General features: G+C 60.4%; 3 protein-coding genes across 6 annotated transcripts; all 3 read left to right on the top strand.

Annotated features, from left to right (window-relative positions):
* Window positions 1-18571: 18571 nt before the first annotated feature.
* JAKMIP1 (janus kinase and microtubule interacting protein 1) lies at window positions 18572-88925 on the top strand. 4 transcript variants are annotated; one of them, XM_059675987.1, is made up of 23 exons: window positions 18572-18900; window positions 35639-35789; window positions 46941-47203; window positions 50256-50750; window positions 53191-53400; window positions 54698-54817; window positions 57121-57267; window positions 58050-58190; window positions 58414-58473; window positions 64187-64315; window positions 65356-65484; window positions 66620-66703; window positions 67787-67849; window positions 69252-69350; window positions 71952-72053; window positions 72679-72732; window positions 73682-73747; window positions 79287-79355; window positions 80637-80714; window positions 83942-84145; window positions 85043-85108; window positions 85843-85887; window positions 86600-88925. In XM_059675987.1, the coding sequence occupies exons 3-23, from the start codon at window positions 47075-47077 to the stop codon at window positions 86627-86629; spliced, it is 2520 nt and encodes an 839-aa protein (XP_059531970.1). In that variant the 5' UTR covers window positions 18572-18900; window positions 35639-35789; window positions 46941-47074; the 3' UTR covers window positions 86630-88925. The 4 variants fall into 4 exon arrangements, with proteins under 4 accessions (XP_059531970.1, XP_059531979.1, XP_059531988.1 ...); XM_059676005.1 differs by having other exon boundaries at window positions 18573-18900; window positions 85812-85887; XM_059675996.1 differs by lacking the exon at window positions 35639-35789.
* LOC132221726 (uncharacterized) lies at window positions 59476-64299 on the top strand. Its single transcript, XM_059676050.1, has 2 exons — window positions 59476-59682; window positions 64187-64299. The coding sequence occupies exons 1-2, from the start codon at window positions 59577-59579 to the stop codon at window positions 64216-64218; spliced, it is 138 nt and encodes a 45-aa protein (XP_059532033.1). The 5' UTR covers window positions 59476-59576; the 3' UTR covers window positions 64219-64299.
* Window positions 88926-93931: 5006 nt separating the features above from the next.
* On the top strand, window positions 93932-130863 carry C1H4orf50 (chromosome 1 C4orf50 homolog). Its single transcript, XM_059711129.1, has 13 exons — window positions 93932-94326; window positions 98878-99016; window positions 101572-102203; window positions 110866-111050; window positions 111557-111684; window positions 113108-115174; window positions 115211-115504; window positions 117212-117391; window positions 119925-119981; window positions 121163-121345; window positions 123993-124098; window positions 125815-125936; window positions 130366-130863. Exons 1-13 carry the CDS (start codon window positions 94037-94039, stop codon window positions 130648-130650), a joined length of 4668 nt encoding a protein of 1555 aa, XP_059567112.1. The 5' UTR covers window positions 93932-94036; the 3' UTR covers window positions 130651-130863.
* Window positions 130864-138383: the final 7520 nt, after the last annotated feature.

Here is a 138383-nt window from a genome sequence, read left to right as displayed (position 1 = left end):
GTCTCTTTGCTATTGTCATTTGATTTCTATTGTCACTAATGCGGTTGCACGGTTCATGTTACCTCTGAGAAACATCCCCTCTCTTCTTTATTGGGAACTCAGAGGCTCTTTGAGAAATCACCTAAATGAGTTTGTTTTATTTTCAACCCGCCCCCCTTTACCGCCCATCCTCACCTTGAGCTCGGGGGACCGAGAGCCTACCTGAATGGCCCTGCAGCCCACCGGGGGAGCCAGCCATCCCCCCTGCACCTGCGAGGCTGGAAGCAGAGAGGCCTCCCACAGCAGGGCTTGGCCCAGGAGCCATTCAGGTGGTCCTTATGGGCCTGAACACATATCCCAGAGAGGCCAAGACACACCCCAAAACCTTTGAGTGGACTCAGTAAGCAGAGAGGAGAGGATAGACTGAACCGTTCCTCCTGGAGAGGGCTAAGGAGAGAGAAAATGAGAGTCAATAAAAGTGTAGAAGTCCGGCCGGTGTAGCTCAGTGGTTGAGCGTTGACCTTTGAACCAAGAGATCATGGTTCAATTCTGAGTCAGGGCACATGCCCGGGTTGCGGGCTCAATCCCCAGTAGGGATTTTTCAGGAGGCAGCTGATCAATGATTCTCTCATCATTGAAGTTTCTCTCTCTCTCCCCTTCTCCCTTCCTCTCTGAAATCAATAATAAAAATATATTTTAAAAATGTATGAGACTTGCATAAGGAGCCCCAGTCAGAGCATAGAAACATTTAACATACGCCACAGCACTAAAAAAACGTTTAAAGTCGCAGGCAAGTGCAGGAAGAGAATGGCTGGGGTGAGGAGAATCAGCAAACCGGAAGCTTCTGTGGAGTAAATAAATGCCTGGTAGCGTGGAGGGAAGGCGCGTGAAAGCCATGAGGAGGGAAATGCGAGGCTTACAGGACAGTTCCAGGAGGAACAGCTGCAAGGGACAGGAGCTCTGAAAGGAGCTGGAGGGGAAATGAAAATGAAAGAAACGCTAGAAGAAAATGTGTCTGGCCTGAAGCTGGCCTGCGACGTCTCCCACTCCAAGGCTAAGGAGAAAGGCTTGCAGAGTTCCAAACACAACCGGTTACGCCCAAAGGCAGGAATCGAGGGGTCCCAGATCCCTAGGGGACTTGGAACAGTGTCCAGGGACACTGGTGATCTGATCAAGGGGCCGTTCTCCTGCTGTGTTGGAACGCGTTGTCAGGGCAAAGGAAAGAACACAGTGACAGGACAAGGCAGAGAGGGCCCGGCCTCGTTCCCTTTTCCCCGTGGAAACTCCCTTCTCACTGAGACAGTTCAGTCATGACCAAGACCTCAAGGTAGAGCAGACGTGGGACACAGGAGATGGTGGGAGTGGTGACCCTTGCACAACACGTGGTTCAATCGACATATGCCTGGGGTTTTGCACAGTAATTGCTCAGTAAGTGTTCTTGAGATCTATGCCACATACTGTGAGGCTAGGGATGGGAACCCCCGGCCCCCAGGCCGGATAAGGCCCGTGAAATCATGTGGCCTGGCCCCGCCAAGGCATTGGGGGTGAGTTAATTAAATGTTTGACCAAATACAGCAGGCTGATGTTTAAGTGGATAACTTTGTATGGCTCACGAATGATGTTATAAATATCCAAACGGCCCTTGGCTGAGAAGGGTTCCCCACCCCGCTGTAAAGGAAGCCTGCATTCCCCTGGGCATAAAAACAGGGTCCAACTTAGCAAACCCAGGAGTGGAGGGAGCAAGGGGTGGCGTGCAGGCAGACACCCTGAGGCCGCATCCGGTTGGGGGAGAGGGAGGAAGTACAGGGTCTGCTTTGGTGCCTGAGGGGTGGTGGGGAGGGCATGGCAGGGAGAGTGGCAAAGGCAAATGCCATGGGAGGTGTTAACGTAAAAAACCATTGAAACCTGTAAAGAATTTTTGTGAGTTTATTTGAGCCAAACTGTGGACATATGCCAGGAAGCAGAACCTCAACGAATTGAGATAATGCTCCGGAGAATGGCGGGGTTACATCTGTATTTATACATTTGCAATCAAAGGAGGGACGTAGGTGGGTTACATGAAATTCATTGGTGACAGATTAAGGAGGAGGGATAAAGCAAAGCAGTGGAAACCCCTGGGATTGGATGAAAAGTAAAATGATGGACACATGCTTAGGTGGGTGCAGGAACAGTTAACATAATAATGAAGGAATTGGTGGTATCTGCCCTGGAGCCCAGCACATTAGGTTGTGCCCCAGGGGGTCCAGAAAAGGGGAAATTACAAGTTACCCAGACATTTCAAGGGTATCCTATCTAATAATAGACAAACATGGTAATTGGCCGTACCTTTGCTATGCCTCCCATTGGCTAATCAGCATGATATGCAAATTAACCACCAACAAAGATGGCGGCTAATTTGCATACTGCGGGCAGGGTGGGACAGCACTATCCCACCTGCCCTGCCACCATCCGGGCCTGCTATCTGTGACCCGGGGCGGCAGGCATCCATGTGCAACCCAACCTGGGGCGGCAGGGCAGTGCAGCAGCGATCGGCCAGCCCGCCCGGCCGCCATCCGGGTGTCCCGTGTGCGACCAGACCCGGGACGGCCCATGTGAGACCCACCCAGGGCATCGCCCAACCCCCAGATCGGCCCCCGTGTGCGTGACCCGGAGAGGTGGGGCAGGCACCGAGGGATCGGGCCTGCCATCTGCCACCTGGGAGTGGGCCTAAGCCAGCAGGTGGTTATCTCCCGAGGGGTCCCAGACTGTGAGAGGGCACAAGTGGGGCTGAGGGACACCTTCCCCACTCCTCCGCCCCTGCCAGTGCACAAATTTTTGTGCACTGGGCTTCTAGTGTTATCATAGATGCAAAAAGACAGATAGGCTCCGTTAAGGTAAAGGTTGACCTCGTCAGTGAAGACAAGGACGTAACTGCCCACCATAACTGCTTTAGTTAAAGTTTAATTCCAGACCATGCTTTGTGGTGACTTTAGTCTCTGAGTTTGCAAGACCGCCATGCAGGCCTCCCTGAGCACGTCAGGTCAGCATGTGGCCCCTTCCGTCCACAGAGGGGACATCACTACCATTTTCTTTGAGTACTTTAATAGGGAAATAGCAGCTTATTTGTGCTCCACCTGTCTTCCCCTCCCCCCTCCCTCTCTGTGTCCCCTTTCTAAGTCCCTTTATAAACACGCGCTCCCAGCCCGCTCTGCAGTCTCCTTGGAATCGCAGTACAAGTGGCCAGATTCTGACGGAGGGCCTGGTGCTGGTCACACGGCTCCATGTCACCGGGCCGGGTGCTGCCGCGGGGGCTCCTGTTCCACCCATACCTGCCGGCACCCCCACACACGCACCCACCCACCCACCCACCCACACTGCACGGTTGCTGGGAGCTCTGAGCCGCTCCGTGAGCGGAGTGGCCACTTACTCATCTCTGAAGGCGAAGGCGAAGGCGTGCTGCTGCTCAGGGGCCTGGCGGTGAGTCATCAAGCGCATTTAGAAGTTCCCTTCGGAGAAAGGAACATTGAGGGGGTGCAGGCAGCTCCGGGGCAGCAGGAGGGCCCGGGCACAGGCCTCCCCCGTCCCTGCCATCTCACCATCACCGTCACCGTCACTAGTCATCGGTGTGGGTTCTGCTGAGAAACAGAACCCACAGGACGTATGAAAAATGAGGTTTATGATGAGGGACCCGCCCAAGCGGTCTGGAGGCTGAGAAGTCCCACTACCTGCCGTCTGGGGGCTGCAGCCAGGACGGCCGCAGGTCAGGTTCAGTCCGGTCCGAGGGCCCGAGGCCCGGGGCACCGAGGGGTGCGGGCGGGAGGAGGTGGATGCCCGTTCAAGCTAAGAGCAAACCGCCTTCCTCTGGCCTCTGGGTTCTATTCAGCCCCTAGGGGATGCAGTCCGCCCACACTGGGGAGGGCCTCTCCTCTGCTCGGTCCTGACCCCCTGCTGAGGTCTCCTGGAGACCCCTCACACACCCAGAAACAAGGCTCGGCCAGCTACCTGGGCACCCTCAGCCCAGCCACGTGGCCACAGGAGCCGCGATGGCTTGGCTAACAGGCCACAGGGCTCTGTGTCACCGGGCGGGGGCGGGCGGCAGAGGCAGCAGTGACGTTTGCTGTACGACCTTGTCCCTGGCACCCCACATCTCTCTGTGGCCCTGAGCCCGTCTGAGCAATGTCAGGGTGCAGGAGGACGTCTGTCATGCGCTCCCTCAGCAGCCACCCCGGAGCCACGGCAAGACGGAAACACTGGCTCCCTGCCCTGGGGGCTTAGGGCTGTTTTGGGAGCACCAGCCACTGGGCAGAGAAGAGGGATGGGCTGGCCACGGGGAAGCCACGCCTGCCTGCGGGTTCCTGCAGGGGGGATTGCTGATGGCTGTGGTGGTCAGGGAAGGCTCCCAGGGGGAGGTGCTGACTTCACTCTCCTCCTCCTCCTCCATCTTCTTTTAATGGGCTTTATTTCCCAGGCCCTGTTAGTTCACTGTGAAACGGAGCAGAGTACAGAGTTCCTGCATCCCCCCCACCCCACCCACCCCACCCCAGCACAGCCTCTCCCATCAGCCTCCCCAGCTGGTACACTTGCTGCAGTCAGTGAGCCCCACGGCACGGCGGCACCCAGAGTCCAAGTTTACACGAGGGCTCACTCCTGTGGGGTGCATGTGGGGGGGGGCACATGTAGAGTGACCTGTATCCATCCCCACAGTCTCACACAGAGCGGTTTCCCTGCCCTCAAATCCTCTGGGCCCCCTGCCCACCCCTCCCTGCCCACCCCTCCCTCCCTGCCTGCCGGTCACCCCCGACAGTCACCGACTTCCCATCTCCACATGCTGTGTCTCCAGGACGGCCTGTGGCTGGACTCACGGTGTGTGGCTCTCGGGCCGGCTCCTGCCACTTCGCCACGCGTGTCCGGTGCCGCCAGGTCTCCCACGCCCCAGTGATGCCTCGGTTCAGCCGAATACCGTCCCACCGTGTGGCGGGAGCGCGGTTCATTTACTCACCACCCGCTGGACCCGAGGGGGCTGCCCTCACGTCAGGGACCTGAGCGTAGGGGTCATCAGGTGAGCCCGGCTTAGGGACACGGGGACCCACTGAGGGCCCCCTCAGCACCGCCATGTACCCTTCGGGTGCCGGGAAGGCCCGGGAGCTGCCCCTGGGGCGCCAGCTCCCCTGCGTCACACCGGACACCAACACGTCCCCTTCCTGAACGGTCTCCGCCTCTGGTGGCTCCTTATCCCAGGTCACAGGTGGGGCGTCAGCCGCTCTGAGCGGTCAAGGACGTGCCCAAGGTCACGCCGCAACCGACACCTCTTTTTCATGACCGTCCCCATCCCTGATGCTATGCCACGCCTCCCGCAGACCCCACGGGAAACCCAGCCGGCTCACTGGGCAGGGCCCGGGGGCTCTCAGGAGAGAAGACTGGGGTCACTAAAGGCCCTGTTACACAGCACCCCGCGGGCTCCTAACTTCCTGCCTCCGTGGGGAGTGACAGCTCAGCCCTGAGCTCCCACGGTCACCTCCACAAACCCCCAGGTGGTGGGAGAGGAGCCTCTTGTCGCTTCAGCAGAAAACAAGAGAAGAACACTCAGGCGTGGGGCACGCAGGCAGAGTGAGGGGGAGCTGACAGCGCCCCATTCAAAGCCACCCCCACTTTCCCCGCGGGCGAGGCTTAGCAGCGGAGACGGGAACAACAGTGTCTGGCGGAGGAAGCGGGGAACACAGCGCTGAGGTGTGTGGGGGCAATTTGGACAGTTGTGCAAGAGACATTGTTCTTGCCAATTGTTAGAGACGTAAGTTACCCAGAGAGCTTGCTGCGCTCACAGGCAATTGCGTTCCTTACCCTTGGATGCAATGGGAGCTGCCAGACCCGCCTGGGACTCGCTGTGTGCGGTGCCGATGGACCTCGGATGGGGAAGGGGCCAGGGGGCGTGGGACATGGTATCTGCATGCCTTTGTTGAATTGGAACCCTATCCCGGAGAACAGAGAGGACGGGTGGCGGTTCGGCACTCCACTTGCCTGTGTCCCGACCTGACCCCGGCCCATGCGCGGCCATTCTAGCGTCCATCCGCCCTCGGTCCCTGAGCCAAGGGCAGGACAGCCCAGGGGATGTGAGCACACGGATTTCTCCAGGGGACACGCCGGGGCCCAGGGCGAGCCTCACCGGGGGCAGCCTAGCGTTATTGTCAGCATGCGGCTCGGACATGTGGGGGCCTGTGGAGCCCAGGTGGCCGGGGGCAGGGGGGAGAAGCTAGCAGCTGAGCTAGGCCCTCAACAGAGGGAGAGGGCCTTCGGGAAAAGGTGGAGGAGGGCGACCGCAGGTGGGCCCAGCAGGAGTGTGGGGTGGCCAGGGCTGGGGCTATGTGCCCGCCCAGCGAGCGGCCGCCTGGTGGGACGGCTGGGTGTGCGTTACCGGGAGGACACTGAGGAGCCCGAGCTTTCTGCAGGAGGAGCCCCTGGGGCCTGGGCAGGGGCGACCTGGTAAGAGCGGCTGGGATGGCCGCCACCACGCGGCCCCACGCCAGAGGGTGTGCAGTCAGCGACTCGGAGCCAAGTGGAGACTGGATGCGCCCCCGCTGTGGGAAGACACCCCTGCTCTTGTCCTCCTGGTGGCATGAGGACCGTGGGCCGCCCCTGCCGGCCCCCCTGCCTGACAGGCCACGGCTCTGAGCCCCATTCTGGGCAGCAGGTCCCGTGAGAACGTCAGTCAGCGAGCGCACTCCCCACAGAGAGCCGGGCGATCAGAACCCATTCAAGGCGCAGCTGCCCGGGCCTGCGGCCACCTGAGATCTGGTCCCAGCGCCACACAGACCGCCCGTCCTCGCCTGGACCTCGGTCTCCCCATCTGTGACATGGTGGGGTGGCCCAGCTCCTCCCTCTGTCATCTCACTCCTCTCCACGCTCAGACCCGTCTATTTGACTCAGAGATGGGCGTGCCAGCGCCTCTAGAATGCTGGCCACCCTAACCTCCCAGCCCAGCCCCTGGTGTCCCAAGGCCTCGAGGGCGAGGAGGAGGAGGGGGAGGAGGGGGGAGAAGGAGAGGAAGGAGGAAAAGGAGGAGGAAGGGAGGAGGAAGGGAAGAGGAGGGGGGGAGGAAGGGGTGGAGGAGTCCTCATCTCCGCAGAGAGGGAGCACGGAGCTCGGTTCTATTTCCTTGACCAATTTGGGGCACAGGACTGAGAGCTGCGGTGGAAGAAACCGGCATCCCCCAGGCTCAGGCTTCGGGCAGGAGAGGGACCCTGGGAATCTCATGGTCCAAGTGCTTACACCTTATGGATGGAGACTTTACGAGGAGAGAGCGCGACTCGCCTGAGGTCACCGTGGCGGCAGGAGCACTGCAAGCACTCAGCACTCGGTCCTTAGCTCCGCGGCCCACCAGGCTGGCCCCACGGGGGTTCCACTGTGGGAACCAGGGCTGTGGCATCAGGGGGCACCTCCTTGGCAAAAGCAGGTCTCTGAGCAAACATGCCTGGGGAGGTCGCAGGAATTCCTGTGCGGGAAGGTACGGGGTGGGGGGTGGGTCTGCACGTGTGTGTAGGGGGGGGGGCGGGGAGGGAGGGTTAGGGGTAGGGTGACTTTTTGAAGTTGCTCAGGTCCTGTTCCTGGCATTTTTTCGATTTCCTAGCTTCTGGTTGTCAAACCAAAGGAACAACCACGTGGCTCTAGTGCCCCCTAGTGGCCACAGTTTTAATAACAACTCTGAGGACAAAGATAAAAGACGGGACAGGACAAGCTCCCCCCAGAGGTGTGTGAGGGCGGAGCTCTGAGCCTCTCGCCTGCCTGCAGGGCACCTGGGGACTGGGCGGGCGAAAGGGCGGCGTCTGCTCAGCGGGTCTGGGGGAGCCTGCGGCTCCGCACGCGGGACGCTCCCAGGTGCCGGCCAGGCCGCTGCTGCTCGGAGCACTCGAGTCCGGAGGACACGAACTTCGTGCACCTGCCCCCGAGCAGGCGCCTGGGAGTGCTTCCCTGTGCCTCTCACCATCCGGCGCGAGGGACAGGCCAGGACCCTGCCGGCGAGGGGCGTTCTCGCGGGGCCTCGAAAAGCCAGCACCCCCACATCCTCAGGAACGTGGGAGAAACACCAGGGACAGCAGCGACAATGACACAGGTTCCCCCGCGACTGCGCGGCCACATACCTGATGGGCCAGCGGAAAGTACAAGTGGGGGCCCTGAAGCAGGCGTAGTAAAGCCTTTCCCGTCAGAATAGTTACCACGGAGACACTGTCACGGGGACACCAGGGACATGCGAGTAACCACGTAAACTTACAAATTGTGGAAATACGTTGGCGTCATACTTTATATCATACCAGAAGCAATGCCCTGTGCATGGATAGCTTGGTTATAGGACGGCTTGGTCTTGCTTTGCTGCAAGTTCCTTTACTGGCTCACCACATTTTACATTTTTAGACACTCGCTTCTTTTATTTTAGAGAGAGGGAGGGAGAGAGGTTTGTTGCTACTCGTCCGTTCATTGGTCGCTTCTTGACCGGGGCTTGAACCCACAACCCTGGAGTGTCGGGACGATGCTCTAACCAACTGAGCTGCCCTGCCAGGGCCACACCTCACCTTCAGTCGATAAGATGGACAGTAACGTCAGCTGCCCCTGGCAAATGCAAGTCACTATTTTTGATAATTTTTCATTCCGAGGAGGATTTTCCCGCGGCTGAGACTGGTATTGGCGCTGTGAAGAGTATTTTGTAGGCTGTGATACCGGGGGGTTACAACACTTGCTGCAGCTTCCACAGCCCATTAGCTACTTAGGAAGGAATTAGGAGGGGCTACACGGCCAGGCTTCATTATGCTGGGAGCGCTCTGCCCTCCAGGCTGGGACTTGCTTGCGGCCCTGCCACAGGTCAGCTTGAGGCTGGACCCTAGAGCCGCTCCCTACAGTGGACCTCAACGGAAACGCGTTCAGTGAACAGAATTCCACTCAGTGCTCCAGAAATCCCTGCGGGGACCCTGACCTCACCTGGCTCCCTCAGAATTTCCTAAGCTTGTTTGACGACAGCCCACTTTTCAGGGGCCATTGTGCCTGACAGCCCGGGAGAGGGTAGGTGCGACAGCAACAGAGCCGGGCGCTGCCTTTCAGGGGAGGGGTGAGAGGGGCCTCACTCCTGCTGTCCAGAAAGTTCCCTCTGGCTCCAGTGAGATAGTTTGGACCAGGAGGGAACAGCCCCTTGCGGAGGCTGCAGACCGCTGCAGGGGTCAGCACGGCTTCTTCCGGGAAAAGACTCACCTGATTGTCCTTGGAGGCAGCTGAGACCCTGCCCCTCCCCTGCCAGCAGCCAACAACTGGGTGATTTCCATGAAAGGCCTGTTAACGTAAAAATACCATTGAAACCTGTAAAGAACTTTTCTGAGTTTATTTGAGCCAAACTGTGGACATATGCCGGGAAGCAGAACCTCAACGAATTGAGATAATGCTCCGGAGAATGGCGGGGTTACATCTGTATTTATACATTTGCAATCAAAGGAGGGACGTAGGTGGGTTACATGGAATTCATTGGTGACAGATTAAGGAGGAGGGATAAAGCAAAGCGAGGAAACCCCTGGGATTGGATAAAAAGTGAAATGATGGACACATGCTTAGGTGGGTGCAGGAACAATTAACATGATAATGAAGGAATCTGTGGTCTCTGTCCTGGCGCCGAGCACATTGGGTTGTGCCCCAAGGGCTCCAGAAAAAGGGAAGTTACAAGTTACCCAGACATTTCAAAGGGTGTGTTATCATAGATGCAAAAAGACAGATAGGCTCAGTTAAGGTAAAGGTTGACCTCGTCAGTGAAGATACTGGCCTAGGACGTAACTGCCCACCATAACTGCTTTAGCTAAAGTTTAATTTCAGACCATCCTTTGTGGTGACTTTAGGTCTCTGAGTTTGCAAGACCGCCATGCAGGCCTCCCTGAGCCGGTCTGGTCAGCATGTGGCCCCTTTCGTCCAAGGCCCATCTGGGTGCTTGGCCCTCAGCTGGCTTTTCTGTTCATTTAGGAAGATCACATATCTGTGCCGGGAATGGAACAAACACCAGCTCTGAGAACTGGGGGTTCAGAGGGGAGATGCTCGCTTGGCTGTTTATCTAGAGCAGCGGTTCTCAACCTGTGGGTCGCAACCCCTGAAAATACATCCTGCATATCAGATATTTACATTACGATTCTTAACAGTAGCAAAATTACAGGTAGCAACGAAAATAATTTTATGGTTGGGGGTCACCACAACATGGGGAACTGTATTAAAGGGTCGCAGCATTAGGAAGGTTGAGAACCACTGATCTAGAGACTGAAGCGAGAGGAGGAGCCAGAACAGGGCTCCCGCAGACGGGGCGTGAGGCGAATGAGGACTGGATGGGTGTGCCACTTACCCTGCCGGAGCCTCAGTTTCCCCTCTGTGTAATGGACAGGTGCAGGCCCTACACCTCCTGATCCAAAGGCTCCGCCTCAGGGGGAGGGGTAGGGGGAGGGGCTGTGGGCGCTCAAGTGAGACAGACCAGTCCTGGGACCAACAGGAAAACAGAAAAGACCCTCGCTCTTAGACGGGTGTGGACCTGAGGACAGAGAAACATACATGGGCTCCCGGAGGGGCGTGGTGACCCTCAGAGCAGGGGAAGTGCGTGGCACGGGACACCTCTTCTGCAGCCCACGGTGCTGGGGGACAGGGGACAAGGTCTCGGGGCTCTGGGAGGGCCTTCCGAGCCTCGATAAAGGTTAACTACCTCACCTGAGGCCCCAGAACACCCATGACGGCAGGCCTGGAAGGGACACCAGACGCTGACCCCAAAGCCGCCTCGTTCCTGCCTGTGACCCAAGCCCGGCTCTTTTTTTCAATTTTAGATACACATCTTGCCCTTAGGCAGGCAATGCCGGTAGCAGACAGACTATCTTAAAGGTCAGTAAATATTAGTAAAGATTCACTTTGAGACTATTAGGTCAGGAAATTGCTTGAGCCACCATTGTCTCGATAGAGCAATCGGTGCATAGCTGTGGCCCTTGCCAAAGCTCAAGGTCCATCAGCCTTCTGGGTTCCTTGTTTGCACTTTCCTGATAGTGTAGACAATGGATAGCTTCCAGCAGTGGAGCAAGTGAGCAGGGGCGTCAGACCAAGGCAGGGCACCGGTTGCTGTCATCGGGGCGAGCCTCTGGTGGTTACTGAAAATTCTTTGCTTCCACATGCCATGGTCCCACCACCAGGTGCTCGCACCTCTGACGGCGCTGGCCCTGCTCATACCCGCTGCTGGCACCAGCTCCCATCACTCCGCGCCATCAGCGGATGCGAGCCGGGCGGCACCATCAGCGCATGGGAGCAGCGTCGGCAAGAGTGGGGCTGCTGGCAGACAGGGGACTGGGAGCTGAGGCGGGAGGGGCTGGGCGGGGGCACAGAGGATGGGCCGAGAACCACTCTTGTGTCCACTGCTGTCTTGCGGCCCACAGTTCCTTTCAAGGTGCACAAATTCGTACACTGGGCCCCTAGTTGTATATAAACAATCGCAACAATTCATTGTGGGGGAAAGGGTTACAGAATGGCAGCCTGGATGCTTGGCATGCGGGGCTCAGTGTCAAATTTCCCTAAACCAAACACACACATGTGCCCCAAATGGCGGCGAGTGATTAAAACGTGGCCTTGAAAACCGCAGTCTCAGCTTTCCAGTTTTCAAAGCTCCCTCCCAGACATGCCCATTTTTGGCCTTCCCAGGGGTCGGAGGTACACGGCTGGGTAGTGGCCCGAGAGCAGAGGCCAAGAGCCAGGTAGCCACTGCGTGCGCTAGTGAGACGGGCTGCAGGCACCCAGGAGGCGGCAGCACGCAGCAGGTGCACAGTTAATGACACGCTCCTCGCTCACTCCTGTGCGTGTGTCCACTGTGCGGAACCCCGAGCCTGAACCTGACGGAGACCATCCCTTCAGCACCGCGGAGAGCTCCCAGGGCCCCGGCCGGGCTATGACTTCAGTAATGAACCCTGAGAGCAGCGGCCTGTCACCATGGAGCTCACCAGGGCTTTGCAACAACGGGAGCCTCGCACTCCCCAGTCAAAGCAAAACCCACAATCACTCCACGTCACAGGGGGGCGCTCAGAAAGATGATGGGAGAAAGACGAGTGGCAGTGACAAGCCAGGAGCACCCCGGGCTTGGAGCCTGCTCCTGAGGGAGACCCCACCGTGGCCCCGGTGAGGGGGATGTGGGCCAGGTCACCTGTGCCCGCCTCACAGCAGCTACCTCTCTCCTCCTCCCGCTCAGCCCTCTGCTGTTGCACAGGGCGGAAGCTGTTTTTTTAATTGGAAGAAATACTTTAAAATACATTTTATTGTGCGTCTCTCTATTCTATTGCTATAGGTCAAGAGTCACCATAACTGGGTTTGTCGCTTTGCTGCCATCCGGGCTCTGTGTTTCGGCTTCTTTATGAAAAACAAAGGCCCTCCTGCAAGCTTCCTGCGTTTGCCCAGAAAGCATCGTCCCGCGACAAAGGCACCCGGGGGGCAGCGGGCGTATTTCCCTCTGAAGCTGCCTCTCCCGCCGAACTTCCCACACAGGACTTGTACCCGACTGACCTGCCCTACATACAGCCACGTCCACGGCGAGCTGATCACTAGCACAGGGCGTGGCTGTGTGAGAACATCTCCCGCACACCCGAGCACATCAGCTGCAAGGGGAAAGGAGAAGTCGAAGATGATTGAGCAGAGGAAGGTTGATTTTTTAAAAAGCATAGCCAGCAGCAGAGCAGAAAACCAACTGATGGGAGAAAAATCCGTCCCAGTAGGACCTTGACCAGCACAGACCTTCCAAGTTCAAACCAAACTAGTGAGGCTGTTAACTCGGGCTGCCTGGTGGGGGGAGTGTTAGGAGACTGGGGCAGGGCATCCATAAAAAGACATTGAGCATAAAAGGGGCCGTTTGTGTAAAATTATACCCGTGCATCTGCACACAGGGGCTGCACGAAGGCCGGGTCACGGGAGGGCCCAAGGGAGTTAGCGGGTTTGGCGAGATTCAAGGTGACCTCTGTTTTCTCCCTAGAGCTGCCGGCATTGTTTGAATTCTTTGCGATGAGCATGTATTATTCATAGAACAGGAAATGCCACAGAAAGGGTGTTCATTGAAAGGTAGAGAGGAGCCAGACGCACGTTCTGGCCTAGGGACCTCGCAGCGGAGAAGGCCAGACGTCCCTGTGATACGGTGATGGGGAACATGGGCACTCTGCCTGCCTCGCACCCTCCCGGTGGCCCTACCTACCTCTAAGGAAAATCCCACAGGCCCCACGCCGCGGCAAGAGCCTTGCTCAGCTGCCTTCATGTCCACCAGTGTTTGTTTTTAAAACATTTTATTTTGAGACTAGCGGCCCGGTGCACGAATTCATGCACAGGTGGGTCTGGCGGGCCCCCTCCCCATGGGGGCCCATCAGGCGGGGCTGGCGGCTGACGGGGGGTGTGCATGGGTGGTTGGCCGGCTGGCCCGGCTTCCGATTGGGGTGTTGGAGGCCGATTGGGGGCCGGGTTGGCCAGGGGCGGGGGCCAATCGGCCTGGATCAGGCTGGTTGGCTGCTGCAGTGCACGTCATAGCCACCAGTCATTCTGGTGGTTCTGCCGTTCCAGTCGCTGGGCTTTTATATGTGTAGATAATTGTAGAGTCACATGCAGTTGTAGGAAACAATACATAGGGACCAATCCCACTATGCCCTTCACCAGTTTCCCCCAATGCTGACACCTCGCAAGACTGCAGCACAAAATGACAGACCAGGCAGTCAGCATCGCTGCAACCCATTTGTCTCATTCGGATTTCCCTGGCTCTGCATGGACTCATGTGTGCGGTGTGTGTGTGTGTGTGTGTGTGTGTGTGTGTGCAGTGTGTGCACCGGGTGTGTGTGGTGTGTGTTTAGTGCTGTGCAGGTTTATTACGTGTAGATTCGAGTGCCCTCCACCGCAGTCAACATTCAAAACAGCGCCACAGCCGCCGCCCGGGCCCCTCCCCACCTCCTGGCAACCACTGGTCGGTTGTCTGTGTCTACAGTTTGTTGTGCTGATAAAGTCATGTAAATGGGCCAGCAGAGTTGCTTCACTTAGTCCAGTTCTCCTCCTGGGTGTGAAGGTGGGTGGATGGAGAGCAGGGACGGGGTCACAGGGGCCCAGCGGCAGTTTCCAGGTCCTTTTGGCAGAGTCACTTGGACTCTCCGGGTCTCGGTTGTCTCATCTGGAAAGACGGGAAGTAGCTTTTCCCCGATGGATGCCAGTGGCGCTCACCACCTGAGCACTCTTACTGGCCCCAACTCCGTCTGAGGTGGGCCACCGTCGTAATCTCTTTAAATAGCCGACCCGGCCTGTAGGAGGGGCTGTTCTTCCCGTTACTCAGATGAGGGACCTGAGGCTCAAGGCGGCCCAGGAGGCAAATGGGAGAACCGCCATTCACGCTCCAGACTGTCTGGCAGTGTGGGTGTGGCATCCTTTCTATTTCACAGGGAGGGGACCGGGTCTTCATTGCGACGCAGCTAGTTTGTGGCTGAGCCAATGCCAAAGCCTGGTACTCCCACTCCTTCCCCAGCACCAGTTTCTCTGTGCCTCTCTGCCCCTAGGGGCTGTGTGTGTGAGGGGGGCTTTCCTTTTGTGTCTTCCCAGCAGCGCAGAAGTAGTTTCCTGTCACCGGAGCCAGGTTGGGTGGTTTGAATGCCCACTCTGCCACCGACCAGCAGGGGGAGGGGGGTGGCTTAGGAAAATGACTGACCCTTTCCATTAAAATGAGATCTGTCCTTCAGGGACCATGTCCTTCAAGGACCATGGCTCACACTGCCTGGTCTGGCCCTCAGCCTGCCTCATTGCCACCATTGCACAGCCTCTCGCCTCCACTGCCCATCGGCCTCCACACACACGCCAGAGTCTGCCAACCTCTGCAGGGTATCCCCTCTCTTCCGGATCCCTTCATCCCCAGGTTCAGCCTCTGGACCTTGTGTGTCCTCTAGGGGGCAGCAGGCTGGAAGCCCACACCATGGTCTTCATGCTGTCCCTCTGGCCCCTCCCTCCTTGTCTCAGCTCAGCTCAATGTTTCCTCCTCCGGGAAGCCCCCTGACCATTTGGGCAGCTCTAGGAGTTCCGTCCCCTGCACTCCTGTTGCCCCGGCTACCCCAGCACAATGACCCCCACACTCTCTCTCTCCCTGCCCACAAGCCCTTGAGGAGAGAGACCAGCTGTTTCCACGCCAGGTCCCTGGTGCCAGGCAGGACACCAGCACGCAGCAGATGCCCATCAGCAGCTAGGTGTGTGAGTTTGCACTGGGCTGTTGGGCTGCCAGGCCAGGGTACCACAGACTGGGTGGCACAGAAATGAGGTGATTACAGGCCTGGAGGCTGGAAGTCCAAGGTCAAGATGTGGGCAGGGCGGTTCCTCCCTAGGCCTCTCCTTGGCATGTAGACAGCCGTCTCCTCCCTGTGCCCTCACGGGGTCGTCCCTCTGAGTCTGTGTCCTCATCGCCTTTACTTATAAGGACACCAGTCAGATTGGATCAGGACCCACATCAATGACCTCATTTTACCTTATTACGTACTTAAAGACCCTACAGCCCTGACTGGTGTGGCTCAGTGGGTAGAGCAGTGGCCTGCAGATTGAAGGGTCCCAGGTTCGATTCCGGTCAAGGGCACATGCCGGGGTTGTGGGCTCGATCCCCAGTAGGGGGCGTGCAGGAGGCAGCTGATCAATGATTTGCTCTCATCATTGATGTTTCTATCTCTCTCCCTCTCCCTTCCTCTCTGAAATCAATAAAAATACATTAAAAAAAAAATAAAGATCCTACCTCCAAATTCAGTCACATTCTGAGGTCCTGGGGGTTAGGACTTCGACACATGAATTTTGAGGGGTCATAATTAGCCCACAACACCCTCCTGCTGTCTCTTTCCCCCCTGAGCCCCTGTCATCACACTCCTCTCATACTGGGGGTGTTGGAGAGGCCGAGGGCATTTTGGGGAAGAAGCTGAAAGGAAGTTGAGTCCAGGATGCCTTCATTTGCGCTTAATGGGTATGTTTATATGGCTCCCAGCTGATCTGCGTAGGTCAAACTATTGCTCCCTGGGCGGGCATATCGGCTTCCAGGATTATCCTCTCCACACTGTGCCAACCCAGGGGCACGGGTGGGAACCTGTCTTGGGGGGCCTGGCAGCAGAGTACGTGGGTAGAGGAGGAGACACAGGCTTACAAGGTGATCCTTCAACAGGGAGACCTGGACTTGCAGACCTGCAGTCACAGGATCCCCGGCCATCCGCGAGTCCCAGACCTCCCAGGCTCCCGCCGGCCTCGCCTCACCTGGGGCGCAGAGTGGAACCCCCAGGGCTGGGTCCTGCTGCGTGGAGGTCCCCCCTTCAGTGGGGTGCAGGGGAGCCCAGGCGTCTGCCTTGTTCCTGTGCTTCCCCAGGGGCACCGAGCTAAGGAAGTGCTGGTTGAGCCACTTCCTGGTTTGAATTTATACAATTCCTTTTATTGAGAAAATTAATACGATTGCAATAAGAAAACTGAAAAAAGGAATTCTTCCAAATCTTAGTGATCATTTATGAGAGAATGAGAGAGGTTTTCCCAGTTGGGACAGTGAATGAGCATGACTTCCAAAAGTGAGCGATGAGGCAGAAAGTGTCCTAAGCGACATGGAAAAGGCCACCATTGGATGAGCATGCTGGATTATTCAGTTTTTCTTCAGAAAAAAAATTACAAATCATTGTCCTATAAAAATACAACCCAAAAGGATGAAAAAGCAAAAAAAAAAAAAAAAAAAAGTAGAGAGAAAGCTATTATAAAGGTGATCAGGTAGTTAATTTTAAAAATTATTATTTTTTCTGGATTTATAAAGTTTGTTACCGGTCAACTTGAAACATTGAACAATTTGTTTTTTAATTATTCTAAATACATATTCACTTTGGTACCTAATTTTGTATTAATTTCCCTTAAATTTTTTTTTCTTAAAGGGGCCTCCAAATAGAAGCTTCAGGTCCTATAAAACCTCCCCACTGCTGGTTGCCAGCTCAGTATCCATCCTCCCCTCTTCCGCACACACAGAGCCCTGGTTTTGTTTCAGGTAACAATGTCCATCCTTACATTATTATTATTATTATTATTATTATTATTATTATTATTATTATTTCCACAAAGCCAGGGGTGGCCATGTGACCTGCTCTGTCCAATGAACCCTGAGGGACGTGATGTGTCTCTTCCAACAGGAAGCTGTAAAAGCCGGTACAATTTGCCACCTGCCCTTCCTACTGCCCAACCGACCCCAGGTACGGTTGAGATAGACTAGCATTAAGCAGAGCCCTCTGCTGGACCAGATGGGATGTGCTGGGTGAGCAAGAAAGACGCTGAGATTTGGGAGTGTTTGTTACTGGGGCTTCACATAACGCATCCTGTCCAGTACATTTAAATACCTGCATACAGCCCTAACCGGTTTGGCTCAGTGGACAGAGCGTAGGCCTGCGGACTGAAGGGTCCCAGGTTCCATTCCCGTCAAGGGCATGTACCTTGGTTACGGGCACATCCCCAGTGGGAGGTGTGCAGGAGGCAGCTGATGGATGTGTCTCTCTTATTGATGTTTCCAACTCTTTATCCCTCTCTCTTCCTCTCTGTAAAAAAATCAATAAAATATATTAAAAAAAATAAATACCTGCATACATCTGACAGTGTTCTGAGCGCCTTGCCTGGCGAAACAGCCCAGGATGAACAATAAATTCTCTCCCGTAGCTTACTCGATGCCCTGGCCTCTGCCCACCTCCCGCCTCACCTCTCTCTGGCCCAGAGACATCTGCTCTGTTTTAGTCTCAAATATGCCCATTGTCCTGGAACAAGGTGTTTCCACGCTCAGGAGGACGCTGTACCTGGACGCTCCGCCCTTTCTCCTCTTTGCTGGACTGGAAGTTGCCAGGACAGTGGCTTTCTCTCAGCTGTTTCCTGTGGTAGCCCTAGATCTTAATGGCTGCCTGGTTCCTAGTAGGTGCTCAATAAATATTTGTGGGACAAATGGAATGAATGAATCCTTGCCTAGCTCACTGCTGCCTCCCCTCTAGCCCCGGGGGAATCACAGCGTTCACTCCTCTACTGTTTGGTGATGGGGCTTTGCCTGGTGGGGATGACCTGGGGCTCAGGTGTGAGACTCCCCACTCCGCCACTTGCTAGCTGTGTCACCTTCAGCATCTCCCTTTAACCTCTGACCCTGAGATTCCGTACAAAGGAGAAAACATCGTAACGCGATCTTGTGTCTTCCCCACCACCAATTGCCTGATGATCACAGCCCCAGGTTTGTATACCCTCCTACCTACCCCCCACCCCAAACCAAACAAGCCTGGATGCGAACCCGCTGTGGGTAGGGACAAACTTCCCCGGGCCTTAGCTCCAACTGGCGCCCGAAAGCCCCCAGTGACAGCTCCTACCCAGCGGGCACCCAGAAGCGGCGCTCACCCACCCAAGGAACCCCAGCCCCTCCCCGGCGCGGGCCGCCGGGCCCAGTGCGCACGCTCCGGCCTCCCCGCACCTCCTCTCCCGGCCGCAGAGCCGCTCCCAGCGCCGGCCTAGGGCGGGGGCGGGGCGAGCGCCACGCCCTCCTCTCTGACTGACAGGAGGACCGCCCAATCGTCGGGGCGCCTCGGGGGCGGGGCGGGGCCGCGCGGGGAGCCGGGCGCCCGGCGGCCGCGGGAGCTGCAGCCCGGAGTGTGCGGCACGCGCGGGCCGGCCGCCCCGAGCACTGTCACCCGCGCTGCTGCCACGGGACCCGCGCCCCGCCGAGCCGCGCGCACAGCAGCCAGGCGTCACCATTTGCTTCCGACGATTTTTGGGTTTTTTTTGCACGCATCCTTTTTCTGTTCCGTTTTGTCCTTTTTAAGGCGGGGGCGGCGGCGGCGGCGGCGAAGGCTGGGACGGGGAGGGGCGGCCGGAGGATGCGGCGCGGGACTGCGCTCGCTACGCCCGCTGCTGCTGCCCGGCTCGGGCCCGAGCGCCCAGCAGGTGGGTACAGGTACCCCGGGGGGACGGGAGGCTCGCGCTGGCCAAAGGGGACCCGCGGACCCCGCGACCGATGGGTGGACCGGGCGGCAAGGGACGCGGTTACCGGTGCCGCCCCGCCCCATCGCCCACCTCTCCTCCTCCAGCCTTCGCGCCCCTCCTGAGTCCCCTGCCACGCTCGCTTCTCACCTCCGTGAGCCCCATCCTTCCGTCCCCATCCCCCACTCCTCTCCAAATGCCCCTGCATCCTCCCCGCCAGGGACTCTGCGTCGCCTCTCTCGCTAGGACCCCTCCCCATCCCGCGCCAGCCCCTCTCTCTCCCTCACGCCACCCTCACGTCCTCTCTCCATTCCGCCCCCGAACTGAGGAGGGGGAGGGGACCCACCCAGCGCCTCCAGGGAGTGGCTGGGGGGCGTGGCCGGCCCGTCCCCTCCGTCCTACCCGCAGAGTAGGTCAGGGTCCCCCAATCCCGGCCGAGGTGGCACAGAGGATGGAGCCCAGAGCCGCGACGCGGCGGCCGGGGGCCGGAGGGTGAGGCCGCTCTGCCTGCACTCCCGCCCCACGCACAGCACACGCTGCCGCGGCCCCTGCCACGCACACCCCCGCGCTGCTCCGCTCACGTGGGCGCCGGGGAGAAGGCTGGAAAGATGGGAAGAAAGGCGGGTACCCACCTTCCTGCCCGGCCGGCGCGCCCTGGGCGCACTGGGCCTCCGGAGATGGCGCACAGGGATTGGCTTCAGTGGGTCCGGGGACCTTGCCGGGCACCCTGGGTGCAGGCGGCGGCCTCTCGGGCCTGCGTTAGTGCGCCACGCCCTCGCCCTCGCCTCCAGCTCCCTCTCTCCACCTCTCCGTTACGCCACGCTCTTTGCTGCGGGCCCCGGAGGGCGCAGCCTGGTCATCTCTGATGGAGGCCGCTGGCCAGGCTGAGTCTCTTGCCTTAGGAGCACCCCCCTCGCGCCCCTCCCCACACATCCTAGTCTGCTCTCCTCCTGCCGGCTGCGTGGTCAGCCTGGGCTCCCCGCCAGCCTCTGCCAGGCTCCGTAAGCGCTGGAGATACTGTATCGAACCGCTGGGCCGCTTCCGCCACCCCGGCCATTCCGTGCGCGCTCTCAGGCACCCTGTCCTTGGCCTGTGCTCATGCTGTTCCCTCTCCCGAAGGCCCTTCCTTCAACTAGCCGGCTCCGTCTAGACCAGGGTCGGAAGCCCCTGCCCCCCCTGAGCTTCGCTGTGTGCCAGACTGCTGTCCCTTCTGCTGGGCTCTGCCTACCTGGCCAGATAGGAAGTGGGGGTGGGGGGGGGGTGAGGGGGGTGCTGCCAGGACAACCTCAGCCCCTCACACAGGGGGGTGAGGGCGTGGCTTGCCCCTAACTCAGTGTGACCGGCTGTGTGGGGGAGGCTGGGAGAGGAGCTGGCTTCTCCAGGAACTGGGCAAGTGTGTGGCGTTTTCATGAGCTCCATGGATGAGGAGGGGCAGATTTGGGGAAGGGGTGGGGTGGTCAGATGCCCCATCAGGATGCTTGCCCAGGTGGGCATTGTCCGTTCTCGGGAGACCTGCTGCTCTGAGGACACTGGCATCACTCAGTGGGGGCGGATGGATGATTGCAAAGTTTTGTTGTTGTTGAGACTCGCACACGTGGTCTGTAATGCTGCACATGGCTGCTCCGAGTCAGCGGTAACGCTCACCTTGAGTCTTTTCACATCCAGAGGCCCCTCAGAGGGGCAGAGTGCGGGCTCAACGAATGAGATCATTGCCATTTTCCTCCTTCACAACCATCCATGGCTCCCACTGCCCCAGGACCGCACAGGTTCCTCACATCCTGGCTTTCCAGGCCCAGTCCTGCCCCCTTGCCACACTGTCCGAGCCACACGTGCACCTCTGTGCCCCCCCGCTGTGTTCCCTAGACACATCCTCACACGTAGGTTTTCCCCGGAAATGTTCCCCTGCCTTGCTTGTCTGGAGAACTCCTATTCATACGAGAAGGCCCGACTCGCACGTTACTCCTTCGTGGTGTCTCTGGACTCTGCCAAACAGAGTGTGTGGTTCTCTCATCTGTGCTCTCTCAGGACTCGATTCCCCTACACGGTATACTATTTATGTCCCTTTTCTTTCAGCAGACCTTGCCCCCTGGAGGCTGGGGGCACAGTGAGGTCTGAGAGATGGCGGGCTTTGCTGGGGGCTTCATCTTCCGGGGAGACGGTCACTCGGGCACTCACACTGCCAGGGCCGAGAGACACACACAGAGGGGGAGACCGCGGGAGGGGCTGCCCTCGGTCTGCGGGGCTTCCTGGGGGAGAGGCCGGCTGGAGGCCCGCTCTCTGGGGTACGGGGTGGGTTGGGCCGGCCAGGGGAGAAGTGGCAGAAGAAACAGCTTGTGAGGAAAGGGTGAGCCAGCAGGGACGCTTGCTGGCTATTTGTTTACTCCTTGAGGTCTGGAACCTGCCTCCCTGTCGCCTCAGGTGTGTGTGTGTGTGTGTGTGGGGGGGGGGGGCGCAGATTGCCCGGCTTCCCATTCCCACTGGCCCCTCACTCAGCTCTGACTGGGCAGGCGCTTCCCTCCCGAGTCTCCTACCTAAAAGGGGGTGCCTCACCCCAGCTGGCTTGTTTCCGTGGATAGAGTGTCGACCTGCGGACTGAAGGGTCCCAGGTTTGATTCCGGTCAAGGGCACATGCCCGGGTTTCAGACTCGATCCCGAGTAGGGGGCGTGCAGGAGGCAGCCCATCAGTGATTCTCTCTCATCTCTCTCTCCCTCTCCCTCTCCCTCCCTCTCTTAAGCCAATAAAAACATTTTAAAAAAATAACATAAAATGGGGTGCTGCCCTGGGGATGACTGCAGTGCCGCCTGGATCTCAGTCTCTCCCCTGTGGTGGCTGGCTCAGCTGTGTCCCGTTCCTCATGGCTGTGTGATGCTGGGCAAGAGGATGACCTCTCTGAGCCTCCTTTTCCTGTACAGATGAGGAGGGTGGTCGGTGTGGGGACCAGAGGTGTGGTCTCTGGGCACAGGAGGCGCTTAATAAGTGGCCATGATGAGGGAGTGTGTGATAAACGATTTAAAAAGACTCCTTTAGCGTTGTCAGCGCAAACGTCCCAGTTCTAGGCCCTGGTCCTTGCCTAGCTAACACCAATGAGCGGAGTTTCCCAGGAGTGAAAGATGGAGGGCGGCGGCTGGCGCGAGGGCTCCTGTGGGCTGTGCAGAGAGTGCGGAAGGTGCTGCGTGGCCTGCGAGAACCGGAACCCAGAGTCCACTGAGGGGAGGCTGCCTGCCCGCCCGGAGCAGTTCCTCCGACGCCTCGTTCATCTGCACTTCTTTCCTGCTCCGTGTTTGGGGTATGGAGGTCCCCGGAACTCCCACCCAGCCCCTAGGAACACTTAGCGGAACCCATGCCCATGGCCGTGGCCAGCAGCGAGGGGAGCTGAGCGGTGAAGGACCAGGGCTGGGCCAGAGGAGCCTCGCCGAGGACCAGCTCAGACCCCGCTGGCTGTGTGACCTGGGGCGAGTCACTTCACCCCGCTGTGCCCAGTTCCTTTTCCTGTGATGGTCACTTAAGGGAAGTAGCTAGCGTTGCTTAAACTGCCCGTTTGCTGAGAATTGTTCCATTTAGGCTGCACAGCACGGCCTGGGGTGAGGCTTCTGTGAGCACCTGATGAGCTGGGGCTGGTGTGGCCGTGGAGGGGCATGGAAGTCACCAATCTTGGACCCTGCAGGGGAAGTTGGCCTCTGGTGGCCTCCCTCCAGGCGGTCTGAGCTCAGGGGAGGAGCCGCCTCAGTGCTGGTAAGAGAAGCGGGTCACCTCCGAGCAGTACCGGTAGCCACGGGTGTTGCTGTCATTCGAGGCTCAGAAAAGGAGGCCGCGGCAGCCAGCAGGGGGCCTGGGTGTTGTCCCTCTGGCTCTGAAGGCTTCAGACCACGTGTTCTTTGCTCCTGCCTTTGCCGGCCCGTGGACAGCTCTCCAGCCAGGACAGCGACTCGCCCTTGCCTTTGGTGTTCGTAGTATGTACTTGCAGCGCCGTAACGAGAGGTATTGTCCCCTCATGGGCCATGAAGTGAGATACATGCCGTTTTCCTTAATTATACCAGTTGCCCCTTGCCAAGCACTTAACCAAGTGCCAAGGTGCATGCCAGGGGTTGGCAAGCCCATCCGCCCGCCGCCTGTTTTTGTAAAAAAAAGTTTGATTGGCACCCAGCCCCGTCCATCCCTGTACCTGCTGTCTGTGGCTGCTTTTGCGTTGCGTGGGAAGCTCGGGCAGTGGAGGCAGACACCTGGGAAGCCAGGAGCATTTACTGTCCGGCTGCCGCCTGGTCTGTCTGTCTGTCCTGTATTTGAGTTCATTCAGTCCTGGTCACAAGCCCAGAGGAGAGGCCCTGTGCCTCCCATTTCACAGATGGGCACAGAGAGGCTCTGAAACTGGTCCACGGTCACAGAGCTGATAGGTGGGGAGCAGGGATTTGAATCCAAGGAGCCTTTATTATTTTTTCGGGGGGGGGGGAGGGATTTATATATGTTATTAGCTTCTAATGGAATCTTACCTGTTCGGAGAATGTGGACTGTGTGATACCTATTCCAAAAAATGTGGTGACAATTCCTTAATGGCCTGGGTAGTGACCCTTTCTTAAAATACCTCGTGTTAAGTGCATACCGATACGTCGTTATGGGCGACCTGTTTCCCACGTGTATGTGCCTAGGTCAGTGGCGTTACGTGCGCTCGCACTGCCGCACAGCCATCACCACCTCCACCTCCAGGCCTTCTCCGGCACCGGAACTGGCACTCAGGCTGGTGGCCGTGCCCGCAGCTGCCTTGAGGGAGTTTTGTGGGAAAAGCAGACGCCGGCGCCCATCCGCAGGGCAGCCCAGGGGCTTGGATGGCGCCGTGGGTTGGAGGGTTGCCCCTGCCATTGACCACCTTGGATCGTGGCCGAAGCGTCTGCACCTCGCATCCCTCCACAGCTCAGTGCCCTTTCTGTGAACTGGGGTTCACCCCGTGCCCGCCTGCCTGTGAGGGTGGACTAAGGGGTGGAGGTGATGGCTGGAGCAGCGCCCCCTTATTTGGCGTTAGGTCAGTCTGTCCTGTCCACGTGGCCCGTGGCGTCCCCTTACCTTTCTGCAGATGCGTTGTGTTAAATGTATGATTAATATCTAATTATGGGCGACACGTTCTCCGCCTTCCCGTGTCTCAGGACCCACCTGCTTCCTAAAACGCGGACCGGGCCCGGAGGACCCAGAGGGCGGCCCCCTCGGTGGGTGCAGGCGCCCCGGTCCTCTCCCCCGTGGCCCGGACTTGGCTGAAGGGCCATTTTTGGGAATGAAAGGAGGTTCTGTGAGCGGCCGTGCCAGGACTGCCAAGGCTGCCCATTGTGGCAGGAATGGCCTTGTCCGTGCCAGGTCAGGGGACGTGCTGGCCGGCCCGCTGCCCACGCCTTCGCCGTGGCTGCATTTTGAGCAGGAGCCCCGGGCTGGCCCCCGGCCCCTCGCTCAGGGCTGGAGGGGTGGCCACGCCACTGAGGGTGTCCTGCTGTCTGTGAGGACAGGCTGGCCACGGGGATGACGGCGTCGGGAGAGGCGCCAGTAGCTTTCCGCGTCTTTCCACCTGGACCTTCCGCCTTCCTCTCTCCCCACGTCACCGTCACCCGCTGCCTCTACAGGCTGCCCCCTGCTGTTTGCTGGACGCAGGGGGAGGGGGGGCAGGTTATGGAACAGGGCTACGGCCTGCCTCTGCTGTGGAAATCATTCTTTTTTAAAAAATGGGGGTGGAATTCGCACAACATAGGGTTCCCCATTTGAAAGTGGACCATCAGTAGCATTTAGTCCACTCGCTCTTTTGTGTAACCGCCGCCTCTGCTGAGTTCTTTTCATCACTTCACACGCGTTAAGCAGTCGCTCTGCACCCCGCCCCTCAGCCCCTGGCAAGCGACTGCCATCAGTTCTGCCATCAGCTCCCTGCTCGGGCCTTTCGTATGAATGCAGCCTCATGCGGGTGGGCCTCGGTGACGGGCTGCTTTCGCTCAGCGTAATGCCCTCAGGGTTCACCCACGCTGCAGCCTGTCAGCACGTCAGTCCTTTTCGTGGCTGCGTAGTCCTCCACCGTGTGGCTGCGCTGCATTTTCTTGTCTGTCGATGGCCGTTTGGCTTGTTTCCACCTTTTGGCTGGTTGGAGTGCATCGTGTTTGGAGCAAGACGTCAAGCGTTAAAACTCTCTTTCCGGGACCTCGGATGCCAGGTTGGTTCTGGGGCTCCCACCCTCTCCTCCCACGGCTCGCTCCCAGCCGGGGCGGCGGTTCCCAGCCTTGCCCTCCACATCTGCAGGATGGTTAGCTGGCTTCTCGTTTCCCACCAGTAGCGCCTCGAGGCAGGAGGATGGCACAGGGCCAGCTGAGTGGCCTAGAGAGGCAGCTGGCACGCGCTGGGAGCCTGGCTGCCCTTCCGAGGTTCCTGGAACATGCTGGACCCTCCTGCTTGCCGTCCGGCACGCCTCCCCCCGCCCCGGCCAGAGCTTCTTCATCCTCACGTCGCAGCTGAAATTCCCCTCCGCGGAGAGGTCTTCCCGCGGGCCCGGTGGAGCCCGCCTCCCCTCCACGGTGTTCTCCGTTTGGGCACTCTGCTTCCTTCTGAAATGGGTTTGCGTCCTTGTTTGTGGTCACTCCCCTGTCCCTGTGAGCTGGAATGAAAGCCCGGGGGCAGGAGCCGTGTACGGGCATGCAGTAGGTGCTCAATAAGTAACCCTTGCTGTTGCCTGGAGTCAGATGAGTCTTAACTCCCTGACTGCACCGTGCAATCCAGTCTGAAGGCAGATATTGTCGGAACAGGTTAAAATGCTCCAGCCGTGCGCCGCCTACAGGAGACAGACCTCTTTAGATCCAAAGATATAAATAGATTGAAAGCAAAAGGATGGAAAAAGTTACATCATCGAAGAGCAGCCACAAGAAAGTGGGAGTGACTAGGCTGATGTTATACGAGATAGAGTTAAAATAAAAAAGATAAAGAGAGACATTTTATAACGTTCTGTAAACCTGTATGCATCTAACAGCAGAGCCCCGAAATCCACGAAGGGACTGACCGAGAAATCGGTAATTCAACAATAGCAGTTGGGTACTTCAATACCCCACTTTCAATAACGGGTAGAACAACTGGGCACAAGGGCAACAAGGAAGTGGGAAGCTTGAACAGCACCTGCACCGAGCAGACCTAACCGACATCTACAGCCGTAGCAGGTTGGGTTCGCTGGATAGTGTGGGACTGCAGGGTCTTGGGTTTGATTCTGGTCAAGGCCATGTTCCTTGGTTGCAGGGTCGATCCCTGGCCCCTGTCATGGCGTGTACGGGAGGCAACCAATCGATGTTTCTCTCTCTCGGTCTCTCCCCCTCCCTTTCACTCTCTCTAAAAAATCATCGGGTGAGGATTAACAACAACAAACAACATCAGAAAGACTGACGCGGAGGGACAGGGAGGAGGGCTGGGCCTGTCCCTGGTCTCTCCCTATTTGTCTCAGGCTTGTGTCACCCCCCACTTCATCCCCCCCCCCCCCCCAGTTCTGGAGTCATTTTCATTACAGAAGCCAGGACACATATGAGCTCTGTGTCCCCTGCCCCTGGCCCCGTGCACACAGCGGGCACCCAGGCAGGTGTCTGTGGAGGAGGGAGTGCCTGAGTTCATCAAGCCCCGTGGAGTGGCGGGTGTAGAAAGGACGTGGAAACCACAAGAGAAGTCGCTCTTTGCTTGAACGTCACCGGTCATGCAGCTGAGTCTGGGTGGCGTGATGATGTGACACCTTCCCGCAGAGCTGGGACAGAAACGATGGCCGCGGCCCTCTCTGGGGCTTCTTAAGGGGCCCTGGCACGTCGAGAAAGGGCCGGCGCATCAGAGCAAAGGCTTTGCTGTTCAGCGGGCACTTGAGCAAGTCCCGTCCCTGCTCTCAGCTGAACGTCTGTCCCTGTGAGAGAGGAACACAGTGCCCGTGTCTACAGGACCTCGTGTGTGTAAAGACCTGGTGCCTTTGGCTGCCTGGAGAGTGGCAGCGCCCACCCAGGATGCAGGACGCCTGGGCTGAGCTGCCCAGCAAATGCAGTGGTTCGGCCTTTCCTCGCGCGAGGCTGTGCTTCGGTCACTCCTGGGGCTCGGTCCTCGGGCCTAGCGTGGTACCTGGCACCTGGAACCCATGTGGCAGAGCAGATAATGTGGACACTGGAGCCGGACCCCCTGGGTCCACCCTGCCACCCCTGCTTGCTAGCTGGTCACTTTGGTCCAGGTCCTGCCCCGCTTCCTGCTGGGACACTGAAATGGGGTATTAGTAACACCCCTGCCACAGGCCTGGGGAATGATCGGTAATTTGGAACAATTCCTGGCACAGGGGCAGCTGCGCGAGCAGGCCTGCTGTTATTGCTGGGGCGTGCTTGTTGGACTGTATTGGAGTCTGTCTGACGGGGGCGGGTGCTGCCACGGGGCTTTATATTTTACTAGAAGCCCGTTGCACGAAGATTTGCGCAATAGGCCTTCCTTCCCCTGGCTGCTGGCACTGGTTTTCCTCTGGCACCCGGCACCCAGGCCTTTGGTCCGGCCACAGCGGAGAAGCCAAGCCTCTTCAGCCTTCAGCCTTCGCTCCTCGCCTGTGTATGCAAATTAACCGTCATCTTTGTTGGAGTGACACTAATTTGCATGTTTCTCTTTTATTAGTGTAGACGATTATTTTTTAGTTATGTTATTCTATTTCTTATTATGGTGCTTTATTTTTCTTGCAGCACAGGTATTGGTTCCCATTGCTCTCCCCACCTCAGAGCTTCTCTCCTGCTCAGCACCTGGTGAGACTTTGCAGTGAGAGGCTAAATAAAAACGGAAACCTCACATGCACCTCCTGTTCCAAAGGAAGTTTCCTCATGTTCTCATGAGGGTGATAAGAACACCTCTCCTTCCTCTATTTGGTGAGAGTTCCACTATGTGGGTTCTGAATGAGTGGCAGTTTTTATCAGACATTGTTTGTGTTTGTGAGCATATTTGGGGGGAAACTGAAGTCAGTGGTTTCTGATGATATTGGGGGCTTTTCATGAAACTCCTGTTTGATGGAGGTGCTGGGGCTAGCTCAGTGGCATTTAATTTGCGGTCAGTATCAGCTGTTCGTGGAGGGCAATGGTCTGGCGTGCGGGAGGAGCCTGGCTGTGCGTTCCTGAAAGTGCCCTTGGGCCCGGCGGGCCTGGTGCAGTGGTTGAGCATGGACCTATGAACCAGGAGGTCACGGTTCAATTCCCAGTCAGGGCACAGGCCCGGGTTGTGGGCTCAATCCCCAATGTGGGGCGTGCAAGAAGCAGCCGATTCATGATTCTCTCTCATCATTGATGTTTCTATCTCTCTCTCCCTCGCCCTTCCTCTCTGAAATCACTAAAAATATATTTAAAAAATAAAATAAATGCTCGTGGGTGCCTTCTAAGAGCATGCCAGGCATGGTGCTGGGTCCTGAGGATAGAAAACAAAACTGACGCAATTCTTTGGGCAGCTGGGGCGTGGCCTTCGAGTCAAACAGACCCGGGTTTGAGCCTGACTCTGCCACTTACAAGCTGCAAACACTGGGAAGTGACTTCACCTCTTGAGCCTCAGTTTTCTTATCTGTCAAATGGGATAATACCGTAAGCTATTTTACAAGAAGGTTTGGAGGGTGGATTGAGGTGGGTATGCCGAGCACATGGCCTGGCATGGACTAGGTTCTTATAAATAGCAGTTCTCAGCTTAGCTGGTGCTTTTAGGGCCTCAGGGCTGGAGTGACAGCCTGAGGGACCCTTGCAGTCTGACTCGGGGCCACCCCTGGGCCACTCGCTCTATGCCTGGCAGCGGGGCAGGGCCACCCGTGGCAGAGGCGCTGTGTCTGAGAACAAGAGGCCTGGTTTCCTGTGGGTGTGTGACTTGGCAGCATTGTTTCACTGATGGTCCCACCAGGCTTTCTGGAAGGCCACGGGAAGGTCTGTGGATGGGAAGGCTCCCCCAGGCAGCCCCGCCAGCACCTCCCCCCACCCCAGGCTCAGCCCTCCCATCCTATTCCATCCAGTCTGACCCTCAGCTGTGCAGTTTAGGGAGTGCCCCCCCCCCCCCCCCCGAGTCCCGCAGCTCCTTCAGGCTCCTCTCTAGGCTTCTCAGCCACCACAAGAAGGCAGGAGGAGGCGCCGGAGGCCGGGGTGTCACACAGTTTTCTAACAGTCAGAGTTAGTGCCTCCTGGAGCCTCAGGGGGAGAGCCGCCTCTTTCCACCCACACTGGGGCTTTGGGGGGACAGGGGAGATGGTGGGTTCATAGGAGGCTAAGGTTTGGGGGTGCGCCCTTCGTTCCTTCTTGTGGACCGCAGGACAAGATTTAATTCCATAAAAAAAAGCAAAACATGTTTGGAAAGCATCAGGTCTTTTCTTTTGTTACCCCCTGAACATATATGCCAATTTAACAAATTACTGGGGTCACCCAGTACCAGCTTTGTAACCAGGCCCTCTTTTTATTTACCGATCTTTTGTGAGAGGGGGGACACATCCATTTGTTGTTCCACTTGAGTCTCATATGTGCCCTGACGGGGCTGGAACCCACGACCTTGGCCTATTGGGTCCATGACTCCTTGGGCGGCTTCCTCACTCCTTGCTTCCTTCGCAGGAGTGTCTCCATCCTGGGGGTGGGGCGGGCCGGAAGCAGGTGCTGGGCGTGGCCAGGGGCGGGGCGAGGCTGGGGACAGGAAGCAGGTGCTGGGCGTGGCCAGGGGGCGGGGCGAGGCTGGAAGCAGGTGCTGGGCATGGCCAGGGGCGGGGCGAGGCTGGGGACAGGAAGCAGGTGCTGGGCGTGGCCAGGGGGCGGGGTGAAGCTGGGGACAGGAAGCAGGTGCTGGGCGAGGCCAGGGGGGCGGGGCGAGGCTGGGGACAGGAAGCAGGTGCTGGGCGAGGCCAGGGGGTGGGGCGAGGCTGGGGACAGGAAGCAGGTGCTGGGCGAGGCCAGGGGGTGGGGCGAGGCTGGGGACAGGAAGCAGGTGCTGGGCGAGGCCAGGGGGTGGGGCGAGGCTGGGGACAGGAAGCAGGTGCTGGGGTGGGGGGGTGAGGCTGGGGACAGGAAGCAGGTGCTGGGCGAGGCCAGGGGGTGGGGCGAGGCTGGGGACAGGAAGCAGGTGCTGGGTGTGGCCAGGGGGCGGGGCGAGGCTGGGGACAGGAAGCAGGTGCTGGGCTAGGCCAGGGGGTGGGGCGAGGCTGGGGACAGGAAGCAGGTGCTGGGGGGGGGGTGAGGCTGGGGACAGGAAGCAGGTGCTGGGTGTGGCCAGGGGGCGGGGCGAGGCTGGGGACAGGAAGCAGGTGCTGGGCGTGGCCAGGGGGCGGGGCGAGGCTGGGGACAGGAAGCAGGTGCTGGGTGTGGCCAGGGGGCGGGGCGAGGCTGGGGACAGGAAGCAGGTGCTGGGCGTGGCCAGGGGGCGGGGCGAGGCTGGGGACAGGAAGCAGGTGCTGGGCGTGGCCAGGGGGCGGGGCGAGGCTGGGGACAGGAAGCAGGTGCTGGGCGTGGCCAGGGGGCGGGGCGAGGCTGGGGACAGGAAGCAGGTGCTGGGCGAGGCCAGGGGGGCGGGGTGAGGCTGGGTACAGGAAGCAGGTGCTGGGCGTGACCAGGGGGGCGGGGTGAGGCTGGGTACAGGAAGCAGGTGCTGGGCGAGGCCAGGTGGTGGGGCGAGGCTGGGGACAGGAAGCAGGTGCTGGGCGAGGCCAGGGGGTGGGGCGAGGCTGGGGACAGGAAGCAGGTGCTGGGCGAGGCCAGGGGGTGGGGCGAGGCTGGGGACAGGAAGCAGGTGCTGGGGGGGGGGGCGAGGCTGGGGACAGGAAGCAGGTGCTGGGGTGGGGGGGTGAGGCTGGGGACAGGAAGCAGGTGCTGGGCGTGACCAGGGGGCGGGGCGAGGCTGGGGACAGGAAGCAGGTGCTGGGCGTGACCAGGGGGGCGGGGCGAGGCTGGGGACAGGAAGCAGGTGCTGGGCGTGACCAGGGGGCGGGGCGAGGCTGGGGACAGGAAGCAGGTGCTGGGCGAGGCCAGGGGGGCGGGGTGAGGCTGGGGACAGGAAGCAGGTGCTGGGCGTGGCCAGGGGGGCGTGAGGCTGGGTACAGGAAGCAGGTGCTGGGCATGGCCAGGGAGGCGGGGCGAGGCTGGGGACAGGAAGCAGGTGCTGGGCGTGACCAGGGGCGGGGCGGAAGCAGGTGCTGGGCGTTGGGGGGGGGGGGAGGCTGGGGACAGGAAGCGGAAAAGGAGGAGTCAGGCTCCCCTTTAAAGGTCAGTGGTGGGCAGTGAGGCCCAGCTGCACCTGAAGCGGAAGGGCGGGGTCGGGTTGAGGCTCGGGTTGACCTCCTCTCTGCACAGACTTGACCTTGGGGTAGAAGGGGCTTCACAGGGGAGGGCGGGGTGCGGGGCAGAGGGATGGCCGTGCAGTGAGGCGAGGCCGACGGAGCCCCGAGCTTCCCGGCCCTGCGAAGGCGGTGATGTGGTTCGCGGCATTGGAGGGGAGGAACGCAGGCATTCTGCTGTGGCTGTTCTCGGGTGACATGACCGGATGCAGGGCGCACAGGCAGTGAGGGATGGAGCCAGGACCCCACCCTGGGTCTGCCCAACATGAAGTCCAGGCTTTTTGGGGAGGCCCGGCCTTCAGGGACAGGAGACCTGGCAATCCTGGAGGGCTTCCTGGAGCAGGGGGCGGCGTGGCTTATAAACCTTCACTCGGCTAAGTGTGCAGCCAGGGCCAGAGCGTGCAGGACGGGGAGTGAGAAGGCTGGGCTCACCTCCTGCCTCCCTGTGCGTTTGGACTAGACACACCCTCTCTGGGCCCCGTGTCCCATCTGTACAGCGGGGAGCTGGGGCCAGATGGCCTTGCTTGATGTCTCTTCCATGTCTGGAGCTCACTCCTTCTCACATCGATGTTTGCTAAACATTTCTCCTGTGGGAAGCCTGACGTCTGATAACCAACACCTCTCCCTCCCCAAGTCCCTTGTGTGGTTTCGGGATGCAGGGGGTGTCCAGGCAGGGGTCACAGGTCATGACAAGGGCTGTCCCTGGCCTGCCACTTGGAAAGACTTCAGCTCTTTCTGGCCACCAGGCTGTCAACGCTGCCAGGACATTCGCTTACTGGGGGACATGGTGAAGCAAGCCCAGGGCCTGACAGATCTGGGTTCACACCCCCTGTCTTCTGCATGCTCAGTGGAGCCGTGGGCCAGCCTCAGAGCCTCCGTTTCCCCACCTGCAAGCAGGGTGGTGTCACCTCCCAGCCCGTGATCTCCTTGGCCCCGCTGCCCGGTTCTGAGTGGGCGGGTAGGAGTGATGGGAACTGGGTAAATGTGTGGAGAGATTGAAAATAGATTAAAATGTACAATCACTCGAGCTTTAGGAATTCTTCCCTGTCCCATGTTCATATCCCTGTGGCTCACTCGAGGCCTCTTCATCCCCCGCCAGATGAGGGTAGAGTGGCGGGTAGAGAGTGCTGTCTGTGCCGCCAGGGGGCCTCCTCCAGGTAGCCCTCCGTGTGGATCCTGAGCAGCTGGTCTGAAGTGCACAGGTGTCTGACCTTGTCCTCCCAGGCATAAACCTCACCATGGCTCCCTGCTGCCCGTCAGGTCAAGTTCAAGCCCTTTAGGATTTATCGTGCTTCCTCTCCCACTGGACCTCCAGGCTCGCCAGGCAGCACTGGGCTAGCTCATGGCTGCATCCTCAGTGCCCAGGAGGGTATCTGGCACTGAATTGGTCCTCAGGACGTGGTCATTCTCCTCACCATGGTGCGCACCGAGCAGGGCACCTCATCCTCTAAGAGGAGTTTCGGGTACAGACGTGCGGATAATCAGTATTACTGTCTTACACGGATGAGGAAACTGAGGTTTGGAGAGGACACGGGGTCTTGATGGGATTCGACACGATCACTGAATGAACACATGCTCGCTCTCATAACCTGAGAGGATGGCAGGAGGCCGCTGTGACCTTCGCTGGGAACAGAAGTCTGAGCCCTGAGTCTGGAGCCTTTTCCAGGTGCAGACAGCCGAGGGCTGGCAGCAGCCACAGGTGTGGGCAGGTGGTCCGGCAGCGTCCATCTGCCTGGGCGGAGCAGGTGGGAATATGCCGGCGCCGCCACCTGGGGGTCCTCCACGGGTCAGGCCACCAGGGTTCCATCACCTCTACGGCGTGTCGGCGGGACTGACAGGGAGGTGCTAGCGGGACTCTTCACTTACTGCAGCGGTTCTCAACCTGTGGGTCGCGACCCCTTTGGGGGTCAAAAGACCCTTTCACAGGGGTCGCCTAAGACCATCGGAAAACACATATAATTACATATTGTTTTTGTGATTAATCACTATGCTTTCATTATGTTCAATTTGTAACAATGAAAATACATCCTGCATATCAAATATTTACATTATGTTTCATAACAGTAGCAACATTACATTTATGAAGTAGCAACGAAAATAATTTTATGGTTGCGGTCACCACAACATGAGGAACTGCATTAAAGGGTCGCGGCATTAGGAAGGTTGAGAACCACTGACTTAGCGCCTCCCAATTTCTGGACGTTATTTCCCCACCGTGAACATAAAACTATGCAAAGCTAATGAAAGTATAGCAAAAAGGAAAAAGGGACAGTATTCAATGGTCTTCCCACCGCCCTTTGAACTGCTGTTCTAGTCCCTTCCATTCCCGCCCTGAGACAGAGCCGTGGAGAGACCTGTGCCGCCAGAACATTTTACTTTCTATGTGGAATGAGGGGGCCTGTTTCAGAACTCACCCGCTTGTGCCCTGGCTCCATCATTCCTGAGCTGTGTGACCTCGGGCCAGTTCCTCGACCTCTCTGAGCCCACATGGCCTCAGCAGTCCCTCAGAGAACGCCACTTGCCCCCCCCCCCCCCCCCCCCCCCGTCAGGGTGCTGCTCTCTGACCAGGGTTGGCCTGGCGGGTGAGGAGAGTGAGGGACCCATGGTGGGGGGAGGGGAGGAACAGCTGGGGCAGGGCCTTCTCCAGGCAAGGAGTTCTGTTTTCACCCCGAGGGCAGTGGGAGCCAAGGACGGTCTGCAAATGTAGTTTACTGTTTTCTGATCCTCAGAAAGGTAGTGGGAGTCTCAGGATGAAGGGACCTGGGTCAGGGTGGCTATGGACGAGGGGCAGGTGGGGCTGCATGGGGTGGGGCAGAGGGGGAGGAAGTGGCCAGTGGGGGACACATGGTGGTGGTGGTGGTGACAGAAGAAGCTGGTCTCAGCAAGCGTTGAGCAGGAGCTGGGTTCCTGGTCTAGCTGGGAGTGCCCAGGGACCAGATCGGTGATGAGGGTGTGGGCCAGGTGTGGGGGGCTTCCCGCTCCCAGAAGCCCTTTTTGGAGAGACTTCGGGGAGGTCAGGAGCACCCGTCACTGCTCCAAGGGACCTGCAGGTGGGGAAACTGAGGCCCACAGCGGCTGTGTGACCCCCCCATCCAGAGGGACTAGGCTGAGAGGTGCGAGCCCAGATCCCCCGCTCTTCTGCATCATGGCCTGCCGGCTCCCAAGGACGGGGGGCCCCACTGTCAGGTGTGTGGCTTGTGCCGTTTAGACACGAAGCCAGAGGTCAGGGCTGGCATCAGCTGGGGACTCTGCCCCTCACGGCCGTGCCCAGAGTCCCTTGCAGCTGGCCGCCCTGTGACCGTTCAAAAGCCGTTCCTTCTCCCCCGACGCTTCTTTTCTTCACTGTCTCCATGCTCGTTTCTTCTGGGAAAGTGTGTGGTTCAGGGTCCCACCGACAGGGACGCGGCCGCATCCCGCACACAGCTGCTCTTTAATCGGTGCTCGAGTCCCGCTCAGGTCCCGGCGAGGAAAAGAGTCCTTGTGCCGCAAGGCGACCTTCTGGCGACAGCCGGTGATACTGGAATATGAACTGTGCCAGCGACCACATTCCCCGGTTCTGGTCATTGCGTGGTGATTTCTTTCACGACAGCCTTGGTCTTAAGGGATGAAAGTCACGGCGTTTCGGGGGAGATGCCATGATTTCTGCAGTGGCTGTCGGATGCTTCATAGGAATAGACCTGTGGGTGGGAGTACAGCTCCACAGCAGGGGAAGGAGGGGAAGGAGAGGTGGACAACTGTGAGCCTGGATAAAGGCGTGGGGAGGCCATTGTCCCGCCCTTCGAACTTTTCTGGGGCTTTAAAACTTTGCACAATGACAGGTTTGTAAAGGTGCTGCAGGTGGGGTGGTGGCTTAGGGTGGCCACCCAGGTGCCCTGTGGTCTCCGGCCCTTCCACGTCTCGGTCGCCTCAAGGCGGGGAGAACTGCTCACCCCACTCCGCTCTGGGCAGCCTCTCGGGGGCAGTTTGGAAACAGCAGAGGCGTTGGGTAAAAGTCGTTCCTCCCTCTGTAGAGAGGTCATTAGTTTTAGACTCTTTGCTACGGACCAACTTGCCTCCCAGTGTTTATTTCTCTCCTTCCCTCACATTTTCCTTGACGTTCTATTGCCGAAGTAGTATTCGTATTAGTTGTTATTATTCAAACAGAGGAGAGAAAAAGAAATAATAGCCCCTCTTCTCCAGCCCCTGGAGGGTCACCAGTGGTAGGTGGAGCCTCCTAACTGTTTCCTGTGCTCATGGAAACACATAAAAACAAGGAGGTAGCTAGTAGGGCTTGGTGTCTTACCCTTTGTCAACCGGTTAGCCTCCTCGTTCTCCTTGAAGACACAGCTTGGGGGGTCACTTCCTCCAGGAAGCCCTCCGAGCTCTACACATTGACCTCACTCCATTGCAGTCATCTGATTACGAGCCGTCTCCCCCGCCAGATCTTGGGTAATGTGAGGGCAGCAGCTGTTTCCGGTCACCGTCCACACTGGAGCTGCGAGCCCAGGAGATGCACAGGCAGTGTTTGTGGCGCGAACAGACGGGCAGGGGAGGCGTCCTGGGTGAGGAGGCCACATGAGCGGAGCCCGGCAGGTAAGAGAACTTCCTTTTTTTTTTTTTTTTAAAAAAAAAGATTTTTATTGATTTCAGAGAGGAAGGGAGAGGGAGAGATAGATAGAAACATCATTGATGAGAGAGAATCATTGATCGGCTGCCTCCTGCACACCCCCAACTGGGGATCGGGCCTGCAACCCAGGCATGTGCCCTTGACTGGAATCGAGCCCGGGACCTTTCAGTCTGAAGGCGGACACTCTATCCACTGAGCCACACCAGCTAAGGCAAGAGAGAACTTCTTGTTCTTACACTCCTAGCCTCTGGGAGGAGAGTCCTCAGTGTGCCTGGGGTCAGAAGGCCACTTTGGGGAGCATGGCCACCCCACCCCAGGGCCCCGTACCCTGGCCGACTATCCTGGCACTAATGCTCCATGTGGGCTGGGCAGATAGGGTGGCCATGAGCTACCCGAGGGCTGGGTCAGGGCTGTGTCCCTCTTCTCCCCAGGGTCTTGGGGTTCACTGGGGGAAGCACAGGCCAGGGCTGGAGCTGCTCAGGGTTTAAAGGTGGGCGTGGCCTGGGCCTTTATCTGCCTAGGATCCTGACTCCTTCCTCCTAATGGTCAAATAAGGCTACACAATGCTGGTTCCGTCTGGCAGCGTGGAGGCCGGGGTGGGGGGGAGTGGAGGTAAGGAAAGGTAAGTGGAGGCCAGAGTAGGTGAGGAGAGGTCAGGGGAGGCAGGGGAGGTGAAGGGAGGCCGGGGGGGGGGGGAGGTGAAGGGAGGCCGGAGGGGGGGGGTGAAGGGAGGCCAGGGAAAGTGAAGGGAGGCCAGGGAGGTCAGGGAAGGTGAAGGGAGGTTGCGGGGGGAGGGGAAGAGGTGAAGGGAGGCGGGGGGTGGGGTGGTGGTGAAGGGAGGCCAGGGGAGGTGAATGCAGGCGGGGGGCAGTGGGGGGTGTGTGTGTGTGTGAAGGGAGGCCAGGGGAGGTGAATGGGGGGCAGGGGAAGTGAAGGAAGACCGGACAAGTTCAGGGAAGGTGAGTGGGGCTGGCGGAGCTGGGGAAGCGCAGTCCAGACGACAGGGGAGAGGCTGGGCACAGAGGCGGGTGTTTGGGACGGAGGGGTCGGCTTTGTTTTCACGGGGATGACGGGGTATGAAAAGCTGACGGTGAGGAGCCCTCGGAGGAAGGTGACACTCTGGCAGCCAGGACAAGGGCGGGGGTTCCGGGGAAGGGAAGGAATGAGGAGGGGTCCAGGGCAGGGAGATTTGGGGATGTGGGCTGGAGACCGATCCCGTCTGGTTCTCAGTTGTCCTTCTGTGGCCGTAATGAAGAAGCACCCTGCGCTGCCCACTCCTGAATGTGGCGGCTCACTCCCAGCTGCTTTGGGCTCAGTTATAAATGGGGTCACCTTCCGGGTTTGCCAGGGGCTGGTCGTGCTGGTGTAGAGGGCGGGAAGTGCCTGCTTGTTGGCACTCAGCCCTACCCGGCCACGCGGGGACCCTGACAGTCCCGCCAGTGCGTTTCCCGCTGCACGTGGTGACCTCACCTTCCCGGGGATGTCTCTCTCCAGCCTCCTCCCTCTCCACTTTCTTGGCCCAAACCCACCCTCCGTGTCTCCACCGATCTCCTCTCCTCATCACACCTTCTCTTTCTAAGAATTCCCTTTGTTCACACAGCCTCCTGCCCACCGGAAGGTGAATAGCTCCATCAGGGCTGTGATGCCAGACATGGGGGTCACACTGAGGCCCGCTTTTCACACACGGCAGCTGTGACGAGCCTCCCCCCCCCCCCCCCGCCGCCTCCAGGCGTGGCTGTGCCATGTTTGCCAGTCCAGCCCCCGGCCACTCCGTCTGTGTGGCTATCTCCTCGTCCGATCACTCCCTGGGGGTAGACTCTCGAAGTGAAGCTATTGAGCAAAAGTGACCCCCAGTTACAAACGGCACAGAAGTTGCCAACTGGCATTCCAGAAAGGCTGTGCCAGCTTGTACCCACCAAGAGCAAACGAGAATAGCAGTTCCCGAGCCTGCCAACAGCGGATGTTGAAAATCTTTGCCGATGGGGTGAGGATCCTCGTCCCGGTCCGCGTTCCCTTGGTTACCAGGGAGGCTGAGCGTCTTGTCTGTGCATGGCCACGTGCGGTTCCTTTTTTGGGGAATTGCTTCTTCGCTCCTTATACTACTGCTTCTGCTGGCGTGTTGCTTACGGCAGTCTTATCTGTGACAGGTTACAGTGATCTTCTCCCACCTGGTGGGGTGACGTTTTTGCTCTGTGATGTTTTCCTCTGCGGAGGTTTGCCGGGGGTGCCTTGTGTGGCTGCTCAGACTGCCTGCCTCCTTTAATGTTTGTTCTTGGAGATGTTCTTGTTTGGTGGTTTCTCTGTTTATTTCATGTGGCAACCCACCTGAGAGGTGTTCTGCTGTGAGGATCCAGGTGGGCATCCTGTTTCGTTGGTTTCTGACAGCTGCTGCACACAGTGGGTCAGCTGCTGCCCCCCCCCCCCCCGCCCCCAGGTGTGAACTTCCTGTGTCCGTTCTCGGTGTTTGGATTTTCTCTTCCGTCTCATTGATCTGTTGAGCAGCCCGATTTTTATCCCTAAGGAGAGAGACATAAACTTCCAGCTTGAAGTTGTCAAACCAGATTTTCTTTCCTAAATGAAGAAGATGGATTTCCGGTCTGAGCATGGCAGCTACTGTCTGGAGGATCCCACAAGACCCTGTGGGATGACCCTCCACCCTAGCCCTCTGGAATGTCCTCATCCCTTTTTCCTGCTCAATCAAATCCCACACATGGCTGCAAACCCAAACCTTTATTTAACCTACAGACAGCTGCAGGCCACCTCCTCCAGCCACGCCCTGTGCCAGGGCAGCCACAATCCTGGTGCCCGTCTTCATCACTGTGATGCCTTCTCTGAGATTCCCACCTGGAAGCGGGGAGGGCAGCACCCCCGCTGCCATCCCTGCGCTGGGAGGTTCCTGGCCTCAGTGCCTCAGGTCTGCACTGTGGTCACTGGCGGGAAGCAGGGACATGCCTGGGGAAGCTGGGACATGTGGACACACCGCGTGCTGGGTGTTACTGTCCGCAGTCCTGACAGCATCCCTGGGAGGTGGCCCATTCTTACCGTCCTCGCACACCAGGTCGGGGGACGGAGACAGAGAGTCACCTGGCCAGGGTCCCACATGGGGAAGGAGCAGAGCAGCCGGCAGCTATCCTGGACAGACCACATGCCAGGGTGGACATCCAGGGGCCGTGGGGCTGGGGTGTCACCCCGTCTGGCCCAGAACCGCCCTCCCGCCCAGCCTGTGGCCTCCAGGGAAGACGTAGAGCAACCTTCCAGCTGCTGCTGTCAGAAGCTTCCTGGGTGAAGACTGGGGAGCGCCAGTCATTTGCATCGGGCCCTGGGTTTGCATCGGACGCTGGGTTTGCATTGGACGCTGGGTTTGCATCGTACCCTGGGCTTGTGTCGGACGCTGGTCATTTGCATCGGCCCTGGGTTTGCATCGGGCCTGGGTTTGCATCGGGCCCTGGGTTGCATCTCAGCAGCAGAGCCTTGGATGACCCGCCTGCTGGGGCTGAACCGAAAGCAGCAGCAGATGGCACTGGGCTCATCTTTGCCAATCAGGAGAAGGGGAATGCACAGCCATCTGTGTGCTGTGTTGGCATCGGACTCTAACTTCTTTATCAGAGTAATGAACTTTGTTAGTTACCGTAATTTTTTTTAAAAAAAATATTTTTATTGATGTCAGAGAGGAAGGGAGAGGGAGAGAGAGAAACATCAATGATGAGACAGAATCACTGATTGGCTGCCTCCTGCAGGCCTCACACTGGGGACTGAGCCCGCAACGCAGGCATGTGCCCTGACCGGGAATTGAACTGTGACCTCCTGATTCATAGGTCAACGCTCAACCACTGAGCCTCACCGGCCGGGCTCATTACTGTATTTTATTAAATCTGAGGAGGATGCCATCAGTCGCGAGACCCGTTGTACTGCTAGAGAGAGGGAGGTCACACTGCCGGATACATGGTGACAGGGTTAGGCTGGAAACGCACACCGTGGATTCAGAAATGTTAAAAGTGAAGAGATGTGTGCCTTCACTCAGGATGGTGATGGAGGATGCTCACTTGCCTCCTTGTTGGCGGCCATGTCCAAGCGCTGGCTCCGTGCTGGGCACGGGGGTGGGAGATGGTCACTGTCCCCTCGCCCCAGAGCACGCAGGCCGGGCGGGTCTTCGGTCGCGCCGACAGAACGGGTGGTTGATGGACGGGCTCCTTCGGTCACCAGATGCTCTCTAGCACCTGCTGTGGCCAGGCGCCGCCGTTCCAGGCCCCAGGGACCCCGCAGTGAACAGAACTACTCTGGGAGCCGACTTTCCGTGGCCGCCCGACGGCCCAGCGGCAGCTCCCAGACGCTGCTGTGCACAAACATTTACGCGTGGACGTTCCGCCTGCCCACTCAGGTCTGGGCGGGACCCAGGCATCTGCATTCTCACCAGCACCCGGGAGGTCCGGGCAGGAGGACGTCAGACCGAGAGTGCGAGACGGCGCTTCAGTCCATGAGTTCCCAGCCCGCAGCATCCAGACGCGGACAGATGTGGCCCTTTTGCTCCCGTTTAGAGCACCGTCTGTTGGTTAGCCGTTTCCTTCCAGGTTGATGCATTACCTCCTCTCCTTCCTCTCCCTGTCTCTTTCTCTACCTCGTTCCTCCCTCCTCCCTCGTCTCTCCCTCAGTGGTGTGCAGTGTATCAGGCCCAGTGCTGGGCACACAGTGGTTACCACACCGGTCATCACACCCTCGGCGAGCGTTCAGTGCTGTCTGTCCTGCGCCAGCACCGGGTTACTGCTCCCGCCGGTCTCACAGCAGCACCGTGCGTAGGTGCGCTATGTGCACATCCCTCTTACAGAGCTGGCCAGAGGGAACCGGGGCTCCCACGTGGAGGCGCAGCGACTGCCTTGCTAAAGTGGAGGGACTTAACCCTGGGATGTAGACACATCGCACCTGCCCTCTTCGTGGGGGGGGGGGGCTGATTTAGAGACCCCCACCTCCAAAGGTGCTTTGAAAAGAGGTTGCTTCCTACCAGCAGCAGCGCAGGGCAGTTTCCTGGGGCCCAGAGGGAGTCTGTCGGGTTTCAGAGAGGAAGCCAGACAGACAGACGGACAGACGGCGATGCCGGGCCGGGCGGCCGGCTCTGCGGGCTGCATCAAGCTGGGGAGGGAGGCGCTGAGGCTGCAGATGCGGCTCCGGAGCCGGGAGGAGCAGCGTTTCTATTCCTGGACCAGAAAGCACGGTCAGCAGGCGGGCTGTGTCCCTGCTGCGTCAGGGCCTGGGCGGGCCCTGGGGGCCGGGGTGGGCGAGGCGCCGACTCTGCCTCTGAAGCTCAGGGCACAGCAGTAAAGGTTCGGGCAGGTAGATCGCTGGCGGGCGGTGCCACCTCCCTGGTCTCCATCCTGGGCAGGCCACTCCGTGCCTTTGGGTCACAGCCTCCGTTTCTAACGCGGGGCGGGGCGGGGCGGGGAGTACAGCACCTGCTTCAAAGAATTACATGATCCCCGAGCTAACGACACCCGCGGCCCGGAGCCGGCTGCACAGAAGGTGCTCATGCCCCAGGTGCGTACAGTGTCCTGGCTGTAGGGGAGCAGGGCGGCACACACCTGTCTCTCCCAGAGCTCAGCCGCTCCATGAACTTGGTGGCATGGTTCTCGTTAATCTTTACCGGCGGATTAGAGCGAGCGGAAGGCGGGGAGACGATGGGGGTGGGGGGGTGAGAGAGAGAGAGAGAGAGAGAGAGAGAGAGAGAGAGAGAGAGAAACATCATATGAGAGAGACACATCGATTGGCTGCCTCCTGTATGCACCCCAACCGGAAGCTGGGGGTGGAGCCTGTAACCAAGGTACGTGCCCTTGACTGGGAGTCAAACCCAGGACCCTTTGGTGTGTAGGCCGATGCTCTAACCCCTGAGCCACATCGGCCAGGGCTGTGGCATGTTTCTTGAAAAAATGAAAGTGATGCTGGCCTCGGAGGATGTGGAGTGTGGGCAGGTGGAGACTCAGAGGAGGGGGCTGTGCTTCTGGCAAGAGGGGGATGCAAGCGGCGGAGGCGCCACCCCGAGGGCATCACTGAGGCTCTGAGGGGCTTGGGAGCCCGGATGAGAAGTGTGAGGCCTGGTCGTCGCCAGCCACTGAGGGCCTCTCTGTGCTGGCGGGGAGGCGGAGGGTCAGAGTTCACAGCCGGTGGGAGAAAAAGACCTGAAGAGAGGATGGGAACTTGATGTAACGTGGACTTTGTGAGCAGATGTACATATTGGATTTTCACGAGGTAATCGATTTGCCCTGTTTTAAGCATCTTTGGAAGGGAGATGAAACGGACCATTCTTCTGTCTCTATCTGCTGTGACTCAGCATCCGGTCTGGCCGCAGAGCCTGGGTGGCCTTGGACCGCCCACTCATTTCACCGAAACCCTGTGAAGGGGGAGAGCCATTCTTCAGACCTGGGAGGGCCCAGTGCGGCGCCACAGAGAGCTGCCCGCCCGCTGCCCGCCGCCCGCCGCCGCCGGTCTGTCCCTCTGGGGAGAAAGGCAGCGAGGACACGGCCTGTAGGGTCGGGAGTGGAAACCAATTTTGCCTTCTTTTTCGAAACCTTCGATGTGTTTCTTTGACCTGCATATTTTCACTTCTCATGAAGAACACGCCTTATAAAGGGAGGACCGGACAGAGCCATCTACTCAGAGGTCCCTCGCCCACTGGCGGTGGGTGTGGCACACATAGGCCGGGGCCTGCCAAGGGCGGATGCCACGTGCTCTCCGAGCTGGGGTGGAGGTGGGGGGGGGGCGTCCCAGGAAGCCAGGCGGAGGGGGGCGTGGGCCCTGGGACCTCGCAGAGCCTTCTGCTCACGTGGTCGCAGGCGCTTTGTGGAGTCCAGCACGAGGCCTGAGCCCCGCATTTGCTCCGGAAGAAACACGTGCGTAGTGGCAGCTCTCTCCTGCCCGGGAGACCTGGGGGCTGAGCCAGGTCGGGCTGTGAGTAAATCGCTGGGCCGAGCATCTCACCAGGAGGTGCCTTCACTCTGCGCTTGGTCTGTAACGGACGGACGGACGCACTGCGGCCATCGGGCCACTGCACTCCAGCTGGGATTCAACGTGGGATATGCCCGCCTTCCGTCGGCTCTGGGCAAGCCCCGCCCGCAGCAGTCCCAGGGGTCTGGCCCACCGTGGGGGTCATTCCTGGTGTCCTTCCCTCACTCGCTCTTCTCCCAGCACCTGCTCAGCACCAGGAACCTGGGGGGAGGGAGGTCCAGGGGCACAGAGTCAGCAAGTCTTGTCCTGGCCCTAACGATAGAATGTTCTGGAAGCTCAGGTGGGAAGATTCCTATTTTGTGTCCCCAGTGCCGAGAACGGCGTCCGGCAGAGTAGAGGCTCGTCAAGGATGTGCTGAATGAATGAGCGATCAAGTGGGATGAATGGGTGTTTGGGCAGAACAAGTCGGTGGGCGATGCCAGCCCAGCATGGCCAGGGCAGCCCATCCGAGGTGCCGTGGGTTCGCGGGGGCGATTGTGGAAGTTTCAGGGGGAGGGGGTTTGGGAGTCAGGGAGCAGAGTGCCCGGTCCCTCTGGGCAGAGGGAGGTCCAGAGGCAGACCCAGGCCCGTGGGACGTGGGAGGTGGGGCTGAGGGGAAGGGAGTGGGTGTTTGGAGAGCTGGCACTGGGAGTCAGGAAGTGGAGGCAGATGGCCAGGCTGCAGGGGGCAGGGGCAGGGGAACTGGGAGGGCTCCAGAGGGAATTGGGCCGTAGCACTGCCCGTGGGGATGGCAGCAGAGCGGGTGGCAGAGGAGGGCACGTGGCCGCGGGTGCTCACCGAGCTGGGGTTTGTCCGGCGGACAGTGCGTGCATTCTCCTCTCTGCTGGAAGAAGCACATTGCCACCAGCTGGCTCCCCCTCTGTGGGACGAACGCCCAGGCCCCGCTGAGGCCTGGTGTCAGCTGAGATTCCCACGGCTCCCTCCTCCCGCCTGTCCTGAGCTCAGCCTGCCGCCCGAGCCTCGGAGCCCGTGTCCCTGCGCTTGGGAAAACGCACTCCCAGGAAGCCAGTGCCTGCCCGTCCGCACGGACAGCTCCCACTTGCGGAGCACCGCCTGGCCAGGGCCGCACAGCAGTGAAAGGTCTCCATTTCACAGATGGGGACACTGAGGCCCGGAGGACTCAGATTGCTTAGCCCAGGCCCGAGGGACTGGCCTGGGGATTGAGTCCACGTCTGCCTGGCTCTCTTCTAACCACGTGACTGTGGGCAAGTTACTGTCTTTGGGCCTCAGTTTCTCCATCCAGAAGATGGGGGCAGTAATAGTGCCCACATCCTAATGCTGTTGAAAGGATTCCAGGAGACTGTCCTGGACAAGGCTCATCGGGAGCTGGGCACCTGCTCTCCCTGCTTATGCCGTGTGACCTGGAGGGGCCGGGGGAGGAGGACTGGAGTCTGTGCAGGGAGGGTGGGCTCACTCGGGCGGCATCGAGTGTGGAAGGAGTGGACGGTATTAGGGGGCTCTTTTCTGTGTGTGAGTTTCTTTTTAGCCTGAACTGGGAAGTGCTTTCTAACGTAGGGGCCACGCCAGGGGAGCAGGCATCCCCCCGACTTCCTGTTACTGGAAGGACGTTCAAGAGGTGCTGAAAGCCCAGCGAATGTGGCTCAGTGGTTGAGCGTTGACCCATGAACCAGGAGGTCACGGCTCGATTCCCGGTCAGGCCACATGCCTGGATTGCGGGCTCGATCCCCAGTGTGGGGCGTGCAGGAGGCAGCCAATCAATAATTCTCTCATCACTGATGTTTCTATTTCTCTCTCCCTCTCCCTTCCTCTCTGAAATCAATAAAATATATATTTAAACAAGAGAAGAGATGCTGGTGGCCGGGAGTGGGGGACGGAGGGGTTCCTGTGGAGAGGACAGATGTGTTTGCTTGGGCTGCTCAATATTTAAACGTGTTTTTTTTTGTTGTTTTTTTTTTTGAATTAGTGTGTAACACATTGATTGGGAGATTTCACCCAAAGACCAATTTCTGCTCAATCTAATCAGGAACCCCCAGTCCTGCTCTTGAACATCCCCTGGGCCTTAGTACCTCCCAGTCCTTCCCTGTGGCCAGCTCCTGGCTGCCCGCCTCCAAGGCCCGGCCTAGCGCCATCTGCTGGTGCGACTGTGGAGGGCAAGGGAGCCCTGGTTGGGCACGAGGCTGTCTCCAGGGCCGGCTCTCCCAATGCCCGGCCCAGGTCTTCGGAAGATGTGGGAAGCCGAAGGGAAAAGGTCCTGGTGCCCAGAGAGTCCCCTGTTCCGGGTGGAACGCTGGGGAGTCGCCTGGCATCGCCCCTTCCCCTCCGCTGCCCCCTCTGATGGAGCCGCGGGAAAGTCCTGGGCCAGCTGGGCTCGCTATCAGCCAGTCAGGCAGAGGTGCCCGCTGGGAGGAGGAGGAGCAAGAGGAGGAAGGAGAAGCTGGCCGTTTTGAGCATCGCTATGTGCCAGAACCGACACGGCCTTCACTAAGGAAGCCATTCACTCCTGGAGCAGCCTCGTGGAGGGGGCTCCCACAAGCCCAGGGTCCCAGGGAACCGGCCACAGAGTCCCCCCCTTCTGACTCCGACACCGGCCTGGGCGGGAGCCTCCCTCGGCTCTTTCCGCTCCTGCTCAGTGAGACTCCAGCACCATCTCGTTTCTTGTACTGATTGCACACAGCTCTGCCGCGACCATGGCTGCAGCATGAAACCAAGTGTCACGCTGTGGATGATGAGCAGTGAGTGCCACTCCGTCTCTCCCCGGCCCCGCCAAGGGCCCGCCGTCTCTGCCAGGCCCTGCCGAGGCCGGGGCTCAGGCCTGTCCCAGGCTGAGCGGTAGGCTGAGGTGTCATCTTTTATTCAGCCACGCCCTGATGTTGGGCCCGCAGGCGAGTTCCCTTTCCTTGCCAGCAACAATGCAAACAGAGCTGCCCTTCACCACTAGGCGTCTGACTTTTTCCCTGTGGGGGTTCTCTCCATAGAAAAAATTCCCAGGTATTACTGAGCCTGGACTTCATAAACCAGCATGATCGGCTCAGACCTCAATATACGGCATAGACCAAAGGCATGCACTTAGAGAGATTTTTAAAAATCCTCATCCCAGGATATGTTTTTATTTATTTTATAGAGAGAGGGAGAGACAGAGAGAGAAAAAACCTTTTTGATGTGAGCGAGAAACATCAACTGGTTGCCTCCTGCACACACCCCGACCGGGGCCAGGGATTGAACCGCCAACCTAGGGAATTGGACCCACCACCTTTGGTGCACATGGCACTCCAACCAAAGCCACCTGGCAACGGGGGAGAGAGAGAGATTTTTAAGGGCCAATTAAATGCAAATGCCTGCGAATGGAAGAAACTGTTTTAAGCTCACAGGCGGGGTTTCCCTCCGTCTTTGGGGAGGGGCCTCTGCGTGGTGGGTGGAATGAGCAGGAGCGTGGCAGAGAAGGCCCGCCTGAGGGGCTGGGCTTCCTGCTCGTCAGAGGGCATTTGGGCTTTCGTTGTCTCGGAGCCGACATCACTTTTCCACCAGCATTTTGTGAATCCCGGAATAAGATCCCAGGTGGGTGGCGGCAGGGAGCCGGGGTGCGAACCTCCCCACCTGATAACCCAGAAATCCCTGGGGACCCGGTCAGCTCCCCGAGCCTCACGCTCTCCTCTGCAGCTCAAGGCGAAGGCCCCCCATCGCATCTCCAGGCTGTGAAAGTGCAGATACAAAAGGAGGTGAAGCTGCTGTGTCCACGGGGAGACATTAGTTTCGCAGAGCGTGGCCCTCAGACCCTGGTCCAGAAGCACTGGGCGGGCGGAAGGGACTCCCGGCTTCCCCGGCCCTGCCGCGTCCCGAGCTCCCAGCTCTGCACCTCTCTGGGACCCGCCTTTCTACCAGGCGCCCAGGGCTGATCTCACTGGCATTTGCAGACCACGGGCTGCGGGGTGCTCAGGTGTCGTCTCAAGCTGGGGGGTTGGGGGGGGGGCAGGCCTCTGCGCCTTAACTGGCTTCCAGGTGGTTCTGATCAGCCCTGGCTGAGAAGCACCAGGTGAGGGTGTGAAGGGCGGGCGGGGCCGATGAGCAGGCGCTGGCCCAGGAGGAGGCCTCCGCAAACCTGCTGCCTTTGTGTTGGCGTGGCCCAGGCCCGGCTTTCGCTCTGCTAACCCGGCTTTCCTGCTCCCCAGGGTCCCAAGTGATGGTGGTTTCCACGGAGGGTGAGCTGAGTCCTGCGCGACTGGTGGGCCCGGCGGAGCTGGCGGCGGCGCCTGCAGGCTGGCGGGCGTGAGCGTGGACTCTCAGTGTCTCCCCGGGAGGAAGCATGTCTAAGAAGGGCCGGAGCAAGGGCGACAAGCCCGAGATGGAGGCGGACGCGGTGCAGGTGGCCAACGAGGAGCTGCGGGCCAAGCTGACCAGCATTCAGATCGAGTTCCAGCAGGAGAAGAGCAAGGTGGGCGGCGCCTCCATGCGGGGCCAGGGGGGCAGGCGGCTGTGAATTCCGGGGACAGTGCTGCCCCTGGGGTATGTCTGGAGGGCGTATTCCGGGCCGGGTTGGGTGGGCACTCCACCCTTCTAAGGCTAGCATCAGTGGAGGTCTAGACACTGCCTGGGGGCGAATCCCAGCACCGCCCCCCCCCCCATCTTCTTGTGACCTCGGACCAGCTACCTAACTCTCCCTGCCCTGGACTCCCCTCACCTGCTCACCTGGGCCACCTGGTCCGCCCCTGCTGGCCACCCGGCCTCTCCCAGGCTGCCCTGCACACACCGCTGCCCACCCTGTCCGCATCCGCCTCCTTCCCACCTGGGACCACACTTCCCTCTCTCTGCTCTTTGCTTTCAGCTTCCCTCCTCCCAGCAGTCCTCACGGCCGCTGTGGCTGCCCTGTTTCCCAGGAGATGACCAGGAAGCTGTGGGAGGTTGTATACTCAGGGTTCTTCAGAGAGAAACAGAACCAGCAGGAGATTTTACATATAAACACACGTACACACACATATGTGCAAGGGGCAGGAAGAGGGATTTTTCAGAGATTATCTCATGCCTGTGGAGGCGGACACGTCTGGAACGTGCAGGGCCGGCAGCTGGAGATTCCAACAGGAGCTGCCCTTGCGGTCCTGAGTCCAGGGGCCGCAGGGGGCTGACCCTGCCTCGCTGGAGTCTCAGTCTTTCCTCTTAGGCTTTCACCTGACTGGGTGAGGGCCCCCCACGTCAGGGAGGGCAATCCACTTTCTCACGGTCTGCTGACTTAGATGTCAATCAGTCTAAGTCAACAGTGGTCGGCAAACTGCGGCTCGCGAGCCACATGCGGCTCTTTGGCCCCTTGAGTGTGGCTCTTCCACAAAATACCGACTTCTGCGCATGGGCCACGAAGTTTCAATCGCACTGTAGGTGTGCGCCTGCACGTGGTATTTTGTGGAAGAGCCACACTCAAGGGGCCAAAGAGCCACATGTGGCTCGCGAGCCGCAGTTTGCTGACCACGGGTCTAAGAAATACTTTCACCACAACAGCTAGGCTGGTGTTTGGACAGTGCCCTGGCAGCACGGCCCTCCTGGTGACACGTTACGGGAACTGTCCCAGGTTCAGTCATTGGCCGAGGGAAACGCACTGATCGGTGCAGATTCAGGGTGCAACCCGGTCCCCTCCTTCTCACTCCAAATCACCGGCAACCTTAACCCCAAGACCAGGACCATGTTGCCTCCTAGAGAGGAGGCCGCCGGGAGCACTGAATCCCCCTGAGAAACCGTGTTCAGTGAAGTCCTGCTGCCTGGCTCTCCGCTCCTCGGGAGAGACTCATTCCAGCCCTCGGGTGAGGTGGGCCTGGGCTGGCCCTTCCAGCTCCCGGCGAGGTGGGCCTGTATTGGTGCTGCAAGGGTCCAGGAAGCCCCACGTTGGGCGCCATTAATGCGGGGGTTCTTGTTCCAGCATCTAAAAGGGTTCAGCAATCTGGAGAAGGCTGTGTGTAACTTAAGTAAGAGTCCAGTGATGAAATATAATTTTGAAAGGCATTGGGGGTCAGAGGAGCTTAGCTAAAAGGAACTAAGATTTCCTCATCTCAGGACCCCATGCTTTTTATTAACACAATTTGTCCTGAGGCGAGGCAGAGATATACACTTCAAAGGGTAGGGATTTGTATACAGAGTCCATTGTCAGAATGGGGAGAATTAGCCTGGCTGTTCAGGAGTTTGGCCAGTAGGAGGCAATAACATGTAGATTAAGATGCCCTGAGCTGTCCTGGCAGCAAGCAACCATCCCTTTTCAGGTTTGGGGAAATGCCTTCAGCCATTCCCAACAGGTGACAACATATGTGACTCAGCCCTTGTTGAGTCCCCAAGTTCCATCAACCTTTCGATGAAACTCTTGCAATTATGACCTGCTGGACCTGGCTTCCCGCAGGCCTAGGCTTACCCTTTTAGCTCCTGGGCGAGGTGGGCTGGGCTGGCCCTCCCTTGTCTCCGTGATCCTGACTGTGACCTGAGGGATGGTGACCTCTCTTTGCCTGGTTGGCTGTATGAGCTTCTTTCCCTGCTGCTCGTTGTAAGTCAGCTGACATCCTGGCTCCTCACCTGCGCTGAGTTTCAGGGACCGGTGTGCGCCAGGCAGCGTGGTCTGGGGGCGCGGCTGCCTTTCCGTGGAGGCAGCGGATCCCAGAGACCACTGTTCTGGTGCTGGGGAGGCCGTGCTATCTAGAAAACAGAGGGACCATGGAGGGTTCCTGCAGGATTTGACCTGAAAAGATCAGATAAAGCCTTTGGAGTGTATTAGGAGAACACGCCCTGGGCATGTTTTACAAGTAATGTTTTTAATTGTGTGTTGATCCCACCAATACATGCAGGCGGGGTTGGTGGCCTGGCATCTGGGGGACACCAGCTCTGGGCCAGGTGCCTGGGGTGAAGCCTGGCTCGGCCTCCTTGGCAGCCCCTCGCCCAGGCAGGTCACCAGAGCGTCTCTAGGCCTCAGATGCCTTGTGGCAGAACAGAGCCTCCTGTGGGGGATGCGCCGGAGTCCCAGGAGCCACTCCTTCTATTCCTCCTCCCCCTCCCCCTCCCCTCCCTACCTCCACCTGCCTGTCTTCTCTAGCTCAGGCCCAGTCACGGGCCCTGCAGATTTCTTTCTGGTTTAAGATTTGTTCAGTGATAGTGAGAGAGAGGATGTCTGCCAGCTGGGCAAGGTTCATGACCGATAAATGGTCCTTCTTTCTAAACCTCTGAATGGAAGGAGGTTTCTCGCTCCTCTAGCGTCTGCAGCCGTTTCCCACCTCTAGGGAAGAGCAGGAAGGAGTCTGGGTGGGGCCGATGAGGGTCAGACCAAGGGCGTGGCTGCGGGGGAATTGGAGTGTGGGGACGCGGAGGGTCTCAGGGATGTCAGGCACAAAGGTATGCGGGGAGGTTTTCCACGGGCATGGCTGGCTCCTCAGCCCTGCCCCTGCCCTGGACCCTGCCCCTGCCCTTACCCATGCCCCTGCCCCTGCCCTTACCCATGCCCCTGACCCACTCTCTCTGTGCAGGTGGGCAAACTGCGTGAGCGGCTGCAGGAGGCCAAGCTGGAGCGCGAGCAGGAGCAGCGGCGGCACACGGCCTACCTCTCGGCGCTCAGGGCCAAGCTGCACGAGGAGAAGACCAAGGAGCTGCAGGCGCTGCGCGAGTCGCTCATCCGCCAGCACGAGCAGGAGGCGGCGCGCACGGCCAAGATCAAGGAGGGCGAGCTGCAGCGGCTGCAGGCCACGCTGAACGTGCTGCGCGACGGCGCGGCCGACAAGGTGAAGACGGCGCTGCTGGCCGAGGCGCGCGAGGAGGCGCGCAGGAGCTTCGACGGCGAGCGCCTGCGGCTGCAGCAGGAGGTGCTGGAGCAGAAGGCGGCGCGCAAGCAGGCGGAGGAGGCGCTCAGCCACTGCGTGCAGGCCGACAAGGCCAAGGCGGCCGACCTGCGCGCCGCCTACCAGGAGCACCAGGACGAGGTGCACCGCATCAAGCGCGAGTGCGAGCGCGACATCCGCAGGCTGGTGCGTGAGCCCCGCCCCGCCCCGCCCCGCCGGCCCCATGCCCTTTCCTGCCACACGCGCTGTCCCTCCTTCCCGCGAGCGGGCAGTGAACCGCAGCTTCGAGGACACTGCGCTCCAGGCAGGGCTTCCAGCGGAGGCCCGCCGTCCTGGGGTGGGAAGGAGGCTTTGCCGGCAGGTCCCTTCTTCCAGGCGTGATCCTTGGTAGGTCACCCAGCTGCTCGCCTCCTCCAGCGCCGGGGTGGCTGGCAGCCCTCCGTGTCCCCAGCCATCTCTGCCTGTGACCTTGCAGCACCACCCAGCTGGCCCTGACCCCTGCTTTGTCCTTCCTCCCAGCTCTGGTCACTCTCTGATCTAGCGCCGTGTTGACTTGCTATGCGTTTGGCTACCTCCCTCCATCCGTTTGCTCAGATGTTTCCCGGCTCAGTACTTGTTGGATTGAGGAAAGCGCGGATGTCTGCGTGTCCCTCCTTAAAATAAGGACCTCCTCTCACCTAGTTCTCACTCTCCTGGTGGCTCTGCAGTGGCTGCCCTGGTTCCCGGGGGTTAAGTTTCTCCCCACAGCTGGGGAGGTGCTCCTGGGAGTCCATGCAGAGGCCTTGGCCAGAGAGCAGGCGCTGCTGCTGGATGGCCACCAGGGGGCGCCGTGCGCATGTCGTGGGGGAGGTTGGGGATGTGGAGGGAGAGGGGGCACCCATTTCTCCTCCAAAGAAAGGCGACTCAGAGCTGTCGGAGCAGTAGGCTTTGTGTGAAAAGCTCCCCGTCTGGATTTGGGGGGTACCAGTCCCCCCTATAATCTCAATCACATTGTATCCGTTTTTAATGGTCTGCTGTTTAAATAAGATAGCCTTCTGTTAACCAGCAGCTAACAGAGTAATGGTGGCAGCCAACATTGATCGAGTTATAATACACCAGGCTCTGTGCCAAATTTGTTCTGCGGCTGATCTACTAGTCTATCTCCCCGCAATTGGACAGAGTAGGTTCTAGAATGTTCTCAGGGTCCCCATGTTACAGAGGCTGAGGCTAGTCAGTCAGGTGGCCGGGCTGCCCAGGATTCCGCAGCAGGAGGGGTGGGACCAGAGCAGGATGGGCAGTGCGGGCAGGACGCCTGACCAGGATCCCAGGTCCTGGCAGCCTGTGAGTCCACGGGTGTGATTGGAAGTAAGAGTTCTCACTCTGTGTGTGCCGAGGCTGGGGCTGCCTTAGCGATGGCCGCAAGCTCAGTGGCCTCAGGCCACAGCAATGATTCTCTCCCAGGGCTGGGGGCCCGACGCCCAAGCTCAAGGTGCCAGCAGGCTGCGCCTCGGACGTCCAGGGGGTCCTTCCTGCCTCTTCCAGCGTCTGTGTTACCAGCCACCTTGCCGTTCCTTTTCCGGCTGTGGCCGCATCCCTCCGGTCCCTGCCCCCGTCCCCACAAGGCCTCCAGCTGTGCGTCTGTGTGTCCCTCTCCTTTTATAGGACACCCGTCACCAGCCCCCCCCCTCCCCCGAGCGCCCACATCTTACATATCTGCAGCGGCCCTGTTTCCGATGAGTCACAGCCTCAGGTCCGAGGAAGGACCTGGATTGGGGGGAAGGGGAGACAGCACCCAGCACAGCGCCCTTCCTGGGCAGTGTCCCAGCTGTTGGCTTTGTGTCCAGAATCGGCTGAAGTATGTGGCCCGGGGCCCGGCTTCTTCCTGCTGGGTTTCCTCTGGGGAACACTGGGCACGGCTGGGGGATGGCTGGGGCTTCCACCGGGGTTCGCACGTGGACACGGCGAGGTCCTTGGAAACGCCGGGCAGCCCATGGCTCCTGTGATTGTGGAGCGCTGAGGGAGCCGGGGCTGGGGATACGGTGACCTCAGCTGCCCGTGAGGGGCCTGCTGTCGGGTGAGGACAGGGCTGCCCGGGGAAGGGGCCCAGCCTGGGACCCGCAGACGAAGCGCCCAGGGCAAGGCGGGTCAGTAGGAAGTAGGAGCTGAGAAGTGGTCGCAGGGGCGGGTGAGGGCGGGAGAGGGTCCTGGAGCAGCGGTGGGTGTCTCTGTCCTGCTGAGGAGAAGGCTGGGAGGACAGCAGGTTGCCCAGGGGCCTGGGGCCGGGAGAGCACGGGCGACCTTGGCAGGATTCCTTGGGCGGCGGGTGGGGACTGTGCCCAGACGGGAGTGGCCAGAGGAGCGGTGGGCGATAGGAGAGCAGAGGGCCCGAAGGGCCAGGATTTGACTTCATGAAGGTGAGCGAGACCTGGGCACAGATGCATTCCCAAGGTCAGTGCCTGGTTGACGGTACAGATCCTTGAACCCGTAGCTCTGCTCCTGAGCTCCGGGAAGCAGGGCTGGGCCGTGGGCTGCGGCCTCTCTGTGTCCTGTGTCCACGGAGCTGCCGACCTTCCCCTGGGCCTCCGCCAGCCAGAGCCAGATCTCCCGGCACCAGCCCCAGGCTGACGGTGGCCTCCTCCTCCTCTAGATGGATGAGATCAAAGGGAAAGACCGGGTGATCCTGGCCCTGGAGAAGGAGCTGGGCGTGCAGGCCGGGCAGACCCAGCGGCTGCTGCTGCAGAAGGAGGCGCTGGACGAGCAGCTGGTTCAGGTCAAAGAGGCCGAGCGGCACCACAGCAGCCCCAAGAGGGAGCTGCCCCCCGGCATCGGGGACATGGCGGAGCTCCTGGGCGCCCAGGTGAGGCTCGGGCGGGCCTCGGGCCTCGAGCTGCCCCACACCCTTCCTCCCCTGGTCATTCCTCCAGCCTGCCTGCCTCCCCCTCCCTCCCTCCTTCCACCCACTTGTCCATTCTTCTGTCCCTCTCAGCCCTTCCTCCCCTGGTCATTCCTCCAGCCTGTCTGCCTGCCTGCCTCCCCCTCCCTCCCTCCTTCCACCCACCTGTCCATCCTTCCGTCCCTCTCAGTCCTTCCTCCCCTGGTCATTCCTCCAGCCTGCCTGCCTGCCTGCCTCCCCCTCCCTCCCTCCTTCCACCCACCTGTCCATCCTTCCGTCCCTCTCAGCCCTTCCTCCCCAAACCTGCTGACACTCCCTCTGCGCGGCACTGGGAGCGGAGGGGTGGGCCGCGTGGCTTTGCCTCCAGGGGTCTTCACCTGCCTCCAGGTGAAAAGAAAGAAATGAAGACATCAGGCCCCGTCGGTTTGGGTCAGTGGTTAGAGCGTTGGCCTACGGACTGAAGGGTCGCCGGTTTGGTTCCTGGTCAAGAGCATGTACCTCAGTTGCAAGCTCGATCCCCGGCCCCAGTCAGGGCACATGCAGGAAGCAACCAATCGATGCATCTCTCTTACATGGATGTTTCTCTCTCTCTCTCTCTCTCCCTCTCCTTCCCTCCCTCTCTTCCTCTCCCTCCCCCTCCCTCTCTTCCTCTCCCTCCTCCCTCCTGCATCTCCTCCACTCTCTCTAAAAAAAAAAAAAAAAAAAAAAATCAATGGCAAAATATTCTCAGGTGAGGATAGAAGAAAAAAAAAAAGAAGTGAAGACGCCAGTGCAGGCTGTGCCGTAAGAGCACAGAGGGGCCCAGCCGAGGCAGGACACGAGGAGGGGCTCAGCCACAGGCGGGCATCTGGGGCGGCAGCTTGGTGCTTACCAGGCGCAGCAGCTGCAGCAGCATCCGTCCGTCCGTCCATTCGTTCACTCACTCCCTGTCCCCGCGTCTCGTGCGTGTTTGTGGAGTGCTGGCACCCTCGCCAGGGCAGTCAGGGCACAGAGTGGGCAGGGGCCCCAACCCGGAGGTCCCCAGAGACCAGGTCGGGTGTGTGGGAGCCACGGGTGGGTTTGGCAGGAAGTCTTTCTGCAAGTTGCTGGCAGAGGGGTTGGACTCCTGGAACCCCAGTGGGGTCTGGTGCCGGTGGGGGCTAGCTTGCCGAGACGCTGTGAGTTCTCTGAGAAGGTGGTCCCTGGAGCGCCCCGAGTCACTCCTGCCTCTTCAGCGCGCACTCGTATCTTTTACTCTTCAACGTGCACTCGTATCTTTTAGGATCAACACATGGATGAGCGAGACGTGAGGCGGTTTCAACTGAAAATTGCGGAACTGAACTCGGTGATCCGGAAGCTGGAAGACAGAAACACCCTCCTGGCAGATGAGAGGAATGAACTGGTAACCGGCCCCAGAGACGGAGGGGGTACCGGGAAGCGCGCTGGGCCGCGAAGCTGGCTTGGCAGGAAGCTAACGCGGAGCCTCTGGCTCTCTGCACTTCCTCATTTCTCTCTGGTCGAACATCCGGCACATTCTCACCATGGAGCCCGTCCCTGCCCTTTGCCTCTGCAGGGGTTTATCCTTGGCGACTGTCGGAGAAGTTCCCAGAGAGGTGTGGAGAGGATGCTCACGGGCGTGGTTTGTAACAGCAACCAGAAGCGAAACAAAACACCCCACTGTTTGGCGCTCCAGGGTGGGTCAGAGTGACCAGGGAACACTCACACAGTGATTGTACGCAGCCATTGGGAATGACGGTGCCGCCCTGGCCTGTTAGGCTCAGTGGTTGGAGCATCAGCCCTTGGACTGAAGGGCCCCGGGTTCGATTCCAGTCAAGGGCACGTACCTTGGTGGCAGGCCTGATCTCCTGCCCCAGTTGGGGCGTGTTTGGGAGACACACCAATTGATGTGTCTCTCTTACATCAATGTCTCTCTCTCTCTGTCTCTCCCCTTCCCTTCCACTCTGTCTAAAAACACATGGAAAAATATTCTTGGGTGAGGATTAAAAAACAAACAAACAAACAAACCAAGCATGACCGTACTGATCCTGTTCCATTGCCAGGAACATTGGTTCATAGGAAAGGACAGTTTCTAGAACAAAAACGTATTGTCATCCCGGGCACTGGGAATTGCTTTAGGGGTGTGATTACGGACAGCTTTTATCTTTTGCTTACCTATTTACTTTTTTTGCATCAAAGGTGGCCTATTTCTAATTTAAATATTATGAACATGGATTTCTGATTGAGGAATAAATCTCTAGTAAAAATAGCAATTTCTTAACTACCTTTACATTTGTTGGATAAAGAGCTAACCTGACTTTTCTGTAGTGTAGTCAACCCACAAACTGCCTGAAAAACACCTCAGAACACTTCTGTTTATTCTACATTTTATTATGAAAGTAAGTGTATCCATAATATTTGAAAACCGTGGGAGTTGAAAAGTGTTAAGTGTCAGAGAGAGAGACAGAAACATCAGTGATGAGAGAGAACCTTTGATCGGTTGCCTCCTGCACCCCCCGCCCCCCCCCCCCAACCAGGGATTGAGCCTGCAACCCCGGCATGTGCCCTGACTGGGAATCAATCCGTGACCTCCTGGTTCATAGGTTGATGCTCAACCACTGAGCCACACCAGCCGGGCTGCCTTCATCTTTTTGATGGCTGCATTGTACTCCAGCGTGTGGACGCAGCATGGCTTACCCAGCCTCTCCTGCCAGGAGGCTCCGGCTGTGCAGGCGTCTTTGCTGTGACAAACAATGCTGCACAGATGACACATTTCCTCTTTACTCACTGGGCCTTCATTCTGTGGGGCAGGCCTCTGGAAACGGAATGTGCAGGTCACAGCTGCATTTTGTATTTTGAGGGGCACCAGGGGAGGGTTGTGTCTTAACTTTCGCAGCCTGGTGACTAAAAGCAGGCGTCTAAGTCAGCCCCTGTGTTCAGTTCTTGGTTCTAGCACTTTCTGTGTGACCTTGAGCACATCGCCCACCTCTTTGGGGTCAGGATCTCTGCCTGTGGCGTGAGGACAGGGATGGGGCCCCCTCCTAGGTGTGTAGCGAGGGTCGAATGAGAGAGAAGGCCAGGGAGGGCCTCCTACTGGTTGGACACATGGCGAATTCCCATTTTATAGATGAGGAAACTGAGGCCGAGAACTGGGCCAGTGTCCTACAGTTGGAAAACGTGTCAGCCAGGACGCTGCTCAGAAGGAAAAGGGGTGGGCACCCCTAATCATGCAGGCTCCCCAGTCCCTACTCCCCACACCCCCAAAAGTCTCTGCCTTGCTAGACTGGCCTCCACACAGCAGTTGGAGAGGCAGATTGTTCTAGAAGGCAGACCTGACTGCAGAGCACTCCACCCCCAGCGCTGAACCTGCCATGCATGCGCCCAGGGCTTGTCTGTTGTCTGCAGAGGGTGGAGCCTTCTGAGGTCTGAACTTGGGGAGGAACTAGGTAGCGGGATTGACCTTTATGCACGTGACCCATGACCTCTAGAAGTGTAGCCTGGTGGACACAGCACAGGCCGCTGGCCGGCAGGGTGCCCTGGGGCAGGTCCGGGGGCCCCCGCTGGGCTCCTCTCCCGTCACCCAGGCCCTCTGAGGCTCGGTGGGTCCGGGTCGGAAGCCCCGTGTCTGCGGGCCCCGTCGGGCACTCAGTCCCGAGGAAGGCGTGCCGTTCATGGCTCACGGCCGCCCGCCCTGCCCTCTGCCCGCAGCTGAAGCGCTCCCGCGAGACCGAGGTGCAGCTGAAGCCGCTGGTGGAGAAGAACAAGAGGATGAGCAAGAAGAACGAGGACCTGCTGCAGAGCATCCAGCGGATGGAGGAGAAGCTCAAGAAGCTCACGAGGGAGAACGTGGAGATGGTACGCCGGCCGCTGGGGCCAGCCCGAGCCGCAGTGCCGGGGCCCCGGGCAGCCCCGCCCGGCCAGCCCTCCGCTGTCCCCCGTCGGGAAGTCACGGTGCCGTGCGCACCCCGCCCCTGTGCCCGGAGACGCAGCTCCGCTCTGCGCCTCAGTTTCTTCATCCACAGAACGGGAGTGAAAATGTCCGCGTGGCGGGCTATGGGGGGGATGGAGTGACGGCACAGAGGGGCCTCGCCGACACCCGCCCGTTGGGGAAGCTCAGCGTGTGAGAGCGGTTCCGCCTTTCGCTCTGGGCGCTGCGCGGGAGGGGTGGTCATTGGCGCTCTTTGTGGTCGGGGCGGTGTCTTGGCGTAGGCGGTTCAGAGAACGCTCTGAGGCTCGTCGTCCAAAGTAGTGTCGGTCACCCCCATTCTACAGCTGAGTAGACTGAGGCTCAGAGGCGAGTGCCCTTCTCCCCGGGCCCTCACAGGTCCGAGCGTGTAATTCCGGTGTGAGGCGTGCTCTCTCCCGGCTTCCTTGTCCAGCGGCAAGGCTGGGTGTGGATGTCCGCCCCGCCCAGGGCCTGCCCAGCCCTCTCCTGGCGCCAGGCGCCGGCAGCCTTGCCTGCGGCTTGGTTGTCGTGCGGCCGTGCCCTCCTCCAGCTTGGGGACGAGGTGGCCATCACCCCTCCCTCCACCCTCCCATCCCGTATCCCAGAGCCCACACTCCGCGCCCGGATGCGCACAGTGGGCCCTCACAGACGTGGCTGAGCAGCCCTGCGGGGCTCTCTCCCTCTGGCCCAGAAAGAGAAGCTGTCCGCGCAGGCGTCTCTGAAGCGGCACACTTCCCTGAACGACCTGAGCCTGACGCGGGACGAGCAGGAGATCGAGTTCCTGCGGCTGCAGGTGCTGGAGCAGCAGCACGTCATCGACGACCTCTCTCTGGTACGTCCACGCTCAGTGAGGCCTCAGCGACGCCAGGGGCCCCGGCTGTCGGGTGTGGCGTCGCGGCTTCTGGGCGCTGCAGCTGCCACGCGGGAGGCAGAGCCTGGACGGACCCAGGCCCGCTGCGGGCGGGGCGGCGCTGCAGGTCCCCGCCCCGGAGGGCCCGGTCGGTTGGTGGGTGTGACGTGAGGCTGAACGTGCCAACAGCTGTGTTTCCTTCCAGGAGAGAGAGCGGCTCTTGCGCCCCAAGAGGCACCGCGGGAAAGGCCTGAAGCTGCCCAAGGTGAGCCCGCGGTGGCGCAGCCGCCCCTGGTCTGCGGGCGGCGTCCAGGGAGAGGGGACACTCACCTCCTGCACGTTTGACGGTTCCCGCCGTCTCTCAGTGACACGTGACTGACGGCCATGGACGCGCTTAGTGTGACTTTTCGTGGGAAACTCGAGGATGAGTTCGCTGTTTAGGCCTCAGGGGCTGCTCGCCCCACATTAAAAACGTAAGGACGTAGACCTTTCGAAGGGTTCACCGGGCACTCAGGCTGGTGGTAGCATCTCACAGCCGTTCTGAGGAGTCAGGAGCTATGGGCTCTGGGACGAGGCAGAGCGGCGTTCCTTTCGGAGGGTGTGGGCTTACAGAGCGAGGGTCTGAATATTCGGGCGGAGGGAGCAGAATGGGGCCTGGAACACGGAGCAGCCAGGACCGAGCTGGCCGGGAGCGAGCACATTGGAGCGGGGGGGAGAAGGAAGACTCAGTTTGCGCTAAAACCTGTAAACGTATTTTCACCTCCACGAAAATTGGGCCTGCTAGCCTCCTGGCTTCGGACTTGCTTTCTTTAAATATGTTTTTATTGACTTCAGAGAGAGGAAGAGAGGAGAGAGCGATAGAAACACCAGTGATGAGAGAGAATCGTCGCTCAGGGCTTAGGACTTGGACACACCTTCTCTGGGGCCCAGTTTCACCCACAGCACCCACCGCACTTTGTGTAAAACCCAAGGATTTCCACCGTTGGTGCCAACGTTTATCGCACACCCCTTCCCCAGCATCTGAGGCGGAGCGCCTGCTGGGCGGGTCCTGCAGGAGGCGCTCTCCGCGTCACCGTTGCTAGGGCTGAGCCCGGGTCCCCTGGGATCATCCGGGGACCAGGCCTGTGATGGCCTGGGCGACAGGGAGCCTGGGTGTGGGAGGGGAGCCCCAGGGAATTCACCGGGGAAGCTGTGCCGTGTGACTCACCGCCCAGGCCCTGGAAACCAGCTCCTCGGCCCCATCCGCCCGGAGCTGGCATCCTGTCCCGGCAGTGCGGATCCTTAGGACTCGCCGGGCCGCGAGGCAGAGGAACGGGAGCGCCCCGGGGACCCAGAGGCCTGGGCACGGGCGGCGGGGCTGGGCGCGCCATGGAGTACGTGCTGTTCGTGCTCTACTTCTCCTTCTTCCTCTGCCTCTGCGCCCTGGTCTGCCTGTACTTCTCCGGCTGCCAGGAGATGACCTACCGGCATGAAGGTAGGCGCCGGCGTCGGGGTCTGTCCCTGCGGCTGGACGCCCCCTCCTGGGCAGGGGCCTGGGAGGGGAGGCTGAGGGGGGCTGGAGCGGTGGAGGGCTCCCTCTTCCCCGCTCGGTGCCGTGTGACCGGGTAAGAGCGGGCACCTCTGGCTATCAGAGTGTAACTGGGGTCCTTTACATTGTTCAGTCATTTCCCCCCCAAAGTTGGGCTCTTTGTAAAAGGAGTCAGCAGGGCAAGAGGGGGCAGCCTGGAGGCGTGAGCCCCTGCCGGGAGAAGGAGTGGGGAGCGAGCAGATAGGACTGGACGCCCCTGCAGTATCTTCCCGGGGACGCCGGGGGTGTGAGGAAGATGGAGACGGACTGTGTTGAAAGCCCGTTGTGTGAGCACTGAGGCCCGGGGTTTCCCGGGCTCCCGGCGGCTCACATGGACCAGGTGAAGGCGCAGGGAGAGGCAGGAGCTGCAGTCTCCACAGGAGACAGGACCAGACCCTCGCTCTGGGCAGGGAAAGGTCCTTTTCCAGCTGTTTCTTCTGAATAGAGGCATACATTTCTGTGCTACGTTTTGGCTTCCCAGGTAAGACAGTCACTTACAAAAGCTCACCCTAGAGCAGTGGTTCTCAACCTTGGCTGCACATGAGAATCACCCGGGAATCCTTAAAATCCTGATTTCTGGGCCTCATCCTCCGGAAATTCTGTTTCTTTGTTATGGGGTGGGGCCACAACATGAGTAACAAAGAAACAGAATTTCTGGAGGATGAGGCCCAGAAATCAGGATTTTAAAGATTCCCAGGTGATGCTAATGTGCAGCCAAGGTTGAGAATCACTGCCCTAGGCAGTGGTCAGCAAACTCATTAGTCAGCAGAGCCAAATATCAACAGTACAACGATTGAAATTTCTTTTGAGAGCCAAGTTTTTTAAACTTAAACTATATAGGTAGGTACATTGTTATTAACTTAATTAGGGTCCTCCTAAGGCTTAGGAAGAGCCACACTCAAGGGGCCAAAGAGCCGCACGTGGCTCGTGAGCCGCAGTTTGCCGACCACGGCCCTAGAGGAACTAACCCAGGGCACGTGCTATAGGGGTGGTCACAGTCAGCTCAGCCCTGCGTGTGCCGTGTGCCGTGTGCCGTGTTTGTGGCTCCACAGCCTTTGTTGTTAGGGACTGTGACCCGCCCCCAGAGCCGCTTCCCCCTTCCCTCCCGGCAGCTGCTGCCTCGGGCGGGTCTGGGTCTCTGGGGCCAGGTTATACCTAAGGGGCCCCACGGGGCCTGGGCAGCCTGGCTGCTCGGGGCGGCCCGCTGGAATGCCCACCTGCAGGGTCTGCAGCTGAGACCCTGACGGGGGCTCCGTGACTGCGCGTCTAGCCAGCAGCCCCACAGGGTTTCAGAAATTGGATCAGCCTGGGGGTGACCCGCTGCGTCATGACCCCCAGAACGGTCCAGGCCACTGACTGGGTGGGGGTGGGGGGTCCCAGCGTCGCACCCCGTCCTGTCCAGATCGTTGGTGAGTGTGCGGCTTGACGGTTCCTGGGGCTGCACCGCTGTGCCAGGCAGGGCTCTCCCTGCGTGCCCGCTGCTGCCCAAGGGCACATCACAAACACAGGCCTGCCCCAGAGGCCTGGCAATTAGCGGTGTTTACAAGCAACAAGGTCGGCCGAGTGGCGCCCAGGAGAACGGGAGCTGGCGCCCAGGCGGGGGGTGGGGTGGGGGGACTGCGCGTGGGGGTGAGATGCTCCCTCCTGAGGTGCTGCTGTCACCATCGGGGGCCCGGCCGCGGCTCCCTGGCGACGGCCGGCTGAGCTGGTGACCCTGAACCAGGCGGGGTTTCTGCCGGAGGGGACTGGGCACATGGCTGTCTCCACCCTGCACTTGGAGAGAAGGAACGTTGGAAATCGATGGAGCCCATTAGGCCTCACCTGGGCGCACGGCCCGGCGGCTGCCCGCTGACGTGGCTGCAGACTGAAGGGAGGGTGCCCGCGCGAACCTGAAGCGCTTGGTGGGTAAAGACGTTAGCTCGGCTTGGAGTTCATTCACAGAGACGTGCTGTGAGTACTCGTTTCCCAGGCAGCGTTTCTTGCGTGTGCCAGGCCCCGGCACAGCGGGGAGCAGGAGAGCTCAGACCCTGCCCTCGTGGAGCCAAATCCCTGTCCCCGGGGGCGGCGGGGGGGGGGGGGGCGCTCACATCCCAGCGGGGAAGACTGGTGACAGACATAAAGCAAAAGCGATCTGTCAGGTGGCGATGAGAGGGGGAGGAGAAGGAAGGTGAGACCGCGGTGGGAAGGGGCTGGAAGGACTGTGGTGTGGTCAGGGCGGAGAGCCTGGTGGGTCCCGGAGAAGGGCGTCTGGGCAGGGTACAGGCCTGCACCAGGCACGTGGGGGCTCAGGCACGCTTGGTGGTGTGGCTGGAGCACGGTGGTCAAGGAGGGTGAGGCCTGGCTGGTGTCTTCCAGTGGTTAGAGCGCAAGTCTGCACACTGAGGGGTTGCGGGCGCGATTCCTGGTCAAGGGCATGTGCCTGGGTTATGGGTTCGCTCCCTGTCCTTGGTTGGGGCGCATGCAGGAGGCAACCGACGGATGTGTCTCTCTCACATCGATGTTTCTCCCCGCCCACCACCCTCCTTTACACTCGCTCTGAAAGCAATGGAAAGGATATCCTCGGGTGAGGATTAACCAAAAGAGAGGAGGGTGAGGGGTGAGGCTGGAGCGGTTTTACTCGGCTCTGATGGGCCGCCACGGTGCAGACAAGGGAGGGGCAGGGAGGCCAGTGGGAGGCGGCTTAGTGATTGCAGCGAGGGAGGCCGGTGGCTTGGACCAGGAGGGAGGGCCGGGGCTCAGGCTCGGCTTGGGGATGAGGTGGAGCCCACAGGACTTCTCCAGAGGGGAGGGCGAGGAGCGTCGAGGGCGCCTAGTGGTTTGGCCTGGCAGGCTCTGGGGGTGCATCACTGTCCAATGGGCCCGTGAGCTGCTGGGGAGACAGACGGCTGAGCTGTCAGGAGTTCCAGTACCTGCCCCACATGTATTAAAAACAAAACAAAAATGGGGCGCAAGGTGGAAGTGGCAGCGGGAAGACAGGTGCCAAGTGCAAGGATGTTGGGGTGCCGTGCGGTGGTCGGCTGCTTCCAGCAACGCCTCTTCAGAAACTCACTGCTGATGACAAGGGGTCCCCCTCTCCTCCCCCTGCTGGTGTGGGAGTTGTTCCTTAATCACACTGTCCCCGCTTTTTGTACATTTGGGAGCATAGGTTGCAGACAAGTGGAAGGTGCCTTAGCATGCGGGTGTGCCCCGACACCACCCCTGGTTGAGGATGCGGGGGCGGGGGGCCTGGGAGAAGCCAGGTCCGGACACACCAGTGGGAGCCGGGGCTTGGCTCTGGAGTTAGTCACAATTTTTTCTTCATGGTCATCAGAAGCAGCCATCTGTACTAATAAAAGGGTAATATGCTAATTAGACTGGACAGACCTCCTGTCCTTCCAGACAAAGCCACCACAGCTGAGAGGGCTGAGGGCAAGGCGACCGCAGTGCTGGCAGTGGCAGCAGCAGTGGGGTGATGGGGGCGGCGCCTTCCCCTGATTGGCCCAGTTGCCTCCTGCAGAGGGAGCAGGCCTAAGCCATCAGTAGGTCATGCCCTGAGGGGTCCTGGACTGTGAGAGCTGTGAGAGGGGGCAGGCTGGACTGAAGGCCCCCCCCCCCGCCCCAGTGCATGAATTTTTGTGCACCAGGCCTCTAATTGATGATAAAATCAAATAAAAATCCTTCCCAGGGATTGTTTTGGGGGAAAAGCCCATGTTTCTAAAACAAGATTATCTGGAGACTGTGTCTGATGTCTGCAGTCCCCAGGCCCCATCCAGCCAGTGTCTGACCCACAGGAGGTGCTCCGTCAGGTGCTGGCTGCATGAATGAATGAATGAATGAATGAATGAGTGCGTATGTGAATGAATGGAGTGGGAGAAGTGCTGGGTGGGGTAACCGGGAGGTCACTACACAGTGACTGGCGTTAAAATCGCCTCTGACCCTGAGTGATGGGTGCATGAGGGTCCGTTCGCTCTTCCTTCTAATTTTGTAAATGCTCTAAGTTTCCTATAATAAAAAGTTAAAGAAACATTGCCTCATAGCACAGGTCTGGTGAGGCCCTGGGCCACATGCTCACGCAGGTGCTCAGGGCCCCGCCTATGCCCCTTTAGCTTTTCCCTGTGTGTGGCGTCTAGAACGCGGCCGCTCCCCTGGCCCGCTCCACTCCTTAGTACATGCGTGCTGCTCATTGCGTGTCAGCACGTGGGCACAGCCACGTGTGACCTCACTTTGTGCTCCACGTCCCTTTAAGGGGCATAAGGCCAATAGCTCCTGCCCGGAGCCAGGGTCTGGCCTGCTGCAGCCCACCCCCCTTCTTTCCCACCAGCCCATTGTGAGCCCCCCCACCCCCCGGGGTGTCCTGCAGCCCAGAGGGTGCCGTAGCTGGGGGCCTGGCGGCTCTGAGTTTGTTCCTAACATGTCCACGTTGCCTTCACAGAAGCATGTTGTGGAGACATTTTTTGGATTTGATGAGGAGTCTGTGGACTCGGAAACCTTGTCAGAGACGTCCTGCAACACAGACAGGACGGACAGGGCCCCGGCCACCCCCGAAGAGGACCTGGACGACGTAAGCGAGCCTCGGGCCAGACACGGGGGTCGTGGCACTTCCGGCCCCTGCTCCCCACTGAGAGCTCTCACCCCAGGGGACCTGGGATAGCACAGCCCATCGGGTCCGGGGAGGTGGTCCCCTTCACGGCTCTGGATGGCCGGGGGCACTGGCAGGCGTGGGGTCCCTTTCCCTCCCCAGCACCGATTTCACAGAGGATCTGAGGTCGCCTCGGGGTGACTTACCCTTTGTGATGGAAATTACTGTGTGGTGGCCTGTCCCTCATTCTGCTACACACACACACATACCTGCACACACACACGCACACACAGATTCCGTACATGCACACACGCGCACCCATGCACACACACCACACCACCTGGTGGGAGCGGCACGGCTGCCGCTTCCATCATAGAGCAGGCTCCTGTAGGAGAGACTGCAAACACTGGGGGAGGAAGGTGTAGACCCACCGGAAGCCTCCCGGCGAGGCCCCTCCCGCTTCCCAGGGACCTGGGTCCCCAGGTGTGAAGAGGGGCTTCCTTCTCTCCCCGCCCCCAGCCCCAGCCCAGTTTTCTTAGGAAAACGGAGTAAAATGCGACCATGCCAGGCACGGGCTTTTGCTGTCTCTTCTCACCGACAGTAACAGGTGTCTCGGCACCGAAACCCTGCTCCACACCGTCCTCTCGAGCACGCGGGACTGTGTCCTGTGGGTGCACGTGGGCATTTAACTTGACGGCCCGGTGACGGGCGTGTGCAGACAGCGCGCTGACGGACGCCCTCCCTGCAGGCGCGTGTTCGCACACTCGGTCTCACCTTCGTGGAGGAGATCCCGGTGTGAGAGTGCTGTGGGGCGGGCACAGGCACACAGGCCCCCGCGAGTCGGCGCTGGCTCCCGGTCACATGACTCGCGGTTCCCAGGGTCGGCCCTGGCGTCGCTCTCAGCGCCGTCCACTCCCGGCCGGGAGGTTCCCCAGGTCATCGTGGGCAGCAGCGGTGGGTGTGGGCCCTGCCCCCGGGACGACACCCGGTCATGCTGTCACTGCTTCTCTCCTCGCCTCCAGACAACCACCAGGGAGGAGGCCGACCTGCGGTTCTGCCAGCTGACCAGGGAGTACCAGGCCCTGCAGCGGGCCTACGCCCTCCTGCAGGAGCAGGTGGGGGGCACGCTGGACGCCGAGCGGGAGGCCCGGGTGAGTGCGCGGCTGGGCCGGGAGGGCTGGGCAGGGGCCCGCCGTGCCCTTCCTTGCGCTGTGGTTCTGTGGCCCTGTCGGGAGGCATGGAGGGGATTCTGAGGGATGAGGGGCTGGGGGACACATCACAGACTCTCGTGGCGGCAGTGTCCCAGCGTTTGTCAAACCCCCGGAGACCTGAGGGACTGTCAGGGTGCCCTCAGTCCCTGCCGGCCACCGGGTCCGGGCCACGGCTGCCCTCGTGCTGGGCTGAGCTCTGCCTTCCTATAACGTCCACCTACTGGCCCTTACCGCCTTCAGGGGTCACACAGACCAGGGCTGCTTGCCCTTCCTTCTGAGAGCGAGGGGACCGCGGAGAGCACGCCCCGGGCCAGTGCACACCCGGTGTCCCCGTTCATCCCGCGAGGCAGCGGTGGCGAGGGAGGCTGCGGGAGGCCGCTCCTGAGCCACAGACTCCGGCCCGCAACGTGTAGGTCCGCCGAGGTCGATGGCTGGGCGTGGTTTGAGCTGAGCCGTGCGGTTTTTATTAGGAATTTTATCTGGTTGCCAACACTGAGAAGTCAAGAGATTTCACATGGACCTCCAGGTGCCCGCTTCTCTCGGGGAGTCAGACCTTCTGCAGCTCCAGGCTTCCGGCTGTACGGGTAGCATGTGGCGTCAGCTGAGTGGCCGTTTTCCCCGAGATGGACCGTGCGCGCCCAGTGTGCCCCAGTCCCCACCACTCCCTGTTACCCCACACTCAGTTCTCAGCCCTTGCCCTGGGCGATCTGATATGCACCAGGCACGTGTGAAAGTGCTGGTGATTGCGCATGAGCAGCCGCTGAACTTGGCCGGGAGCCGGCAAGAGCCTGCCGCGTCCGGCTCCGGGCTTGCTCAGCCCCGTGAGGGCGCTGCCTCTCCTCCAGGCCTCCGTGTCCTTGTCGGTAACACCAGGGTCAGACCTGACAGCTCGCAGGCCTGTTGTTCTTCGGACGTTTACATCTGAGGGGAGAGTCTGCAGGCCCCCGGGTGGGCCGCGTCGGAACGCGTGCTCCTGAACACGGGCCTGTTTCTAAGGCCTGGCTGCGGCGTGACCCTTCCCGCGGCTCGGCCGCCATCGAGATGACCCGCTCACCTTCTGGCCTCTTCATTCCAGACCCGGGAGCAGCTGCAAGCCGATCTGCTGCGGTGTCAGGCCAAAATCGAGGACTTGGAGAAGCTGCTGGCCGAGAGGGGCCAGGTGAGCACTGAGGTCGTGTGATGTCCCTGGGGCCTGGGGCCGAGGGGGCTCTGCCGCCCTGCCGTTCGCTCCCAAGACATTAGGGGAAAAGCACTCGCGGAACCCAGGCAAGAACACCCCCGCGAGGCGGCCTGCGTGCGGGCCTTTAGAAACTCACAATTCCGAAACTCTAACTTGGCTCACTTTTTGCTTGTTTGCACAAAAATAGGACACAATTCCAAAAGCAAAGTGGTGACCAAAATCTTTTTTGACTTGCATCTGAAGAAAAGCTGCCATTGACGCCGGAAGAGTTAATTGTGAAAATGAGCTGGGCCCGCCACTAGCTGTCAATGTCGGCAGAGGCCCCGCCCCGCCCCAGGTCTCCTCGCTGTGACCGTCTCATAGAATCCGGCCTCGTGCTTCTCAGATTAGCGCCACCTCCGTGTATGCGTCCTCTGCACTTGGTCAGGCCTGGGGACAGCAGGACACGGAGAGGGGCCAAGCCAGACCTGTCCCTTGGGGTGGGGAGCACCCTAACTGCTGGGGAGAGGGGAGCCGGAGCCACTGGGGCAGAGGAGGGAAGAGGGAGTATCTTCCTGTATTCATTTACCCACCCTCCGTCTTCCCTGACACTGGCTGTGTGCCAGGCACCGTGCCGGGCGCTGGGGACACACAGCGACAGGATGGGCTAGTGCCGTGTGCTCATGGGCTGACGGTGGGACGTGGTCCAGGTGGCACGGCCAGGGGCCTAGAGTGAGCACAGGGGTGTCGCTGTCGGGACGCCGGCCCGTGGGCTGCAGCGAGCCAGCAGGAGAGGGGGGTCTGCGGGCCAACCTGGTCACGGTCACAGTGCGGCTGTTTCTGTCGCTGATACAGACCCCGGTCCCTGTGCTTTTAGGGACATGAGCCGGGGAGCAGGGTTGTTCCGCAAACCAGCCGCTCCTCTCTCTGGGGTTAAAGGTGAGGGGCCGGCGAGGTCGTTCTAGCTGCTGCCCTCTTCCGGCCTCCCAGGGAAAGCCCCTCCCCCGTGGCCTTCCTCGTGGCCACTGTGGCTGGGCCGTGCGCCCCGTCAGGGAGTGTGACATGCCCAGTGCTTTTCCGCAGGATTCCCAGTGGGTGGAGGAGAAGCAGCTGCTCATGAGAACCAACCAGGAGCTGCAGGAGAAGGTACGTGCGCCAGCGCCGCCCCGCGCCAGCCTCCCTGGCAGCACCCAGGGCCGTCCTTACGTTCATTCATCAGGGCCCGGTTCCTGGGGGCTCCCGGCTCCTGGTCCTGGCTCTGTCCTGGGGAGGGCAGCAGGGCTGACCTCACCTTCCCCAGGGCACCTGCTGACAAGGTCACGTGTCTGTCCGGATGGGGCTTCCCGAGCCCCTCCCAGGGGCGGGCCTACGACACTGATCCACTGGCTGTCTTGGTCCGGTTCATGGACTGGAGGTCATGATGCTGGCAGGGCTGAGCCTGCCCTCCCTCTCCGGTCATGGAACTTTCTGGAACTCTCTCCAGGAGTTGGCTCGGGGAAATAAGTCTCATGCTTTGGGACAGACCTTAGTTTTTTTCTAACCTCTCTACAATTCAGTGAGTCGTGCAGCCATCACCACAGTGCAGGTTCAGGCCGTTTCCCGCCCTCCCCCATAAAGAGCCCTCACGCCCCCTGCAGTCCCTCCCCGCCCCCACCCCCGGCCCTGGCAGCCACCATGGACTTTCTGGCCCTCCAGGTCTGCCTTGCTGCACCTTCCGTGCTAGGGGACCAGACCTGGGTAGGCCTGGCTTTAGGCGTCCTAGATGCCAGGGCTGGACAGGCCTGGCTTGGCCCGGGGGCGGGGCGGGGCCTCGGTGCAGCCCCAGCTCTGCACTGACCCCTTGTGGCCGTTCGCTGTCCTGTGCTACTTCTCACATTTGGGCCGCTGTCCTGTGAGGTGGCCCTGTGCGTTGGGAGAGCGGTTCTGTCCTGCTCGCTCAATTCCGGGAGCCACAGAAAGCTCCTGTACTGTTTCCACCTGTCCGCTGGGGGCGGGGCCCCTCTCCCGTCCCCCTGGCGTGAGGTCAGAGTGACTGTGACGGACAAGGTCCTCGGCTCTGTGAGCTTCTCAGTCCTGCAGCCGCAACTCGGGCGGCTGTTCTCCTGGAAGCCACTGAGCGCAGAGCAGTTAGCAGCTCGGCCAGGGGCTCCCGGGGTGGGGGTGGGGGGGAGCTGGAGGACAGCCAGCATGACCTTCTCCAGGGCCTGGGGCCTCCAGCAGGTGCTTCCCCTGTGGCCGCTGGACTCGCCCGGATTAGAAGGACATGGACAGGCTTGGGGGTCACTCTCCCTTCCCCCCCACCGACCTCAGGGAAGGGACTTCATCGCTCTGGGCCTCCGTTTCCCCATCATCCATTCATTCAGCAAATAGATGAGGCGGCCCTTCTCTGGGCCGGGCTCGGGGCCGCGGGGCCGACCCGGGTGCCGCCCCAGCCCAGCTCCTCGCCGTGGCCCGTCCCGCCCCGCCCTCCTGGCCAGCGGACACGCCTCTCGTGGCCCCGGGAGGGACAGCCGTGCTGCCCACTGAGCCGCGGCTCTTTCTGCTCTAGGTGCACCGGCTGGAGGTGGAAGAGCACCAGCTGAAGAGCGACATGCAGGACGCGCGGGACCAGAACGAGCTGCTCGAGTTCAGGGTGCTCGAGCTCGAAGTAAGGGACTCTCTCTGTTGTAAGCTCTCAAACGGCGCAGACATTCTCTTTGAGCCCAAACTGAAATTCCTGTAACGCCCCCGGACGCCCCGAGCATGTGGACAGGGGACGCGGCCCAGTGGTTTCTTTCTTTTCTCTCCCTTTTTAAAACCTGTATGTTCAGAATGATTTCACTGCCTTAATGTTCTGGAGGGAATGCTCGCCGCAGTCCTGGGACCTGTACCAGAGCTCATCTATTTATTGCCTACGGCTTGTTTTGCACTTAATAAAATAATTTGTTTTTGCAATATTTTGCCTTTTTTATTTGTGTTTCATTTCCACAACGACTTCTTTCCTGCATGCCGGCCGCCTGGTGCGCATTCTGCAAGCCGGGCCACCGCCCTGTTGTAGGGAGTGGCACTTTTAACGCGGCCGCGCATGCTGTGCGTGGCGCCTCCCGAAACGGCAGGTCCTGAGCCTCTGTAGTGTGGGTCCCGCTAGCCTGACCCGCTTTCTGTTGGCCAAGGCAAACACAGGTAAGTGAGCCGGGGAGGAGGAGGGACTCGCACAGGCAGTTCAGGAAACTCCTCACGTTGCTTCAACTCTTTCCTCCAGTGCGGACAGACCTGGGCAGCACAGCTCTGGGCTAAAAAGCCACTCAACTGCAGCTGACAGCCACGCCTTAGCCCAGAGCGTGACTGACATTGCACACGGTAGACATCGTGGGGTTTTTGTTTGTTTGCTTTTAAAATATATTTTTATTAATTTCAGAGAGGAAGAGAGAGAGAGAAACATCAATGATGAGAGAGAATCATGGATCGGCTGCCTCCTGCACGCCCCACACTGGGGATCAAGCCCACAACCCGGGAATGGAACCGTGACCTCCTGGTTCATAGGGCGATGCTCAGCCACTGAGCCACGCCGGCCGGGCTGGACATTGTGTTAAACCTTCAGTTGCTCCCCACTGCACAGAGTCGGGCCTCGTGTGACATTGCTGATGGTTTCATGGCTTCCCACGGAAACCTTCCTGTCACTAGCGTCTCGCTGCCACTCACTTCCTAATCCTTCCTGTTTGTTTCCGCTGAACACTCGCCGACATCCTCGACATCTCCTGCGTTTGTGAGGGTTCCCTGCAGGACAGGCTCTGCTGTCCCTCTGCGTGCGCGGGACCCGCAGGGCCACGTTTCTGACTTTGCTTTCTTCTCCCGGCTTCCGTTTCAGTTCTGTTTGCTAGAACCTACTGTCTGGTCCTTGGTCGCTGGCCTGGGCCACGGCGGGGTCTCAGGAACCAGTGTGACTGCCCGTGGCCCTTGCTCGTGAGAGCTGGCGTTTCATTTGTGCAGCAGAAATCAGAAGTTACAAGGTTGAGGGCGTCATGAACACGTCGGCCCTGTTAGAAAACCTTTTATGGGTCTTTGTTATTCATCTTTCTCCTGAGCGTTCTACCAGCATTGCTCAGTTTACAGAATTTTCTTCAGGGGTCTCCGCTGTCCTTCAGAACCATTAGAATTTTCTAACTTCCACTCACATGAAATATGAGCTTTCTCTTATGACCTTTTCTATGGAGATCCCATTAAAGTGGGTAGAAAGGCATCCACTGGATGGAGCAATTGCAAATTCTGTGTTTTGGCTCATCAGGCAAATCAGGTTTCTCTGAACTGTTTCAAGCCCAGGTGAGAAGGAAACTGAATGAATGAATGACTTTCTCTCTCCTTTATCTGCTGCCCACCATCTCCCTAAACTAGGCCCATTGGCTACACGCCTCACCTCAGTGGTAAGGGCGCCCATGACCCAGTAGGCCTGCAGGTGTGGTCCGGCAGCGTGTTACCTCACTGCAGCCCGAGAAAAGGGGCGGTGTGGGCTCAGGGGCGCATGTGCGAAGGCCCCTGCTGGCCGGCCTGTCCGTGGTTCCTGGAGTGAGGGCAGCGCCAGGGAGGAAACCTTCGAGACCGGAGGACTGTTGGCCGCTGGGCTCTATTCCTGTGAGCGACTGGGCTGCTCCTGTCCTTTCTGAAAACATGCCACTTTGTGGTGATGAATAAGAGCCTCTTCTGGGAAAATGCTTTTCCCTCCTTGGTCCCTGAGATCTGACCCCATCCAAGGCAGGAATGGGGTGACCGCTGGTGTGTGCGCGGGGTTAAAAAACACCTTGAAACAACCGAATGAATCACAGATTATATGAACAGTATGTGGAGCCAGGGTCCCAGCCCTGCCGCTCACTCCGTCTCCGTGTCTAAGGTGAAAGCGATACGCCTGCCTCTGGGGTTGTGTGAGGATCACACGAGACAATGTGCCCAGGGCACCGGGCACTGGCACTCGGTGGCCTTTGGCGCTTGTTGCCAGTATGAAACATTCCACATTTGCTGATGGTGAGCCTTCCTGGCTCCCCTCTCCCGGGGTCCTCAGTTAACCATTTCTTCCCAGCCGACGAGGTCAGAGGTGAACAGGTGTCCACAGGAGGTCGCGCTGTTCCGCCGACGAGGATGCGTAGTCTGAACGGGCGCTTTTCAGGAGCATCTTTGCCCACTGGAATTCGTTAGTTTGTGCCAAGTAACGTGGGGGAAATGGCAAGTGGAAACTAATTCAATAAAGTCCTGTGTTTAAACCAAATCTTCTCCCCAGGAGAGAGAGCGGAGGTCGCCCGCGTTTAACCTCCAAATCGCCAGCTTCCCCGAGAACCACAGCAGCGCCCTCCAGCTGTTCTGCCACCAGGAAGGAGTTAAGGTAGGTGCCAGGGCCCGGGGTGCGGGGCAGGGCTGGGAGGAGCGGGGGTGCCTCCGCTGCGGCCCAGGGCAGCTCGATGCCAGGGATAGAATGCGTTTTCATAAGAGACCCCTACCCATCCCCCCCCCCCCAACACACACACATCCTGAAAGCCATAGTTCATTATTTCAGCGAATCACCAATGGCTATCCTGTTTGTACCCCACGATAAAAGAACAGAGACGTGGGCGGTGGCCTTGAGTGCCGACCCTAGCCCTGGCCCGTAACCTCCCTGACCTTCCGTCTCCTCTTGTCTCTGAGACCTGGGCGGGTCCATTAACCGAGAGGAGCACTCGGTGTGGTGCCCGACAGGCAGGGGCGCCCTGGCCAGGATGGCTGTGGTTGTCTAACAGCCCGGTGTCTGTCCTGCTCCCGGAGGCGGGTAAGACCATCCCATGGGCGCAGAGACGGTGCTCCTGGCCCACAGGCTGCCATGGCCGCTCTCGAAGGCAGGGACCTAACACGCAGCAGCCTGTCCCTATAAGAGGAGGAGGGGAGCGCGTAGGGAGCAGTGAGGACTGTGGCCCGAAAGCCTGGCGCCACGTGCTCTGTGGCTCACTCAGAAACGACGGTTGCATCTCTTCCAGGACGTGGATGTGTCCGACCTGATGAAGAAGTTAGACATCCTGGGCGATAACGGGGTAACTACGGGCGACTGGCTCTGGGTTCCGTGTCTCGTTGTGGTTCAGTGTATTGTGTGGCTTTCGCTCTGTCTTCCTTTCTTCCTAATGTAAGAGATCGAATACGTACAATGTAAGGCTTTCATATGGCCGTGTTCCCTGGGGTGGCTGGGTCTGCACTCCTCAGACGTGGGGTTCTTGCCAGAAGTGGGGTTCTCCGGTTAGCTCATCCTCTGAGCCTGAGTGATGAGGGGGGAAAGCATAAGAATGAATCCCCAGAGAGAGAGTGGAGTCCCCCAAGATTTCTGAAATCACAAAGTGAGATTTTTACTTTCCTAAAAGGTTGGCTTGGTGCCACCCTGTGACAGGTTCCCACACAGAAGGCCAGAGCTCAGAGAGGATGTCTCTGCCATTAAAAGCTGACCTTGAGAGAGTGGGGCTGACCTTGAGAGAGTGGGGCTGACCTTGAGAGAGGGTGCTGACCTTGAGAGAGCTGACATTGAGAGGGTGGGGCTGACCTTGAGAGAGTGGGGCTGACCTTGAGAGAGTGGGGCTGACCGTGAGAGAGTGGGGCTGACCTTGAGAGAGTGGGGCTGACCTCGAGAGGGTGAAGGTTGACCTTGAGTGGGTAGGGCTGACCTTGAGAGAGGGGCTGACCTTGAGAGAGTAGGGCTGACCTTGAGAGGGTGGGGCTGACCTCGAGAGGGTGAAGGTTGACCTTGAGTGGGTAGGGCTGACCTTGAGAGGGTGGGGCTGACCTCGAGAGGGTGAAGGTTGACCTTGAGTGGGTAGGGCTGACCTTGAGAGAGGGGCTGACCTTGAGAGAGGGCTGACCTTGAGAGAGGGGCTGACCTTGAGAGAGGGCTGACCTTGAGAGGGTGGAGGACACGCTCAGAGAGGACCTGCCAGTTGTCTAGCCCGAAGGCCTGCGGGATCCCGTGCCAACGCCCTTGCCGGTTTTGTGTTTTAGAATCTGAGAAACGAAGAGCAGGTGGCCATCATCCAGGCGGGGACTGTGCTCGCGCTGTGTGAGAAGGTAGAGCCCGCGCTCCGCACTGCACTCGCGTCTGGCTTAGGGCACAGGCCCGTCTGTCGGTCTGTCGGTCTGTCCGTTGGTCGCTGCATGCGCTCGTGCACGGCTCCTGTTTCCTGATGGCGGGTCACTCCTGATCTGGGTGTGTTTCCTTCCGGCCTGGCCCCGCCCCGGGTTCCATGGCCTTGAACCCCTCACACTTCCAGGTTTATCCTCCCATGAGCTCCCCTCGCTGTGCCGCCCCCACTGTCCCGCCGGGCGGCCACGCCATAGTCTTCCCTCCGCTAAGGCATTGAGGGATTTCCACTTCCTTTCTATTGACCACGGGCGGTGCCAGCGTTTCCCTGTCTCATCTCCCATTTAACCACCCGCCCGGTAGGTCCGGAAGCGGACTGGCTGGTGATGGCGAGAGGGTTCTGAGCCCTTGGCCAGCTCGGTTTCCGGGCAGCGCTGCCTGCGTGACCCGGGACTCTGGCTTCTCCCTTGCAGAGCTGAGGACCTGGGCCTGCCTGGCCTGTGGCTGCAGTCTGCCTGGTCCCTGTCACCCCCACGCACTTCCTCCAGCCTCTTCCTACTGCTGCCCATCCCCCTCGACCCCCAGAATGCACCACGCTGTGCCCTGACCACAAAGAACTGCGTCAGCCTCCTCCCCAACCCCAACTCCCCGCCAGCTCCTCCCTCCCTGCCAGCTCCTCCCCTTTCTCTAGCTCCTCCCCTTCCTGCCAGCTCCTCCCCTTCCTCCAGCTCCTCCCTCCCTGCCAGCTCCTCCCCTTCCTGCCAGCTCCTCCCCTTCCTGCCAGCTCCTCCCCTTTCTCTAGCTCCTCCCCTTCCTGCCAGCTCCTCCCCTTTCTCCAGCTACTCCCCTCCCTGCCAGCTCCTCCCCTCCCTGCCAGCTCCTCCCCTCCCTCCAGCTCCTCCCTCCCTCCAGCTCCTCCCCTTCCTGCCAGCTCCTCCCTCCCTGCCAGCTCCTCCCTCCCTGCCAGCTCCTCCCCTCCCTCCAGCTCCTCCCCTTTCTCCAGCTCCTCCCCTTCCTGCCAGCTCATTCCCTTCCTCCAGCTCCTCCCCTTCCTGCCAGCTCCTCCCCTCCCTGCCAGCTCCTCCCCTCCCTCCAGCTCCTCCCTCCCTCCAGCTCCTCCCCTTCCTGCCAGCTCCTCCCTCCCTGCCAGCTCCTCCCCTCCCTGCCAGCTCCTCCCCTTTCTCTAGCTCCTCCCCTTCCTGCCAGCTCCTCCCCTTCCTCCAGCTCCTCCCTCCCTGCCAGCTCCTCCCCTTCCTGCCAGCTCCTCCCCTTTCTCTAGCTCCTCCCCTTCCTGCCAGCTCCTCCCCTTTCTCCAGCTACTCCCCTCCCTGCCAGCTCCTCTCCTCCCTGCCAGCTCCTCCCCTCCCTCCAGCTCCTCCCTCCCTCCAGCTCCTCCCCTTCCTGCCAGCTCCTCCCTCCCTGCCAGCTCCTCCCCTCCCTGCCAGCTCCTCCCCTTTCTCTAGCTCCTCCCCTTCCTGCCAGCTCCTCCCCTTCCTCCAGCTCCTCCCTCCCTGCCAGCTCCTCCCCTTCCTGCCAGCTCCTCCCCTTCCTGCCAGCTCCTCCCTCCCTGCCAGCTCCTCCCCTCCCTGCCAGCTCCTCCCCTCCCTGCCAGCTCCTCCCCTCCCTCCAGCTCCTCCCTCCCCCCAGCTCCTCCCCTTCCTGCCAGCTCCTCCCTCCCTGCCAGCTCCTCCCCTTTCTCTAGCTCCTCCCCTTCCTGCCAGCTCCTCCCCTTTCTCCAGCTACTCCCCTCCCTGCCAGCTCCTCCCCTCCCTGCCAGCTCCTCCCCTCCCTGCCAGCTCCTCCCCTCCCTCCAGCTCCTCCCTCCCTCCAGCTCCTCCCCTCCCTGCCAGCTCCCCCCCTTTCTCTAGCTCCTCCCCTTCCTGCCAGCTCCTCCCCTTCCTGCCAGCTCCTCCCTCCCTGCCAGCTCCTCCCCTCCCTGCCAGCTCCTCCCCTTTCTCTAGCTCCTCCCCTTCCTGCCAGCTCCTCCCCTTCCTCCAGCTCCTCCCTCCCTGCCAGCTCCTCCCCTTCCTGCCAGCTCCTCCCCTTCCTGCCAGCTCCTCCCTCCCTGCCAGCTCCTCCCCTCCCTGCCAGCTCCTCCCCTCCCTGCCAGCTCCTCCCCTCCCTCCAGCTCCTCCCTCCCCCCAGCTCCTCCCCTTCCTGCCAGCTCCTCCCTCCCTGCCAGCTCCTCCCCTTTCTCTAGCTCCTCCCCTTCCTGCCAGCTCCTCCCCTTTCTCCAGCTACTCCCCTCCCTGCCAGCTCCTCCCCTCCCTGCCAGCTCCTCCCCTCCCTGCCAGCTCCTCCCCTCCCTCCAGCTCCTCCCTCCCTCCAGCTCCTCCCCTCCCTGCCAGCTCCCCCCCTTTCTCTAGCTCCTCCCCTTCCTGCCAGCTCCTCCCCTTCCTGCCAGCTACTCCCTTCCTGCCAGCTCCTCCCTCCCTGCCAGCTCCTCCCTCTGCTGCCAGATCCCACACGGGTGGGTGGGAGCAGGAGCTGCTCATGTTGAGGATCCCAGCTCTGCCAGGTGGACGGGATCCAGCTCCCGTTTGGGACAGTTTTGGGGACTGGACTTAGACGGCCGTTTCCACGCCCGGCCACATGTCTGCAAGCAAAGTGAAATGCTCAGGAGTTGCTCTCTCCCCTAGAGAGTGTGGGTGCTGAGAGTAGCCCCCCAAACAGTGGGACCCGCCGAGAGCAGTGACAGGACAGCTGGGGTGACCGCCCGAGGGGCTGGCTCAGGACCCAGGGTTTTCCTGGGACGTGGGTATCTCAGAGCTGAAATGGGGACGGTCCCCACCAGACAGACAGCGCGGGCGGCGGGCCAGGTGGCCGGACGGCGAGCTGGTCGCCCTGCAGAGCGGTTCTCCGCAGGCCCAGAGGCCCTGCCGCCTCGGCCAGCCCCTCGGCCGGTCACTCGCAGTTTAAAGGCGTCACTCACACCGGCACCGGCACCCAGGGCCGCGGCAGTGTTCTGGTTGGAGGCGCAGACCCGTGTCCCGGCGCGAGCGTGGACCCTGGGGACCTCGCGGAGGCCGCCTCCCCTCCCCGGGGAGCCCTGTCCCCTCAGCTCCCGGCCGGCCCCTGGTCAGCGGAGTCCGGGGTCAGGGACCAGGCCTTGCCCTCCCCCACGTGGCACATGCCCCGCAGAGAAGCCGGACACGGGCCCCAGAGGGTCACAGGTGATGGCGAGTCACACCTCTTCCCCTCGGGTTCAAAACTCACCCGAAAGGTGGACGCTGTGAGTCCCTGATCCCGCTGGTGACTTCGGGGCCCGCGGTCAGACCTGCTCACGGCCGGCCTGTGTCAGGGAGGTGGGTGGAGGGTCCGCCCTGCAGGGTGGGCCGCGGGAGCTGGGTGGGTGCACCTGCCGGGCCCCCAGACTCCTCCAGGCCGGGGCGGGGGGCGCACTCGCCGCTGCCCAGCCCCCGGCCCCCACGCCCGGAGCGAGGCCCCGCGGACGTGGCTGACCCCGATGTGGAGGTGGCGACCTTGCCTGCCCAGGGGCCTCCTGGCTCGGGCTTCTGCCCTGGTGCCCGCGCCCGCCCGGAGCGGGACCGTCCGGTTCCCTCGTGTGCACAGCGCGCACCCCCTGCCGTGTGGCCAGAAGGAAACCTGACGGCACGCCCTACAAAGCCTGCCTGAGCCGCTGGCTCTGGTCACGGAAACCGGTGCCCCATTTTAGTTTATTCCTCACGACGGCGTACGTCAGGGCATGAGAAACGGAATCGTCTCCCCGTCAAAAACACGCCCACCTGTTCCTCAGACACCACACGCGGCTGGGCAGAGCCCCCCGAGGTGGGGGTGGGCCTGTGGGGCCGGAGCCTGTTCCCTCTGCGGGGCCGGCGCACCCCCCGGACCCACCCCTCCCGCCTCCTTCGTTCGGCAGATGCTGGGGAGGCCGCCCTTCCTGCCGGGCCTGTGCTGGGCCAGGGCGTTGACAGAACGTGTCCCATGTGGCCCCTCAGGGGGCGTGGGACAGGCATTCACAGAGGACGTGGGGATCCGTGGGCGCCTGACCCCAGGGACGCAGGCAGCAGGGCCGGCTTCCTGGGGAGGCAGCAGCTAGCGCAGGCCGGGGGCTGAGGCGGGGTGGGGAGAGGTGGCGAGTTCGGGGCAGAGAGAGCAGCAGGTACAAAGGCCCTGGGGCGAGGGCAGCGCGGCCTGCCTGTGGGCCAGAGGTCGTCGGGCGTGATTGGGGTGCGGATGCCCTTGGGGCTTTAAGCAGGAGCAGGGGCGCAGGTGCATGTCCGTGAGGGAGCTGGCGGGCTGGGGGCGGGCAGGAGGGGTCCAGGTGAGCCTGGAGCTGAGGGGCCGAGCTGGGTGGGGACAGGGGCTGAGCGGGGGGAGCACGTGGGAGGGTCTGAGGGGCAGGCGGGCAGAAACAGCACGGGAGGGGGAGGAGCCAGGGTGCTCCCGGAGTCCGGGTTTGGGTGAGATGGGGCCTGGGCGGCAAGGAAGGAGCTGTGCACAGGGGTGGTGGGCGGCCTGGGCGGCTGGAGACACTTCTGAGGAAGCAGAGAGAGCAGGGGCCGGGCAGGGGAGGGGCACGGAATGCGGGGAGTGGAAGGGGGAGCACCTGGCAGCTGGGCATCGGGAAAGGGCCAGGTCCACAGGCAGTAGGGGCAGGGAGGGGGTCTGCTGGCTTAGCAATGAGGCCAGACGCACACACTCCCACCCGTTGTCCAGCCCGAGCCCCACACCCCCCGCAGGCCAGGGCACCCGGTCTGTGGACTTCCTCCTTCTCCGAGGTGGGCTCCGCACAGGACTCACCCGCATGCCTGCAGCCTGGGAAACAGCGGCCGCCGCCCTCAGCCCTCGGCAGCCGTGCCCGCCGCCCTCAGCCCCTCGTACACTGGTACTGGGCACATGTGGGACTCTCAGGCCCTCGCAGCTGCACCCCCTGCCTGGCTGGACCCCTCTCCTGCCTGCATGCGGTGGTGCACTGGCCGCTCAGACATGCCTGGGGGGCGGGGCTGCAGGGGGCAGCGCTGAGGTTTGGGTTCAAAATCCCCGCTCCCCACCCGTGTAATCTTGGACAAGGGACTTAACCCCAGGTCCTCACCCGTAAGCTGGGGCGAGGCTGGCGTCTCCCCGAGGCGGCTGTGAGGGGCGGAGGAGGTCCGGGCTGCAGCCACCGGCACCGCACATGGCAGAGTAGCCTCGGTGCCGCTCCCGGCCGGCTGCAGAGTCCAGATGCCCCACCTGCAGCCGTCCACGCTCGGGCCACCATGTGCTAGGAGGCTCCCACACCTCGCGTGCCCACTGCCTCTGGTACTCACGGGCTCACCTGGGTAACCCCCACACCCCTCCACAGGCACATGCCCGCACGCGTGTGTCCATGACCCGGCCGATCCCTGAGCAAACAGCTGGAACATCTGTAGAGACGGAAATTCCATCCCGAGGACTCCCCTGGGCGTGACGGGGCCTCACCCCCTGGGACCCAGGAGCCCCTCTGGGAGGAGGCCCCGCACGCCCGCCTGGCGGAAGCCGGGCTGCGGGTCCTCACGCCGCCCCCGTCCTGCTCTCTTCCAGTGGCTGAAGCAGATAGAGGGCACCGAGGCGGCCCTGACCCAGAAGATGCTGGACCTGGAGAAGGAAAAGGTAAGCGCCGGAGCCGGAGGAGGCGGCTGGAGGGGCTCAGGTGCCTCCCCGCCCCCTCGCCCCGGGAAGCCTGGCGGCCGTTTCCCGTTACTTATTCGCACGCATTTCTCTGGCTTTTGCCCTGGTGCCGTCTGGGTAACGAATGATCATCCATCCACTTCGCTATTCACTTACTATGTGTTTCGGGCATCTCTGCTGTCCGGGCCTGGTTCAGAGGTTCGGTACCGAAAGCGGGGCGCCTGCTGCCGGGAGCGTCCCCCAAGCCCCTGGGGCCGCGTGCTCATGAGTGACGGCCACGGTGCGGCGTGAAGTCAGGGGAGGCACGTCGGGGATACGGAGGCGCTTGGCCCAGGGGCTCCGGGGACATGCAGACAGGACCCAATCCTCACTGATCCCCTTACGGGCCCGGACCTCAGTTTCCTTAGCGATAAGTGGGTTCCGTCTCCGCCTCGTGGGGCTGAGAGAGCCCAGATGCACAGCCTGTTTCTGCACAGAGCTGGGCGCATACGGGCACCTGTGGGCAGCCGGACAGGGCAAGGGAGCCAGGCGGGGGTGTCAGGAGAGAGGATGGTTGCGCCTTTTGAGACCAGCGAGTTTTCTCAGTAGAAATGAGAGGCAAGGAAGGGGGGATGGGAAGCACAGGCCTGGAGCCAGGTGTGGTGTGGAAAGACCCTGAGCTGGAATCCCAGGGCCTGGGTTTTTAGTCCTGTCTGTCACCAGGCAACTAGGCATCCAGCACGAGGCTGTGGTCCACTCGGGCCCTCTGTTTCCTCATCAGTAAAGTCAAATGGCTACAGTGTAGGAGCTCTAACTCGGAAACCCTCAAATTCGCAATGGAGAGCGATTTGTGATCTGGAGGGATGGTGCTTGGGCTGAGGGTGGGACCTGGAGGGCGGGGGAGGGAGCGTGGGGCAGTGACACTCATCGGCAGGTGGTGGCGTCAGTCACGTGGGGCGGGACTGCCTCTGGGAAGGACTGAGACGTCTGCAGGAGCCTCAGGATGTGGCAAGAGGGACAGGAAGGATTGCTGGGATCCAGGTCCCTTCTCTGCAGTCAGACACCCACTAGGACGGGAGCCCTGAGCCAGGTTTCTGGGCCTGTGAGGCTCCCGCCAGAGGACTCAGACAGGGAGCCAGCGGGCAGCCCCCCATCCCTCTCACCTGCGGCCCCGACCCCCCTCCCCGACCTGGGGAGACGCACGTAGCCAAGGGCGGGAGGTCGGCTCTGAAGGCCGCACTGCAGCGGTTCCTCGTGCTCCTGACCGGGCGCCTCCTCTCTCAGGACCTGTTCAGCAAGCAGAAGGGCTACCTGGAGGAGGAGCTGGACTACAGGAAGCAGGCCCTGGACCAGGCTCACCTGGTAGGACCGGGGTGGGTTGGGCACCGTGGCTTTTTAGACTCGACAGTGGAGGCCGTGTTTTCCGCGGGCTGAGACCGCGTTCCGAGTCCTCGCCCGTGCCCTGTGGGAGCCGTGAAAACGCCACCTCCACGCTGGGCTGGGAATGACGCACAGATGGATGGTGGATTTTTCCAGATCAGTCATGACTTTCACACGTAGTCAGCTTGGTGGTTTTTTTAGACATGCTTGTCCAGTTCTAGCAATCATTTCAGATGAATGAAAAAACACACACCCTCTTTCTTATGTTTGTTTGTACTTAAATATTTATTTATGCTTAAAACCTCAAAGCAGCCCGGCCGGCGTGGCTCAGGGGTTGAGAGTCAACCTACAAACCAGGAGGTCACAGTTCAATTCCCAGTCAGGGCATATGCCCGGGTTGCAGGCTCGATCTCCAGTGGGGGACATGCAGGAGGCAGCTGATCCATGATTCTCTTTCTTCATTGATGTTTCTCTCTCTCTCTCCCTCTCCCTTCCTCTCTGAAATCAATCAATCAATCAATCAATCAAAATAAATAAATAACCTTGCAAAGCAGTGTGCCTAGGAAAGAGACAGTCATGGAGGAACAGGGGAGAGCAGTGAGCGGCTGCCTGGTCATCAGAACAAAATGGCTCGCTGGAAGGGCTTTTGCTCTATTGCTATTTGTTTTTTTTAAAGATATTTCCAGGAATCGAACCGGCAACCTGCAGTGCCCGGAACGATGCCCCACCCACTGAGCACACCTGCCAGGGCCAGTGTTGCTCTTTGCCACAAGACTGGTTCTGGGCTTCCTGGTGCCCAGTGTAGAAGGTCGTGTTCGGGGTCCCATGCCTGTCAGATGCTCCGAGGACCCACAGCCGAGTGCGTGGGTGGCGGCCTTGCTGATGGCGAGAAGTGCAGGCCACGCCCTGCAGGGGAGGCAGGGCAGCGGACAGAGTGTAGGCACATCTTTGCCAGGTCCCTTGTCGTCGAAATCACTGTGCAGAATGGGTTCATCCCTAGGAAATGCTGCCAGCCACTGGAAACACTCAAACTCCTGTTTCCGCGAGTGTCTCCAGGGAGACGGAGAGCAGGCGGCGGGGCCCAGCTCAGGCGGGAGCTCCGCGCGGGAGGCTGGTCCAGTGCGACCCTCGTCTTGCCCGTTTCCACCCAAAGGGACGCCTTTCGTGGCGGGGCTCCGAGCTGGGGTGCCAGGGCCGGCCGCAGGAGAGCCGGAGGCTGGGACGACCGAGCCCCCCGCCCTGCCAGGTCTTGCTTCTGGGCCCACAACTTGAGAACAGAGTTTAAGGGGGATTCAAAACAGAAACATCCTCACCTTCTCTCGTCTTCTTCCACAGCTTTGGTTTTCCCTTGATTCCCTGCATGCAGTCTGGGTCCTTTTGCAACCCCCTACCCCCTCCCTCTCGTGAACCTGCACTTCAGGTCCTTTCTGACATGCAGCCCTGGCCTAGCCTAGAATTTCCCCCAAAGCCTGAGGAATGTGGTTTCGGGAGGTATTACAGGAACTCAGGCCAAGGCAGTGTGGGGAGGGGAGAGGGGGAGAGGGCGCTGCCATAGAATAGGTTTGGGAAACTGAAGGATTTCTTGGTCCTTAGGATGCGGAAGGGAGGGCTGAGACGGGAGCGGAACATTAGCGACATCTGCAGAGCTGCGGCCAGGGGCCTCTTCCCAAGGGGCAGCTCGAAGACAGGTGTTTCCCAAACACTGGGGAAACCTTGGTGTCCACTGAGCACGCTCAGCCGGCTCCGCAGCTGCATTCACACCACAGACAGTGCCGAGGTCCAAGGGGATGCCAGGCCCGCGTGAGCCCGGCTCTGACGCAGCGCTCGGCTGGCTGCGTGGTCAGGGAAGCGGTGTTCCGAGAGGGAGGCAGGGCTGTGCCTGGGGCAGCAGTGAGCCCGGTGGGCGCACGCCGCATCCCTCTGTCACTGAGCTGGGTGGTGGGGTCCTGGCTGGAGGCTGGCAACATGGGGATCCCCCAGGAGCTGGGCCAAATGGAGAGGGCCGCCCCAGCAGGCACAGGCAGACTCCTGCTCCGGGGGAGCCACACGGGACCCTTCCCCACACCAGTGAGCAGACCCCAGGGGTGGCCACCAGGGCAGAGAGGGAAGGGGATGAGGCCTGTGGGTGGAACCTGGTCCTGGCCCCATGGGTCCAGAGTCTGCCAGGGGTTAGCACAGCTGTGCTGACGCTGAGGAGGCCGGAGGAGCCAGTGCCCATGCAGCAGGAGAGGGTCACCCCACTGCCCCTGCCCCACACCACCCACCGCTCGCCTCTTGTCCCTTTCCCCCAAACTGGTGCCTGGCCTGTGCTGTCTGGGGGCCAGGAGCTATTCCGTAGGGTGGGGTGCATGTGAGCATCCCGGGGGCAGAGCAGGTAACTCCCTAGACTTTCCCATGAGGTAACTGCATGTCCGCGTCTCGCTGTGGAGTTGAAAAGAAATGCCCTCCTCTAGCGATAGAGCTCGGAGCTTTCCCAGATTCCACGTGGACCATCGATCGCGCATCCGCTGTGCTACAGAGGGCGTCTTCCTTCCTGAGGGCGCGGGGTCACTTCAAACATCGCCACGCATTGCGTGGGTTAAAGCTGCACTCCTACGCAGCCAGCTGACCCCCGAGTGTGAGCGGTTTGAGATGTGTTTCTCCCTCAGCACCGTGATGAAGGGGGGACTTGCTCCCAAATTCAGGGGTAAATTAAGAACCAGTTGAATCACACATTTTTTTAAAAAACATGTTTTTATTGAATTTTAGAGAGAGAGGAAGGAGAGGGAGAGGGAGGGAGAGGGGAACGGGGAGGGAGAGAGGGAAACATCAATGATGAGAGAGAATCACTGATTGGCTGCCTCCTGCACGCCTCTTACTGGGGATCAAGCCCACAACCCAGGCATGTGCCCTGATGGGGAATCGAACTGTGACCTCCTGGTTCCTGGGTCAATGCTCAACCACCGAGCCACGCGGCCGGGCTGAATCACACAGTTAAGGGGTGGTTATGATTATTTGTTCTTGTTGCCCTCGGATGGAGAAAGACACATTCTCAGGAATGTGTGCGGGGCTGAGAACGGCTCCCTCGCCCCCTTGCCGGGGCTGCTGGCTGCCTGCTGGGTCCCTGCCCGGGTTCTGCCGCCCTGGGCTGCAGGGTCCTGGTCAGGGCGCTGGACGGGACTGTCCACCCATTTGCGACCGTCCACTGTCTGTGTGATCTGGCCACTCAGAAAATCCAGGAGCTGGAGGCCACGCTGTACGACGCGCTGCAGCAGGAGCCGGGCCAGAAGGCCAGCAGGGCGCTGAGCGCGGGCCAGCGGGAGGACCTGCAGGCCGCCGTGGAGAAGGTGCGCAGGCAGATCCTGAGGCAGAGCCGCGAGTTCGACAGCCAGGTCCTGCGGGAGCGCATGGAGCTGCTGCAGCAGGCCCAGCAGGTGAGGCGGCGGCCGGGGCCACGGCCATGGCCACTCCTCACCCCGCGGGCCCTGTTGGCGCCCCTGTGCCTTAGTGTCCTACCCCCAGCCGGCCTGCAGGGACATCTGCTGGGGCCACAGGCCATCACAACACCCTCTCGGGACCCTGCCCCCCTCTCCCTGCCAATCACCCCCCCACGCACCCCCTCCTAACACGCAGCACAGCACCGCCCCTCCCCCAAGACCCTCCTTGGCTCCCCATGGCCCAGAGGGCACAGCCTGGGTTGCTTAGCCTGACGTCCTGAGGGCCCTGCCCACCTCTACAAATGCACCATCTTCCTCTCTCTCGCCACACCATTGTTTGTGATTTTTCTAATATCTATGTGCCAAGCACTGTTCCAGGACTGGGGGGTCCCGGGACCCTGGCCTTTCTAGGGCGAGACCCAGGCAGGCCCTCAGCACCCTGGGCGGGTCTGGGTGGACACTGCGGCACGCCTGCCCCAGTCGCGTCCTCTGCCCTCGCTCCCTCCAGGGTCTGGCGCCGCCTCAAATCGGTGATCCTGCCCAGGACACCTCCATGCCATGGCGCAGTCTTTATTTTACGTTTTCAAGAGACCCTGTCTTAAGAGCACACCCTGTAAAATTCTATTTCCGCTTCAGGAACAGGCAAAATCAGTCTTCAGTGAGTGAGATCACAACAGAGTTGGGAGGGCGGGACCTGAGAGAGCCTCCTGGGGCGGGAAAGGCTCTCCTCTGGTCCGGGCGGTGGCGATGCCCGTCTGTGGGCACGCACCAGCCGGTGGGCGGCCCGCCCAGTGTCCGTGCGCTCGCAGCTGCTCCGCTGCTCCTTGGCAAACGGGAGGGATCAGGGTCAGAACCTGAGGTGTCACTGCTGATGCGACCCGGGGTGTGTTTCAGAGAATCCGGGAGCTGGAGGCCATGCTGGAGGCCCAGCGGCGGCACCTGAAGGAACTGGAGGAGAAGGTGGGTTGGGGGTTCGAGCCCGGCCATGCGGGGCTTGTGCTTGTGCGACGTTAGCGGGGATCTTCTCTCCTGCCTGCTCCTGCTGCCGGAGATCGGCCGTCTCCAGCCACCCCTTCTCCGCCCTGTCCCCCCCAAATCCGCACGTCCAAGAACCAAGTTGCTGCTTTGAGCGTGCTTCTAGGGAAGAAAAGTGCAGTTTGGGGTGAATTATGTGTGGGGGAGGGGCGTGTGCGTGATGTGCTTTTCCCACAAAAGACCTTCCGCCATCACCGCACTGGGAAGGGTGAGGCGAGCTCTGTTGTGAGCGACACCCCAGCCACAGACGTGGGTCTCTCCCGGGACCATTCACCTTCCGTGACCTCTGTCTACGGACAGAGCCAGGGGCGTGTCCTTGGGAGTCTCTTCTCTCCCAGGAGAAGCGAGGCCGGCCTGTCACGTGCTCACACCAGCCCTGTTTGTCTCCACAATTATTCCCATTTTATGGGTGAAACGGAGCCTGAGAAATTCAGACACTTGGCCAGGACCCCAGGGCTGGGAAGGGGCCACTCCGGAAACCCCTTACTTCCTGTTTCTCTTTCCAAACTGAACCCCAGGGTCGATGTTCTTATAAAATGCTGCCCCTGAATTCCATACTACATGTCTTACATCTTTTTCTCTTTTTTCTTTTCTTTCTTGCCTCATTTTCTTTTGTCTTATTTTATAGTTTTTGTTCCTTTTTTTGTTTTTCTCACTAGCATTCATTCTGTGGCCTTGATGACTGCAGGGAGCCAAGACCTGGGGTTGGTATCCTTTCATCTATACCAGTGGTTCTCAACCTTCCTAATGCTGCGACCCTTTAATACAGTTCCTCATGTTGTGGTGACCCCCAATTTCATTGTTACAAATTGAACATAATTAAAGCATAGTGATTAATCACAAAAACAATATGTAATTATATATGTGTTTTCCGATGGTCTTAGGTGACCCCTGTGTAAGGGTTGTTCGACCCCCAAAGGGGTCGCGACCCACAGGTTGAGAACCGCTGATCTATACGAATAAAAATGTAATATGCTAATTAGCCCAAATGACCTTCCAGACAAAGCTGCGGTGGTGGAGGGTGAGGCAGAGGCAGTTAGGGGCGATCAGGCCAGCAGGGAAGCAGTTAGGGGAGCAGTTAGGGGCGGTCAAGCAGAGGTGGTTAGAGGCGATCAGGTAGGCAGGCAGGCAGGCAGGCGAGCGGTTAGGAGCCAGCGGTCCTGGGATTGTGAGAGGGATGTCTGACTGCCATGGGGGTGGGAAGCCATGGGGTGAGGGTGGGGTGGGTCCTGCAGGGCAGGCTATCTGGGTCCTGTTTCCTCCTCCCCTGGATTTGGGGAAGGTCCCCGGTGGGCTCAGCTGGAGCTTCAGGACAGCAGTTGGGGCAGGTGGGGGCAGATAAGCCTGGGGCTCCTCCAGCCATTTTAATTACCCCTTGGTTCCTGCATCACATCACATTATTTTTTCCTTCTACAGGGTAGAAAAAGAGCTTATGGAATGAACTGAGGCCCTATGGCAACCCCAACCCCACTCAAACCAAAATCCACAGGCTATTCCACGCGCAGAAACTGGGACCAGAACCCACATACTTGACGACGGTTCCAAGGGGGCCTTTTGGATCGACAGCGGCCCCGGCCAGCCGAGCTGTAGGAGTTCTGCAGGAATGATGGGGATTGTGTCAAGCTCAGGGCCACATGAGTCCCCACGGGGGACCTTCAAGAGCCCAAGGGGCAGAGGCCTGACTTCCAGGGAACTAAGTGCAATTACCAGAAACTGAGCCCCGGGAGAGTGTCTGCGCGCCTAGGGACAGCCCGTCCCTGCCCGGGTGCTGGCGGACGCAGACCATGTACATATGTCTCCGTGGATGGTGCCCTGGGCACCCAGAGGGACTGGCCAGTGTCCCTGTGAACTGAACCCAAAGCCAAGCCCCATCCACAAAACCCTCCAGATGTGTGTGCAGCTGGATCAGCAGCTGCCCGCCAGAGAGGGAGGGGCTGGAGCCTCGCTCACTGCGGAGGGCGGACCCCAGGGAACTCCGATTTCCATCACTCTCGTGTGTGTGACCTGGAGAAAGTCCCAGAGCATGACAGGGCCTGGCGCCATGTGGTGTGAGGACTGGGAGGACAGGCCCCCGCTGACCACACGGGGACTGTCTTTCATCTTGGCTGTAATTTGCAAGAGGAAGAAACGCTGGGAATGACGCTCCTTCTGCAATGGTCTGAGACCAGGCCGCTCTCCTACAGCCTCGGGGGAGCGGGCAGAGACCAGACGCCGAGTCCAGCCTCCCAGAAGGACAGAGTGGGGCAGCCGAGGAGGCCAGGGCACCATCTGGTGAGAGGCAAGTCTAGGAGGGGTCCTGGAGAAGACTTTCGGGCATTGTTGCTGCTGTTGTCCTGGGGGGCGGGGTGGGAGGTGCGGACATCGTTTCCAGAAGAAGGCTCCTGCTCACATGTCTGTCATCTCCCACACTTTTGGAAGGAAGACTTTTGGACAGGCTAGATCAAGGGAAATAGAAGGCAGTGAGTGCGGAGGAAAGGACAGCCACGTCTGTGTTGGAAGAGGCAGAGGAAGGCAAGGACGGCTTGATCCCAAGGATGGAAATCGCTGCTCTGTGCCTGTGGGGTGGCGCGGCCATCCTGGGAGATCCAGTGAGAAGAACCTTTGGCGAAAACGAAAATGTCTGAAGTTCAGGCCACTGAAGGAGCCATGGGGGAGGGGACCCAATAGAAGAGCGGAGAGTTCTCGGAAGGGCAAACCCAGGGAGGGAGAAGCATGGCGACTGGCACAGAGGGGGCATCCCAGGCACATGGGGAGGGATGTTCCAACCAAATCAAAGGATTGGGGCCTCAGAAACGCCCCAGAGCAGCTGAGAAATACTTGTTCTCTTTTCAATCTAAACCCAAAGCACCTGTACACCAGCCCCCACGACTTATCAACGTTTAGTGAGCAAACATGACTGAACCGACGTCTTTGCTTGAAAACCCAGGCATCTGAGCGCTCCGGTGGGGATGGGCGTGTGGGACCACGTGCGGAGTGAAGACCTAGACCCTGTCTGCTTTCTCTGGGGCCCAGGCAGCGCAGAGAAACCCTGCTTCGCTGCCTGAGTCGGCGGGCACCCAGGAGGCACGCTGGGCCTCGGGGAAGCGGTTCCTGTGGTCGGGGTCCTCTGCCCGCTGCGGGAGGGGGGCAGGAGTGTGGCCCTCATGCCACCCGGTGTCCACCTGCTGTCTGCTCGCCCTCACACTCAGAGGCAGGGCTGGGAGGGCGCGGACTTTGAAGTCAGACCTGCGCAGGTCCACTCGCAGCCCGGCCACCTCCCTGCAGCGGACACTCTGCGTCTCAGTTTCTTCAGCTGTGGCTGGGGGGCGGGGCGGTCTTCCTGTGGCACCCCATGAGACCGCTTCTTTGGGCACCACTAGCAGCCCACGGGCCCCCCGAGCCCTGGCAGGAGGCGCAGCAGGTGCACCCTGCTCCCTCAGAGGGCGGCGTCCTCAACGGAGACCATACAGCCCACGGGACCAGGAGCCCGTCTCTGAGACGGCTCAGGTGTGAGGGCTGAGGCTCCCGCTGGCAGGTACGGGAGCTGCCCCCGCCTGGAGGACCAGAGTCGCCGACGGGAGCCAGCATTTGTGTGACCGTCCAGACGTCGCTTCCAAGGTCCCTGCCAGGGACAGGCCCGGTTCCAAGAGCCGTTCTTCTCAGGGAACCTCAGCGCTCTGGCAGCCAAGCCCTGGCGCCCAGGTGAGGTGCACCCCCTCAGGGTTGTTGTGGTGGTGGTTGCCTAGTAACGCAGCCGATGGTCCACAGGTGTGGTTTCCAGGGAGCACAGCTACAAGGTCAACTGGACCCATGGTCACATCCTCACCCAGAAGGGCGAAGGGATGGGTCCACCCTTCACCCCCACCCTCCTCACAGAGCCGCTGGGGGCAGGAGGGGAGGCCCCAGCCAGGTTCTGGGCACGGGGTTGGGCACACGGTGCAGCATAAACATATGGTGTGGCCACCCACTCTGCACCCCGACACCTGGCTCCTCTGCAGGCAGCGTGACCAGTGGGGAGCTGGGCAGAGAGGCCAGGGGCCAGCTGTCTGGTTGAGGCGGGGCCGTGTTACCTTGGAGACCTGGCCGTGGTGCCTGCCGCCTTCCTAAGCGACCTCAGGGTCCTTAATAACAAAATTTATTTTGTTATTCTATGTATCACTCTTGTGATTCTGTCCATCTGTCCATCCATCCATCCATCCATCCATCCATCCATCCATCCATTCATCCATTCATCCATCCATCCATTCATCCATTCACCTATCCTTTCATCCATCCATTCATCTATCCACCCACCACCCACCCTTCCTAAGCGACCTCAGGGTCCTTTCATCCTTCGGCTCGCCCTCCTGCAGGCGGAGGGTCTCAGGGCCCGTGGCTCCTGCCCTTCCCTCCTCTTCCGTCACCAGGTGGCGACCTGCAGGAACCCCCTCCCCCCAGACACCCCCAGGCCCGGCAATGGCTCCTTCTTGTTTATTTTCTCACATTTAAGCAGAACCTGCTAGAGGCCTGCCAGTGAGGTGGGAGGTCCCGCCAGCTGTGGGGTCCTCTCCCGGAGGCGGTCTGAGAACTCCCGGGGGCTTCTGCAGACCCCAAACTACGCCCCCTTCCAGCTCTGTAGTGGGTGCAGCGGCGGCCCTCCCGCCCCCTTCATCCCATCTCTCCGGGGCTGTTAGGTTTCCAGTGGGAACACCAGGCGCCCGCTCCGGCAGCTGTCCCTCCTGTGACCACCCGCAGCCTCAGGAACCTCCGCAGGCTCCCTAGGGTGCAGGGCCCGTCCTTACAGCCGCTCCATGCGGTGTCCCCCCTTCCCACCCGGTCTCCACCCGAGGAGCCAGGGAGTTGGTTGATAGTCAGGGAGCCTCCTCTCTCTCCTCTCACAGGTCCGGAGGGTCATTCCCACGGACCTGGACCTGGGAGTCTTAGCCACTAACCCCCAAGTAGCCGGGCGCTTCCCCCCTGAGGCTCTGGGGGGCTTTACCTGTCCTGGGGGATGGGGGGCTTTACCTGTCCTGGGGGATGGGGGGCTTTTACCTGTCCTGGGAGATGGGGGGCTGTACCTGTCCTGGGAGATGGGGGGCTTTACCTGTCCTGGGAGATGGGGGGCTGTACCTGTCCTGGGGGATGGGGGGCTTTACCTGTCCTGGGGGATGGGGGGCTGTACCTGTCCTGGGAGATGGGGGGCTTTACCTGTCCTGGGGGATGGGGGGCTTTACCTGTCCTGGGGATGGGGGCTTTACCTGTCCTGGGGGATGGGGGGCTTTACCTGTCCTGGGGGATGGGGGCTTTACCTGTCCTGGGGGATGGGGGGCTTTACCTGTCCTGGGGGATGGGGGGCTGTACCTGTCCTGGGAGATGGGGGGCTTTACCTGTCCTGGGGGATGGGGGGCTTTACCTGTCCTGGGGGATGGGGGGCTTTACCTGTCCTGGGGGATGGGGGGCTTTACCTGTCCTGGGGGATGGGGGCTTTACCTGTCCTGGGGATGGGGGGCTTTACCTGTCCTGGGGGATGGGGGGCTTTACCTGTCCTGGGGGATGGGGGGCTTTACCTGTCCTGGGGGATGGGGGCTGTACCTGTCCTGGGGGATGGGGGGCTGTACCTGTCCTGGGGGATGGGGGCTTTACCTGTCCTGGGGGATGGGGGGCTGTACCTGTCCTGGGGATGGGGGGCTTTACCTGTCCTGGGGGATGGGGGCTTTACCTGTCCTGGGGGATGGGGGGCTTTACCTGTCCTGGGGGATGGGGGGCGTTACCTGTCCTGGGGGATGGGGGGCGTTACCTGTCCTGGGAGATGGGGGGCTTTACCTGTCCTGGGGGATGGGGGGCGTTACCTGTCCTGGGGGATGGGGGGCTTTACCTGTCCTGGGAGATGGGGGGCTTTACCTGTCCTGGGAGATGGGGGGCTTTACCTGTCCTGGGGGATGGGGGGCGTTACCTGTCCTGGGGGATGGGGGGCTTTACCTGTCCTGGGAGATGGGGGGCTTTACCTGTCCTGGGGGATGGGGGGCGTTACCTGTCCTGGGGGATGGGGGGCTTTACCTGTCCTGGGAGATGGGGGGCTTTACCTGTCCTGGGGGATGGGGGGCTGTACCTGTCCTGGGGGATGGGGGGCTTTACCTGTCCTGGGGGATGGGGGGCTTTACCTGTCCTGGGGGATGGGGGGCTTTACCTGTCCTGGGGGATGGGGGGCTTTACCTGTCCTGGGAGATGGGGGGCTTTACCTGTCCTGGGGGATGGGGGGCTTTACCTGTCCTGGGAGATGGGGGGCTTTACCTGTCCTGGGGGATGGGGGGCTTTACCTGTCCTGGGGGATGGGGGGCTTTACCTGTCCTGGGGGATGGGGGGCTTTACCTGTCCTGGGAGATGGGGGGCTTTACCTGTCCTGGGGGATGGGGGGCTTTACCTGTCCTGGGAGATGGGGGGCTTTACCTGTCCTGGGGGATGGGGGGCTGTACCTGTCCTGGGGGATGGGGGGCTTTACCTGTCCTGGGGGATGGGGGGCTTTACCTGTCCTGGGGGATGGGGGGCTTTACCTGTCCTGGGGGATGGGGGGGGCTTTACCTGTCCTGGGAGATGGGGGGCTTTACCTGTCCTGGGGGATGGGGGGCTTTACCTGTCCTGGGGGATGGGGGGCTTTACCTGTCCTGGGAGATGGGGGGCTTTACCTGTCCTGGGGGATGGGGGGCTTTACCTGTCCTGGGAGATGGGGGGCTTTACCTGTCCTGGGGGATGGGGGGCGTTACCTGTCCTGGGGGATGGGGGGCTTTACCTGTCCTGGGGGATGGGGGGCTTTACCTGTCCTGGGGGATGGGGGGCTTTACCTGTCCTGGGAGATGGGGGGCTTTACCTGTCCTGGGGGATGGGGGGCTTTACCTGTCCTGGGAGATGGGGGGCTTTACCTGTCCTGGGGGATGGGGGGCTGTACCTGTCCTGGGGGATGGGGGGCTTTACCTGTCCTGGGGGATGGGGGGCTTTACCTGTCCTGGGGGATGGGGGGCTTTACCTGTCCTGGGGGATGGGGGGGGCTTTACCTGTCCTGGGAGATGGGGGGCTTTACCTGTCCTGGGGGATGGGGGGCTTTACCTGTCCTGGGGGATGGGGGGCTTTACCTGTCCTGGGGGATGGGGGGCTTTACCTGTCCTGGGAGATGGGGGGCTTTACCTGTCCTGGGGGATGGGGGGCTTTACCTGTCCTGGGGGATGGGGGGCTTTACCTGTCCTGGGGGATGGGGGCTTTACCTGTCCTGGGGGATGGGGGGCTTTACCTGTCCTGGGGGATGGGGGGCTTTACCTGTCCTGGGGGATGGGGGGCTTTACCTGTCCTGGGGGATGGGGGCTTTACCTGTCCTGGGGGATGGGGGGGGCTTTACCTGTCCTGGGAGATGGGGGGCTTTACCTGTCCTGGGGGATGGGGGGCTTTACCTGTCCTGGGAGATGGGGGGCTTTACCTGTCCTGGGGGATGGGGGGCTGTACCTGTCCTGGGGGATGGGGGGCTTTACCTGTCCTGGGGATGGGGGCTTTACCTGTCCTGGGAGATGGGGGGCTTTACCTGTCCTGGGGGATGGGGGGCTTTACCTGTCCTGGGGGATGGGGGCTTTACCTGTCCTGGGGGTGGGGGGCTTTACCTGTCCTGGGGGATGGGGGCTTTACCTGTCCTGGGGGATGGGGGGCTTTACCTGTCCTGGGGGATGGGGGGCTTTACCTGTCCTGGGGGATGGGGGGCTTTACCTGTCCTGGGGGATGGGGGGCTTTACCTGTCCTGGGGGTGGGGGGCTTTACCTGTCCTGGGGGATGGGGGCTTTACCTGTCCTGGGAGATGGGGGGCTTTACCTGTCCTGGGGGATGGGGGGCTTTACCTGTCCTGGGGGATGGGGGGCTTTACCTGTCCTGGGGGATGGGGGGCTTTACCTGTCCTGGGGGATGGGGGGCTGTACCTGTCCTGGGGGATGGGGGCTTTACCTGTCCTGGGAGATGGGGGGCTTTACCTGTCCTGGGGGATGGGGGGCTTTACCTGTCCTGGGAGATGGGGGGCTTTACCTGTCCTGGGGGATGGGGGCTTTACCTGTCCTGGGAGATGGGGGGCTTTACCTGTCCTGGGAGATGGGGGGCTTTACCTGTCCTGGGGGCGGGGGGCTTTACCTGTCCTGGGCGTGGGGGGCGCCCTCCCTGCAGCCTGCGCTCCTCCAGGAAAGAGCAAGAATGCTGCTCCCCCTCCAGGCCCGGTGGCTTACCCTGCGGGAAGGGAGGTGCGTGCTCCCCGGGGCTGGGTGCCTCAAGGTTTGAGGTCAGACCTAGCTGTGAACCTGCCTCTGCCCTCCCATCTGTGGGCCTGGACCAGCTCCCCGCTCCCGACCTCGGTTTCCTCACCTATGAGCTAGTTACGGCGACTCCACCTCCAAGGGTTACCGGGGAGCTGGACGGGGTCAGGTGAGCCGCCGCGAGGACCGGGTCCTGGGGGGCCGCTGGCTGTCCTGGGCGAGCGGGCACAGCCCCCAGCATCACCGGTGTCAGCTGGAGCTCCACTGTGGAGACCCTGCAGCGCCCTCGTGGTCCCACCTGGTCTCCCTCCTGTGCACCGGGCTCAGCGTTTCCTTCCAAGTGATTTCCCCCTCCCCATCCCTCCCCCCCCCCCCCCCCCCGCATCCTCGCTGGGGGAGCGCTGGCACGCTGGCCCGTAACCGGAGAGGCGCCATGCATATTGCATGACGCCTGTGCCTCTGAAACCGAGTCCCCCTCATGAATAATCCACCTGCTCTTGCCTCCTCAGGGACATTTTCCTGCACAATCTGGAGGCGCTGCACCCGCCTCGCAATCTCCAGAAAGTCAGTGTTGCAAACGCACTCGACGTTGTGAACCGCGGCCGCGCACTATGCCGGGATGGAGCCCGCGGCCACCGGGCGCGCCGAGAAGATGTTCAGCTACGTGGTCAGAGCCCCCGGCGGCGACGGGGTGGACGTGATGAACGTGGACGTGAAGATCGACACGACCTGGGTCTTCCAGGACGCGGAGGACAGCGGCGAGGAGCCGGGATGGCGCCCGGAGGGAGCAGCCCTCGGGAGCCCCGACGTGGACACGGGGACGCTCCGGAGGCAGCTGGAGTCCTCCGAGCAGAAGCTGCTGGCAGCGGTGGACAAATACGTGAGGTCGGAGTCTGGGCTCAGGAGCAGGTAAACACGCCATGGGGGCCTCTTCTGTGTGTGTTTCCCGAACCCGGGGCAGCAGAGCCGGTAGGAAGGCGTGTTGAATCGTTCCCCTGGCGAGGAAGCGGGCGCACCCACGCCACACGCCTGCCTGCCACGTCCCTGCTCTCTCTCTCCTGTCCCCGGTCTGTGCTGCCCACCGGGGCTGAGCCGGCGGAGAGGTCTCCCAGCTCGCCCGGCCAATGGGAACATCGACGGGAGGAGGACGGGAGAGGCCAGGGAATCGCCCCCTCTCCGCTGCTCTGGGTGACTTTTCTGACTGTGGCTACAACTCAGTCCCGCTCCTGGCTCCCTGTGTGGTCCTGCTCCTGCTGGTGGCCCAGCCCCGCCCCAGCATCACCACCTGCTCCCTGTGTCCCTCCGGCCCAGGGACAGGGGTGGCCGCGGGCAGCCACTAGTCCCCCGGTTGCCCGTCATCTCTGATTGGCCTTTTGGCTCACCCACCACCTGCTCAGCAGGGTCTGCGTTTGTTTCTCGCCGTTGACCCTGAGCTCCCTGGTGTGGAGCCAACACGGTCCTGAGGTTGAGCATGGGTCCAGGCCTCTCCAAAGCCCAGGCTCTTTCGGGATCGCTGTCTGAAGCCTGGCCCAGCGGCATGAGGCGGGCTTTGCATGGGCCTCAGAGGAGAACGCAGTGCGGAGATGCACTGTGGTCATGGCGGGATCGCCTCCCACAGGTTCCCAATAGCCCAGCAGCCAGAGTCTTGGATCTGCCCGAGACTTCGGCCTTTTCTTGTATTTCCCTTCGTTTTAATAAAGGCAAGTCGTTACATGTGTATTTACATCCGCTTTACTATTTTTCTTCTTTATAATACGTTTCACAAGGAGAAATTCACACATCAAAAATTTATTTTGTTATTCTATGTATCACTCTTGTGATTCTGTCCATCTGTCCATCCATCCATCCATTCATCTATCCACCCACCACCCATCCATCCATCCATCTACCCATCTATCCACCCATCATCCATCCATTCATCTATCCATCCATCCATCCACCCACCCATTCATCTATCCACCTATCCACCTACCATCCATCCATTCATCTACCCATTCATTCATCCATCATCCATCCATCCATCATCCACCCATCCATCCACCCACTCACTGATTCTACAACCTGCACCCACTTCCCAAGGGCCACACACTAAGTTGTATTAGTTTCCGTGGCAACCACAACCAAGTGTCACAGGCGGAGCAGCTTAAACATCGGACATTTATCCTCTCACAGTTCTGGAGGCTGGAAGTCCACGATCCAGGAGTGGGGATTAGTTTCTTCTGAGCCTCTCTCCTTGGCTGAGGGACAGCTGTCTTGTGCCTGTGTCCTCACATGGTTGTCCCTCTGTGTGTGTCTGTGTCCTGATCTCTTATAAGGACACGAGGCAGATTAGAGTAGGGCCCACCCAAGCGACCACAAAGGAGATGGGGTCCTTTGTACAGACCCCATCTCCAAATACAGTCATATCCTGAGGCGCTGGGTTAGGACTTCAGTGTACAAACTTGGGGGGACACATTCATCCCATAGCTTAAGTCCTGGGTGCTGGGAGCTGGAGGACAGGGCCCCAGCCCTGGAGAGGGGAGCAGCACAGCCCACACAGGATTGTCCACTCGAATCTTCCTCCAGAAAGATCGACAGTGAAAACCAGGAGGTCAGCAGGCGTGGGGAGGATGGACGGGACACCCCGGCCACAGGAGACCCCTCCGTGTGAGGGAGGGACAGAGCGGGGCACTGTGAGAGATGAGGAGGAGTGGCCTCCGTGGCTGGGGTGAGGCTGTCCTGGACGGGGCGTCCTGGGCCCGTCGGTGGGGAAATGTGGGCTGTGTCCTCTGTTCTCCGAGGGTGGGCTGCGCCAGCCACGGGGCTGGGACTGGAACCCAGGCAGCCTGGCCAGAGTGGCGGCCATGAGGGGACAACGTTATCCCACCCCCTGAGCATGTCTCCCAGCTCCTAGCACTCCTTCCTGCCCTGCACTCTGCTCTGTTTAACTGGGCGTTCATCGGTGCAGAGCTGTACTTCGGTGTGAGTTTCCTGTGGCCCCAGCCAGTGGCTCCAACAGCGGCCTCACAGCCTGCATTTCTGGAGGCAGGGCCTGCGCGCTTCCCTGGCTCAGGTCAGGTGCAGGCGGGCCCTGTGCTCTGGCCAGTGTGCACTCCACAGGCTGCGGGGGCCGGCCTGGCCTGGCCTGGCCAGCGGCCGCCGCTGCCGTGCTCGCTCTGGCCTCTGTCTGCAATGCGGCCAGCCGAGCAGCCCGCACGCCTGCACCTTCTGTGTTCGAGCGCCTGCCCCTCTCCTAGAAGGACCCGTGATTGCAACTGGGACCCACCCACACAGTCTAGGATGATCTCAAATTCTTGAACTTAATCTCATCTGCAGTCTCATTTGCATTTGAAGGCCACACTCACAGGCCCCAGGGATCCGAGCCTAGGTATACCTGCAGGCCATTATTCTGCCTGCCATGGCGAGACCAGTCGTTTTCTGATAGGGATGGCACCAGAAGGAAACACTGCCTCCTAGTTAATGTTCCAGGTTGGTCTCAGGGTCTAAAGAGAGGCCTTTCTTGTTCCGTTAGATGCCACCCCGTTTCATAACAGACCAGAGGTTCCTGCGACAGCTCTGACCGATGACCCTGGGGCCACTCCTCTCGTGCAGTTTGGAAGGGACACGATTATAATCCACACGCCCTTCTGTCGCTTTCGAAGCTCACCCCAGGGCCTCGGAGCTAGAGGAGGAGAGGGGACTCTTGGCTTATTATTAACAAGAATGCATCATTTATTTCATCTTCACAGCAACCTTCTGAGCAAGGTGCAATTGCCTCTGTTTTTTACCGATAAAGAGACTGAGGGTCAGAGTGGTGAATGAGTCCATTTAGGCTCTAGGGCTGGTAAGCGGCAGAGCCAGCAGGCAAAGCTAGGTCCTCGTCCAGGGAAGCCACGTTGTCCTGGATGGGCGGGTCACCAGGGTGGGCTTGGTAAAGGAGTGACGATGGGCAGACCACGCAGGCTGTGCACACACTTTCCACGTGTCCCCTGGTTTCTGTTAAGGAGGTAAGATCGGCACATGAAGGAGACTCGGGTGCTCGGTGCAAGCAGGTGGCAGGCAAGTCTTGGAGGCCCCTTCTCTCCCAGTGGGACCAGGGGCCAGACTTGGCTTCGGGTTTCCCGCGCTCACGCACGCTTCTCCTTTTCGCGTGGCTGTGTCAGCGCTCTCGTCCACGCCAGGTATTACGTTGCATGTGACACACCTTAGCCTTTCCCCTGAAAACAAAAACGCCTGCACGTGGCTTTGCCGCCCCTGCCAGACAATTAGGCCACCTCCAACTTCTTACTTTTGTAGTAATACAGGGGATTTATTTTAATGGCAGAAGCTTTTTTCTTTTTCTGAGCTTAATCACTTCCACAGAAGAGATTCACAGGACTGCAGCGCAGACGGGAGGCAGCGGGGCAGAGGGTTACGAGGGTCAGTTTGGGAATCGGGCAGCCTGGGCTCTGCAGTGCTGTGTGACCTTGGGCAGGCCACCTGGCCTCTCTGGTCTGAGTTTCCTCCTGTGTGAGGAAGGGGTCATGCAGCCCACTGTGGGCTGGCGATGTGAAGACGCATTGAGGCAATGCAGGTGCTTGCTTCAGGCTCAGTTCTTTCTTTTTATTTTTTATTTCAAGAAAAACGATCTTAAATATAATCATGTTACATGCAATAAACATTAATATTTCAAGAAAAATGATCTTAAATATAATCATGTTACATGTAATAAACACCAATCCTATATAATAAAAGGCTAATATGACCGGGAGTTTGATCGCTCGCTATGACGTGTGCTGACCGCCAGAGGGTGGCACAGAACATGGCGGGCGACCAGTGGCGGTGGCAGTGGGGTACTGAGGGAGCAAGGGAAGGAGGAGGAGGAGAGGCAGGGAACCTGATTGGCCCTGATCACTGGCCAGGCCTAGGGACCCTACCTGTGCACAAATTTCACGCACTGGGCCTCTAGTTATTCAAGAAAAATGATCCTAAATATAATAATATTACATGCAATAATCAATATTTCAAGATAAAAGGATCTTAAGTGTAATAATATTATCAAAACTGTACGAACATAGTATGATATCACAAAAGTTGTAGGAAATATTGGAAATCTGCAAATAACAGGATTACTTCTATTATATTCTAAAATATTTTCCCCCCTCTGGCTCTATTTTTGTCTATCCGTTGGTGTTCGTTATATTCCACAAATGAGTGAGATCATTTCTCCAGGCTCCGTTCTTAACCGGAGTCGCCCAGACTCGGGGTTACTGGCTTAGAGGTGAGGTCACTACTAAGATTCCCGATGCATGGTGCCTTCTCAGTCGGAAGAGGTCTTTGGTAGACCATCCCTAGAAAAATACGCGTGAATGTTTTACAAAACGCAGTTGTGTCCGAGTGCGGAATTGGCCAAATAACAACAGAAAGGGGGGCCGGCGTGTGTAAAACCTCCGGCCGTGTTGCTGCGCGCGTCGGACTGAGCGCCGCCTGCTTCCGCTGCAGAATCCAGGAGCTGGAGCTGTCGGAGCAGAAGCTCCTGCGGAGGGTGGACCAGCTGAGCGCCCGCGTGTGCCAGGAAAGGAGCGCCTCCCGCCGGGCCCAGGAGCAGCTGGAGGCGCTGCAGGGGGAGCTCGCCTGCCAGGTACGGCCGCCTTCCCTCCAGCGCCCGTTTCTTTCCCAGCGGGGTCCCCCTGTGTGTGGATGTGGTCGCAGCTAAGACAGTGTGTGGGGGGGCCGGGGAGAGCCTGTGGGGCCTGGGTGAGGTCATCGGTAAAAGGGGATCCCTGCCCTGCTTGCCTCACAGGCTCCCACGGGGACCCCTGGGGTGGGGGCTGAGGGCACGTGGTGACCTGGAGCTCTGGGCAGGGGTTCATTTCTGCAGCCTCCGTGCCTGTATGGGGGAGCCAGCTCTGGCCTAAGGACAGGGAGATGGCTGACCCCTGTCACCACCTCCGGGGCTGGAGTGCAGGTGGGGACTCAGGTAGGAAACAAGGAACGCAGAACTGGACGCTATGTCATGAGGGAGGTGCAGCATGGCGAGCAAGTGCAGGGGGTGGGAGCTACAGAGAGCTGGGCTGGGAGAGTGGGGCCTTGCGGGCAGGGCATGTGAGGTGAGGCGTGGGTAGCCCCCTGGGCAAAGGCACGGAAGTCTGGGAGACATACCAGGACCCAGCAGGGGGTGTAGGTGGGGAGAGGGAGTTGGTGAGACTGGAGGGTTCCCCAGGGGCCAGACCCCAGGACCACTGCGCGGACCTGATTCTGAAGGCGAGAGAGAGCAGTTTTTCGGGGACTTGAGTGGGAGAGGCTTCAGGTCAGGGTTTAAGGGATGTTATTCTAGTTGCATGGGAGAGAGAAAGACGGTGGGGGTGGGGGACAAGTTAGAGCTGGAGGCAGATGGCTGTGTGACCTAGGGCAAGTGACTAAACCTCTTGGGGCCTCAGTTTTCTCATCTGTGAAATGGGAATGATATAGCACCAACACCCTCAAATTGTTATGTGAGTTAAGATGTGTAAAACACTCACAGCAGTGGCCGCTTTTCTAATTAGTAGTGTTTATTGAAATATTCCAGGGGAGAGATGGTGCAGGCAGGAGGGCGGGACACATATAGGAAATACTGTGGAAGCAGATGCAGCGGCACCCCAAGAGCCCCAGGGGCGTCCTGCCCTGGATTGTGACGAGCAGGGCAGCGCAGCGAGGGATTGTCTGCTTGCAGGCTGACATCTGTCAGCGGGTTGTGAAATCAGTTCTGTGAGTCACAGCTGGGTTTACAAATAGAATGGACTAAGAGGCAATAAGAAAGGGCCTCCTGCGTCTGAGCAGGCCTGTTTCAGGACCCTGCATGGGGCGTGTGCATATGGGTATGCTGTCGCCACGTGTTCCTTACAGTGGGTCAGTCAGAACCGCTCACAAAAGCTCATAACTGCGGGTTTAGCCAGTAGCTGCGGGGGCCAGTGGCGATTTCCCCTTCTATTGAACGCCGGGCGCAGAAAGCCAAGTTCATTACCCTCCTTGGCTTGTAGCACGTCACCAGCAGTGTCCCAAGAGGAGTTCTTGTGTTTTTTTTTTTAAAAAATATTTTTATTGATTTTTAAAGAGAGAGGAAGGGAGAGGGAGGAGAGATAGAAACACGGATGAGAGAGAATCATTGATCCGCTGCCTCCTGCACGCCCCCTGCTGGGGTTCGAGTCTGCAAGTGGTCGATGCTCAACCACCAAGCCACGCCAGCGGGGGCCCAAGAGGAGTTTTTAATACAAAATGCAGAGGCGTGTGCGATCCCACCATCACGGATCCCTGTGGAAAACACATTAATGTGCATTTTTGAGCCGTGCCCCCAGTACATGTAAGATTTCCAAGGTGAATCAGACACAGCCCTATAACCAGAGATGCCCGCGGTGTGGTGCGGAGACGGAGCGCCAGGGCGACAGCAAGGGAGATGGCGAGGGGCGCAAGGCTGCGGACCGGAGTTCCGTAGACACTAAGGCCCCCCGATCCCTATTCCGGCCTCAGGACACCTGCTCACTCCTGGGAAACCCCTGTCAGGACCCCATTCCCAGGCGAGGCGTGGGCGTTCAGTGATGAGGGGCTCTCTCAGGGTCCCGCGGTGGTCCCTTGGCCCAGCTACCTCCCAGCCTGGACCTCTGCCTCTCTCTCTCCCCGACATCCGTGCATTTCGGGGCAGGTGTTGTAGGGGTGTGGGCACGAGCTTGTCTGCCCCCCGTCCCTGATACTGGCCCACTGGCGGTTTTGCCCTGTGGCCAGCGTTGCAGGCGGCGTGTATCGGCACCATGGACGCCTCATTTCCGCAGTGGCCTGTGGTCACTCTGAAAGCCCCTAGAGGCAGACCTGTCGGGGCGACAGGGCTCATCCCGGGGCGGGGGCGGGGGGGGGGCACACCAGATTTTCCACCCGGGGCATTGTCTCCAGGCGTACCTGCTCCCGCGGGCCAGACCAGCCCGTGGGCTGCTGCCCGGCTCCTGCCCGGCTCTCGCTGGGTGACTTTGTCTCCCACCACTGGCTCCGGTGCAAGATGTAAGGGCGGGGGCGCCGGAAAGCTCACTAAAAAGTGTTTTATGCGTCATTTTAATGTAAGAATAGTCTCTGATGAACAAAACACCGAAGTTTAAACTAAAGACAGGCTCCCTGGGAGCCGGTGGCCCCGGGCTGCTTCCTGACGCCCGCACCCACCGCCACCTGTAGGTGCTGGAGCAGGAGCGCGCGGCCCGGCGGCAGCGGTGGCGGCTGCGGCGGCTGCGGGAGCAGCTGCGGCACAAGGACGAGGCGCTGGGGCAGCGGACGGCGGCCCTGGAGCGCTGCCGGCGGACCCAGCGGCGCGAGCTGGGCCTGGTGCGCGAGCAGGAGCGGGCCCTGCGGGCGCAGGTGCAGCGGCTGCAGCGGGACGTGGGGCGCCTCTGCCGCGCCGCGGGCCTCCTGCTGGCCGAGCTGGACGCCCCGGCCCCGGGCCCCGCCAGCTCCCAGGACCCGGCCAGCCCCCAGCGCGACCCGGACCCGGATCCCGAGGAAGCAGAGGAGGTGCGCGCCCTGCAGGCGAGGGCCGAGCGCGGCGAGCGGGAGCGGGACGAGGCGGCGCGCCGGCTGCGGGAGCAGCGCGCCACGCAGCGCCAGCTCCGGGGGCAGCTGGAGGACCTCCGCTGCTGCATCTACGGGCTGAAGCTGTCGGAGATCGGCCTGCAGAGCCAGGTGGAGGACCTCGCCGAGCAGAACCGGCGCCTGCGCGCGGAGCTGGGAGCCCAGGCCCCGGGGGAGCCAGTGCGCGGCGCGCCCCCTGCTGGCCACGGGAGCCTGGTAAGTGGCGACACCCCGGGGCAGGAGTGACCGCTCTTCTCTCACTGTCTGGTACAGACACTTGGTTAAGTCCCCGACTCTCCCATTGTCCAGTCTTCCTCTTCGTCCACCCACCCAGCCCCCCTCCCCCGGCCCCTTCCGTCCACCCTTCATTCCGGGCAGTACCTACCCACCCATCCACCCAGCCAGTCCTACTCACCCCCACCCATTCACCCACCTGTCCTCCCATCCGTGTGTCTCCCATGCTCATCATCTCACTCACCCTACCGTCTGCTTCCCACCACTGTCCAGGCAGCCAACCAGCCACCCTTCATCCCTCATTGTCTGACCCCTGCCAACCCATAGCCAACATCTAATGATCCCGGCCGCGTGCCAGGCCCTGGGCCGGTGAGCTCCTGGGCGTGCGGTACTATGTAGCTCTCAGGTGCTGTGCGTCTCCCCTGACCCCCGCTCCCTGGGAAAGCATCACCCCCTTTCGGCCTCCCGCCCCGCACGAAGGCGGTGACGTCCTGCACTGCGTGCGTGTGCATCTGCCTTCCCCTCATGGGGCTGCGCTCCTGGAGGGCAGGCCCGGCTGATGGGGTTGCAGTCGCCCAGCAGCAGGCGCCGGAGCTTGCAGGGCTGCGTGTGGGGAGCACGCGGGGCGGGCCTTCCGCTCTCCCGTTGGCCAGCTGGTGACCTCGGCCAGGTGTCTGACGCTCCGGAGGCGAGGGCAGAGGCCATTGCTTAGTCATGTGACTGATGGACAGGTCAAAGCTTCCATGTGCTCCACTCCTGCCCTGTGCGTGGCTCCCCACGGGTGTCCCGGCGGCATTGTTCCATGTAATGCGCGTGAAGACGGCGGCCGGTGCCGTTACTGTCCTCCCTTCGCCCGTGAGGCTGAGGCTCGGGGTCTGCACGGACCCGCGGTCACACCGTCCTGCGAGTCCAGGTGCTCTGTCTCCTCCGCACTCACCTGCCTCCCGGAAAGAGAGCTGGTCCAGCTCCCTCCCCGGGCCCAGGGCCCCGCTTCTCTCCAGCCGGTCAGTTTGCATTTAAGGAAAAGTCCGTGAGCAACCGTAGCTCAAGTGCCATGGCTCATTAAAAAAAAAAAAAATCAAATTTATCTTCTGACCAGACGATCTATTTCAAAGGAACTGGAACCTGAAACGCTCGCGCGTCTCAGCCCATGCCGTGAGTCCTGCCTGGATCGTGTCTAACGAGCGATTGTCCGTTTTATCTTTTTACTTTATCCTCCTCCTGCCCCCGGGCCGCGTGTCCTGCTCGCTCTCCCTTCGTTAAGTTCATTGGATAAAAGGAAAACTACGTTTTGACGTTGGCACCTGACTGTAATTTTGGAAAATAAATCGTGTTTAGATGGAAACTGTCATTTAGAATCCTTTCTGTAATGTTCCTAAACGTAAGACGATCCTCGAGGCTGCTGGCTTCCGTCCTCATCCGCCCCATCTACCTCCCCCTACACGGAGACTCACTCCTTTCTCTAGGAGGAAGGGTGCGCACCTAGTCAAGAGACCCCACTGACATTTTGGGCATTTTGTGTTTCCATTTAACCCTTAGAACAGCCTGGGAGTCAGGCTGTCACCCACTGAACAGATGGAGAAACTGAGACCCGGCTGTTAAGTGACTTGGCCGTGGCCACTCAGCTACCACGTATCAGGGCCAGGAGGGAACATGGGCCGGACCGGAGCCCTGACTCCAGGCTGGGCCCTTACCTGGAGATGCCAGGCCAGGGCTGGCTCTTGAGGACTGGGGGGCAGCGTCGGCGGGATTCGGTAGCCGTGCGCCACCAGCCCACCAGCCCCTTGTCAGCAGGTGACCTCGCTGTCTCGCCAATTCTCATTTCAAGGTCCCCACGCCCCAGGCTCGGGCTCTCAGGCTTTGCTGGCTGCTGCGGCGCAAAATCCTCTTGAAAATTCCCTAAATGGCCGTAAAGTGGGTTCCCAGCCAGCCTGCCTCTAGCGTTGGGAGAAGCCGGCCCCTCGTCAGCCGGGAGAACAGGGAGCAGCAGAGGCTGCCGTGTAGGGACCGCAGGAGAGAGGACGCGAACCTTCAGCACTGGGGCTGTGAACTGGGGCGAGCTGTGTGCAGGCGGAGGCGGGCAGCCCTGCGTGGACGGCAGCTCTGCCTCCTGGCGGCCGTGGTACCTGCGGGCAGGCTACCGAGCGTCCTGTGCCTCCGCGTCCCCAGGCGTGAGCTGGGGATGACCCTGGGACCTGCCTCCCGGTCGGATGGTGAGGATGAGATGAGGTTCAGAGGAGGCCCTTAGCCCTGTCCCGGTGCATCGTGGGTGGGCAGTCACATTCAGTTTCAGTTGCCATCTTTGTCGCCACCATCATCATCATCTTCACCATCATCTCTTCCTGGGCTTGTGTGGTCCAGGGGGAAGCAGGGTGGACGCAGCCACACTGAGCACATGATCGCTGCCCCTCTCCCAGTCCCGGGGAGAAGGGTCAATGGGACTGATTTGTCTCCACTGGTGGGCGGGACCCCGGGGAGTAAGACGAGACCCCGACCCACACGGGGGGGGGGGGACACGACCACCTGGCAAAGGGGGAGGGGCAGAGGAAGGGGCCCGCCAGCCCCCAGCCCGGAGGGTAGGGTGGCCTGTGACTTTAAAATTAAAATGCTCTAACCTATTGATAAGGAAACTGAAAAGCCAGCCGCTGCCCTCGGGGTCTGGGTCTGGAATGTATGAACGTGGCCGTGGCTGTGGCCATGGCAGCCATGGCCGTGCACCTGTGAGGTCGGCCTCGGAACCAGAGAGCAGTGCACATGCGCAATTCCCCAAAGCCGAGGGGCGTTTCCAAAGGGGGGACCCGGAGCTTGGAGCCCGGGCAGGTCCTCATCTGGGGGCCTCTCTCTGGATGACCCTGGTAACCCGTCTCCATGCTCCCCTGGCCCTCAGCGCCTCAGGACCAAGTGTAACCTCCTGCCCACAGCACCTGTGGCCCCTGCCGCTCTGGCCTGAGCTCCGGGCCGTGCCCAACCCTCCCCTGCCCCACCCGCACCCTGCGCCCCTGCAGGCCCCTGCATGCACCAGGCTCTTGCAGCCTGCACGCCGTCCCTGTGTCTAGAAGCTTCCATTGTCCCCTCCCCAGGCCGCCCAGTAAGTCCCTGCTACCTTCTCCTCATTGGGTGGGAAGGTCATTTCCTCTAAGAGGACTCCCCTGACCTCACGGCATCTCCTTCTCTCCTTGGTGCCCCCGTGGCGACATGACCCACCTCCGGGGGCCCCATCTCACTGGGACAGGCCTGGCCGCCTCTCCTCCACCACTCACCTTCTTCCTCGTCACCAGCTGGGGCCCATTCGGCCCTAAATCCCGGTCCCGGCCACGGCTGGCGAGCAGGTGACTCACCCGGGAGGGATGGGAGGGGGCTTCTGCTCAGGGAATGAATGGACATAAGGAGATGTTTGCGCCACGGCCGCTGGGAAATGGAAACTTGTAGCTGAGGGGACTACCGCAGGGCAATGCTGGGGGTGACGTACAGGCACTGGGAAACGGGCGGGGCCAGAAGATCATTACCAAAGCTGCGTCCATTGCTTGCCTGCTGCATGCCTGGCCTGGTCCTACATTCCCTGCAAGCATCTGCTGATGCCCTACAACAGTGGTTCTCAGCCTTCTGGCCCTTTAAATACAGTTCCTCATGTGGTGACCCAACCATAAAATTATTTTTGTTGCTACTTCATAACTGTAATGTTGCTACTGTGATGAATCCTCATGTAAATATCTGATATGCAGGATGGTTTTTGGTGACCCCTGTGAAAGGGTCGTTCGACCCCCAAAGGGGTCGCGACCCACAGGTTGAGAACCGCTGCCCTACGAGGACCCGTAGGATTACTGATCCTCACTGTGCAGATGGGGAAACTGAGGCAGGGGGCAAGGTCACTCACCCAAGGAGGTGCACACCTCGCCGCCACCCTGGTCAGCTGCTAGCGGCATCTGACGTGCTCTGGGCGTCGCAGTGAGTTACAGGGAAGGCAGTCATTATGAGAAGATAACTTACTGGCTTCATATTTAAACAGTAATTTCCCACATAGAACTTCACTGACGTCAGCAGGTAGCTGCAGGGATCAGTGTCCTTGTCCCCAAACCCGCAGTCCAGTCCGCGGAGGCAAGGCCTTGCCCGGGGCACACACTTCGAAACTTCGAAGTTTCTAGTGCAGGCCGCTCCAAACCCCAGTCCCGGAAGGACGGCCACTCCAAGGACAAACCCGGGCCTGGGAGGAGCTTGGGGAGGTGTTTCTGCTCAGGTCCCGGGTGAAAGGAATTAAAAAGGACTGTGGTTTGCCCAGCTAGCGTGGCTCTGTGGTTGAGCATCGATGTATGAACCAGGAGGACACAGTTCCATTCCCGGTCAGGTACATGCCCGGGTTGCAGACTGGGTCCCCAGGGTGAGGTGTGCAGGAGGCAGCTGATCAATGATACCCTCTCATCACTGATATTTTTCTCTCTCCCCCTCTCCCTTCCTCTCTGAAATCAATAAAAATATATTTTTTAAAAAAGGACTGTGGTTTGCCCGATAAGCAGGGCCCATTGCAGATGTCTCTCCCCCTCCCCGCCGCCCCCCCCCCCCATGCCCTGTGCTTTTTAGCAAGTGTGCGCTGGCACTGGGCTGGAGAGGTGAGCCGACCTGGCCTTCAGAGCGTTCAGGGGAGACAGACACAGGCGCAGACGGTGGCAATGGGTGGCTGGCTGCTCCAGCCAGAGGCTGCGGCCTGGTCCCGAGGGCAGCAGGGAGGCTGACGCCAGGGGATTGAAAGTCACAGTCTCTCATCTGCCAGCGTCAGGCTGTTATTCTAGAGCTGAGGCCATGTCCTGGGTGACAGCGCATCAGGAAGGCTGGGCGCTCCGCCAGCCTCTCTGCCCCGCAGTGTGAGTGGAGCGACCCCTGGTGGCAGTGACCGGACTCTCTCATTGCTTAGCGAGCGCTGGCCGCCCCTCCTTGTGCTGCCTGCCTGCATGTGGGCAGAACTGCTGTTTCACCTTTGACCCTCACTCCGGCAGCAAGCGAGGGCTTTAAGACATCGTGTGAAAACTGAAACACAGGCGGAAGCGGTGAACATACAACTGACGTAAAAGGCCAGATGACAGGCCAGTCACCTGACACAAAAAGGTCAGCCCGGTTCTGTTAGTTAGATTACAAACAGGCCCAAGCTCGAGATTGCACTTTATCCTGTCTGTTTCTCAGATGTTAAGCTCCCTCAGCACTTTTCCTCGGTGGTCAGCATTGGGAACAACCCAGTGTCCCCTGGGGGCGGCGGTCCTTACCTCAGGGGCTATCAGGCAGCCGCGAAACACCCGTCGCAGAAGAACTTGTGAGAAAACGATCCTGCAAAAACATCACAGGAGAAGCACCAATGCTCTTAGAAACACAGCCTCCTGGCTCTGGGGAGACTGTGAGTGCGTCTGCACGGAAAAGGCCCGCAGGGCACCGTCTAGCACACGAACAGCGTGTGTGTCTGGGTTTCACCGAGTTCCTTGTTTTCCTCCTTTTGCTTATCTTTCAAAGTAAAGGTAAAGCGAAAACCATGCAAAGTTACAGGCGAATGCTCCCGTGAGTGGGGAAAGCAGGAAGGGTTGACCGGTCGGAGCGGAGAGGTGCGGAAAGGGGGGGGGGGGAGCCTGGATCCAGTTCAGAGCCCCGAGCTCGGTCCTGTCCTCCCACTGTGTGCGCTGTGTGACCTTGGGCAAGTCACCCTCCCTCTCTGAGAATTGATTTCATCACTTGTGCAATGAAAGGGGTGTAGCGTTGTCTTTTTGGTGCCCTCCATGGGAGGAGAGGTGCCCCCAGCAGGTAGCAGGGCACAAGGCTCTGAGGCAGGAGGGAGAGGGGCTGTGGGAGGAGCAGAGATGGGGTGGGGGGAGCAGACCAAGCCAGGTGGGGGTGGGCCTCTCCTTCAGTGCAGCGGGAAGCATGGAAGGTTGGAAACAGGAGAGCAGCCTGCCCCGTTTGCAGTTCAGTGGGATTGCTGGGAGGTGAGCGTGTGGAAGGGCGGGGCTGGGTTGAGGGTGTGTGTGTGTGTGTGTGTGGCAGGGAGGGGGAGGTTGCCCAGCAAGCAGCAGGCGATGAGCACCCTCCCCCAGGAGTTACGTGCCAGCCAGGCAGAAGGGACAGCAGAGGCAGGCTGCCGGGGTCCAACCCCAGCAGGTCCAGGGGTCCCCAAAGGTGTGGACGGAGTCGGCGAAGAGGGAAAGACTCGGAGGCAGTTGATCAGCAGCCTAGCCAGGATCTCGAGCCAGGGTCTCCAGCCAAGTTCTGGTCTGGATCTCCAGAGAGGTTCTGCTTCGGATCTCCAGCCAGGTTCTGTGGCCATGTTCCCTCGCTAGGTTCTCCAGCCAGGTTCTGTCTGAGATTTCCAGCCAGGTTCGGTCACCAGGTTCTAGTCAGGTTCTCTTGCCAGTTTCTGTAGTCAGGTTCAGTCCAGGATCTTTTGCCATGTTCTCTCCAGCGAAGTCCTTCTGGCTCTAGAGAACGTTCTGTGCCTAGGTTTCGGTCTCTCTTGGTCCTGCCTTCTAAGTCCTGTCTCCTAAGTTCTGTGTCCTAAGTTCTGTCTTCCAAGCCCTGTGTTCTAAATTCTGTCTCTTGCTGTTTTGTTACATCTGTATTTATACCAGTTGATTCAATCCTATCAATCTCTATTACAAAGGTTAGGGCGTTTCTTATCTCCATTCCAGGGAGTAAAGATTATGTAGCTTAAGCATGATTGTTCGTAGTTAAAGTGATTAATTACCCGCCTGGCACTTAGTTGAGGGGTTTTATCCCCTCCCTGACTTCAGGGAAAAATCCCTACCTGGGGAAAGAACCTTTCTCGGAGAGGTGACCTTGGTTAAAACACACAGCGCTAAGGGGAGCAAACATATTAAGAACAGTATGCCATATATGCCAGGTCCCTTGAAACAGCAAGGATGGACCGGCTCCCGGCAGCAGGCCAGCCAGGGTGGGTGGAGAGGCGGCTGGGGAGAGGCCACTGTGAGTGGGAGCCGGAGCCGGAGCCAGGGCCAGGGTGAGGAGTGTCCGTCAGCCTGTGACCCCATTGTGGCCTCCAGGGCCTGTCTCAGCGCTGGAGCCTGAGGGAGCCGGGCGGCTCTGAGCAGGAGGCTCAGCTAGGGGTTGATGCAGGGTCTGCTGGGAGAGGCAGCACCCGGGGGACAGGTGGGGGGGGCAGTACCTGTTCACTTCCGTTCCCCTCATCTGGAACGGCCCCGGCATATCGTAGGGACTTGGTAAATGTTTGCCCATAGATGCACCAGGGAGTCTAAACACCTGCCTGTCTGCAGGCTCTGCCTCCGCATCCGGCTATCACACATGCGTTAAGCACCTACTGTGTGCTAGGCTAAGGTGAGGGCGCAGACTGGATGGAGCCAAGTTCCCCTCCAGAGGGACCTCAAGGTCTGGTGTGGGCAGAGGGGCAGCAGGCAGCACCGTTAGGACGTTAGGACGGGTTAGCAGTAGCCCGGGGCAGGGCGCGTGGGTGGTGGGCAGAGCTGAGTCTCCTGCGGCCCCCGCCTCCCCTGCAGCCGCGAGAAGGCGCTGCGTTATAGTGCCCTGCAGGGGGCGCATCGCTGCACACCTGCCTGGCTTGGGGGGAGGCTGAGGGCAGGGGTGTCACCCAAGGGCATTGGCTGTAGCATCTGGACTTGTTGGCATTTGAGGGACAGGACTGCCCAGAGGCCCTGGTGGGACACAGTGGGAATAGGAGGGAGAGGGGACCGGAGCCCAGAGGCATCCTGGCTGGCACACAAGCCCCTAGTTGTCTGTGGAACGGAGCCTGGGTGCTAACAGGAGGCAGTTAGGACTGTAGGGCCAGGAGCTGGGACAGGCTGCACAGGACACGGCTACACGGGACAGGGCTGCATGGGACAGGGCTGCACCAAACATGGCTGCACAGGACAGGGCAACACGGGACAGGGCTACACGGGACAGGGCTACACGGGACACAGCTGCATGGGACAGGGCTGCACCAAACATGGTTGCACAGGACACGCCTGTATGGGACATGGCTGATGGGACAGGGATACACGGGACAGGGCTGCACGGGACACGGCTACATGGGACAAGGCTACATGGGACAGGGCTGCATGGGACAGGGCTGCACAGGACACAGCTGCATGGGAAGGGCTGCACGGGACAGGGCTGCACAGGACGGGGCTGCACAGGTCAGGGCTGCAGGCCAGGCCACGGGCCTCTGCTCCCTGAGCCTCAGTTTCCCCTGGGTTCCCACTACATCCGTTGGGAGGGACGCACGGGGACCGGCTTGGATGGACACTCAGCTCTTGATTCCGTGTCTTCCTGAAGGACGCCTGGAGCCATGTCCAGGACGAGTGGCTGCTCCTGCCGTGGGAGGAGGCGCTGGAGGCCTGCGGACGCCCAGGCTGGCAGACACCTCCCCACCCCGACGGGGCCCCGGGACCACACGCCTCCGCAGGTATGTGGGAGCCACGGTGCGTGGAGCACCCACCACCGGGCTAGCTCATTTACAGCACCCTGATGATGCAGGGTGGCCGTCCTGACTGCAGACAGGAAGCCGGGGCTCAGAGAGGTGGCGACCCTGCTCAGTGGTCACACGGCTGGTGAAGGGGTCGGAGCCCGCCGTGCCCATGACACGCCCGCCAGCACGGGCCGCAGGCCTCTCAGGCGATTGTCCCCCCAGAAGGCCGAGCTCTTCTGTCCCCACCCCCACCCCAGTGACCGCCAGGTGCCGGGCCTGGGAGCTGCTGGCCTTAGCAGCCCCTTGTCCCCGACGGGAACCTATGTCCCTGATGACAGTCTCAGCCACAGCTTCCAGGTCCCTGCTGCACACGCCGCTGCTCCCCGGCAGCCCCAGAGCCACCGGACCCCTGGTGTCTGTGGTTTCCGCACAGTCCCCCAAGGCCAGGTGCACAGGAGGGGTCATGTGTACCCACCAGCTGCTCACCCCAAGGCCCACTCCCCTTCCTCCCCCTTTCCGGGAGCCGCGCTGACCAGCAAACAAGGTCAAAATCATCCTTGGAAGGCACAGGTCTGCCTGCTGGGAGCCCAGGAGTCGGCTCCTTGGTCCGCACCTCGACCGTGGGGGCTGGAGGTGGGATGGCGACCGTGTGGCCATGAGGGAGCCAGGAGGAAGGTGTCGTGGATTGTGTCACCCGCACGAGCTCTGTGGTTAGAAGTGGCTGCCAGACCCAGACCCACTGCACGTCGGGACGGTCGCTTCCCCGCTCTGAGCCCCTGGCACCTCCCCTGGAGGGCGATGGTGATCTTCAGGCCTCACAGGCCTTCGGAAGGGTGTGAGTCAGAGGCAGTGCCACCAGCCCCAGCAGCAGGGGCAGGGCCACTGGCGACAATCCTGGGCAGGGTCCTTGGAGGGTCTTTCTAACCCCGGGGTCCTGTCCCTCCCCAGGCTCGCCCGCCGAGGGGCCCTGCGCCTGGGGCGGCGTCGAGGCTGGACGAGGCCCCTTGGAGCTGGTGCCCGGCCTGGAGATGGCAGCTGGGCTCCTGGGAGAGCTGGTGGCTGCTGACCGTGGACGGGTAAGGCAGAGGCTCCTGTGTGCCCGGAGTCCAGCTGGGTCTGACCAGCCTCTGTGTGTGCCCTCCATGGGGGAGGTGGGAGGAGGGGGGTCATGCCTCATCCCAGGGGAACTTCCCACCAGGGTCCAGCCCAGGGCTGTGAGGCAGGAGCCACGCCCCTGTTCTGCAGAGGAGGGCTCTGGGACCCCAAGAGCTGTGATCCCCAAGGCCACACAGCCCTGGGCTGGACCCGAGCTCTGGTTCTGCAGCCCACACTCCGCCTACCTGTGCCCAGAGGGTCAGGAGCCCCTCCCCCCCCCCCCCCCCCCCGCCATCCCTCCCCGGCTCTGCCTGGCTTGCTTTGAGGCCCAGCGTTTCCTGCAAATGAGGGGCAGGGGCACGTGAGCAGGGCTCAGGCTGCTCGGCCTGGCTGGTTCTGGGGCTCAGCAGAGGGTCTTCCCTGCTTCTTCATTCCTTCACGCCCTGCCCCGAGGCGCTGCGTGCATGCATGTGCACATATATGTGTGTGTGTGCATATGTGCGTGTGTGTGTGCTGGCACACCCTGAGCCACCCTGCGGGTTGGGAGGGCTTCATGGGGAAACTGGCCCCAGGCTCCATGCAGGCGGAGGATGGAGTTAGACAGGAGGACAGGGATGGGCGGCGCAGGGGCGCGGGTGGGAAGACTGGCCAGGCCATGGGCAGGGCGGCGTGGTCACAGGTGAGCCCGAGGGCCCCTCCCTCCCTACAGGCCGAGGCCCAGCCCAGCTGGGTCAGCCCTGTGAGCGGGGCCAGTCCTCCTCTCTGGAAAACGTACTGAATACAGACTGTGAAAATGCATTTAAAGACATCGATGGAGCCCTATGTGCCCGCACTTCCAGGCCAGGGTCCCTGCCTCGGGGAGCAGTCTACACCCGCTGCCCCAGAACCTCCAGGCGCCTCCCCTTTCTGCACCCGTGCTGTGCAGCACGGCAGCCGCGGACCACACGGGGGCTGAGCAGCGACACAGGCCGCTGTGACCGCAGAACCGAACGCTGACTCTCATTTTGTTTCCCATTTGAAAAGCCGCCTAAAGCCTGTGGCCACCGCCCTGGACAGGATGGGGCGATAGAGGAGTGGCACCCTCGCACACAGACTGGAACGGGGTGGGGTGGGGTGCCATGGAGGGAGAAAGCGGCTTCAGTGGGCAGAGAGTGGGTGTACTCCGGGAGGCCCTTCTGAGGAAGCACCTTGTGAGATGAGATGTGAACGGAGCGCGAGGTGAGCCAGGAGGGCTCTGGGCAAAGGACATTCTGGGCAGAGGGAAGAGCAGGTGCAAAGGCCCTGGGGTGCATTAGGGAGGCCTATGTGGCTGGTGTGGAGGCCCCGGGACATGAGGAGACGGGGACAGAGGGGGATACGTGGCAGCGGGGCTGTTTCCCACCCCCCTCGTCTCTTCCCTCCTAGCCTGCTCCGGCTGAGCCCGCCCTGCACGGACAGACTGTCCTCCTGCTCTGTGGCTGCCCCTCGGGGCAGAGCGCCGACGCCTCCCTCCTCCCCGAGGAGCTGGCCTGGATCTCCACGCAGAGGCCAGCAGCCGCCCCGGCCCAGGAGTCCCTCCTCCTGGTGCAGACGTCCGTGCTCCCTCCCTGGGGGCCCGCCGGAGGCCCCGCTGCCCTGCTGCTCCAGGCGGTGTTTCCAGAAGAGCCCCAAATCCAACAGGGGCTGGACGTCGGGCCCCTGCCTGCTCCCCGAGCCATGGACCACCCCCCGACAAGGAGCCACGGTGCCCCCCTCTGCTGGGAGGCCCCACAGATTCCCCACCACCGCTTTCCTGGGACAGGGACAGGCCATCTGAGCGGCCCTGGGGAGGAGGGGGGAGGAGCCCCGGAGTGGAGAGTGGAGGCGTGGGGGGCGAGGAGGACGCGGGGCAGGAAGGAGGAGGACCTCGGGGACAGGTGCTGGTGGCAGGAAAGCCAGGAGGACCCCAGCTTGGAGGACGGTGCTGGCGCCCTAGGAGGCCTGCAGGACACACACGGGGCTTCCGGTCCCCAGGCCTCCGCCTCCTGCCCTCGGCCCAGGCGGGACCTCCCTGTGCCTCTTCCGCAGCGGGAGGCCTCCCTGTCCACGGAGGGTCCCTCGTCCCTGGGCAGGAGGCGGCGGGCGGAAGGGCACGTGTGGGGCCTCCTGGGAGGGTTCCCATCGGAGGAGGAGGAGGAGGAGGAAGAGGCCTCCGCAGCCGCCTCCTTCCGGGCTCCTGGTGCCAAAGGGCCGTCTCCACCCGGCGCTCAGCTCCTCCTCCTCGCGGAGGACGGGGCCCCCAGGAGCCCCCAGGGCCACGAGGACAGCGCTGCGTGGACTGCACCTGCCCTGCTGCTGCTGGAGGAACCGCCTGGGGATGGGGGGCCCGGGCAGGAGGAGAAGCCGCTGTGTCTGGAAGGGTCCGGCGTGGGCTCCCAGGAGTGGGAGGAGGAGGGCACCCTCTTCCTGGTGGGAGAGGGCGGTTTGCTGTTGTCCCCCACATGGGCCTTCCCGCCCGAGGGAGCCCAACCCACCAGGCCCCCCAGGCCCCCACGCGAAGGACAGGACGGGCCTGCGCTCACGATAGACGCATTCGCAGAGGAGATGGAGACCTGCTTCCAGCAGCTGGCGGCCCTGCGGCGGGGGAGCGGGGGGTGGGGGCGCGAGGCGTCCCCGCTGGCGGGGGTTTTGGAGACCTGTCCTGCGAAGGAAGCAGGCCCCGAGGAGAGTCGTGAAGACGTTAGGCCGGGAGAGACCGAGGCCCTGGGAACCGGCCAAGTTCTCCCAGGGGTGGGGCCTGATTTGGGGGATCTGTGCCCCGGCCCAGGGGGGCCCTCGGAGCTGGGCCAGAGCCCCCGTCCGCCGCCAAGAGCCCTGGAGAGAGCCAGGAGGCGGTTTCGTCAGCTCGTCTCCGGACTGAAGGAGGAGAGAAGCCGAGTTTTACACGACAACGTCCGGCTTCAGCGAGACCAAGAGAGATGCCACCGAAAGATCCGGGCCCTCCGGACGCAGAGCGAGCGGCAGGCGAGCAAAGTGTCCGGGCTGGAGCAGGACAACGGGGCGCTGCGGGGCGACATCTCCCGCCTGCGGAGGGAGCTGGACCAGTACCTGCAGCTCATCGCCGACCTGGAAGACTGCAACGCGAGGAGCTACCGCAAGATCTCCGAGCTGGAGGCGGAGAACGAAGGCCTGCGCCGGGGTCTGGGCCGGCTGCAGACGGCCGTGTCCGCGGACGCCCGGCGCTGCCGCGGCCTCATGCAGGGCGCCGTCCAGGAGAACCGGGAGCTCAAGGCGCTGATCTCGGAGCTCGGGCTGGGCTACAGAGAGCTGGTCAAGGACGTGGTGCTGGGAATAGAGGACATGATCGGGGCCCTTCGCGGGGAGAACACGCACCTTCTGCGCAGGATCCGGGTCCTGGAGAGGGAGGTCGCCCTGGGGGTGAGCTCAGAGGCGGGGCGTCCGGGGGGAGCAGCGCAGCGCCCCCAGGGAGAAAGCCAGGAGGCGGTGGACAAGGTGGGGGCTGTGGACAAGGTGGGGGCTGTGGACAAGGTGGGGACTGTAGAAAGGGCGGTGCAGGCGAGTCCGCCGTCAGAGCCGCTGACCGCGCGAGTCCACGGGCCGCCCTGGGAGGAGGGCCCTTCCTCGGGCACAGAGGGTCCCAGGTGCGGAGCCGGGGCGGCCACTCCGTCGCCGGCCGGGAGAAGGGCTGATGTGTCCGGTGCCCTGCGAGGAGACCTCCACGGGATGGGAGTGAAAGAGGCACAGCTGGGGAGAGAGGAGGAAGGACCGCGGCGTTCTGCAGCCCCAGGGCCGGCGCTCAGGCCCCTGGGCAGCGGCCACCAGGTAGGCTGACTGCGTAGCTGCCTCATCTCCTCTTGCTAACGTTCTAGACTGCTGCCCACCCCCTCACGCATGCCGCCCTCCCGCAGCTCGGAGAGGAGGCACAGCACCACCTCCATTGGCCAGGTGAGAGAACACAGGCCCCGGGGAGTCAGTGAGCGGCGTCCCAGGCTAACCTGAGCACCCGCAGGCCACAGGACCGCGTGCACGAGTCTCTCAGCATGCTCTCATCACATGGACGGGTGCTCCGGTGTGGCCAAAGGGAGCAAAGACACAAAGATATAGACTGAATTTTATATAGAAAAATAGCCCTAGCTGGTTTGGCTCAGTGGGTAGACCGTCGGGCTGCGGACTGAAGGGTCCCCAGTTTGATTCTGGTCAAGGGCACATGCCTGGTTTGCGGGCTCCATCCCCAGTAGGGGGCGTGCAGGAGGCAACCATCAATGATTCTCTCTCATCATTGATGTTTCTATCTCTCTCTCTCCTTCCCCCTTCCTCTCTGAAATCAATAAATATATATATATTTTTTGAAAGAAACATAGAAACATAGATATGTGGGCATGCGTGTATGTATGTGCACACCTGGGTGTCTGCATAAATGCTCTTAAAAATAAAAATGTAGACTCCAGGCCACTGGGGGCAGCAGCATCCCCATCGCTTAACCACAGTTCCCACGACCTCCCTCTCCCTCCTGCCCCCTGAAATCCCCTGCGACACCCAGGAAAGCTGCTGGCGTTGGACCCACAGTGCGAGGGACTGCTTTGCCCGGCCGCATGGCTCACCTATGAACCAGGAGATCAGGGTTCGATTCCCGGTCAGGGCACATACCGGGGTTGCGGGCTCGACAGCCGATCAATGATTCTCTCTCATCATTGATGTTTCTATCTCTCTCCCCGTCTCCCTTTTTCTCTGAAATCAATAAAAAGATATATTTTTAAAAGAAATCTGTTTAAAATGCAGTATCTTCTGTTTGATGTAATGCACTATGAAGCATCCCTGTGATGAGCCTCTCACAATTGGGTTTGAACGTGAAACTCCACTCACCACCCTGTGCTTCAGGACAGTGGTGACCGGCAGCTTTAAATCGGACTCCGAAATGCTGTGCTGTTTCCCGTGTTTTTGAAAATACGGGTGAAAGAGATTGTCTTGAAAATAATGTTTTAAGATGTTATTGTCAGACCTCAGTTTCCCAGACCTGCCCCCGACACCCACCCTGGAGAAGCCCGCTGCACACTCACGCCCACGTGAGCACGTGTGTAAGGCACAGAGCAAAGGGGAAGGAGACACGTGGGTAATGACGACGGTGACGCTGGCTCATGGGATTAGGAGTGATTTCTGCTCCTTTATTTTCTCAAAGTTTTAACTGTTAGGAAAACATGAGCAGAAAAATCATTGCCCTGCTCGCTGTGGCCCAGTGGTTAGAGCGTGCGCCCGCGCACTGAAGGGGCTTGGGTTTGAGTCCCGGTCACGGGCACGTACCTAGGTTGCAGGTGTGATCCCCAGTCCCGGGTGGGGCATGTCCGCGAGGCAGCCAATAGATGTGTCTGTCTCACATCGTTGTGTGTGTGTGTCTCTCTTTTCCCTTCCCTTCCCCTCTCTGTAAAAATCAATGGGAACGTTATTCTCGGGTGAGGATCAGCAACAAGAAATGCATTTGCGAAGGCAAATTTCCGGGAAGGTAAAGCCTGTCACTGAGTCTGTGTCCCGCAGCCCCAGGACGCCGAGGCCGAAGCGGAGACCCCGGAGGACGACCTCAGGCTGCGCGTCCGGCGGCTCCGCCACCAGGTGCTGACCCTGCAGTGCCAGCTCAGGGACCAGGCGTCCGCGGGCTGGCAGCTGCAGGCGGCCCGCGACCAGGCCCTCCGTCGCCGGGACCAGCTCCAGGGCCAGGTAGGCGGGCAGGGCGGCTTCTCTCGTAAACCGGTGGCCCCACCTTCTGGGAAGTTTTGAGAACGGAAAAAGGAACCAGGTCAGACCTCACTGGCCATTTCCAGCAACTGGTTAGTATTTATTAGATTTACAAAGTACAGGGCAGCATAGAGAGAAACTCCATCCAGCTCACCTGTTCATTCTAAAAAGAACACAGGTCCTGTGGCTTCGGACCTGTTCAGGGACCTGCCTGTGTGTGGGAAACGTGAAGCTACACAGGTGATAAAACTGTACAGAGCCCGGTACACAGACACAGATACACACAGACACACAGATAGACACACACAGACACAAACACACATACACATACAGACACACACATATACACAAACACAGATACACATACATACACACACAGACACATACAGACATAAACATATACACAGATACACACAGACAGACACCCAGAGACACAAACACACATAGACACACAGACACACACATATACACAAACACAGATACATAGACAGACATACACACACAGAGACACATAGACATACACATATACAGACACAGATACACAGACACATACAGACATATACACAGACACAAACACACATACACATAGACATACACAGAGACACATAGACATACACATATACACAGACACAGATAGACAGACACACACACAGAGATAGACAGACACACACAGACACACAGAGAGACAGACAGACACACACACAAGTACAAGTTAAACTGGAGAAACCTGAATAGAGCTGGCGGAGTGTATCAATATAATGGAACTGACATTATTTGGTTGCAAAATGCTCCCTTCAGGGGAAAACAGCGAAATATCCGGAAATATCCGGGGGACGCTGGTGACTTCTTACAGCTGTATGTAAAGCTGTAATCATCCCAATGTTTAAAATGTGCTTCCTGGAGACACGTAGGTCTTTGGAGGAATGTCTGTGCAGATCCTCTGTGCATTTTGTAGTTGCCTTTGCTGTTGTTGAGCTGTAAGAATTTGTGATGCACCCTAGATACGAGTCCCTTATTAGATACCTGACCTGGAAATGTTTTCTCTCCTCCTGTTGTCTTTTCACTTCCTCTCATTGACTTTGTGACTGGAAGGCCCGGTACCCAGTTCACGGCCACAGTCAGGCTGCCTCCCAAACGGACGCAGAGAGAAGGCTTCCCCCACGCCTGCCCATCATCGAGCGCCTCTCAGTGTCAGACAGCCCGCTAGGAGCTGGCCTTTCACTCTGAGCATATCCCGAAAGGAGCCAAAACACATATACAGTGGTCACTGGTCTATAGCTAAAGAAGCAGAAACAATATACATTTTCATAAACAAGAATTAGCTAATAAATTATGTTTCAGCCTCATGATGAAATAATATGCAAGTTTGTAAAAGAACGTGATCAATTTGTGTTGACATGGAAATAACACCGCGATATTAAATCAAATGAAGAAAACAAGATGAGCCCTGGCCGGTTTGGCTCAGTGGATAGAGCGTCGGCCTGTGGACTGAAGGGTCCTGGGTTTGATTCCTGTCAAGGGCACATGCCCGAGTTGCAGGCTCTATTCCCATTGTGGGGCGTGCAGGAGGCAGCCGATCAATGTGTTTCTCTCACATCAATGTTTCTCTCCGTCTTTCCCTCTCTCTTCCACTCTCTAAAAATCGATGGAAAAATATCCTTGGGTGAGGATTAACAACAACCAAACCAAACAAACAAACAAAAAACAACACAAGATGTAAGGCGTTCTGCATGTGGTTTCACCCCCCCCACCACCACCACCACACACACATTCTAATTACGGGCGTGTGCTTAGGATCGGATGGGGGGAAGGGGAAGAGGGACTTTTGCTCGTGGGGACAGGAGAGGGAGTGAGAAGAACTCGACGCCCACCGTGGCACGCCCACCGTGGCACGGCCTGCTGCACAGGCACCCGGGACCCCTCGGTTCACCGGGCGCTGGGCTGGTCTGGGCTGGGCTGGGAGGCCCAGGTGGCGTCTCTCCGTGCCTGGCCCCTCTGGCCCGGATGGTCGCCCTGGCTTACAGTCCTTGGGTGCCGACCGGGTGCCAGGCCTGGTCCTAAGCACTTCGCAGGAGTCGTTCACGGAGCCCTGGCTGCAGTCACCCCTGCATGGGCCCCAACGTCACCCACACCCCAGATGGGAAGACGGAGGCAGAGAGAGGAGTTCGCACAAGGTCACAGGTCCAGGGAGTGGCCGGGCCGGGAGGAGGACCCCGGGCATCTGGCCGGGAACTGCAGGTTTAAGTGGCGCCAGAGGCTCCAGCACCCGGTGGGGACCTGGGAAGGCCTCCTTCCGGAAGGGGGCGGTGGCGGAGCTGGCACGCGGGGCTCACTCGCCCGTGCCCAGGGCGCCCCTGCCTCCCGACCCTGCCAAGGTGACAGGTGACGGGAAAGGCCGTTCCCCGAGAATTCCTGTGGGAGAGGAGGGGACAGGAGCCGGCCTGGGTGAGCCGCCCGTGGGGGAGGGAGGGGATGTGGGACAACGGCTCAGCCCTGGCAACACGTGTCTTTTCAGGTGGACGAACTTCAGAAAAAGCAACATGAGGCAGTCTTGGCTGTGACCCCTTTGAAGGTAACGCATGTGTGCAGTCAGTAGAGAAGGTCTCTTTCAGAAAAGGCCGGTATTTTCCCGTTAGAGACGGCCCATCTCTGTTCGGTGACAGTCCTGGGAGGAAGGACAGACAAAGCTCACTCGCAGTTCCCACGGACTCCGGCGTGCTCACGGGTGTCTCACACGGGGCGCCCGGGCACCGCTGCCGGGAAACTGACAGGCCAACAACCCTGAACCCAAGGGAGGGCAGTGCCACCCCCTCCCCGGAGCGGAGGGCACCCGGGAGGCCTCCCTTGGGATGACAGGCCTGTCACCCCTCCGGACACGTGCACACTTTTCATGGTGAAAGGGTCACTCACGCATGTCGTTCATGTAACAAACCCGTCCCGAGGGCGGCACGGTGCCAGGTGATGATGACACAGCGACCGTGCCGGGGCCCAGCTTTGACCCTGAGGCGCTCCCAGGCTGTGTGGAAGGCAGGTCCACAATGTAAATTACCTGCAGGGATAGCCGGAAGCCGGGAGCCAGGGCACAGAGGGACGCCCAGCCCTGAGCATCAGAGAGGCCTGAGGGGAGGCGACACCCAGGGAGGCGACACCAGGCTGGCCTCTGGAGAGGTGGTTAGGCTTTTCTTGGCTTGGGACGTGTGGGAGCCACAGAGGAGTGAGCAGGAAGTTCTGGGGTTGGGCTGGGGGTGACCAGTGTGGCGGGAACAGGAGGGAGAAGGAGGCCGGGTCACGATGGGGCTGGAGGGGTGCAGGCAGGTCTAAGAGTCAGTGGTGGCGGGGGGTAGGAATGGCTGGGCTCCGGGACCTGCGTGGCTGGCCCTGTGTGGGTGCCTGGCCTGGACTGTCTCCTTTGGTCCTGGTGCCCTTAGCGGTGCCCACTGTACAGAGGAGCAAGGCGAGGTGCAGAGAGAAGCTTGGCCACATCGCTGGTCAGTGGCAGAGCCTGAGCCCACACCCTTCACCCATCTGGAGGGCCATCAGAAGGCAGTGGGAGCCCCTGGGGTGCAGTGTTGCGGGGAGGGGGCAGCTTGCTGTCAACTCAGTAACTGTCAGCATGACTCTGGCTTCCAGGTGGAGGGAGGGGCGAAGGGAGGGCTGCGCTGGGTGGGGCTGGGGATGCAGAACAGGGAGCCGAGCCGCAGCCCCTGGGAGCCCTGCATCCGAGGACCCACAGGCTGCGTCCTCGTCCCACAGGCCAAGCTGGCCTCCCTGGTCCAGAAGTGCCGGGACAGGAACCACCTGCTCACGCGCCTGCTGCGGGAGCTGTGCCGCCACGGGCCGGCCGATCGCCTGCTCTGCCAGACGGTGCGCAGCATGGTGGACGACGTGGCGCTGGCCGAGTACACAGCCACCTTCCTGGCTCCCGGGGTCCCAGAGGTCAGTTCCCAGAGGCAGCCCTGTCCCTCTTCCTGTGGGGCCTGTGGGCAAGTGACCCGGTCCACCTGCCTGGCCTGCACTGTCCCCCCCTTTCTCCCTCTGCCCACTGACGCCGCGGGGAACGCGCCCTGAACGCCTCCTCTGTGCTGGCACCTGTGCTCAGGGCTGGCGTGGGAAGGGCGTCCGGCCGTCCTAACCCGTAAAGTGCTCACCACACGATGCAGGAGACAGACGCACAAACAGCGGCTTGAGTTCAGTGTCACGCTAGCCCTGTGCCATTGCTTCACCAGAAGGCTCTCTCCCGTGTGCCTCAGGACCTTAGCACGTGCTGCTTCCTCTGGCAGGATTCTTGTTTGCCCTCCAGCCTCCTATCCACCCTTCAGGGCACAGTTCGAGTGCAACCTTGCCCAGGGAGCTCACTCTGAATCCCCCAGACCACAGAGCTAGCCACACTCCCTCTGTCCTCCGAGGCACGTGGCTATGCCTGAAGGGTAACATGGGAGGAATTTTCCCCCTGATGTGGCGGGAGTTTGGTTGGCACCTCTCTGTTGGGGCCAGAGCCGCTCCACAGCCACCTCTGTCTCCGTGGTGCCTGGCACAGAGAGCTGCGCAGGGAGTTTTCAGGTGAATGAATGAAATCATGAGTTAAATGAAGGAGGATCTCCTCTCATAACGGTCAGTGAAAGGAAACAGAATCAGAGAGGTTGGGAGTCTCACTCAAGGTCACACAGCCCCCAGGTAGTGCAGCAGGTGATGAAAGCCAGTTCTGGTAACGGCACTCCTGGGTCTGCCTGGCCCTGAGCAGCAGTGCCTGGTGTCCGTGTGTGCGCAGCACCCACGGGTGCTCAGCCAAGCCTGCCCACACCCACTTGCATGTGCACACACACACACACACACACACACACTCACACACAGGTGTGCAACCCCATTCAGAGGATCAGCCAGCAATGGTATGCGGGTGCATTGCAGCTCCTGCTGCGGGCACAGCAGCCCTGGTTTCCTGGCTCCTGCTCTCGGCAGGCCTGTGTCTCCCACTCCGCCTCCCCAGCCCAGCCTCTGCAAACCCCACCTTCTCCATCCCCACGGCCTGCGGAGAGCTGACCCTGGTCCAAGCCTCACACGGCGGAGCAGATGGAGACCTGGAGGCCGCGGGCCTGCTTGGGGCCACACGGCGACTTGGTTCAGAGTAGCCTTTGAATCGACAGCCTCAGTCCCCAGCCCAGGGCTGGTCTCTTCCCGCCTCTCAGGGCCAGAGAGTTTTGAGGGACTTGGCCAGCGTGCTGTTGGAATGACTGGCGCAGTTGACTGAGGCAAACTGAAGCCAAGTTTCAGGGCCTGAGACCCAGGAGGAGTCAGTCACCTGGGAGGGAGGAGTCAGGCCAGGAGAGCCCCGCCCTCCAGGGCTGCTCCAGTCCTGCAGGCTCTGAATTTTGAACTGAAACGGGTGCTGGGATTGCACAGGCTGACCTACAGGGACCAAATTCACAGAGACTGATGTATAAACCCGCAAGCGAATTTCTTCATTTCCTCTGAGAAACAGGACGATGCACAGGCTGGAGTGACCAGTGGGTGGATGGGAAAATGTCAGCATGGCCTGCCCTCTAGTGGAATCATCGGTCAGGCTCATTCATTCATTCATTCATTCATTTGTCAGAGATGAGCGTTTACGATCAGAGGTTGCTTGGGAGCCTCGGATGGGGACAGGGAGTGTCAGGTGCCCTCAGCCTGATGTATTATTTCCTGGGAGGAGGTGCCCCTGTTCCTGGACACGTCTCCCCGTGGCCGGGGGTCTCCCCTGGGCCTTTTGAAGGGCCATGGCCAGTTATAAGCTTCCACTCCCTCCTAAGGCGACCGAATCTGCAGACCCGTCTTGCTTTATTTTACAATTCAGCTCTCCAAGAATACCCCCACTTTCATGGCCTGGGACGCCTCACTGTTCCCCCCACAAACCACAAAACCCGGCTCTGCCGCTTCATCCCACAAACGTTGAGTGAGCACACCGGGGCTTGCCTTCCTCGGGCGGGGGCGGGGCTGGGCCAGCAGCGTGTCCTCTGGCCACAGCCCCCAGGAGGCGGTGAGCAGCCAGGAAGCTGCCGTGCGGACTGCTCCCTCCCGCTCTGCCTCTTCCCTCCTCCTCCTGGGAACGTCCCGCTCTCCTCTGGGGGTCAGTCAGCGAGACCCAGACACGGGCCTGCAGAAGTGGAGGCTCATCTTAAAATTCCACAATGAGACCCAGAGCCCTACACGCCCCTCAAACCAGCAGCCCAGGCTGAGCCTCCAGGGATCCAGGCACATCTTTTCCCTTTAGCGCCTGCCTTTCAGGAAGTTTAGAATATTCCCCAAAAATGTATGTGGCAGGCGGGGCGGGGCGGGGCCTTAAGGCGAGCCCTGATCTGCCTGGACTGCCTCTCTTATGGGGCAGTTAGCAGACCTGCGTTCTCATTTGGTTCTGACAAAACCCTGCGAGGAAGTGTTAGCGCCTCCACCTGCAGGCGGAGAGGGCGGGGCGGGCGGGGGGCACCTGACCTGGCCAGTGAGCGGCAGGGCAGGTGCACCTGCGCAGGCCTGGCCCGGTCTCCCCCGCGCTGGTCTGTGGGCAGGAAGCAGGGGGGGCTCTGCCTGCCGGCCCTGCCCTGTCGGGTCGTAGTCACCGTATAGCTCCCTTGGGTCATGCAGGATAACTGCGGGGTGTCTCTTCTTCCAGACCAGCCGCCACCCGGCCCTGGAGCAGGAGACGCCGGCGGCTGTGACAGGTCAGTGCGGCTCAGGTAGGACCAGCCCTGGGCTCTGACCTGCCGGGGGTAGCGGGCAGGAAAACACCCATGTCCAGCGCAGACCAGGAGGAACCGAGCTGCTCCCCCTCCCTTCCCTACGCACTCTGCCTTCCCGCTTCACGACTTAGGAGAACAGATTAGAAAAATGCTGCCGAGGCAACATGGCCCCGTGCCTCAGCCCGCAGTTTCCCTTGTTCACCTGAAAGTGAAAAGCCTTTCAGAGCGAGAGGCAACGGGCGTGTGTGTGTGTGTGTGTGTGTGTGTGTGTGTGTGTGATGGGCAGGATAGGAGAGCAACTGAAACGCTAACAATGGTTGCTTACAAAGGTGGTCACGTGAGTGCTTTTTTGTTCTGCTGTTTTTACTGTTAACAAGGAAAGTAAGCTGCTGCCTGGCCGGACAGCAGGTCCTGGTGTCAGTGCGGTGCGCTCCCAGCTGAGGCGTGGGGTGCTGAGGGTTTCCTTGGGGTTATGTTCCTACGAGGTGCTCATTAAACACGCGGAGGAGGTGTGGGTGGTGTTGCCTTCAGGTAACTGAGCTCCGCTTGAGACCTGCTCAGGGAGCGTTCTTATCACTAGGCTCTGCTCTTCCCAGCTGGGTGATCTTGGGTGAGTTCACTGACCTCTCTGAGCCCCAGACGCTGATCTTCAAAAGGCGGGTAATGTGACCTTTCTCGGGAGTGTCTAGTGCAGGGGTGGGCAAACTTTTTGACTCGAGGGCCACAATGGGTTCTTAAACTGGACCGGAGGGCCGAAACAAAAGCATGGATGGAGTGTTTGTGTGAACTAATACACGCTGACACTGCTGCTGGTGAAGGAGCAGAGGGGAGAGCAAGAGAACCCTCCGCTCTTTCGGCTCCGCGCGCGGCTCCGCGAGCCGGATAGAATAGCCGAACGGGCCGGATCCAGCCCGCGGGCCGTAGTTTGCCCACCGCTGGTCTAGTGCCTGACCCAAGAGGAGGGATTTGTCCTAAGGTTTTAGCAGATCTGTTTTCACAGTTGGAGGGGCATGGATTTTGGTGGTCCTGCTTTTGCCACTCATTTGTGTAAGTCTCCTTCCTTGTCTGGGCTCAGCTTCCTCAACCTTAAAAGAAGGAAGTGGGGCGGCCAATTTGGCTCAGTGGTTGAGTGTTGACTTAGGATCCAAGAGGTCACCGGTTCGATTCCTGGTCAGGGCACATACCCGGGTTGTGGGCTCGATCCCCAGTAGGGGGTATTGAGGGTGTGCAGGAGGCAGCCAATCAATGGTTCTTTCTCATCGATGTTTCTATTCTCTATCCTCCCTTCTCGTTCTCTAAAATCAATAAAATACATATTTTAAATAAACAAAGGAAGGAAGGAGAAAGGAAGAAGGAAGGAAGAAGCAAGGAAGAAGGAAGGAAGAAGGGTACTAGATTGATTGAGTCAGTTACTCCTTCCGTGTTGCTGGGAGGCTGCTGTGTGCTCCCAGGCAGGTGTCGTTTATAAAGATGAGCCGGTCCCAGTGCAGAAGGGCCCACGGCCAGGCAGGGAAGGCAAGGCAGGGGAAGGCAGCGTTTAGGCTGCCCACGACCATGACAGAACCATCAGAGGCATATGGAGGAGGCGCTTGGAGCGTCCCAGGCCCCTGAGAGGTCTGGGTCATGGGCGTGGGGCTCAGGGACTTGCTGACATTGTGGACTTCTGGCTGAGGCTTGACCGAGACCGTTCTCTTCCAGCTCAAAACTCTCTCCTGAACCCTGAAGTGGACAGCGCCCTCCCGAGACCGTGGCGTCCTGAGCCCTGGCCCGTGACTGAGGCGGAGTGGCCAGCACTGACAGCGCGACTGGATCCTCTGGAGGTGAGAGGGTGTTCTTAAATACACTTTCCATGGGAGGTGTAGCACACACACAGAGGAGGGCACAACGCGTCCGTGTGCAGCTCCGTGAACGTCTTAGTGCGCCACACCCCCGTGAAGGCAACCCGAGGTCAAGAAGGAGAAAATGGCCAACACCACGAAGACTGGTTTCCTTTCATCACCTCTTTCTATTGTCTATGTTTTTATTGGTTTGAGAGAGAGAGGAAGGAAGAGGGAGAGAGAGATAGAAGCATCAATGAGAGAGAATCATCGATCGGCTGCTTCCTACATGCCCCCTACTGGGGATCCAGCCCACAACCCTGGGGCACAGGCCCTGACTGGGAATAGAACCGCAACCTCTTGGTGCACGGGACAAAGCTCAACCACTGCGCTACACTTGCCGGGCTCATTTGCGTTTCTTACTAAATCGTGTGTTTTGTGTCTGGTTATTTTTCAGTGAGTGCTGGACATTGTGTGTGAAAACTTGTGCAAAAATCGTAATCTGAGGTTGAGCTTGAGATTGTCTTTATCCAGAGAGGATTCCTGTAGCTTCTGACAGGCAGCTGGGCCCGTGCAGACCGTGCCTCACATTGGCTGCTTCAGTACTTGGGGGGTCTACTTCCTTTCTTGCCCCCACTTATTCCTAGGGCATAGCCTTTCAGGATCCTAGGCAAAGCCTGTCGTGTTTATCAGCGTCCTTCCCCCATGGCCCCTGGAGCTCTGCTTGGCTTCCCACCGCTCAGCTGCCACCCTCACGCGCAGACCCGCCTTCACCTGCCGCGGAGGGGTCAGGCGGCGTCCAGGCCTCTCCCAGCTGTTCCTGGCTTCTCTCCTGCTTCCAGCGATCGTCCCACAAATCCACACAGTCCCCGCCCGGAGCTCTCAGATGGTGCAAACAGCTCTTTTGTTATATTTCGTTCCGCTCTCCCTGTTGTACTTCCTGGAGGTTTGGTCCAGAATGCCCTACTCGGTCAGAGCCAGAGCAGCTCTCTGTGTTCAGAGAAAACTGACTTGACTAATTCTGAGCTGTGGAGTCTGACTGGCCTGAGTTCAAATCCCAGCTGTGATTCAGGGGGTGCTGGGCGGGTTCCCTCATGCGCCTAACTCCCCTCACCTGGGGACCAGGGCTAATGCTGCTGCTGAGGGGAGGGTGGAGTTAGGTAAGGAGGGCTGAGGATGGGTCTGGAACATGACGGAGGTACTGCCCAGCACAGGGGATGTGTCCTGTGATGACCCGGAACCCTCTTCCCTGACCGGTGGCTCTCCTTGTAAATCACGTGTCTACAGGCTGATCACCCAGGCATACGACCTTCTTCCCAGCTTGGCTCGTTTTCTAGGAAAATTACCTCTGACATTTGACCTTTGACCTGTACTATCTCGGGCAGGTAGAAGGCAAGGAAAGGAACAGCACCTGCAAAGACGGAGGGGCGAGGAGGGGTGAATTACGGGGGGAGGAGGGGGGCGCCGCCAGCATAAACGTGGCTGCCGTGTGCAGCGCGAGGTGCAGACGGGAGGCTCAGAGGCCACAGGGATGCTGCTGCTAAGAACAGAATGAGAAAGGGCCCCCCCCATTTCCTGAGTGCTCCCCGGTGCCGGGCCTGTGTGTGCGACGCGTGAGCTCATCCAGGACTCACCTGGGCCACCGCGGGGCTCTCATCACTAGCTCGACGTGACCTGGGAGAAGGGGGAGCACAGGGAGGTGGGTCGCCGACCCAGGTCACACGGAGAGTACGGGGCACCTGGCTCTGGAGTGGCGCTCTGGTCATCAGGTGGCCTGACAGTGCTGGGCCGTCACTGGTGGGGGATGGGAGATAGGAGAGGTCCGGCCTGCCCCCCTGGATGCTCCAATCCAGAGTTCCGTGAGGGGGACTCTAAACGTCTCCTCCAGGGGATCCTGCCAGCAACCCCCTGGCAAGCCTGTGAGGGAGCAGTCAGAGCGGAAATGAAAGAAGCGGGTGAACCCAGGAGCGTGTTAACCCTCCTGGCGCCAAGCTTCCCACTGGACGTCACGGATGGAAACTCTTCCTTGATTGGACTTGATTTCAAGTCCACAGGACACTTCGGCTTCTTTGTAGTTCGATGGCAGGTGTCCACGTGGGCCTTTTGCCCCTATCCCATGTTCACAGAGAACCTGGCCCACAGGCAGCGTCAGAAAGGCCTCATCGGGTGAACAGTTAGAGGGGGAGGGGCCTGTTGGGCTATTTCTCTGGAAGGCCATGCAGGAGCCTCATTCTCACGGCCACACCGCACGCCCCGCAGCCCTGGCTCTGTCCGCTGTGATGGGCGTGGAGGACGGGCTCTGGGTGGGACAGCCCGATTGCAGGCTGGATTCGTGGGCAAGAGCTTCCTGCAGTGAAACCCAGTTTGTTAAGTAACGACACCAGGGGAGTGGTGGCCTCTAAGCAAAACGAGGTCATATTTGAAGGGCAGTGACTACATTTGTCACATGTCACCATCGTTGTATGGTTGAGCTTAGAGAGAAAGAAAGGAAGGCGGGGGAGCCTGAAAACATACAAAAAGATCCTGGAAGGGCTGGCAAGCTTTTGATGATTGAGTGAATGCTGCTCTCCCACCGAAGACCCTTCATCCATCCCCGTGGGCAGCAGCAGACCGTAGCGGCGAATAGCGCGGGCTGGGGGGCCATGCAGCCTGGGTTCAAAACCTCGCTCTGCCTCCTTGGTAGCTGTGTGGCCTTGGGCAAGTCACTTCACCTCTCTGGGCCTCTGTTTCTTCATCTGGGTAACTGGATAATATTACTTACCTCTTCTGGTTAAAGAGCAAATGGACACATATACATAAATTGCTTAGGACAATGTCTGGCACGCCATAAGAGCTCAGCAAATGTTCACTGTCATGGGTTGAACCATATGAAATTGCTGATGTTATACCACCCTCTCCCTATAAACTCAGGGTTTCAGATGGTTTAAATTATTATTATTATTGCAAGACTAGAGGCCCGGTGCACCGACTCTTGCACTGGTGGGGGGGTGTGACCCGTGGGGATCAGCCCACTGTGGGAACGCTGCTCATCCCGGTCAGCCAAGCGGCTGTGTGCCTGCCCTCTGAGCGGCTGCTCCCCCTGTGGGAGCGCACTGACCACTGGCTCCTGAGTCGAGCATCTGCCCCCTGGTGGTCAGAACATGTCATAGTGACTGGTCGACTGGTCGTTCTGCTGTTTGGTCGCTGGGCTTTTATAAATATAGGTAAAGTTCAGACTCCTTACGTGGTGGTTGACATTCTATGTACACATTGTTCTGTGTAGAATGACTTCAGTTTTTAGCAGGAAACAGAATCCCGCCCCCAAACCCGCTCAGACACCACTCCTCCAGCAGGCCTCCCCTCCTGAGTGTGCAATCAGGTTCCCTCCTGGGAGCGCCACAGCACCTGTGGCCTCCCTCCCAGCCCCATGGGAGGGACTGGGCCAGGTGAGGCGCACAGGGGGTGCTCCTTGGCCACCAGTCCCTCCTCCCTGCTCTGCCTTTCTCAGGCAGCTTCCCCTGACACGGGAGGGTACTGAGCAGGAAACCCTGCTCACTGCTCACTGCCTCCTGGGACCACGGGGCGGCGTGGGGAGGCTTGCTCCATTCTGCCTATATCACTGGTGGCCACACCTCTCAGAGGCCTGAGCGGGGGGCATACGTAGGACTCACTACTGAGCGCAGCGGGCCCGCCTGTCATTAGCAGGGAAGGCGCTGGGTGAGTGGGAGATGCTGAGCTCACATGCGTGTAATAGCTGCAGGTGGAGATTAGAGAGTTCGGGGCTTAGAAGTCAGGGGGCTGGGACTTGCACATGGAGCCAGCCACCTCCGAGCTCCCAGAGTTTAGGTGAGCAATGGGGAGTCTCTGAAACAGGTAACCGTTTCCTCATCTGTAACTGGGGCCCGATGCTGGCCTTCTGGGAGGACTGAATGAGAGCATGTGAAATGGCACATTCGAGAGAACCCCAGGCAGGGCAGGGCAGGGCAGGGTAGGGCTGGGCAGGGCTGGACAGGGCTGGGCAGGGAAGGGCAGGGTAGGGCTGGGCAGGGCTGGGCAGGGCTGGGCAGGGCAGGGCTGGGCATGGCAGAGCAGGAGGTTGGCGTCCGGGAGGCAGTGGCTCCCTCCTGATGGGAAGGTCACCACCTCTCGTCACTGGGAACAGGGAAAGTTGCGGAGGATCCTCTCCATGAGGCCGCCCACCAGGTGTCTGGGCAGCACCCCCTGGATGACATGGGGTGCGAGCCCCCCACCTCCTCTGGCTCCCCTGTGCCCCGGGGTGGTGGTGTGGGCCTCAGTGAACTTACCAGAAGGACGTGACCTCAGGCGTGAGGAGTGTTTGGGGTCAGGCACGGAAAGTGCCGGGTACATGGTAGCTGTCCTCGCCACCTTCCCTTGGGAAATGGGGGATCGAGGGCCACAGGGAGCAGACCTTTCATGATGCTTCCGCCTCCAGCCTCCCTGGCCTCCGGGGCCGACGCCTGATCCTGGACCTCGCCCGGCCGTGGCCACTGAGGCGCCGGGACTCCCCGTGCAGTGTCTGCAGGAGAGAGGCGGGGTGTCCTGCGCGGCCCCCCAGGCTGCCGGCCCCCCGCCCCCCGAGCTGCGGAGCCCCGCCCGGATCCTGGCCTTCCACCGGGAGCTCGGCCGGAGTGTCCGCGGCTGCCCCCGGGTCACCGAGTCGCCGCTGGAGCTGGAGCTGGAGCCCTCGCCGCCGCTCCGGCCGCCCCGCGGGCTGTGAGTGTGGGATGCGGAGCCCTCCGAGGCGCCGTGAGCGATCGCAGCCTCGGAGCCCGGCTCGGCGGCCAGTAGTCCTGCCTGGGCGGCCTGTGGTGGTTGTCAGAGCTCAAGGGGAGCCCAGGACGGGCCCTGCAAATGCGGAGCGGCTCGGCTTTGGCCAACGCGGGGCAGCAAAGGGGGTGCTGACTGGACCCAAACCCACCCAGTGACTGGCCCGGGGCCTCAGCCTGGGCCGGACTCTGTGCCCCCGGAGGCAGACTTGGCAATGCCCGGAGACGTGTGTGTTGCCACACCAGGAGGCTGCTCCTGCATCTCATGGGAAGAAGCCAAAGACGCTGCTGAGGATCCCACAATGCACGGCGGCCCCGGACAGAGCAGCCTCGCCCGCCTGTCCTCAGAGCTGGGCACGGCGGCACCGGACAGAGCAGCCTCGCCCGCCTGTCCGCAGAGCTGGGCACGGCGGCCCCGGACAGAGCAGCCTCGCCCGCCTGTCCGCAGAGCTGGGCACGGCGGCCCCGGACAGAGCAGCCTCGCCCGCCTGTCCTCAGAGCTGGGCACGGCGGCCCCGGACAGAGCAGCCTCGCCCGCCTGTCCGCAGAGCTGGGCACGGCGGCCCCGGACAGAGCAGCCTCGCCCGCCTGTCCGCAGAGCTGGGCCCGGAGGCCCGGGGCTGGTCTCACGGCGCCTCACACCGTCCCCCCTGAGGACTTTTTGTTACTTTCCTGCCCCTGGGACCCCTCCCCCAGATTGCAAAAGGTTTTTGTCTACCAGATGAAAGGCTTGACTGAAGTAATTCTATATTTTACATTTTAAAACAATAAAAGCCCGCCAGTACTTTCTAATCAGTCATTCCTTCAGCGTTGGCGGACACCCAGCATTTGCCGGGCAGCGTGGTGCGAGGAGGAGCGAGGTGAGTCCACGTTGGTCCCTGTGCCAGGAAGAGGCACATGCAGACACATCACGGGCAGTCAGTCGGACGTGTGCCGCGACGAGATGTGTGCCGAAGGGCAGGGCCGGTTCTGCCGGCCCCAGGAAGGCATGGCTGGCTGGGCAAGGCCCCGAGGCCCAGTGAGGTGTTCAACGCCTGGGCGAGGGGGGAAGGGTGTCACAGCAGAGGGAACAGCATGTGCAAAGGCTCTGGGGCATGCCACGCAGCCCTGGGCGTGCCACTGGCAGAGGAGTGTGCACAGCAGCTCCCTGCCGAGCCAGCTGCAAGGGGTCCCTGCCTCACCTCCACCCAGCACCCCTGCCTTCGCCTATACCTGGGGGTGGAAGAAGAACCCCCATCCTGAGGGTAGGCTGCCCGGAAAGAGAATCCAGGGAGCTTGGGCCACACCTGCCCAGACCCTCCCCCGGGCTCATCAACCAGAGACCTGGTCTCTCTCCCTGGGAGCGGGCTGGGAAGGGCTGGAGGGAAGGGTCAGTTAACTGCCCATTCTGTTCCTTCCTGGATGCCGGGGCCATGTTGGGTCAAGGAGGCACCAGGACAAGAAACTGAGGGCTCCCCCCACCCCCCAGCAGTAGGCAAAACACACGGAATTTAAATGAATGTATTTTAACTTTTTATGTTGCAATGAAGTGCAGAGTTCCACACACCCTCCCCCAGCTTCCCCGATGTTAACATATTTGGTACCTAACCCCGTAGTACCATACGATAAGCAAGGTGATGGAGTGAGCGTCAGCCCGCTGAGCTGCCAGCCTCTCCCGGAGCCCACGGGGCCCTGGCATCCACCCATGGGCATCATGTCCATCCACATCTCTGGATTGATGGGCCCGTGGACCCTCCTGTCCATTTGTTCAAGAGACAGTGGGCCTGGCTCTGTGCTTTAAGCTGCACTGGCTTGGCTCATCCTTCCTAAGATGTGAGGTCCTGTACATGTTCCCATTTTACAGATGAGAACACTGAGGCCCAGAGCTGAACTTGCCCGAGGTCACACAGAGAGGGCATTCCGTCACTGCTCTCAAGGACGGCGGGCCAGGCAGAGGGGACAGGAGGGCAAGAGCTGAGAGGCAGGGTCCCGGTGTGGTGACCGTGTGGCTGGAGCAGAGGGCAGATGGGCTGAAGGGGGTGTCGGTCAGATCCCTGCGGCTGAAGGCCAGTGCCGCCGGGGCTGCGTCCTGCAGATCTGCACTCCCGGGCGGAAGAAGTAGGCGGAATGTCTTTCCCGTGTCCAGCAGGAATGTCTTTGTGTCTGGAAACGCTTTGTCTGGATGCTGTGAACGCTGGCCTTCCCCACGCAGGCGTGGCAAGTTGTACTTGAAGATACACTGACGCCACCCACAGCTAAGGATCGGCACCGCGCCTCCACCCAAACCCTCGACTCACCCTGTCGGCTGAATCCTGTTATTCTCATCATTTTCCACCAAGAAAGCTGAGGCACGGAGGGGCAGAGCCACTTGCCGGAGGTCACACAGCTGGAGGTCATGCAGCTGGAGGTCACGCAGCTGAAGGTCATACAGCTGGAGGTCACACAGCTGAAGGTCACACAGCTGGAGGTCACATAGCTGGAGGTCATACAGCTGGAGGTCACACAGCTGGAAGTCATGCAGCTGGAAGTCATGCAGCTGGAGGTCACACAGCTGGAGGTCATACGGCTGGAGGTCATGCGGCTGGAGGTCACACAGCTGGAGGTCATGCAGCTTGAGGTCACGCAGCTGGAAGTCATGCAGCTGGAGGTCACGCAGCTGGAGGTCATGCAGCTAGAAGTCACGCAGCTGGAGGTCACACAGCTGGAGGTCACACAGCTGGAGGTCACACAGCTGGAGGTCACGCAGCTGGAAGTCACACAGCTGGATGTCATGCGGCTGGAGGTCACACAGCTGGAGGTCATGCAGCTGGAGGTCACACAGCTGGAGGTCATGCGGCTGGAGGTCACACAGCCGGAGGTCATGCAGCTGGAGGTCACACAGCTGGAGGTCACACAGCTGGAGGTCACGTAGCTGGAGGTCACGCAGCTGGAGGACCCAGCCCATACGGACTAGCTCAGCCTCTCCTCGCCGCTTCTATCCCGCTGCCTTCTAAAAGGGTCAGATGAAGCAGGAAGCAGCAGAAACGAGCATTCTTTCAGATAAACCCACTGGGACTTGCAGGACGTGGGAGCCACCCCACCAGCCCCTCCCAAAGGGCCGGGCCAGGGACCCTCAGTTCCACGGAAAGACCTTTCGGGAGAGGCGGGCGGAGGCAAAGGACCAGAGACCCCAGAGGCGCTCACTCAGGTGTGAGCTGTGAGCTGTGAGCGGGAGGGTCAGGGCCCAGCCTCAGCCCCGGGCCGAGCGCCTGTTACTTTAAGCATTACGTTCACGGAGAGCCGCTCTCAGCGTGGCTGTGTGACCACACGCGGAGCCCCTGCCAGCGCCTCTTCAGCCCTCAGCACTGCCCCCCTCGGAGCCCCCCACCCCCAACCCCGGCCACCAGCACTCCGCACCTTCCTAACCCCGCACCCCGAGTGGTGCTTTTCCATTCAAGTTTTCAAACGTCGCACGCGGCGACGGAACAACGGCAGCTCTCACATTGTCCAGGGCTCTTCTCAGTTATCAACTCTGATATCAAGTCGCCCTCACAGCCACCCCAGCAGGTGGCACCCCCACTTTACAGATTAGAAAGTGGAGACAGAGAGGTACGGTGAAGAGAAGAGCGGGGATCCAAACCCACTGGCCTCCCAGCATCAGAGGCAAAGACGAGGGGCACTCGCCTGGGCGGGCACTGGCCACGGCCACTCAGGCCCGGCGAGGTGGGACGCCGTGATGATGTCATTCCGCTGTCACTGGAGGAAGCCACGCCTTCGGGGTCTGGGCTCGGACCCACGGCTGGAGAACGGCGGGGCTGGAGGCGAAGGCAGGTCTCCAAGCCCAGGACCCACTCCATCCTCGCTGTGCTGCTCGGAAGGGCAGGCCTGGGTCCCAGCCGGCCGCTATGTGGGGTAGTCTGCCCAGTTTCCTCTGCCCTGGCCCCTGCCCACCGACCCCTGGAGGAGACGAGGGCTGGGGTCTGCCCCGGGCACAGTGCCCGCCCACAGCACAGCCCAGAGCCCGTCCCTTCCTGAGGCCCCCACTGGCCATGCCCGCCCTCTTCCCCACTTCGCCCTCCGTGGCTCGGCCCACACGCCTCCTCTCTGCTTCCTTGGCCTCCGAACTGCCCAGGGCTTCCTCAGCCTTCTCCCCGGCGGGCAGATCCCAGCACCCCTGCACGGAGACCACGCGGGAGGCCACGTGGGCCCACGCGCCTGCGGGATGAAACACAGACGGCCCCTCGTTGGAGTCAGGGAGCAAACACCTACTCGCTGACCCCTCCCCCCGCCCCCGATGTCTGGCCTGTGGGCTTCAAACCACACCCCGCCCACGGCAGGGGCTCAAAAGGGAAATGCTGAGTTGAATCACACATCGGGTGGGTGTTGGGAGGGGCTGGGGGCAGCAGGGACCCCAGCATTGCCAGTGGGAGCGAAGCTGTACATGTGCACAGTGGGGAGGGGAGTGGGGGTGGCCCACTTGTCTCAGAGACAAGTGCCGCTCTGCTGGGACCTGGCGATTCCTCTCCTGGGAGCTGACCCCCAGGCGTCATCACACGTGTGTGCACAGGTGTACATGCAAGCACATGTCAGCACCAGCCAAGACCGGAGACAACACAAATGGGGACAATGCGGCTGTTCACGCCGTGAAAGAGGATCTCATGGTCTCAGGTGCAATCCAGCTGGCGTGTTAAAGCAGGTGCGGGGCGAAGTGTGGAGTGCGCTGCCATGGGGGCGAGAGGGTGTGTGTGTGTGCACCTGTGTGAGCGTGTGTGTGTGTGCGCGCCTGTGTGTGTGCCTGTGTGTGTGCGCCTGTGTGTGTGTGAGCGTGTGTGAGCGTGTGTGTGCCTGTGTGTGTGCGCCTGTGTGTGTGTGTGAGCGTGTGTGTGCCTGTGTGTGTGCGCGCCTGTGTGAGTGTGTGTGTGTGTGTGTGCGCGCCTGTGTGTGTGCCTGTGTGACCGTGTGTGTGCCTGTGTGTGTGCGCGTGCCTGTGTGAGCGTGTGTGAGCGTATGTGTGTGCCTGTGTGTGTGTGCGCCTGTGTGCGCCTGTGTGAGCGTGTGTGTGTGCCTGTGTGTGTGCGTGTGCCTGTGTGAGCGTATGTGTGTGAGTGCGTGTGTGTGTGCCTGTGTGAGCGTGTGTGTGCCTGTGTGTGTGTGCGCCTGTGTGCACCTGTGTGAGCGTGTGTGTGTGAGCGTGTGTGTGTGTGCCTGTGTGTGTGCGTGTGCCTGTGTGAGCGTATGTGTGTGAGTGCGTGTGTGTGTGCCTGTGTGACCGTGTGTGTGTGTGCCTGTGTGTCTGTGTGTGCCTGTGTGTGTGTGTGTGTGCGCCTGCTTAGAACATATAGGCCGTCTCCCCGCCTCGGGAGGGTTCATAGGAAACCGGCACATGCTTGCCCCTGGGGCGGGAACTGGGAGGAGGGGGGGCAGGAGACTTGCACTGTAGGCTCCTATGCCTTCTGACTTTCCTAAATGTTTCCCCTGAACTAAACATACACGCTAAATGGGACAGGAGAGTCACGGTGGGATTCCTCCCGGCACCTTCCACGTGGGGATCACAGAAAGACATGGATGCCCACCCCCATTTCCTGTCCCACCCCACCCCTGCCTGCAAGACCTCGCTCCCTGGGCAGCCCCTGCTTACCTCCAGGGCCCACCTCAGTGGGCACTTCCTCCAGAAAGCCCTCCCTGACTTCCCTCACTGGTCACATTGTGCTCATGCCACTGTCCTGGTGCATTTGCCTCCTCAGGAGCCTCCAGGCGGGGACCTGGAGGGAGACCAGGGTGGCCCGGCCCCCGCCTCTCACCTGCTCTGGCAGGTACTCAGGAAAAGATCTGCTGAGCAGATGTTCGGCTCGCCACACGCAGCACACAGCACGCAGCACGCCTCCCTCCCGGGGCAGGGGGAACCGGGCAGCAGGGAGAGAAGCACACTTAGCACTTCGCTGCTTGGCCGCCGGCCAGGCCAACCTCCCATGTGACTTGCCTAAAAGCCCAGGTGGGGCCACTGCGGTAGTGGTAGTTGGGGGGGGGTGCGGGGGGGGGTGCATTTACCTCGCTGGGTTCAGGATGCCCGCTCCCAGAGCCTGGCCAGGCACCCCAGGGAAGGCCACGGTTGTTGATTGCTGACAGCCAGTTGACAAATCGTTTTCTGCCGCTGTGGCCAGGCTGGCCCATCTGGCGGGTCGCCAGAGGCCCCGGGTCACCACAGTGGCGCTCCCGCTGTGTGGGCTGGCAGGGCCAGCTTCCGTGTGCCCAGATCCCGCCTGACCCGCCTGGTCACCCGAGCAGGTCCTGCACCCCCGCCTGGCGCATCTGACCAGGCTGTTTGTACATGTGGCTGGTCAGGCCCGTGATGGCCTCTCGGAGGGCGGGGGCCCAGAGCCGAGGAAGGAGAACGCTGGAGCCTGCCCCCACCATTGCAATCACAGCACAAAGCCACGGCCACGTGAGGCGGCCCAAAGTGCCGGCCCCAGGCGGCAATTCACGGCGCGCGTTAATAAGTGGTTTCTGGCTTCGGAGCATGATTGATGACGGTCCTCGCGTTCCCGGCACGGGCTTCCTTTAATGGATTCCCCTGGCGTCTCTCCACGAGGGCGGCCCAGAGTGTGAGCAGGGGCCGGAGGGAGCGCTCCCGGGACAAGACGCCCGCATCTGCGCCCACGTGCGTGCTGCTGGCTCAGCAGTGCTGGCAGCTGGACGGGCACCCCCCACCCCCACCCTCTCCCCCCACCCCCACTTCACCGGTTCACGTCCTCTTCGTCTTTTCCCGGTGCTCAAAGCTAACGGCGTCGTTGTCCCAGAACACAGGGGCCCGGGGGGAAGAGAGACCACGAACCAGCATGACCGGCCAGGATGCTGACAGCTGGCGGCTGTGGTGGCTGAAATGGCCAAAGTGATGACAACGGTGGTGTCCGACCTGGGGACCCCTTGAGCGGTGGTGACGGGGCCCCTCCTCGCCTCTTCTGTATTCCTGCCTCCCAGCCGCGCCAGCACGCACACCGCGGGCACCACCCAATGTCTCTTGAACCGGTGGGTGGGAGGGCCCACGGGCCCATCGGTCCAGGGATGCGGGTGGACGTGATGCCCGTGGGTGGGATCCCAGGGCCCCGCGGGCTCCGGGTGAGGCTGGCAGCTCAGCGGCTGACGCTCGCTCCACCAGCTGCTTATCTTTCGAATCTGTGGCGTCTGTTTCCATCCGATACTAGAAAGCTCTCCGGCCCAGCGCACGCCTGCCTCGCTCCAAAGCCCCGTCCCCCTGCCCACGGCCCAGCTCAGATGCCCCATCGTTTGGTTTACTCCCTGAGCTCTGCCCTTCCTCCTCCTCGCCCCTCCCACCTCTCTTTCCAACACACACACACACACACACACACCAGTCCCCTGCTATAGATCTCAGCCAAGTGCTCCCCGGGGCCAGAGCTGCTAAGATGAGCAGCTTGTCTCCTGGAGGCTGGGAGTGATTTAGCGGCAGGAAGCAGGTGCGAGGCTGGAGGTGGGGAAGTGGGGGTGGGGGCTGGGCTCTCACTGTCTCCAGCTGCTGCTCTGTCCCCATCCCCATCTCCAGGGCTCAGCCACCCTGGTGTTTGCCTCACACTGGACCCAAACCCAGAATCAGAATCCCCAGCGCACTCACGCACGCACACACATACACACATATACAGGCACACGCGCACACACTCACACACATGCACATACATACACAGAGATGCACACATGTACATACACACATGCA

Source organism: Myotis daubentonii, chromosome 1, assembly GCF_963259705.1.
Source record: "Myotis daubentonii chromosome 1, mMyoDau2.1, whole genome shotgun sequence".
Lineage (NCBI taxonomy): Eukaryota > Metazoa > Chordata > Mammalia > Chiroptera > Vespertilionidae > Myotis > Myotis daubentonii.
This window is presented reverse-complemented; position numbering and strand designations above follow the sequence as displayed.

Bases quoted from the DNA above. Each gene is read 5' to 3' on its own strand.
- JAKMIP1 (XM_059675996.1), top strand. From the start codon at position 47,075: ATGTCTAAGAAGGGCCGGAGCAAGGGCGACAAGCCCGAGATGGAGGCG. The intron at 79,356-80,636 runs GTAAGCGCCGGA...CTCCTCTCTCAG, and splicing joins TGGACCTGGAGAAGGAAAAG to GACCTGTTCAGCAAGCAGAA. The intron at 85,109-85,842 runs GTGGGTTGGGGG...TTTTCTCACTAG, and splicing joins TGAAGGAACTGGAGGAGAAG to CATTCATTCTGTGGCCTTGA.
- C1H4orf50 (XM_059711129.1), top strand. From the start codon at position 94,037: ATGGAGCCCGCGGCCACCGGGCGCGCCGAGAAGATGTTCAGCTACGTG. The intron at 121,346-123,992 runs GTCAGTTCCCAG...GTCGGGTCGTAG, and splicing joins TGGCTCCCGGGGTCCCAGAG to TCACCGTATAGCTCCCTTGG. The intron at 125,937-130,365 runs GTGAGAGGGTGT...TTCCGCCTCCAG, and splicing joins CGCGACTGGATCCTCTGGAG to CCTCCCTGGCCTCCGGGGCC.
- LOC132221726 (XM_059676050.1), top strand. From the start codon at position 59,577: ATGGAGTACGTGCTGTTCGTGCTCTACTTCTCCTTCTTCCTCTGCCTC. The intron at 59,683-64,186 runs GTAGGCGCCGGC...TTGCCTTCACAG, and splicing joins GATGACCTACCGGCATGAAG to AAGCATGTTGTGGAGACATT.